General features: G+C 41.7%; 1 protein-coding gene and 1 long non-coding RNA gene across 6 annotated transcripts; one reads left to right on the top strand and one right to left on the bottom strand.

The window, feature by feature from the left end:
- Window positions 1-11,208: 11,208 nt before the first annotated feature.
- Window positions 11,209-64,164, bottom strand: STEAP4 (STEAP4 metalloreductase). Of its 5 annotated transcripts, none has more exons than XM_067562247.1 (5): window positions 64,147-64,164; window positions 19,183-19,640; window positions 16,911-17,438; window positions 16,060-16,224; window positions 11,209-13,952 (listed from the first exon to the last, which is right to left on the bottom strand). In XM_067562247.1, exons 2-5 carry the CDS (start codon window positions 19,636-19,638, stop codon window positions 13,683-13,685), a joined length of 1,419 nt encoding a protein of 472 aa, XP_067418348.1. In that variant the 5' UTR covers window positions 19,639-19,640; window positions 64,147-64,164; the 3' UTR covers window positions 11,209-13,682. The 5 variants fall into 5 exon arrangements, with proteins under 5 accessions (XP_067418348.1, XP_067418346.1, XP_067418344.1 ...); XM_067562245.1 differs by lacking the exon at window positions 64,147-64,164 and adding an exon at window positions 40,462-40,892; XM_067562243.1 differs by lacking the exon at window positions 64,147-64,164 and adding an exon at window positions 30,996-40,142.
- LOC137162432 (uncharacterized) lies at window positions 21,024-22,633 on the top strand. The gene is made up of 3 exons (XR_010922364.1): window positions 21,024-21,124; window positions 22,109-22,182; window positions 22,511-22,633. It is a non-coding gene; the product is annotated as an uncharacterized lncRNA (long non-coding RNA).
- Window positions 64,165-110,468: the final 46,304 nt, after the last annotated feature.

Genomic DNA, 110,468 nt, shown 5'->3' with positions numbered 1-110,468 from the left:
GCGCAATTTCCTTAGGAATAATTTCCTGCATCACATTCGGCCGCGAGCAGGTGAAGGTGCCGCTTCTGGATGCCACAGCTAACCTAACAGAGCTCAAGCTCCATCTACAGCCTTCCTAGCGGAAGTGCCAGGGCAGGGCATCTGCAGAGCAGCTGCCAAGCTGGCGGTGCATACCTTCACGTCCCACCACGCCTCTGTCTAAGGCGCAGGAAGGAGTGGGCTTCAGCGGGGCTGGGCTGCAGGCAGCTCACTGCTAACTCCGGCCCACCTCCAAGATACTGCTTGTTAGTCACCTGTAGTGGAATGGACAAGAGCAATCACTTGAAGAAGAAAACAAGGTTACTTACCAATAACTGATGTTCTTCGAGATGTGTTGCTCATGTCCATTCCACAACCCACCCCCATCCCCACCGCCGGAGTTGGTGGAAAGAAGGGACTGAGGGGGTGTAGGACCAGCAGCGTCTCATATACCGTGGCATGTGCGCGGGGTTCAGGGGGCGCTGGAGCCAGTCCTACGGGATCTGTTAAGGGGAAAAAAGTTCCGGTAGCCGTGCTCGGAGGCGTGCACACACCTATAGTGGAATGGACATGAGCAACGCATCTCGAAGAACATCAGTTACTAGTAAGTAACCTTGTTATTTTCAAACATTTATTCAAACTCTCTTATGCTTTTGGTTAGGTAATGGGAGCAGGATCCTCACCAACTCTGTGCAAAACTAAAGCCAGAGGCAGTTTTATAAAAGAAGGTGAGCTTTGTCTAGTGATTAAAGCATACGAATGGGAGTTAGGAGACGTGGAGTCTGAGACTCTCTTGCCTTGCTCTGTGTGTAGTCATTTACTTCAGTGCAGAGGGAGTGCCATTCAGATTTGGTGGCACTTTGCATTTACTGTAAATGATTATATGAAGTGCAGGACCACAGGAACCTGGGCCCATGATATCTATTCCTGGGTCTGCCACAGATTTATGATCTTGGACAAGTGACTTTGTTGAATACCTGTGGCTCACTTTCCCCATGTCTAACATGGACACAATATTTCTCTGAGTGGGGTGCTGTGAGCGTAATTAATTTTTGATAGACACTTTCAGATCCTTCAATGGAAGGTGCTATATTAGTTGTAATATTAAACCTCAGATCATTCCTGGCTTTGCATATTTCTTTAACTGAAGTATTTTTAAATAAAAAACAACCCCACTATTGAGAGTGGAATAATGAAACTCATTGTGCAATCTCACCATTCACAAGCTTGGTAGCCTTCTTTATAGGTGCTTTGCTCCTTTTCTAACCAACATGAAAATAGCTTGATCCCTATAGGACAGAATTTTCATATGGGCTTACCTCCACCACATACACAGTTGGGGCCAGATTTTCTAAGTGCTCAGCATCTCTCATTGAGAGCAATAGGAGCGCTATGCACTGAGGTCTTTTGAAAATCTGGCCCCATGTTGTTTACACCAGCAGTTCCCAAATTGTGGTCCATATTTCACCAATGGTATGCAGCCCACCTCCCGATGATATGCGTCCACCTACTGCTGGGAGGCTGGCCAGGAGCCGCTCCAGTGCCAGCCCCGCCCCCAAGCACTGCAGCAGCCCGGCTATTCTGCTCCTCTCCCGCTGGACACAAAGTGGCTGGCCAGGAGCTGTTCCAGCCCTGGCCCCACCCCCAAGCAGCGCAGCGGCCGCTCCTCCCTTCTGGCCCTCCCTCTTCCCCCCAACCCTATAGGTGGTGGTACAACAGGTAGTGGGTGTTTTATGTTGGTGGTATGCAAGGTGGTAGAGTTTGGGAACCACTGGTTTACACGCTTCACCTGTGGTAGTTAAGCTAGGAGCCGACCTTTCTGCAAGCCTGGCACAACTGCAAGTCACAATAGTTAACTCTTTATCTGCTGATTTTAAATTTCCCTTGGGAAACAGGCATAGACGAAATTCAGAGTTGTTTCGAGAAATGTCTGGGGGCTCATTTATCCCATTAGTAGCACACGTGTAACTCATTGACTTCAGTGGAAGTAGTGTGCATGCAATTGATGGGATAGTCATGATCTATCTATCTATCTATCTATCTAAATTTTACATGTTTATGAATATTTTTATTACTGAAATTGCTGGACATGCTAACAAAGCCCCCCAAACATGGTAACATTAGATTTGTTTATAACTCCTGCCGTGTAACTTACACTTCAGTACCCTCCTACCACAATTCTAGTGAAAAAAGAATGATCCCTTCTGTCTAAAGCTTTTGTAATAATTCATTTTCTCTCCCACGTATAATTGAAGTTCTCCACCATTTACCAGCCCCCTTCCTTATGTTGATCCTCTTGCTTCCTGTCTTCTACTGTTTGTTGTCTCATATTTCTCATTTTTGTGAACTTCTAAAACCTTACAGAATGTGACTATCATTTTTCAATAAAGCATCCACTAGGTGTCACACTAGTATATTTAATACGGCCACCTTTGGTTATATACTGCTAGATCTTTGATTTTTTTAAAAAAACTATCAGTTCCTAAATTCATACACAAAAATAAATTAAACATTAAAGTTATTAATTGATTAGTCTTCAGATACTGATTCTAGTTAGCCTCTGAAAATGAAATCATCATCTCTGTATGACTATATTCTAAAATGTTCCTCTGGATTTCCTTGTCTGTTAGTTGTGTAAAGTGATTGGCCAAGAAGCTTTTGAATATAGCTTGAACATTTTCAAAGGTTTTGGGACTCTCAGCAAGAGTTAGAAAAGTCTGCTTGACCTTGCTGTAATGTAACTTATTTCAGTGGGCCTTGCTTAGAGCTCAGCATATCTGAAAAATGGCTGTTTAGGTCCTAATCCCTTAAGAGTCTAACTTTAGTCAACCTTGGTCAATGCATTTAGCAAATGCTACTATCTACACACTCAATTTTAAAGATTTTTCAAACGATTATGAGGTGGTTAAGAAATGTAATTTCTGTAAGCAGTTGTAATGCTTGAGATGCATTGTATTTTCCTTAGATCCTTTCTTTGAGTCCAGGAGAGAAGGCAAAAGCTGTCACTTGAAGGATTTTCTTCTGTGTTTACTGGCATGTGGATCACAGGAATCTTTTTTCCACTGGGAGCAGGGGTGTGTGGCAAAGGATAGATAATATGTGTCCAGGGTAGGCAGAGAGGCAGCACTGCTTACAGAGATGAGCAAATTAAAGAGTGTCATTAGCAGACGACATATTTTGACATATTCAGACTGACAAATATAGCTAATATTTGGGGAAATTATTATTTGATTCATCCATTTCTAAAATCTGGTCAAATGAATGCCAGGGGCAGATGAGGTTTATTTAAATGGATTTTTCTTATACAATATTTGTTGATATTCATTTCTTATTCATTTCTTTGTAGCTGAATCCTTTTTATACTTCATTAGTACATATATTATAGTTGATTATTTTCTTTCCTCCTTTTTATCTGATATATGTACAGGGACAAAATGATTAGAATTTTCAGTGAAAATAAAATAAGGCACCTACATCATTTTTTAGTAAAAGAAAACAGATGTTGGTTGAAAATATGCATAGGATGAAACAGAAATCAAAGATAGGATATTATATGGCCTGTCTTTTATCATATGCCTTGTAAAGTTCTTTGGCGTTTTTAAAAGCAGTTAAAGGCCATTACTCTTATAGTAGCTATTCTGCTAATTGTTTGTGTATATTGTCATTAAATGATATACATTTTTATACAATTTACCTGCTCCATGAATCGCTACAGCTAGTGTATAATAACCACATGCTGCTTTGTATTCTGTATTGTATCTGCTCATGTGTAGAAACACTTGAAAATTATATTCGACTGATGATATATAAGTGTTGTGATAACAAACCTAGCTGTCTAGGATTTCCATGATTAAACCAACAACTAAGTTCCTCCTGTGCAGAAGAACTCCACACTGTATTTGTATCTGTTCTATTAAAAGATTTCCCTCATCAAATGTTATGATGACTATCCACCACAAGGTGGTATATTGTCCATCATGTTTACTTCATCTTGCCTGCAGATCTACAAGAATGTTTAAAAATATACATCTGTAGTCCAACTCTGTGTACTCTATTTGCTGCAAGCACCTGAACCATAAACTTCTTTTTACTTGGTTATAGCACATTCTCATCCATCCTTCATCACTGAGATAAAAATATTGATGACTGCCACAAACATATTAGAATAAGTCAATAATTTAAAAGCCACAAAGTATTTTTATAACAAACATAAACATCAGTTACTACTTTTAATTACTGAAATTACTGAAATTATTAATCAAACATTGTTTCTCCTCCTCTCCACTCCCTGCTCCTCTGATCTTCTCTTGCACAAGTTTTGTGTCCTTGTCCTCTTCCTGTATTTTTGTTCCCCTTATTCAGTTACACTGTCCTTCCCCAATAGATAGCATGGATCTTTTGGCATTTAATTCAGGCACTCTAGTCCCAATCCAGCAAAATGTGCTTAATGTTAAGCATGTGCTTAAATACTTGGCTGGATTAGGACTACAGCATTCAGCAGCTGTTGAGCCCTGATAAATAGAGCTGGGTAGATAATCAATTTTTCAGTTCACTGGCAATTCCAATTTAAAAAAAAAAATCGCTTTGAGTTGAACCAAATCCAAATGTTGCAAATAAATAAATAAATAAATAAATAATCTATTTCAAGTAAAATGAAACATGTTTTGTTGGACCCAAAATGGATTTTTTGGGAGGAGGCAGCAGCCTCCTTTATAACCTTTAATCCAGTGGTTAGAGCAGTCACTGGGACATGGGAGACCTGGGTTCAGTTTCCCACTCTGCCAGATGTGGAAGAGGGTTTTGAATAGGGGTGTCCTACCATACAGCAGAGTGCCCAATGACTATGAATATGTGCCACTAAGTGTGTGTGGGTGTGTGTTTTGTTTGCCACTCTTAATTCATAAGATCATGTTTTTAACTGACTGGTTTTTCCACATATCTTATTTCCTCTTACTTCATCCTTCATCCACATATAAGATATTGAATTACTTCCTCTGTTATTTCGAAGTAACTGCTTAGTTTACACTAGCCTGTGTCCTTTCACTTACTGTATTTGCCAAAAAGCTTATTTTTATTAAGTATTAGCATTGGTATAGCTCTAGCCCAGTGGTTCCCAATCTTTTTGGTTTGAGGGCCACAGATATCATTTTTACAATCCTGAAGGGTCACCAGTCTCCGCCAGCAGGCCCCCCCACTGCAGCCAGATGGAAGGAGTTCAGCGAGGAGACTGTCTCCTTGTTGATCTCCCGTCTTCCTGACTGCAGCAGGGAAATTGCATGCATCCTGTAGCCCTGTACGCTCCACCTGGGTCCCTAGGCAGTAGTTCCCTTTTGCAGCCAGGGGGACGGGAGATCAGTACTCCCCTCCCTCTGGCTCCAGCAGGGGCCCCAACACCTAGGGAGCCAGGCAGAGCGCTTTGCTCTCTGCTGGAGGCAGAGATGATGAGCGCTGATCTCCCCTCCCTCTGGGTCCAGCAGGGACCCCATTGCCTATGGACCTAGGTGGAGTGCTTTGCCGTTCTCCCGGCTACAGCCAGGAGGAGGGGAGCGCTGATCTCACATCCCTTTGGCTGCAGCAAGGAGCCTGCACCAGTTTTTTAGCCCTGTGGAAATGTGCTCCCCCAGGTCCTTAGGCAACAGCTCCCTTCTGCAGCCAGCAGGAGGGGAGCTGCGGGCCACTTTGAAAGTCCCCACAGGCCACTTTTGGCCTCCGGTCCACAGGTTGGGAACCGCTGCTCTAGATGCAAGAAGGTGGTTTGGACTGATTGTTGAAACTTTTCCTTCTAAATGGCTCAGAGGAAAATCTGTTTCTCTTTAGTTTACACATACAGTATACATATGACAAAATGACCTATTTTCTCTTCTCCATTTTTTTGTTTTATTTAAGGATCTCTCTGAACATCAGGAGACGAGTGTGTTCATTTGTAGCATACTCAGTATTTATTCAGGGCTTTACATCTTCACAGTTCAGTCATAAATTAATTCGTAGAATTTTAAGGTCAGAAGTGCCCATTAGTTCATCTAATCCAACCTCCTGTATAACACAGGCCATAAAACTTCAACCAATTACCGCTGTATGGCGCTCAATAGCTTGTATTTGACTAAAGCATATCTTCCAGAAAGGCATCCAGTCCAAAACTGACGACTTCAAGAGACGATGAATTCATCACTTTGCTTGATAGTTTGTTCCAATGGCTGATCAATCTCCCTGTTAAAAATCTAGGTCTTATTTCTTATTTGAATGTATTTGACTTTAACTTCCAGCCACTGGTTCTTGTTATGCCTTTCTCTGCTAATGAGCCCTTTAGTACTTGGTATTTTCTCACTGTGAAGGTATTGTTACCCCTTTTGACACCCGAAGTTAGTCAATATTTGGGGTCATGTGAGTTCTTTCCATTAGGAGGAGAATTTGATGGAATCAGGTATTTCTTTGGTGCAATCCTGTTTATTTACAAAGTCCTCTTTCCCTGAATGCAGTGGGAATCATAGAACCATAGAGTTAGAAGGGACTGCAGGGTCATCTAGTCTAACCTCCTGCCAAGATGCAGGATTTGTTGTGTCTAAACCATCCAAGACAGATGGCTATCCAGCCTCCTTTTGAAAACCTCCAGTGAAGAAGTTTTCATGACCTCCTTATGCAGTCTGTTCCATTGTCCTACTGTTCTTTCAGTTAGGCAGGTTTTCCTGAGATTTAATTTAGATGTGCTATGCTGTAGTTTCAACCCATTCCCTCTTTCTTGTCCTGCACTCTGTGGCAAGAGAGAACAACTTTTCTCCATCTTTTTTATGGCAGCCTTTCAAGTATTTGAAGACTGCTACCATGTCCCCTCTTAATCTCCTCTTTTCCAAACTAAACAAACCCAGTTCCTTCAGCTTTTGCTCATATGGCTTACATTCCATCCCTTTGATCATCTTTGTCACTTGCCTCTGGATCCTTTCAAGTTTCTCTACATCTTTTCTATACATTGATAACCAAAACTGGGCACAGTACTCCAGCTGAGGCCTAAGCAGTGCCAAATAGAGCAGTACTATCACCAGCCCTGAGTTGCATGCTATGCCTCTGATGATGTAATTTAAAATTGCATTGGCTAAAGCTGCATTTTTTGCAACAGCATCTCACTGTTGACTCATGCTGAGTTTGTGATCCACCACAACTCAAAGATCCTTCTCAGCAGTGCTGCTGCCAAGCCAGTTTTCCCCATTTTTGCATCTGCTCTGTGTTTTGGATGGCGGTTTGTACTGTTTCAGATCTCTTACAGGGGCAACCTACCTCTGATATTAGAACTGTCCAGGAGAAGGCTGGATAGTGCAGCACACATTTTTTGGGAAATTTTGGGACTGGGAGTGAGTGGGGGTCACCCTGCAGATAGTAACCAAGGCTGCTGGAAGTCAGAGTATGACTGGTGAGTTGCTGACAATCTGCTGGGGTCAGAGCTGCTGGATCAGGGCTGTAGCTATACACAGGCACTCAGGATATGACTTACATGCTGTTTGTGAGAGGCCTGCTTGGGATCTACAACAGCAAAGCATTGTGAGGCACTGTACAGGGTCTATAAGCCCCATTCAGGACCTAGGCAGGAGGAGGAGGGGAGCCTTTCCTATCTGCAAGCAAGCAGACCACGCCTACACACAGCTGCCAGAATTGCCAGTCATGGAAGCAGGCACTCACAGCTGGGCCTCATAGAGGAACCAAAGCCTACTATAAAAGAGGGAGAGCAGCAAAGGGGAGGAGGAAGAAAGGCTTGAGACAGTAGGGTGGCAACAATTCTGCTTCAGGCAGCTTCCCTGAGCAACACTGCAAGGCGGTGATATCCCTGTAGGTTCCAAGAAGCATCTATCTTTAAAAAGGGGAACAAAGAAGATTCACAGAATTATAGTTCAGTCATCTAACTTTGACACAAGAGAGCTACTGAAACAAATGGTTAAACAATCCATTTGTAAACACCAGTGGATAATTGGGTGATAAGTAAAAACTAGAATGGTTTTGCCAAGAACTAATCATGCCAAACTAAACTAATTTCCTTCTTAGATAAGCAAACTAGGGAAATGTGGTCTAGATTAAATTACTATGAGGTGGGTACATACCTAGTTGAAAGACAGTACTCAAAGAGTAGTTATCAATGGTTTGCTGTCAAACTGGTAGGACATATCTATTGGGGTCCTGCAGAGGTCTATCCTGGGTCTAATAATAGTCAATATTTTCCTTCATGACTTGGATAATGGAGTGAAGAGTACACTTATAAAATTTGTGGCTAACACAAAGGTGAAAGGAGTTCCAAGCACTTTGGAGAGGAAGATTAGAATTTAAAAGGACCTTGATAAATTGAAAAACTGGTCTCAGATCAACAAGATTAAATTCAATAAAGACAAGTGCAAAGCACTACACTTAGGAAGGAAAAATCAAATGCACAAATACAAAATGGGGAATAATTTGCTAGGCAGCAGTATTGCAGAAAAGTATCTGGGAATTATACTGGATCACATATTGAATGTGAGCCAACAATGTGATGTAGTTATGAAAAAAGGCTAGTATCATCCTGCGATGTATTAATAGAAGTGTTGTATGTAAGCCAGGATGTAATTGTTCTGCTTTTCTCAGCAGTGGTGAGGCCTCAGCTGAAGTATTGTGTTCAGTTGTGAGCACAACACTTTCAGAAAGATGTGGACAAATTGGAGAAAGTCCAGAGGAGAGTAACAAAAAAGGTAAAATGTTTAGAAAACTTGATGTATGATAAAAGGTTAAAATAACTGGTCATATTTAGTCTTGAGAAAAGAAGACTAAGGGCGGGGCGGAGCTTGATAACAGTCTTTAAATATATGAAGGGGTTTTATGAACTAAACTAATTTCCTTCTTTGACAGGGTCACTGTCCTAGCGGATGGGGTTGTTCTCTATATCCACTAAAAGTGGACAAGAAGTAAGGGGCTTAATCGGCAGCAAAGGAGATTTAGGTTAGATATTAGGAAAAGCTTTCTAACTGTAAAGATAGTTAAATACTGGACTTGGTTACTGAGGGAGATTGTGGAATCCCAGTCTTGGAGATTTAAAAAACAGGTTAGACAAACATCTGTCAGGTTCAGGAATGGTCAAGGTATACTTGGTCCTGTTTCAGTGCAATGGGAAAGACTAGATGATGTTTCAAGGTCCCTTCCAGACCTACTTTTCTATGATTCTCTGATAATGAAATATGAAAATAGGAGACATTTGCTATGTTTCATATTTCATTAGAAACTCTAATATCATCACAGGTTCTCAAATCTGGATCTAGTTTTGGGTATTTTTTATTACAGGTTTGGTCCAGCCCCTCTTATCATGGATCTCTCCTCCAGTCATTCCCCTTTTCTCTTAAAAATTACTCTGACTTTTCTGTATCTTATGTGGGTGATGGCTACCCATTCCTGATGTCTTTGGGAACAGTCATCTAGTCGTTTTCCCATTTGGTTCTTTGGGACCTGGTAAATAGAGCTTCAGCCTTCCCTAAATCCATGGATTTTCTTTGGGATAGTGCGGAGGGCAGAGGATCTACTTGACGAACTCTCTGACAAGCAGGATATAGAGAGACAGCCAGCTGGTCATTCATGAAAACTGTAAGAAAATAAAGGCATTGTAAAATGCTAATGGGCTGTTTGTGCACTTGCACCAGTTTTACATAGATGTGACTTTATTGACTCCAGTGGAATTATTCCTGGTTTAAATCCACATAAGTGTGCAGAGACTTAGATACTAAGTTTCAACAAGGTGTGCTTAGGAGGCTTGTGTCTGAATGAACTCCAAATTAAGCAAACCTGGTAGATATATGAACTAAAAATGCCAGTTTGGGTTTGCGTGCTTCTGACAAGTTGCTAGGTTCACACAACCTTGTGGTCAGCACAAGTGATTAACTGTATTTTTTCAGGACTCTGTAGTGCTCTGTTTTATAGCACTGATATTCTTCCTCAGAAATCAATAGCCCTAGTCTTGTCAAGAGCATTTTTTGTAAAGAAGTCTACATCGTATCTTTAGGACAATTCTGGGTCCCAAAATTGAGAACATCGTTAGACAAGCCATAACTGTGAGATATGTGCTATTTGTCTAACTAATGTGATACCCAAGTGCCTCTTGGGAGTTGTGGATTTCCTTTTAATGAAAAGAACTGCTCAGTTTATCCGACAGAATAAGAAACAAGTGGAGGATCAGGTCAGAAGCAAGTATAATGGAAAAAAAAGTTGAACTAAAGAAAAACTGTAGCAGTGGGTGAAAAAGGAAATGAACAGAGGCTATTGCTGGTGTTTTAGAGACTTAATAACATGCTAATTTTAATACGTAGCAGTAGAGAGGGGTTAAAAATAAGATGTTTGTGATCAGGAACAGAATGTTAAGAAAAATTGTTCCATCTACCTACTTATACCACTCATCACTTCAGTATCTGGGCTGGTGGGTCTGTAAAGGGCACGGTATTTGGGACAAGATACACTTTTCTCATTCATGTCTAATAGATGGTGACAATAATGAGGCCCCAAGAAAACCATGACAAGCTGGGCAAGGGGATTCTTCACAGAAAGACTCCTGAGAAGTCACAATTTGGAGTTAGGATGAAAGACTAAGCATAGAAGCAAGGGCTAGAAAGCCCTGGCCAAGGAATTCAGCTGCTAGGATTTCAGAGTTTCAATTGATAGCCAGCACAAGGATAAAATAGGGTGCAAACTGGGACTGGTGGTTTAATGGTAATGGAACCAAATGGAACTAGTGATTGACCCAGCCAAATTCCCTATAGTCCCAACAGCAGTCTTAATCATGTGGCAGCTGCAGCACAGCAAGCTGGTGCATACCTGACCTCCCAAAATGTCTCAGGGCCTACGTACAGCCGATGCAATTACAATGTTTTCAGGTCTTTGTACTAACAGGTAAAGTATTGTTGTATTGGTTCCAGCAGATATTCCCTAAAGATATTCCTTACATTTACTGGTCAAAAGGCAAAAGCAAACTTAAGCCATGCCTACTCTGCTGTATGTAGATTTATTTTAAGAGCTTCCACTGATCCCTGTTATGATGATCCCCATGCTATGAGGTCCAAACCTGACTGGTGGTGGGTGCTGATCTCCATCTAGTCTATAAATTTCACCAATCTCCAATTCTTATATTTTATTATTTATCTAAAGGGCTGCATTTCACATTTTCTAAATGACCCATTCATTGATTTGGATTTAACAGTGTCATCAGAAAGCTAATGTGGTGTTACATTAGGGAGTCTTAAGATGACATTAGACACTTATGCACACAAAGGCTTTTCTAGGCTTCTGAGAGATGAACAGTACACATACAGTCCAAAATCTATATGCTCTTAATTTAATAACACTTCTAACATACTTGGCATATTTAAAACTCAGTCAGTAATCATGTGTACAATGTACAGATGCTATTTTTACACAGCTGGCAATTATTGTTATAAAGTTGTTATGGAATAGTTCAAATATGTAAAAATTACTATAGAAAAATAAATATACTTAAACATTATGATTTCTGTTAATATGTTCAGATAGTAAATAGTTAAAAGAATTCTGCCCACAGGCAACAGGATATGAAATCATTCCAACTGAAACTGGAAAAATATGTCCCGTTGGAGGGCAGTTCCACCACCCGTGGCCATTGCCAAGACATGAAAACACTTTATAGGACACATCCCTGGACCAATCAGTCAAAGGGCTTTGGATCAAGCCCTTAGTGCTGCCTGTATCCACATTACTTTACATAATTCCCAACACTCAACAAGATGTCATTCTTTCTTGGGTTGAACACATCACATTCTGGGGCTCCACTCCTGTAGTCTTATTCCAGCTGGAGTAATGCAAAATAACTCAGACTAAAGAGAAATTTGCAGACTACAGCTACCAAACATCACAGGACTTCTCTAGATGGGGGAAAAGCCCACAGTAGGTAATGTGCGTGAGATACTCTGCACTAACTCCCCATGTGGACACACTTACTGACCACTGCGAGTGCCTTTGTGTGCAGTAGTTTAGTGCACTTTGGAAGCACATTAAGTTAAACTACTCAAGTGCACTTGTCGTGTGCAGTAAGAACATTCACATGGGGAGTTAGTGCACAGTAAGCTAAGGGTGTGAGTTTAAAGCATACTAGCTACTCTGCACTAACTTGAGATGTCAAGTTTGCACAGTGACTAGTGGCTGTAGTTAGCAGATGGATAACCCTGGTGTTGGATTAGACATAAGGGATCTGCCTGGGCTAGTCACTAATACATTTGGCTCGTTTATCATTCCACAATCAGTCCTACACTTTCTTAGGTCTCAGGTACATGTTAAGTACTTTTTTTCTTTTTGATGAAGGTAGTGGAGTAAAATGGCTCTGGTGTTGAGAAGGTTTTGGAAAGCTTCAGATAATGATTGTTTGTTTATTCTGGTCTGGTTGGTAGTACCCATTTGAAAGTTCAGTTAGTCGTTTCATGATTACAGTTATTCATTTGTATGTGTTTATCTTGACACTGAGATAGAGTGACTGAGACAGAGAAGAGTTGGTGAACAAGTCTGTTCCTGTGAAAACACATTACTCATTCTTTTCTTTCCTCTCCCAGTGCATAGAGGTCTTGTGGTCTTTAGTCACCTCAATTCTAGCATAAAATCACCATTCACCATCTCCTCCCCGTTTATCAGCAGCACGGTCACTCTCAGATGACTTGGTGACTAAGCATAAATCTATAGAGCACTGGCAGCCCTTCTGCATCACAGGACCCCCAAAATGACTCACAGAAATCAATTATTTTAAGAGTTTTCTTCCTTGTCACTAACATATGCACAGTATAAGTGCTGCTGAGCAACAGTTGAACCCAAGGATGTTGGAAAGCAAAAGACCTCGTCTTTATTGAGCATGTAACACAAAATTCCAATAAAACAGCATATTACATCAGTGATTATAACTCATTACAAGCATAGACTAAAACAAATTTGGCCATAAATTCATATTAAGCTAAATGACTGATTTAACTTGAGAACGCAGCATAATCACAACCTCAATCACTGGTCATGCTTCACCTGCACTAGATGGAGACGCACACATTTGTAACCATCATAACCAAAGTCTGCCTTTTCCTGACACCACTTTCCTTGCCAAACAATTTTGGAAAGTCTCTCTCTTCCTGCATCCCCAGCAGCCCCGTGCCTGAGTTTGCAATAGTCCAGTGCAGCAAAGACCACTGGCCCGACCACTTCCAACAATAAAAGGTCTGTCACCCACCAAACAAACCTTGGCTAGCTATCTTTAAGGTACACATGTGGTGTAGCTATAGACCTCTTTTTGAAACAGAGGGGAATGGAGAGCAAGCAAAGCTATCAAAGAGCTGAGCTCCTCTTTGCCCATGCAGGGCCAGGAGGGAAAGCAGGCAAAGTTTCTTCTTCCTGTCTTGGTGCCAGGAGAGTGAGAAGGGGCAGACTATTAATGACTTTATAGAATGAAGGAGGGAGCCAGCTCCTGGATCTCAGAGCATTCCCAGTGGCTTTTGGCTTTGTGTGTGTTTAAGATCAGCCCTGGGTCATTTTTTATATAGATAAATTGCTCAGGGCCGGCAAAGTTTCCTTCTTTTTGCCTTTTCTTGAAGGTAAAAATGGGGAAGGACATTACCTGAATATAAAAGTTTACATTTTTGGGACACTGCAGTGATACCCAGATTGGGTGTTTATACAGCTGACTTGCTATCATTGTAGTGGGATTGTTCTGAATCTTTAGAGTTCCTCTCCCAGCCCTGTCGAATTTGTGTGAGTGGTCTGTCTATACATGGGAATATAAGAACAAATTTAATGGCCAGGACAATGCAAGGAACAATGAGAGAAAGCATGTATGCTGCAGGAAGATACCATCTATACATTGAGGGGTACAGGAACCTCTTCCCACCGTAGACCAGTGTATGTGCAGTGCACAAAACCAGTGTCAGGTATCCCAGTTTGGACTATTGGGAGAGAAAAAAAAGAGCATCAGTTAAGACTGTAAAACAAACTTTATTTACAACCTACATAAGCTATTGGGCTATAACCAAAATTGGCGATAAACTCAGACTGTTAAGGTGAAATTGCTTTGCATTGAAGACTGGGCCAACCAGTGGTGCAGTGCTCTATATGAACCAAGCACTGATAGTAATCAGTGTTGCACTGTAAGCAGGACTACACTATTTATACCAACATGATATCACGTGCCATGAGTTCACCAGGTTTGCTTGCACATGAGCGGGAGCTTAGAACAAGTTACTCACTGTAGAAAAGGTAGGCTCCCCTCTAGGTGTCCAACACTGAGTGGGGAGGCAGGATCTGTAGTATAGGGATGGCGGCTGACACAGCTAAACAGCTTGTGATATGCCCCACTGGCGCTCTGATATCTGGTCAGGTAGGGCCAGCTGCATGGGTGGCCCACATCTTTGAAGGTGAGAGGAACCATATCAGGCCCAGTGAGCAGTAGGGGCAGATGATGTGGTCGAGTGCCAGAGAAGTGCCATTGACAGACTTGTAAGAGACAGAGGGAAGGAAAAGGCCAAAGGTGGGGCAGAGGCACAAAGGAGCCGAATGGGAGGAAGAGGAGGCAGAAAGAACAAGTGTATACGAGCAGAGGCAATTTCACCCCTGCTAACGTTGGTACTTGAGGGCACTATACAAAATGAATGTGGGTACTTTGTGCTCAAAAACGTTCTCCATCCCTGACAACCTCAATGGACTAACCATTCTACAGTTTATGGATTAAAACCGTTTTGTAGCCTTCAATTCTCTTCCATAAACGGAGCATAAACGTCTCCTCTGACTAGGATGCTATAAAGGTGCCGGCAGTCCATGAGCACCCCCTTTGCAGCCCAGCGTGGTGCTGCTGGAGTGTCCCATCTCGATTGCCCCAAGTGGAGTAGCAGTAGATTTCAGTTTAACAGCCCGGGGCAAGAAGAAGGAAACATTTTAAAAACAAAATACCATGTCCCCTTTTAAAAAGGCTTTGGACCAGGAACCGTTACAACAAAAGCTCATCAGGCCCTGGGTCAGGCTTTCCAAACTTAAGGTCCACACCCAAGCCTCTGAATCAGTTCCAAGTCTGTCTCCTTGTGCTGTGAGAACAGCTGCCATTCATTACAGCCTACTTGACACCTACTTCTCCCTGTGCTTCCTGTTCCTGTTTATATAACTCAGCCCTGCCCCAAGGCCTCTTTGATTATCCTCAGGTCTTTAGTCTCTACCTGTCCCACTTAAAGGGACAGTACCCTTTTAATCATACACTCGTCTACTCCTTTATAGATGCACAATAGCATCAGTACTACTACACATATATAACTCCTGATTTTCACACCCTGGTATCCTTACAAGATGTGCAATTGCTGGGTTTAAAAATGAGGTAAATGCAGCTGTGAAACACAAGCAAACCGTCTTACCCTCACTCATATGAATGTATTTTTGGCTAATCCTTCTGATTTTCAGCCACTCTCTTGTTCTGATTGATGGGGCATGTTTTGCCCAATTCCTTTTATGAGATACTTATGATCTCACAAAGATGAGGGAAGGATGGGTTGCTTATGTGGAGATTCTAAAGAAAAGCTACCTCCTGCCAGATGGACTGCATTGTTTTATGACAATCACTTACCGCATTTTTCCAATGTGGAGAGGGGAAAATGGATTGTTAATACCGGCTTTTCATGTATGAAACATCAAAAAGTGATGGTATAGTTGTTTGTATGTTGCCTGAATATTGTTAAATTTCAACCTGGACTAAATACTTTATGAGCCAAAATAATTAGTGAAAGAACTTGGATTTTTAGTCAGTGGCTGAATATTTAAGGGTTTAATCGATGTAACTAATCACTCTGTTTTTACAACCATTTTCTGAAAGCTACACATTTGTCATTGCAACTTCTCATTTGTTGTTTGGAAGTTCGGTTTTCCTAATTTTACTTTATGTAGGTGGTGACTGCAATGCCATCATCATGGGCTACCAGGAAAACATGAAAGTTGACAGGAGAGTGCAGGGAATGCAGCGAAGGAAAAGGACATTAAATTAGTTTTTTAATTGAAAGAAGGTGTATTCCTCACCTGTACAAATCGAAATTCTCTCCAGTTGACGCTGTTGCTGACTGAGGGCAGGGAAGTTATTCCCAGCAAGAGAAACAGAAAAAATCCCAGGATACCTAAAGCCACGTAAGAGTCACTAATCCAGCCATTAGTGTTGTTAAATGGATCTGTTTTGTTGTTGTTTATCTGAAGAAAAAAAAATCACATATACTTTAATATTGCAGTAGCTGCAGCACCAATGTACAGAAAAGTGCCCTTTAACATGAGGTTTCCTTTAAGGTGAACTGGAAAGGTTTTGTAAATACATTAAAGCAATCAGAAGCAGCAGACTAGCTTGTTTCCTGAACAGGGTCAGGTGCTCTGGACTGCCTGTATGCATGGCCTTCCACAGCATGTGCACTCAGAAGGCAGCAGATACATTGTTGCATGCAGCCTTAATGTAGCATTAATATAGCTTTCTAAGGTGCACAGTACATCTCTGTAGACCTACTGATGATTGCGGGAATATGGTTATTTTTAAAAATAATAAGGCATGACTTTCTGTATGTCAGTAAATGCACCCCTCTCAAAGGGATATGCAGAAATATGGAACCATGTTTCTCAACATTATTCATAATTGATATTTATCTGCACATTTTATTAACTGCAAGACTAGCTAGAAAGAAGATTGAGAGCAGAAGTCCCCCATCTAACCACAGCATCAGTGACCTTTGGCAGTCCAGGTGCTTAGAGGAAACGCCAACCATTCAAAGAAATTCAATAGCATAAAAGCAATAACAATATAACTTTCGACATGAAGTTCTGAAACTCAACCTACAGGATAAGTAGCATACATAAGTGAGGTTGGGGAGGAGCAATGAACAGAAACTTACCTGAGATATGACATAAACATTTATTCTCCATCTTACATAATAGCGTATAGGGATAACAAGCGTGTACAAAACATGTAGAAAAGCAAAGGCCAAGGCTACTAATCCAAGCTGTTTCCTACAGAGCATCCATTTGTCCAGCCAGTCTGGGAAACGACTGTATTTTGTACCTCTGTGTAACTGGAGAATTGCAGCAATTATGCCAGGAAGGTAAACTAAAGCAAGAAGGATGAGTGCCAGTATCGGGCAGACCCGATTTGGAATGGAAATTGCAACAAAAAATGACAAGTCTTTGTTTTCATATATGTAGGGGTAAATCACATCACGGATCAAACAGTAGAAGAAAAAAAATGCACTTAGGCCAATAGACAAGTAGATGGGAAACTTCCACATCGGAAAGAGCTGCAGTGGGTAATTTTCTATCTCTTTGGCAGCTAAGAGAGAGCCTTGATCCAATGGTGTAAGACCAAGAGTCCGAACAATATCCATCACCATTTGTTTAGCTTTGTTGTCATCTCCGCAGACAAACACCTGTAACAAAAAGAATGGGATTTATTTTGACCAGTCTTCGGGACAGACTTTACTATTGACCTGTATGGGTATAAAACAAGACCTTTAAGTTGATTGCATTTCCAAACTTTCTGGAAATCATTGGCTTTTCTATAATACATGTAACACTGGTATTTAGCTAGAACACTTGGATTTTAGCACATGCTTTGGAAAACAACTCTATCAAGCAATCTGTAAACACAATAGCACCTGACTAGTAAAGATTTTCGTCGATTTTATTTAAATGGGCACAATCTTCCACTTTTGCCCCACATGTATAAAGCAGTGATTCACAAGCATTCCAGAGCTGTGAGGATACAGGTAATAGGAAAATAGATCACCTGTAATTAAAATAAATATTTCTCTTCAAAGATCCTGAGATGTAGAGGGAGCCTCTCTCATATGGGTATGCAGGGTAACAGAAAAGCATCTTCTCACCAGGCAAGTATCATGAGCACAGGGCAGGGAGAAGGATGTGTGTGTGTAGGTGGGAGGTTGTTTTGGGAAAGACCGGACTTATCTTGGAGTCTGGAGAAAAAAGATAATCTGTGCTTTCATTCAGACCCACAATAATGGGGATTTTTGGAGTTCCTGACCATAATGCAGCTTGAAGGTAGCTACATCTGTGCAGAGATAAGCCTGGACAGGAGTACAATGCACCAGATCCTTTTGCATTGCACTGCAATCAATTTTGCCCTCCTGTGTGTGGCAGCATAAAACAGGTTTAATGATAGCATAAGTGACCAGCTGAGGCAGCGCACAGTGTAAGAGCATTCTGATGGTTCCTGGCTGCCATAGCGGTCCCTTGGGGAGTTGCACAGCTGGAGCAGCTTAAAGTACTCCCTGAAATACTAAATTGCTTCTCAGGTCTAGCCCAGCATGCAGTGGCCCAAGAGTCAGAGCCATGAAGACTGTTAACAAATTCTGTAGTTCCAGCAGCCATCCCAAGCTGCCTAGATATCAGACTCTCCAAGTCCTCATTACCCCCTGACCTCCCCCACCCACGCACTTCTGAACTCTGGGTATGTTCAAACCTGCCTCTGGACTTTGGGAAGCGACATGTCTGCTTTCACACTTATCCATTACCTGAAAGTAGCCAGAATGGAAGCTTGAGTTAGACAACCTGACATCTCTTCTCCACGCTACATTCCTCTCTGTCTCATTTCTCCTCCTGCTCTGTCCAAGTTCCCTCCATCGTCTCATTACACTTCTCTCCTCTCTTCTTTCCCTCTTCTCTTGATTCTTTCTTTGTTTCTTGCTTCTCATTTCCTTTCCTTACTCCATCTTCAGCTCCCTGTCTCCCTCATTCATCCTGATCTTCACTCTCTTTTTAAAGTTCCTCTTTCTTACTTTTGCAACTTGCAACTTTTTTAGAAGATTTTAAAATCCTCCCAACTCTGTAGATACATAATAGCAGTTTCCTTCTCCTTTCTCTGTTAACATGTTCCTGCAGTTTGGGAGGGGGCTTGTGCTTAATGATCAAAAGGCAGGGAAAATCAATGTTTTTTAAAAGTTGAGGATAGAGACTTATTTCTCGGCTAAGATCAAACAATCACATTTGAACATGAAAGGATTTTTTTAGCTTAGTTATTTGACAGGTGATCATAATGAAATTTGCATCTGAATCTTGTTGGATACTTTTCTCTTATTTAAATGTATTTTTCTGTATTGCTTAGAAATTGCCATATGATATAACTTACAAGACACTCCTGCTCCTTCATCTTACCTGTCTGCTTGCATCCAATGTGCCTGACTGCAAGGCCCATGCTGACACGGTGTTAAATGCTTTCACTACCTTAGCTCCTGGCACCAGTTGAGCAAGATATTCTGCGTTGGATTCAGGATATTCGTTTATTTTGAGGTTGTTGCTTACATCCACTAATACTTTTTCATGGAGAGTTTCAGTTAACTCTGTGAGAAAGTTGTAATATTGTCTCTGAATTGCTACAATAACAATGTCAGCCTTCTGCGCTGCCTCTTCATGGCACAGCACTTCTGCACCTTTGGGAATCAGGCTGGAAGTCTTTGCATTTCGGCTTCCGAACACTACTGAGTAGCCACACTGGAGCATTTTATACCCCAGAGATCTTCCAAAATCTCCGGTTCCAAAAATACACACATTCTCTTTTTTATGAGGCGAGTGTTCAGTGAGAGGGATCATGTTGGAAGAGTTTTTCTCCATATCTAAAAAACAGTAATAGGGAAAACCAAAACATGAATACTTTGAAAAAGACAAACTAGCAGAATGTGTTGATTATACCAAAATGTATATTACATTTCTCTTTGTTTCTTGAACCCTGTAGCAGGAAAGTCTATCAATTAACACACATTGTCAGAGGACTTACTGTGCAGTGTTATGAAGGAAAGTTAAGTCAATTTCTCTCCATGGACTCATAGAACCCTACCTTGCCCGCCTCTGATAGATGCAGACCCTAGCTACACAAGAACTGTTGCAGTTCTCTTCTTTCATGAGATGCGGTGGTGGGGGAAGAATGGACAGGATACAGAGAGAAGAAGGAATACCATTTGCCCCATTTTTCTGGGTCATTTCTGCTTACTTAGTTGACAGAAACAAGTTAAAGTTGAATGTACCAATAGAGAACAGGACCTGGAGGCTTTTTGCAGGAAAACTCAAAGAAGAGACATTAGAATAAGAGCAAGCTGGGAGCTCACCTGTCCTACTGAGTGTTTTATTGTTATTGCTCTTCAATACCAATTTGTTTATTAGGAAAGGACCCCAGGGGAAGGGACTACTGAGGTACTGGGCTACAAGAGTGTATTTCCTTTACTTATAATAATTCTGTTATAAGCAATGTATAAATATTGATCTAGCAGGTGCTTATATGACCCACTACATTGTAATATCTGAGTGCCTCGCAATCTTTATTGTCTTTATTTTTTATTTGCATTGTGGTATCACCTAGAAGACACAGGACCAGGACCCCATTGCGTTAAATGTTGTACAAATACAGACAAAAAGTCAGTCCCTGCTCCAAAGAGCTTACAGTCTAAGCGTGTATCTTCTCAACACCCCTGTGAGATAGGGAAGGGCTATTATCCTCATTTTACAGATGGTGAATGAGGCACAGGGAGACTAAGTGAACAGTCCAAGGTCATGCAATATGTCTGTGGCAAAGCAGGTAATTGATGCCAGGTCTCCTGAGTCCCAGATTAGTGTACTAACCACCATCCTTTCTCTGTGTATTTATGTATACATACAAAGGTAATCTACTCAAAGGGACCCATAAGTAGAAAGATTTAAGAAGCTACTATTTGAGTGCTGTGTCATGTGATACTACACACTGCTATCTTTGGACATGTTTAAAAATCACTCTCTGTTGGCTCTGCTGATGTCCTGGGAGACTGTGATGGAGTGTGTTCCCCTACACAAGCCCTGAAAGGGTTAATGTGAGCCTGCAAGGCCAATTCTGGAGGGAGAGCCAGGCTTAACTGATGATGAAGCCCAGCTGGGCAGGAACAGGATGGTTAGTATAAAGCCAGGAAGATGAGCACCGAAGAGGGCTAAAGAGAGGGAGTCTGCAGTCATTCGCTGGGCACAGAGTGGTGGTGAGGAGAACACACAAAGTGGAAAATAAGCCCTGGATCCTAGCCTTAAAAGAAGGGTGAACCCAGAGAAGTTACAAGGAAGAAAGCCTGAGAGAGGCTGGGTAGGCAGAAGCCCAGGGAAACAGCAGCAAGGAGGGGGACTGTGCAGACTGTGGTTGCTGGTTATAGGGTCTTTGACCTGGAACCCCATGTAGAGGGAGGCCTGGGTTCCCAGCCAGCCCCTGGGAAAGTGCACAGGGCCTGACGATGTGGGATGGAAGACTGTCTGAGGTGGCATCTGGAGAGCTTGTCCAATGGGATTATGTTACCCTGGAAGGGAAGGACTATATAGTGACACAGCTGGAGGACCAAGTCACAAAGAGGGAATACCCTGAGTCACAGAGAAAAAGAGGGGCCACAGCATGAGAAACTGATAGAAGGGGGTGCATGACAGGGTGATAGCTAATTCCCAGACACAGCTCCAAGGAGATATAATTATGATGCGTGAATCCTTTTACAGAGTCTCAAATGGGAGTCAGGCTGTAGAATTCCCTCTTGTGGATGTTCTTATATTTCAACGCAGAATAGCAGCATATGGAATACTGATTCATTGCTCTGAGTCACTATATAGTAAAATGCAATATCCCTTTTTTAACATATTCTCTGCAGTAAAATGGAGGATGGACCTTGTTTGAAATATGGTAGTATACAGCTAAAATCTTCCAGTGCCTCCAAGAAATCAGAAAGCTAGCACTGAGTGAACTGTATGGCAGTCATGCCCTCTCCTAACCGAGATCTGAATGGAAATAAATAGCTATTGCTATGTGATGTGCAGAATTATTTATATTATAAACATATTTTATTTAATGAAAGCTACAGCAATAAGAAATACATCTACAAAGTGTCTCCACTGGGTGTTCTTTAAAATAGAATACCAAACATTTAATTCACTGATGATGATATGGGGCTAAGCACTTGCAAGCAAGCAGTGATCTGACCCCTAGAGACCTTAAATATTGTTTTCGGTTTATATGCCTCCAATTACTGGCCAAACACTCACAAAAATAAATGTTCCTCATGTAGGCCTTGCCTTGTCTCTTATGTAGGCCATATGATTCTTGAGAACTGAAAAGGGAGAGATTACATAACTGAGTTCACCCACATCTGAAACAAAGGACAGGTAATTTAATCTTTAATAATTCTTCAGAGTGACAGTAATCACACTGGGGCTCTGGCATAGTACAGTGTTAAACTGTTTTGTAGGAGCCAAGAGTATAAGAGGTATTTGTAGGGTTATAACTATTGAACTGGCTTGTGTCAGAGAGCAATGATGATTAAATGACTGTATTTCAGGGCCCATCCTGCTCCCAATGAAGTCAATAGGAATTCAGTCTTTGACTTCAGTGACAACAGACTCAGGTCCCAAATATGCCATTAAGAAAGGCTGTCTGTGTGTCTTCTCCTCAATAGCTCACTGAATTCTTCTCTCTCTTTCTTCCCCTTTCTAGAACTATCCATTCCTCTTACCTAGAGAGAAGTCTGCAGAAGAAATGTTGTTTCTTGGCTTTACTGTTTAGGGTTTTATTCAACAATGTTCTGATGGCCTTCTCTAAGATTCTAAGCATCTTCAATTCCTGGTTATGCTGAAGTTGAGGGTGCTCAGTACCTTGTAGGATTGGGCCCGTAGTGCTGATAGGCCAAATTCTGCTTGCCTCACTCTCACAACTAGTCTCATTTCATCCAGTGAGACCCCTTGCATGAATAAAGTAAGGAGAATTCAGCTTTGTTTGTTAGGAACTACTGGGTGTCAGACATAATGAAAGATGATGGTGCTTATTATTATCCCTTTGGTGATTTGATGGTACACAAAAAACAGAGATAAATTAGTCAGTCGTTAATGTCTTCATAAATATCATACATTGTAAAATCTTGTTTGATAACTTTGTGTAGCTTAACATTTGTTTCTGCAGCACATACTCCACAAATACAGTACTCTACTAAATAACATGGAAAAAGTTTGCTTTGAAGCTGCAAGACATCTGTAACTTGCCTAGTTAAAAGAATAAATATGGAAATGAAATTAGTTGACTTCCATCTAACCCTTTTTCTGTCCTATTATGCCCCCAAGCTTTTTGGCAAAATTCAGTAAAATTTCTGGCAGTTGCTGAATTGGCCTGATTTTTTCCCCTAGAATGAGGTTTATGATTTGTAATGAATCTTCTGTGATAAATTCACAGAGTAAGTCACCTGGGTCTCTCAAAACCTCACGAACCCACAGGCAATGCTGATTTTGTTCTGAGTTTTGGCTCTGTCATGTGCATTTGGTTCAAAATTAAAACTCAGACTGCAACTCAATGAGTATGAATGTGCGAAAATCAAAACTAACGAGTGTCCGACAGAATCCATGACACTAGTAAGTTTTCCACAGCTCTATCTGTAATTCCCTACTAATATACTTTACTACATCTGTTGATATTCTTTAATACAACATCAATATCAAGGACTCTACATCAAGAAGAACATCTGCGTGGTCTTGTGGCTAAGGGCTCAATCCAGCCAGGTGTTTGAGAACTCTGGTCTGATAAAACATAGCTTTTTGGTGTATGCATTGCTTTAAGCATGACTAAATGGGACAATTCACATGATTAAAGTTGACCACATGCTTAAGTGCCTTGCTGGATCAGGGCCAGAATGCACAGCGCCTTCCAGGACCAAGCCCCAAGACTTTGGATTGGATTCAGTTCTCACCTCTGCCACAGACTTCCTATGTGACCATGGCCAAGTCAAATTAATCTCTCTGTGCCTCAATTCCCAGGCTGTCATATGGGAATAATACTTCCTTTGTCCATCTTGTCTATTTACACTGTAAGTATTTAAAGGTAGGGTCTGTCTCATGGTGCATGTATGCACAGCACCTGGCACATTGGGATCCTGGTCTTTGTTGGAGCCTGTAGATGGTACTGTAATTATCTAAAAAGAACCAAAAACCCAAAAACCTAAGTGCTGATGAACATCAAGTTTTACAGCAGTGTTTACGGGAATATTAATGCTGAGTGTTCTGAAATAGAACAATATGAAATCTTTCAAAATAGCCATAATTAATATCCAGTTAATGACACAGATTTCATACTATCATTTATTCCAAAAAGTGAATACACACTTTAAATTTAGCCTTCTTCTGAACAACTCCGGAGTTCTGTGTGGTTGGGATATATGTGCGTATTATATTACTCATTCAATTAAAATGAGTTGCAGCCTTATGAAATAGCTTCAGCAAAGTGGGAAGCTATGAAAAATATCACATGGAAACAAATTTAATTACTTCCCTCTAAATGTTGTTCACAAAAATATATTATAAATATATATATTATAAATAGAAATGTGCACTAATTACAGATATTTTATCAGAGAGAGCTCTCTTGCACTGTGACCTAATGCTAACTAATTTCTTTGTAGCACGAGCTATCATGCTGTTCTGATTCTACATCAGTGATACTCAGATGAAGAATGTGAATGAATGAATGTGAAGATTTAATTCACTTGCTCTAAACTGTGTTCTTATGTTTACATGGGCTAGTGCTTTTGGGGATCTATGTCATTCTTTTGTTTCCTGGAATCTAGATACATATATATCCCCCTATTCCAATTCAGTAACTTGTCTCCTTGCTCTTCCTCTGAGAAATTTCAGAGGAAAGTAATTTGTAAAACCCCAGAGAAATTAATTTAATGTGAAATATTCCTTGGTGTCTTTCCTTATAAAATGTGTGGGAATGGAGGTTTGGGGGTGGGGGTGGGGGGTGGGGGGGGGGGGAGGAGAGGAAGATAACTTAGTTAAAGTTTTAAGTATAGAAGTGTTAGAAGGAACCAAGTGTTCTAGAAGTCTGTGCCTTGAAGCACTCCAGCCTATGCAAAATGAGTTCAGCTGATTGAAAATTTTGATGAAAATTTCCAGTTTTGAAAAACTAATTTCTGATTTTTATTTGTTCCAAAAGAAATAATTGTTCAGAAAATTTCAATCACTATCTATTCCCAATACACCAAACAAACTAGAAAATGAAAAATGTGTGTGTGGGGAAAAATGTGCTTGTTTTTTCCTTTCCACCCCTTGTCTCTTCCACTTCCCTTTTTTAGTGGCCAAAGGTAATGAAGGGAGAGAAGGGTAAAAAACAAACAAACAAAAAAACCCAAACAAACCCCGGAAGAACCCCAAAAAATTGAAAACAAAATTTTTCCAATCTTTTAAAAAATTATAATAAAATTCTTTCTAAACCTGCAAAATGCAATTTTTTTTGAAGTTTTTCACTAAAAATGATTTTCCATTTTCAACCAGTTCTAAAACTGATTTAAACAATATCAATCAGATTCATGTAAGACACTGATGAACAAAACCTATTATGTTATACAGTCCAATTCTATACCAATATAGGATTGTTTCCACCATTAGAGGTGAATCTTCTATCCCAGTCTGCTTCTGATGCAAAGGGAGTGGAAACCTCCATATCCCTGTGCAGAGAATCAAGGAGCCACACCCAGTTCCTTCACATACACAGCAGAAAATGGAATCTTTATGCACGTCTAATTCTAATTCTCAGTGCTCCAGAGGAAAAAGCTTCCATCACTTTCTTTGGGAGACCAAGAATAGATATTGTGAGAGGAAGGGATTGTAAGCTTTCCTCACTCAGCTATAGCTAAAAGCAAGTGGACGGGAGTCCTGTTACAGGACAGTAAAAAATCCAGCTGATTCCTCTTCAGGTTTTCATGAATCTTGAGCCTTTCTTGGAGAATTTATTTTTTGCAATGAAACCCCAAACCATGGTCACTTTGCATAATTTTTGGATTTGGGTTTGTAAATTTTATTTGGAGAATATATTTCTGTTGAGCCAGTAGCTGGCAGCATAAACTAGCTTTGTTCTGTGATATTAGTCTGGCATTTCATAATGCTTGGGGGAAAAAGTAACATAAGAATTAATTTTAGTTCTCTTATTTAGGAGTTCAGATTCTATAGGGATGAATGAAAAAGAAATGCTTATCAATACATGGAATTTGGCTTTTTCCCCATAAGGTTTTCTTTCTGTTTTTGGCAGAGAATTTTGGAAAAGAATTCTCATATAAGTTCCATGATGATTTGCTTATCTGCTTTTTTCTCTATAGTGTTGTTGTTGGTTGTTTGCTAATATAGAGTCCTATCCAACTCCTAATAAAATTAGTGGGAGTCTTTCTACTGAATTCCATAATGAGCTTGGTCAGTAAAAGCACAGGAAGTTATTATCTTTGACCCAAGGAACTTACGGTATAAATCAGACACAAACCACCTGGTACAGACATATCTGATACACTGGATGAAAGTCTTTGGTTCAGCAATGTTGATCTTAGTTATTTTAGTTGTTTTAATAATTTTATGTTCTTTGGCTGATTCATGTTGAAAGTCTTAATGGGAGAATCATGGAGGGATTTGAACCAAGAGAGATGTTGTTTGGCACGCAAGAAGAGATAAGCAATTCCTAGGAGTAGCACTGGTATGGAAGAAGCTGTGAAGCTAAGAGTGGGAACAACATGAGGGAGAGTAAGAGGAAACGAAGGTTGAAATACAGGCTGAGATGGAGTTGTGCACAGCCTTGGAGGTGAGGATGAGAAAGGTATAACTTGATATGGAGAAGACAGGAAACCAGCGGAGAGATTCTGAGTGGCATGAAAGAGAACATTAATGGTCACATTTACAATAAAATAGAAGGAAAGGAAAGTGTGGGAAGGGCTGAAGAGAAACAAATGACCAAGGTGTGGACAAAGATAGGATCCATAGGAATGTACAAGACAGAATGGATTTTAGCAGAATAAATTACATGGGTGAGAAAAGACAGGTCTGGTGTAACACAGAAGTTGTGAGCCAGGAAGGATGGAGGTTGCCTATGGTACTGGAAAAATTGGGCTTGAGAGAAAAAAAAACAGGATGGGCCATATGAGCCTGAGATTTCATTGGCAGGACTTCCAGAAAGAGATATCAGGAGCAGCTGCAGATCTAAGCCTCATGATGTCGACTGTTTTATTCTTCCCTTAATTTTCTTCAGATATATTATAATTAATTCTGCAAATCTGTCAGTGCAATTTTGAGGATAGTCAAGGGATGGTCAAAGTGTAAAGGGTGAATATCCTGGAAATGTAATTTTAAAAGGTCAAATCTTACAGGCATTTTTTATATCCAGACTAACGATTTATACTTCCATTTTCTTGTAAACAAGAAGAACCGTGAATCTGCTGTACTATGGTAATAGTTATCAGGACTGAGCATAAGAGTTTCCCAACTGGAGCAGACCACTGGTCGTTCTAGTATGATATTTCAGGAGATGGCAAAGACCCTGCAGAATGCACTTGGCCAATTGTATAATGTTCAGGCTCAAGGCCTGGTCTACACTACATGATTAGGTCTACACAAGGCAGCTTATTTCAACCTAGCTGTGAACGTGTTTACACTTAAATTTCGCTCCTGCTGATGTAACTGCCCAGCTACACCAACTTAACACCACTTCTGCACATGACATAGACTCAAGGTTGATGTAGTTAAGCTGACACACTGTCATTGTAGACACTACGTTATTTATGTCGACTGTTACTGGTCTCCAGGAGCCATCCCATAATGCCCCATACTGATCGCTCTGGTAACCATTGTGAACTCTGCTGCCATGGGGTCAGGTGGATAGAAAACTGCCCCTCCCTGTTAAAGCCCCGTGAATTTTTGAAATTCCTTTTCCTGATTGCCTGGCTTGGTGTGCACATCTAGCAGCTCTCCATTGTTGAGGGTAACTGCTCAGCTGACCATGCTGGTTACACACTGCAAATGCACTGCTGCCTGGAGTACACAGGAGGTACTGGATCTCCTGGGCTTATGGGGAGAAGAAGTTGTGCAGGCACAATTTCAATCCAGCCATGAAACGTGGACATTTATGAGCAGGTTGCTTGGGGGATGCAGGAGAAGGGGACTACAACAGAGACCAGCAGCAGTGCCACGTGAAAGTCAAGGAGCTGCGGCAGGCATACTAGAAAGCAAGGGAGGCCCACGAATGATCTGGTGCAGAGTTGCAGACTTGCTGCTTTTACAAAAAGATACGTCCCCTTTCTGTTGATGTACTCTGTGGCAAGGTGGTCTGTTGCTAAAATAGAGATATGCATACCATGTATCACTCCACCACAGTTCAGTGGTGCCCCTTGCATTGACACAAGCACTCCATTGAGGACCTACACCACTGCCACAAGGAGCACAGTGTGCTCACCACACAAGCGATATCATAACTGTGGCGGCTGTATGCTGATGTAACTTAGGTCAACAGAATTTTGTAGTGTAGACATGGCCTGAGGTTTGTCAGGGTAAATTTACAGAAAGTCATAGAGGAGTCATGATAAAAATGCCAATATCAAGCCTGCTTTCTAGATTCACCTTTGTAAACCAAACCTACTCCTTCACATTTAAAAGGGGTTGTTTATAGCTACCTAACAGCATGGAGAGAACCTCAAAACGCCTTGGAACTATGTGCTCTCACTGAAAGTCCAGTAATTTACTCCATTGTGTTGCTCCTATGTTGACCCTCAGCTGCTGATCTCTCTTAGCCTCACAAGGAGTCCAGTGTTTAACTCATGCTTTGAGACAGATTGGTTCATCTGTTACCATTACATTCATTGTCCCCTCGTTTCACATTGACCTACATAAATTTCACCTCCTCTCAAATGAGAGGACTGTGCCCTTCTTTGCAAATCAGCACCTTCACTCTGCCTGCAGCTCCTGAATGGCTCTAATTGTTATTTCATCTAATGTAGCTCTGGAAAAGAACAGTCTGTAGGTCCAGGGAGAGCGGGGACTAGGATTGTGCATGGCTTCTGTGTGGAGGGACTTCTTGCACTCTTCCCTCCACATCCTTGCACATCTGTGTAGCGGCTGGGCACAATCTGGCTCAGTCCTTCCTGAGTAAACAAGTACACATATTTGGTGAGGAATTCACCTGTCTTTGTTGGCAGTCTTTCCCCCTTCCATGCCCTAGGGAGTCAGACAAAATGCCCTTTCCCTAGAAGTAAATCCTGCCTCATCAATTCCTGGACAGATTCCTGCATATACTCACAAACAGAAGTAATAATCTCTGACTGCTCCTTGTAATGAGATGCTTGGTTTGTGGTGGAATGTCTGAGGCATGAATAATTTTATCAAAGGGAAAAAAGATATCCATGGATATGCAAGTTAGACAAACTGTCTGACCAAATGCACTTGAACTAAATTCTATTCTCTACCAGCATCTTGATAATTAATAAGTAATTAAGTAATTTAATTTAATTAAATATGTAATTAATCAGTAATTTTACATGACATCTATGTTGAATGATACTGTCATTTTGAATGTACATTTCCTATAAGATAAACTACATAAACCTTTAAGTATTTTGCCATCTGTGTTTTAATAAACTATCTTCAAGCATTTTGGAGAACAAAGGAATAATGCAGTTTAAAAAGCAACCTAAAATATACATGCAATACCCAAAGGTAGTCTCATTTATGTAAATAAAAAAAACCCAACCCAAATATATCAAATATATATCGCTTTGTCACAAATAAAAATACAATATGCTCAGTTTCTCATTGGTGCACAATTGTAAAAACAATTCCTGCCCTCCTCCATATATACATTATATATCTGTCTTCTACTACACCTACAACTGGGAGATTTATATGTGACTAAACTGGATTATTGTGCTATGAATTACACTGTTTCTACTATGACATTCACCCAGAAGAGAACAAAATAATGTGAGGGATCAAAGGCTTAAAAACATATTGCAACCAATTATTGGCTACTTTACTTTTAAGTAAATGAGGTTCTTTCCTGTGCAGTTACTCTCAGCAAAAGGTCTTGAGCTCTGAGTTTTGATAGAGCTGCTAAAACGAATTGTTGGAGATGATAAATCCTAATACAGAAAACACACAGGTATACCATTGCCCACATCTCTGCTTTTTATCAGGAGAACACTAAAGCTGCCTGGAGGTTCTTCAGATATATGAAGTATAGGCCTTAATAGGTGTGCTTAATGTTGTCTAAATCATAACACAGTACTGAGAAAGCTGCAAATCTCACTGCCTCAGACTGTTCCCATAAATACACAAGACCCAGCTAAAAGTCAAGTAATTTTCTCTGCACTTTCAGAGTTGTCAAACTCTTCAGAGTTTTACAAGTATCAAGCACTAATCCAATCCAGTCAGCTGCACATTGAATAGGAAATGATTCCATAAGATCAAAAGTCTGAGGTCTAGTTAAAACACAGGACTGAGAGGCAGGAGACCTATTACAACTGGGCCAATGACTTGCTTTGTACCTTGGCCAAGTCACCTAAAATCCCCTGTGCACCAGACAACAATTTCTCTGGGGGTTCCTGCTTGGAATGTAAGCAGGCTCCCTCACTGTGGCGCTATGCCAATAGGGCAACCTGTGCTTAGTATTTAGTGATATTATGATGGGCATCCTAAAAGTGCCTGAGATGCACATATAGCTCCATATATGTGTATAATATTCTCTCCTTGTCAAAAGAGCAAGCGAGAGCAAGTGAGCAAACATCTTTGAATTATGAGCCTCTTATATTCTTTTGGTCTCTGTAGAGACTGTTAGAATGATGAGGTGGTAGAATATTTGAAACATCTATCAATAGGATACTGCTAGACATATCCATGAACTAGCTAGCTGTCTATGCTCTTGCATCCAAATAACTACTCATGCAGCTAGTTTAAAACCAGACGTTTTGACCAATACACAGAGTTAAAACAACCTATTCAGCATAAGCTCTGGAAAGGTACAATGGGGCTTGATTCTCTTCTCATCTAGACCAGGGTAACTGTTGACTTCATTGGAGTTACTCCTGCTTTTGTGCTGGTGCAAGTGAGAAGAAAATCAGGCCCATTCCACTTTGTTATCTACCCCTTCACGAATGCAGATGAATATAGACTTAAATCAAACTGCAGGCTACCTACTGTTGTAGAAAGGCTTCAGTGGGGTTTCTTGGCTCTCCATCACAATGTATAAAGTTGCAGAGGGAGGAACAGGGAGAACAAGTTAGAATTATTAAAAGAGAAATAGTTCAAACAAGAGGTTTGCCTGCCAAAACAAACAGAACATGTGATCAGGATCAAAGACCCATTGAATATGGTCCAAAACTGATTTTACATACATTCATTTAATCTGCATTCATGCTTGCACAATGCTCTGTACTGTCATATTTCGATAAAATACTATTTTTAAGAAAGTGTTAATAGCATGCAATTTTATCAGTAACGTAGACCTTCTGAAATAAAATACAATAATCCTTTCTTTTTCTCTTGCTTATTTTGTATGTCCTTGACAGAACCTTGAACAACTCATCCATTTTCTCTCTCATTAGAGCCTGCATCACAGTCACATTACAGCCACAAAACATGTGCTTGGATTCAGGATACTTTGGATGCAAGGTAAATTGAGGAGCAAAGAGCAAGTTTTGCTGTAACTTTTGTAAGAAGTGATCACTACATTGAAATATTAACACGACTGTTCTGAAAAGAACCTGCAAACTGATAATTCCTCTTTCCAGAGTCTTAAGGAAGGACTGGTAGCAGCACTTTTATGTAAACTTGGCTGGATTAATAACAAAGTAAACTTGCAATTTGGTCACCCAATATAAATATTTGAATGGAGGCCTGAGGCATCATAGAAGATTAGGGTTGGATGGGACCTCAGGAGGTCATATAGTCCAACACCCTACTCAAAGCAGGATCAACCCTACCTAAATCATCCCATTGTCAAACCGAGCCTTAAAAACCTGTGAGGTAACTTAGGTAACCCATTCCAGTGCCCCACCACCCTCCTAGTGAAAAAGCTTCTCCTAATATCCAACCTAGACCTCCTGCTCTGCAACTTGAGACCATTGCTCCTTGTTCTGTCATCTACTACCACTGAGAACAGCCTAGCTCCATCCTCCATGGAACCCCACTTCTGATAGTTGAAGGCTGCTATCAAATCCCCCCTCACTCGTCTCTTCTGCAGATTAAACAAGCTTTGTTCCCTCAGCCCCCTAATAATTTTCGTTGCCCTCTGCTGGACTCTCTCCAATTTGTCCACATCCTTTCTGTAGTGGGGGTTCCAAAACTGGACACTACTCCAAATGTGGTCACACCAGTGACAAATAGAGGGGAATAATCACTTCCCTTGATCTGCTGACAAGACTCCTACTAATGCAGCCCAATATGCTATTAGCCTTCTTGGCAACAAGGGCACACTGTTGACTCATATCCAGCTTCTTGTCCACTGTAATCCCCAGGTTCTTTTCTACAGAACTGCTGCTTAGCCAGTCAGTCCCCAGTCTGTAGCTGTGCATGGGATTCTTCCTTTCTAAGTGAAGTACTCTGCACTTGTCCTTGCTGAACCTCATCAGATTTCTTTTGACCCAATCCTCCAATTTATCTAGGTCACTCTGTATCCTATCCCTATCTTCCAGGGTATCTACCACTCCCCCTAGTTTAGTGTCATCTGCCATCTTGCTGAGGGTGTAATCTACCCCATCCTCCAGATCATTAATGAAGATGTTGAACAAAACCGGCCACAGGACCGACCCGTGGGGCACTCCGCTTGATACTGGCTGCCAACTAGAAATTGAGCCTATTGAGCCCAATGATCTAGCCAGCTCTCTATCCACCTTATAGTCCATTCATCCAACCCATACTTCTGTAACTTGCTGGCAAGGATACTGCTGGAGATCATATCAAAAGCTTTGCTAAACTCAAGGTATATCATGTCCACCACTGTCCCCACATCCCCAGAACCTGTCATCTCATCATAGAAGGTAATCAGTTTGGTCAGGCATGACTTGCCTTTGCTGAACCCATGTTGACTGTTCATGATCACCTTCCTCTCTTCAAAGTGCTTCAAAATGGATTCCTTGAGGGCCTGCTCCATGATTTTTCCAGGGACTGAGGTGAGGCTGACTGGTCTGTAGTTACCTGAATTCTCCTTCTTCCCTTTTTTAAGGGTAGGCATTATGTTTGTCTTTTTCCAATCGTCGAGGACCTCCTCCGATCATCTTTTTCCAAAGATAATGGCCAATGGCTCTGCAATCCCATCAGGCAACTCCCTCAGCACCCTCAGATGCATTGCATCTGGCCCCATGGACTTGTGCATGTCCAGCCTTTCTAAATAGTCCTGAACCTGTTCATTCACCACTGAGGGCTGCTCACTCCTTCCCATGCTGTGCTGCCCAGAACAGTAGTCTAGGAGCTGACCTTGTCTGTGAAGACAGAGGCAAAAAAAGTATTGAGTACTTCAGCTTTTTTCCACATCATCTGTCATTAGGTTGCCTCCCCCATTCAATAAGGGGCCCACACTTTCCCTGACCTTCTTCTTGTTGCTAACATACCTGTAGAAATCCTTCTTGTTACCCATCACGTCCCTTGCTAGCTGCAACTCCAATTGTGCTTTGGCCTTCCTGATTTCACTTTTGCATGCTCGAGCAGTATTTTTATAATCCTCCCTGGTCATCTGACCAAGCTTCCACTTCTTGTAAGCCTCCTTTTTGTGTTTAAGATCACTGAAAATGTCTCTGTTAAGCCAGGCTGGTTGCCTGCCATATTTGCTATACTTTCTGCACATTGGGATGGTTTGTTCCTGCACCTTCAATAAGGTTTCTTTAAAATAAAGCTAGCTCTCCTGGACTCCTTTCCTCCTCATATTGGCCTCCCAGGAGATCCTTCCCATCAGTTCCCTGAGGGAGTCAAAGTCTGCTTTTCTGAAGTCCAGGGTCCGTATTCTGCCATTTTCTTTCTTCAAGATCCTGAACTCGACCATCTCATGGTCACTGCTGCCCAGGTTGCCATCCACTTCTACTTCTCCTACCATTTCTTCCTGGTTTGTGAGCAGTATGTCAAGAGGCGCACAGCCCCTAGTTGGTTCCTCTAACACTTGCACCAGGAAGTTGTTCCCAACACTCTCCAAAAACTTCCTGGATTGTCTGTGCTCTGCTGTATTGCTCTCCCAGCAGATGTCAGAGTGATTGAAGTCCCCCATGAGAACCAGGGCCTGTGATCTGGAAACTTCCATTAGTTGTCTGAAGAACTCTACCTCATCTACCTCATCCTCCTGGTCTGGTCTATAGCAGATGCCTACCACGACATCATCCTTGTTGCTCTCGCCTCTAATCTTAACCCAGAGACTCTCAACAGACTTTTCTATAGTTTCATACTGGATCTCTAAGTAATCATACTGGTCTCTTACATATAGCGCAACTCCTCCACCTTTTCTCCCCTGCCTGTCCTTCCTAAATAGTGCTCCAATCATGTCAGTTACCCCACCAAGTCTCTGTTATTCCAATTACATCACAGTTCCTTGTTTGTGCCAGGACTTCCAATTCTTCCTGCTTGTTTCCCATCTAGCCATCTCCTCCTACCCAAGACAACTGAGACCCCCTGGGCTGCCCTTGTTTTCCATCCATCTTAAGGTTCTGTCTTGAATGGACTAAGAGCAGCACCTTCTCAATTCAGCATTCCCTCCTAAGATTCTCCTTCTCTGTCTATGTACCACCAGAGTCCTTCTTTAGTTTTCAAAGCTTGGTATGAAGCCTCCTTATGCAGCTCCGTTCAGTTTTGACTATGTTGGCCTCCCTTTATCACCTCTTCCTTTCTGGATTTGGGTTTTGCTCCATTTCTCCTATTTGCCAGATTCCGTGTATTCCGTGGCCTTGCAGCAATTCGATGTGTCCACACAGTAACATCATTCTTAACAATCCATTTTGGTACTGCACGCACAGCTTACCTGATAACTGTGGCTGTATCAGTGCAGTTTGGGACACCTCCTACACCTGCATTATTGCTGAATGCAGGGACTTTGGAATCATTAGCAAATGTGAGGCACCTCAGAGAGGGACAAAGAGAGGGAGACAGTTTGAACCAGCTGCAATACTTTTAGCTTACTATCAATGCTGGGGAGAGTCATTAGAGAATGCACTGGTCCAACTAACCTGACTAAAGACCTGTCAACAGATGTTGCAATCAGATTACACTAACCCAAGTCATTTCTTGTGAAGTTCCCCAGACAGCCTACACTGCAACTTCTTGGCATTACTTAACGTAATACATATTTGCAACATCATTTATCCTAATGTAGGCAGTGCCCATAAAGGAAACCCTTGATTGTGTAATATGAAAATAAATTTTATGCTAATAGAAAAACCAAGTAAGGGAGCTGGAAGAGGGAGACTATTCCCTTGTGTAACTATTCAATATTTTGTTACCCAAATGAAACGTTTGACAAACTAACCTGTAAAGATTTCTGCTGCCAGTGATAGTATGAGTGAAATCCCTGGCTGCGTCTGAAGAGTGTACAGTATGAGTGCAAAGGTGGCTAGTGTAAGCCATTTTTACCTTCCCTGCGTTCCTTGGTGTCAGGCTGTAGCTAGCCTGCTTACCTGCTAGCTTAACCCGGTGGCAGTTTAACGAGTGCAGTCATCTGATTGGCTAAACAGCACAACTGGCTGAGGGGATCAGCACACCTGTTCTTAAGACCAGCAGCAGGGCACTGGTTGCTCAAAGCATTTGCCCATGGATGTGTTAGTTTCTGCTCCTGTCTTGTCCCAGCCTCGCTCCTGCCTCAGACCCAGCCCTGCTTCTCTCTTCCCTGATTCCAGGTAACCTGCTTCTGACCTTTGCCTCCGATTTCTGTCTCTGACTCTAGCTTGACCATTGGCTTTGGCCTCTAGCCTCTGACTTGCTCTGATCCTCGCTTCTGTTTCCCTGCCCTGGATGCCTGCTCCAACCATAAGGCATGACTCCTGCTTTGACCACAAGGCAAGACTACCCATGTCCAGGCTTCTAACACTGTCATAGTTGTGTACTGGTCTGGTCCCCGAGGGCTGCTCTAAATTATGGCAGTTGTCAATGGCTCTGAGTGGTCAATACTGCAGCTCAGCATCAGTGGGGTGCAGGAAAATCTTGGTCACACCTACTTCCCAACCCTTTATGTTTCTACACTGGCTCAATGCCACTGGGCTGCTCCTTCAGTAACTGACTGTGCTGGTTTTCGGACTACTTTTCACTGGAGGCATGACACAAAGCAGAGTGGATAATCTGGGCCTCTTAATCTGTATGTCTGGAATTGTAGAACTCAGGAATTACTTTGGAATTTAGGAAGTGGCAGAGTTAAATGAATTCTTATTTGAAAGTCTTGACATTTTCCCTGAATATATTTTCTAAAATAGAGCAGCAACACTTGCAAATATTTTGCATGTATAGAAAAGCTATTTAAAGTGCATAATTTCCATAAATAGCGTGATATCTTAAAGAAGAGAAATGAATAATAATAAATCTTTTTGGACCCCTGACAGCCCAAACCATGCCAGAGCTTCACATTAAGGTGACAGTAATTATAATCTACTGGATCAGATGGGATCAGATGCTAAAAACTGCTTGATAAATGGTGTAAACTGTTGGGCCAGATCCTCAAGAGAGGATTGCTTTCAAACCCTGACCACTCAGATATTTGGGGGACAAGTCTCCTAAGATACACACAGCAAGTCTAAATTCTGATATTCACCTTTCCTGTTAATATTAATGGAAGATCTATGCCATCAGGGACAATAGATTATCAATCAATATTTCCACCAGATCTGAAAGGAGAATTTTGCTTTTAAATACCAATGTTATTATATTAGATACTGAAGTCAATTCTCTGACACAACAGTGTAATGCACTACCACGAGTTGTTTTGTTGAGAGAAATCCCCCGGCCAATGGTAATTTTGGTTGATAAAATGCAGATTGAGAAGAGTGTTTAGAAAAAGAATAATCTCTTAAAATATGCCATTGCTCAATTTAAGACAAAAGGATTGATATAAACTGCCAATCCAAATAACAATGAATTACTTCCTTCAGTGTGGCTTGTGGTTTTTTTTCTTCTTAATCTGTTTGTGAAACAGAAGGACAACGGGTTCCAGAAAGTAATCTTTTCATTCTTCTTCCTTTCCTGATCAAAGAAGATCAATCACAAAGGTGTCTAGGCACATAAACCAAGGCTTTTCATTTCAGCCACCCTCTCATTCTCTAATATCATTCATTGTTTCTTCCTTACAACTGTACTCATGGCCCCTAAAACCCTGTGAGTATAGTTTAAACTAACTTTAACCTTCTAAGACCAAAAGCATCACCTCTGCCATGATCTCATATTTCATGTAGAAAGAAATAAGTGGAATTAAACCAGAGATGGGCCTGATTCAGAAACTACGAGTTACTTAAGTTAGATAATAGAAACCAGGGTGGCTTCCCTCTGAAGACAGCTGCTACCCAATAATGGAGCTAACACAGTAGAGATTTATAAAAACACCACATGACGTTTCCTATATCCATGTACTTTAGAACATGATACATGAGATATAATGTTGATTTGGGTTTGTTCTGCTCTTAGCAATTTGGTGGCAGCTCTAAGCTCTGCAGGAGTTCTGGAGGTACAGTACTCTGAAAGTTAGGTCTCCATAGTAACATGAATGATGGATGACTAGCCACCTTAATGGATTGGTATCAGGTGCAATACACTGATTATTCCAATTCACTCTTATTTGCAATGCAAAGTAAGTAACAGTAATGTCCCAGTCCTGTAGTCAGTACATGTGTGAAATTTATGTTGAAGTCAATAGTTTTGTGTGTAAAAAGAAATGAAGGCTCAGACACTTTATTACGGCAGTTGTGGATAAACGACAGTGAGTCTCCCATGTTGGAACTGATCTTAAGCTGTTCCTTACATGCCTTCTATCACAAGGCAGATTTTCAAAACTATCTACCACTAACCCTAAGAGTGTGGGTGTGTGTCTGTGTGTGCGTGCACACCTTGTAAATCCAGTCTGATAGTTAATTTGTAGGTGGATTTGTTGTTTAAAGACCCCTGGCCTCAGTTCCTCAATGAGAGCAAGATTTTCCTGGGTGTTTAATTGATACAGCTTGAAATGTTTTGGCTGAAACTTTTTCTGTTGAAAAATGGGGCTTAACTGAAAACAATGTGTTTCTGTAGGAAAATATCACACGGTGATTTTTTTTCTATTTTTGCTGGGGAAATTTTGAAATGACATTTCAAATTGAAATTTTGTTCCAGTTTTGAGAAACCAAAATAACTTTGAAAGCTTTGCCTTCCCATCTCCCTTTCTCCCCGTTTTTTAGCCACTAAGTACAATAATATGAATAAAGTTCAGAGCTGCCCTCTCCAATTTTTTCATTCCCCTCCCCTTTCCTTTTCCCCCTTCTAACTTTTCAAAGCTTCTCCAACTTGGCAACTTTGGCCAAATTAGAATTTCACTTTTCTGTTTGACACTTAGTAACTCTTCCAAAGTTGGAGAAGTTTTGAAAAGTTAAAGTAAAAAAAGGAAAGGTGGGTGGGAGTAGAGTAGGATGGCTCCTGGACATGTTTTGTTTTATTGTAGTCAGTGACAAACAGTGACAAAGGAAAAAGTGTATGTAAGAAGGGATTGGAAAAAAGTTAGTCTTCAAAATTGATTCAAATCAAAATAACATTAAAAATTTGATTCCAATTGAAATAAAAATCATGTCACCTGGAAAATTTCCTGAAAATCAAATGAAAAATTTCACATGAAATGTTTTGTCTACCATCTCTATTAGGGAGTATGTTTTGAAGGTGCTCTCTCCTTCCATTTTGTCTTAGACAATCTCAGAATTAACTAAGAAAAAAGGTATTTGGATAAAAAAGAGAAGTTGAGAATGAACAGATCTACAATATCATCCTTTAAAGGGTCAGTGCCTGTGCATCACAAAGTGAGCTGCTTCAGCCAACTAAGTGTCTTCTGGGTTCTAAGAAAGGAAGTAACTGGAACACGCTGTCTAGTTCACTGCTATACAAACATGTTAAGTACTTTTCAGCCTGGAAGAAGAAAGTATTGATAAACCTGATTTCACATAGACTATTAGAATATTTTGGTGCAGTAAGAGTAGTTTCTTAGTTATTACAATGTCATGCTATTCTGAATCATTAAGTCAACAAATCTGGGAGCTTGGAAAGGTCGTACTTCAAATAAATAAATAAAAATAAAAATAAATGACAGCCTCTACTGAATGCATCGTTTATAAAAGTACAACAATCTGAAAAAAGATATGTTGTACTTAGAGTGACATTTTATATGATTACAGGTTTACTGGGAATATGAAATGTTCATATATAAATCTTAAGAACAGTTCTTCTGACAGCCTCAAGCAATCTCTGAATTAACAATCTGGTACAAATTAACATTAAGGAAAAATCATTTTTCTTCTGCAACAATGGAGACGCTTATCAACCTATAAAATATGCATTTTAAACATGATTATTATTGGAACACTGATTTCTGACATTAGAAACAGTGAAGTCCATATCTGAATCTGCACAAGGAAAAATAAATCTGTAGTATCTAGCTAGCCTTTCAACAGTTGCTGAGTTATAAATACAGGAAAATCAAACATCATGGGAGTGTCTCTGCTTTGATTGCTAAAATCCAAAACAAAATTTCTGGCACTGTAGTGTCAAAGGAACTCTGCTTTCTAGCCTAATCAGTATTATTTTTTAAACAAAAGCAGTATTTCTGGGTGCTTTACTTACTTCCTTTAACTATAACAAATACCTTTAAAAGACTGAAGAAACTTGGGATTAGATCTTGTGTGTTTTTTAAAAAAAACCTATGAACTCTCACAGACTGATCTGATTTCCTGTCCATCATTAATTTTTAGCTTACAAAGTCACAAAAAAAATCTCTTGTGGTCCCACTTTCCATGACCTCTTGTAACACGCTCTCTGTAGCATCCTGTCCTCAGTACTGGTTGAGTATCTTGATTCACATTAGAGGTACAAGTGAAACTGCGCATTAATTATGTATACTAAATTCTTATGAGGAAGTAGCCCATTTTCTAACGCACTTTCCTCATTGGCAAATCTTGCTCCTAGGGCTAGAATTAAAACAGAAGGGCATTTTCTGAAATGTCATTAACAAAGATGAAAGAGCCAGCCCTCTGTATTTCAGGCAGGGAGGAAAGTCGGGGGAAACTCATATGGGATAAAAGTTCCAGAGTGTAGCCTTGTTAGTCTGTATATACCAAAAACAACAGGAGTCCTGTAGCACTTTAAAAACTAACACATTTCTGCAGGCATAAGCTTTAGTGGGCTGCAACCCACTTCCTCAGATGAATGCAACTGACGAAGTGGGTTGCAGCCCACTAAAGCTTATGCCCATAGAAATTTGTTAGTCTTTAAGGTGCTACAGGACTCTCATTGTTCATACTGGACAGTTTAGAAGTTTGAGTTCATGCCCATCCTCCGAGCAGTAATTGCAGACTTGGCAAAAATATAACTTGCCTGGCTCAATCAGAGAGAAAAGCAGGGAGCAATTTTGCGCTGGAGGTGGGGGGTGGGGGTGGAGGGATACCTGAGAAACTTGCTTTAAAAACTTACCTCCCCCCCAAACTTTCGGCGAGGGATGCCTGCAGACAAATCAGCGTCGCCCTCCCCCCCAGCTGCAGCTGGATCGCGGTGCTGCCGAGGAGCGGAGTGGAAGAGCTCTGGGACGCTCGAGCCTCCCAGGCATTTATGAACCGGCGGGGCGGGGAGAGATGGGGGGGTTTTGCAAGCCTGTACGGTGCAGAGAACGAGAACTTCCCGTCAGAGTCCGGGGGGAAAGCCCGGGCCGGCTTTGCAGGGTGAGGCGGCGCTGAGGTCGCTGGTGTCAGACTGGCAGGACCACAGGCCTGGCTCTCGGCCCGCGCTGAGAGCTGGCTGACCTCCTCCCGCCAGCCGGGGGTGGCTGGGGACGCAGCGCGGCAGGAGCCAGAGCCTCCTTAGCCTTCCAGCCCTCGCGCCGCTCAGCGCGCGCGGCTGGCTCTGTGCCCGGGCCGGGCGGAGCAGCCTGTGTTGCTCTCGCTGAATTCGGCTGCCCGGCAGCGTGCACCGGCTGGGAGCAAGCAGGGTCACGGCTGCTCCCCCGACAGGGAGGCCCAGAGCTCCCGGGGCGGCAGGTAGGCCGCGTGCTCCTCCGGCTCCTGGTGCTTGGGGCGAGCACACCACGCGCCCCGCTAAAAGTGCCGCCACTTACATTTCCGCGCAGCCCCTGAGCCCAGAACAGGGCCAGTGAAGCGGCGGCTTCAAAGGGGCCTGTGTTCCGCCGCCCACACAGCCGCTGAGCCAGGCACAGCCCGGTGGGCACCTGAGCCTCTAAAAGTACGGGGTGGCCAAAGGCGGGGCCCCCCTGACACGGGCCTTGCACCCGCCCCGTGCTCCGGGGAGCTGCTGTCAGGGGCAGGATTGTTAGGAGTCTGTGGCCGGACCTGGCGGGAAGAATGTAACGGTCACGTGACAAGCCCCATGCTCCAAAGCCTCACCTTGGAGCCACGAGGGTGTAGGAAGATTTTGTTGTTTTTTGTGGGACTATGGCCCATAACACACACACCCCCCCCCCAACCCTCCCCGCCGCCCCCATGTAGGGGCAAAGCCTATTTCTTCGCTGTAGTTGCCTCTGTGCCTTTTGGCAAGGCCTTGTATCAGGTAGAGACTTCTGGCTGCTAGCACAGGCCGGTGATTTCGACATCAGTGGAATTTCCCAGTGATTGCTGCATGCAAACTCCAGAAAGTTGGCCAGCTTTAATCTGTTTCTTGCCCAGTGATTTATTTGTAAAACTCCCAGGGGGGAGCAGTTTGGATGTCCTGAAGCAAATGGCCTGAAGCTGCAGACCAAGGGAAACAACATTTTGTAATGTGTATAACAAATGATAACCCAGGCCAAAGAAAAATATACAGAGAGTGGGAAACTATCAAATGTTAAAAGCTAGGGAACAGCTCGTTCTTTTGGAGAGGGGGCGACTTTTCTAGCTACCTCCCCCTAAATAAATCACTGGTCTTGCCTAAGCTGGTCATTGACCCAGAACATATAGGGTGTGTCACCACTGTTCTCTGTTGGAGAAAGTGTTTAAGAAATAATGGAGTGGGGAGGGAAACAATCCTTTTTTTGTCAGAATGAAACTGACGCAGTAAGGGAAAGAACACAGATGATGTTTGAGTACCTTCCTATTTGCTCTGTAAGTACTTTGAAGTAATGTGCTATGCAGAAACTAGCTTCCTTGGCATTCATGCCAATCACAAGACAATGAATTAGAGTGAGGGGTGATGGTGGAGAGGACCAAGCCGCGTTCTAAACATTGCAGGCTGTTGACAAACTAGAGAGACAAGGTGGGTGAGGTAATACTTTTTACTGGACCAACTTTACCAACAGAAGTTGTTCCAGTAAAAGGTATGACCTCACCCATCTTGTCTCTCTCATATCCTGGGACCAACAGGGCTATAACACTGATACAGAAACTGTCCTGGCTGGTGCCTAGATCTTTCAACAGCCATTGATGCTGTTGTCCATTTGAGGCTGCGGTCCCTGGTGGGAATGAATAGGGTTGCTCTTGAATGGCTGTGTTAATTCCTGGAAAGGGGGAGTGTTCATAGGCACTTGTTCATCTGTACCCATAGGGTGCCATAGTATTCCCCTACTCTTAAACATATATAAAGGCTAGTGAGGGAGATCATATGGAACTATGAGCTGAGATAACATTGGTATGTAGATGGCAAAATGTAGCATTATATGCCTTTCAGTTCTTTCTATCATTATTGCCTGTTTGGTGGTTATCAGGCTGCTCCTTTGCCAGCCAATTTATTTTCATTGGGATTAAAGACAATTGGTTAAAACTCAATGGAGCAAAGAATATATAACATCTATTGATAGGGAGAGGGATCATTGTGAGATGCTGATCAGTGGAGGTTGCCCCTTATTCACAAAGTCAGGCTCCCAGTGGTGAAATGGCTGTGGAATTTGGTATCACCCTTGATTGCTCTTTCAGCATATATGACTATGTTGTGCCCATAGGCAGTAGTCATGCTTGACAAGTCTGCCTTATCTGGAAAATCCAATAGTTTTTCTTGGATGTAGATCTCACTATAATCATACATATCTTTGTCACATCCAGACCGAATTGCTGTGCTCCTGATTAGTCTTTCCTTGAAGTTTTTTCCAAGGCTACAACAATGGAGAACACAACAATGGAGAACAATGATGGAAAACAATGGAGAACACAGATGTTCATTTGCTTCTTGGAACATGCTCTGTGCAGAGTACATTGGTTGCCCATATGCTAAAGCATCCTCATGAAAATAACTGACACCCTAGACAAATGTGATATCTAGGTTTTACACAAACCCCTGAATTTACAATTCATGATAGTTATGTATCTTGTTTGATGGGTAGTTTTAAAGCTTTATGTGTGCTTTTTTTTATCTCAGGTGGCAATCAAAATTCTATAACTGAAATTTCACTAGGGTCAAATGAAAGAAAGTATTTGACATAAAATATTGATAAAAATTCTTAAAATTATTGACAGGACAGGACTAGGCTGTGAAGGTCTTGCTGGTGCAGAAAGGTACATTTTGTAGTGGGATGTGAGCTATTGTATAGTTGTGATGGTGTCTGATACTGTGAGTGCTTTGTTCTGGAAGTTGCTGAGCATCCTCAACAACCAATGACAGCAATGGATGCAGAGCACCACACAGGAATGGACAAATTATTTTTGTTTTATGTCTTCATGTCCAATAGAATGGAGAGACTGAAATGAAAATGACTGACTTATTTCATAAAGACTTCTGAACCAATGGTAAAGTGTGTCAGCTACTATTAGCTTAGGCCAGACTTGAATAGAAGCCTAAAGCTGTCCTATAAACTATCCTAACACATCTATCAGTTTTGGCTTGTCCTAAAGTTTATTCAGAGAGGTCCGTGAGCCTGGACTGATGTTTTCTCCTTCTCTTTATACTTTTATTTGGATTTGTGTGAGTTCCACAAAGCAATACTGTTGTGTTTGGATGCGGTTACCGTGAGATGTCTTGTGGAAAGCCAGCTTTCTCACGCTGGATTTGATGCCTGCCCATTAGTTTGCTTAATAATAATTTTCTGAAATGGACTCACTTGGCAGGACTCAGATATTGGAGAGACATTTTAAATATGTTATAAGTTAATTATATTTGAGCAGAAGGTCACTTGGCAGTTTCCCCCCCTCAAAATCTGTGCTTTGTAAGTTCTCACAAATGTGTATTTCTGCTGCTATAACCACAGTTGATATTTTATACTGTGTATTTAGCAGCTTTGCAGTTAAAATGTAATTAATTAACTTAAGCTGTAATAAAAATATTAATTAGAATTATAGGATCATAGGATTGGAAGGGACCTCAAGAGGTCATTTAGTTCAGGCCCCTGCACTTATGGCAGGACCAAGCATTATCTATACCATCCCTGACAGGGGTTTGTCTAACTTGCTCTTAAAGATCTCCAATGTGGAGATCCCACAACCTTCCTAGGCAATTTATTCCAGTGTTTAACTATACTGACAGTTAGGAAGTTTTTCCTAATGTTCAACCTAAACTGCCCTTGCTACAATTTAAGCCCATTGCTTCTTGTCCTATCCTCAATGGTTAAGGAGAACAATTTTTCTCCCTCCTCCTTGTAACAACCTTTTATGTACTTGAAAACTGTTATGTTCATCTTCAGACTAAACAAACCCAATTTTTTCATCTTCCCTCATAGGTCAGGTTTTCTAGACCTTTAATCATTTTTGTTGCTCTTCTCTGAACTTTCTCCAATTTGTCCACATCTGTCCTGAAATGTGGCACCCAGAACTGGACACAATACTCCAGTTGAGGCCTGATCAGCACAGAGTAGAGCGCATGAATTACTTCTCGTCTTGTTTATAACATTAATACTAACTAATATAACTGCTAATACATGCCAGAGTATTTGCTTTTATTGCAATAGTGTTACACTGTTGACTCACATTTAGCTTGTGATCCTCTATGACTCACAGATCACTTGCTGCAGTACACTTTCCCAAGCAGGTATTTCCTATTTTGTATGTGTGCAACTGATAGTTTCTTCCTAAGTGGAATACTTTGCATTTGTCCTTATTGAATTTCATCCCATTTACTTCAGACTGTTTCTCCAGTTTGTCCAGATCACTTTGAATTTTAATCCTATCCTCCATGCACTTGCAACCCCTCCCAGCTTACAAACTTTATAAGTGTACTCTTTATGTTATTATCTAAATCACGATGAAGATATTGAACAGAACACCAGTACTGATCCCTGTAGACCCCACTTGATATGCCCTTCCAACTTGACTGTGAACCACTGATAACTACTCTCTGGGAATGGTTTTCCAACCAGTTATGCGCCCATCTTATAGTTGCTCCATCTAGGTTGTAATTACACTGTGAACAAGGTATATAATGAAAAACAGACCTGGCAATCAAAATAGAGATCTACTGATTATGTTTTTAATCCATCCTGCTGTCAACTCTTGGAAAATTCATTTCCAGTACTAACCTTGTTGCTGGGAAGTTCTGATACTAAGGAGTTAAAGGCTGAAATTTCATAGAGTAGTTTGAAAAACATCCTATTCAGATGCCAGTTCTTCAGGACCACATATGTTTTACATTTCCCTTTCTTTTGTTTACTGTTCAAAACAGTATCATAATTTTCAACTAAGGAATAAGCAGGAAAAGATTAAGATGTAAGTCCAAATTCAATGCTAGTGTAATTTCTTTGATGTCATTAGAGTTGTGCCAGTTTCAGTGAGGGTGAAGGTGGTATATGATTTTATGTTTGTGATACCACAATTAATTGCAGAGACAGATTGTTATGCATCGGTAACTGACCTATGTTAACACCATGCCTAGATGAACTGTACTGAGATGGGTAAATAACTTCTGAGGACAGCATGATAACCACAAGGGTAGAGCTTGAGTGGTTTCTAATGTCATCAGACCTCTGAGATGTGTCAAGCCTTTTTCAGGGTCTTTATGTGTTTAGTGTGTGGTGTAATTGAATGATGTCATGGATACATGTTTATTAAAATGGTTATGCAAAACTGTCCTTTGTCTTGCTGCATGTTTGGCTTTTTGAAATTACATTCAGGATATTAGAGGAATGCATCCTATTCTCTTTTAAGTTTATTGTTCAATTTCAGGACTGATACTTACTGTCATGTCTGCGCCATTGGAGATGATTCAGCTAATTATCATACAAATGACAAGCTCATTTGAATACAGCAACCCTATTGTTAAATACTCTAAAAGTTATTCTGGGTTTTCTCTTAACAATAATGTTTATGACCTTTCATACATGAAATATAGTTATCACATTGTACCAGAGCAATGAAATAAATAATAATATCTAGCTCAGCGGTTCCCAACCTTCTCAAGTGTGCGGACCCCTTTTCAACCTCCAAACATTTCACAGATCACCACATGCTACTAGTTTTATTTGAAATTGTACATTTCCTTGGTGAGGATATTGTTTTTCTTTTCCGTGGACTCCCTGTAGTAGTCTCGCAGATGACCAGGAGTCCACGGACCACAGGTTGGGAACCGCTGATCTAGCTCTTATTTAGTGTTTTTCATCAATAGATCTTTATGGATTTTATGTTTATGGATTTTATCTGCTAGTTGGTTTAAGGATTACAAATTTCTCTTGCAAAATATATACAGTGGAACCCTCCTTTAGTGATATGGTTGCTTGCTATAAGCTGTTTCTCTATAATAGAAAAGGACCTGTCTGATAAAAGATCCCCTTCTCTACACCCCACATGTGGTGTCAAGGCCTCTCTCCAGCCCCTGCAGTTTCAGAGGACATTTTCAAGCAAGGGTATGAACACATTCTTTGGAAGGGCACATCTTTTCTTACAGCACAGGAGTAGCTGTAGCAAGGTGGGAACTAGAGATTCCTCCTTGCCCCCTCCTCAAATGCGGGGAGAAGATGAATAGAGGTGAGCTAACTGCCTTCCCCTACTGGGGAAACTGAGTCACAGTTCACTGTCACTGTGGCTAAGGTCTCTGCAAAAAGGGGGAAACTGAGGCACAATTCAGTTATTGTGGCTCAGACCTCAGCCAAAAGCTGGGAAACTAATGCAGTTAAGGAATACTGCAAAATACGTGATTCCTATTGGGTGGTGCTCTTGGCTGCTTCTTCAGCCGTGTCCAGACCCAATTTATTATTACGTAAGTGCAAATTAAGAGATGGAGGTTTCATTGAGTGTTGGACAATCCCTTAATCAATTCAATAGGACTTCCTTGAAGGGAATTTTGGATGCCAGAATCAGACCTGAAAGTTGATTTGAATGCTTTGCAGGGAGGGGGATGTGTCTGGTCTGGCCCGGCCCATAAAATGAAACTTTCCCTCTGTTAAAAGCAGCATCTGTCAGCCCTAGATATCAGGGAGAGCAGGATCCATACCATCAGCCTGTAACAGTACACCAGCACAACTTGGGTCTGCCAGGAAATGAACAGCACTGTCCTAAACCAATTTATTCCAGAGAGGGCAAACAAGCTGTTCCACAATACTCTGCAAATGCAAACATAGAGTGGTTACAGTGAGTGTAGAGCTATGAACCTTGCAACATGTGCCCGGATAATTATATTGTTTGTCACGGCCAGATACAGCACCAGTATGGACATGGAGCATGACAATATGGTAATGTGGCCATGCTATCACAGGTTAGGCGACCACAGGTTAACTGTACCCCATGATTGCTTACCTGTGCTTAGCATGCAGTAAAGACACAGCAAAAGCACCTGAGTTAACTCTGTAGTGAAGACATACCCTCAGTGAACTAAATTAATCCATGATGTAATTCCAGTGCTATCAGTCGAGTTACACCACTCATGAATTAGAATTGTACCAGCATTGTTAGAATACTCTTCTCTGGAAAGCACTTCATAAATAATTACAAAAAACAAATCCTGGAAAAATTCACATTATCCTGATACACTGTTTTCTTCTTAGGTGGATATTTGGTGAGAACTTTAGGATACTTTTTACACAGAGTACTAACGTGTATATATTTTACATGTTTTAGTTGCGATAAACAATCCAGTTGATTAACAGGTTGTGTGAATTAAATAATTTAGGTTTGTTATCCTCTTGTGTAGTCAATTTGTTACATGACTGACCAGTTGGCAATTGTTTGAGATAGTCACTGTTATTTATTCAGAGAAACCTCAGCAAAAGGCAAGACATACTATACCACTTTTTAGGGTTAAAAATAACTACAAGCAAAGATCATGGGCCTAGTTTTCAAACATATGTTAACTGGGAAATCCAAATATTGCAGTTATGTGCTCAAAGCAGCATATAGGTGTATCAATTTAAATTTAGATATATGTGTCTAAATTTTGATTTGAACATCTCAATATAGGAAATGGAGTTTTAAGACTTCCACACTTGAAAACTGGGCTCCATTATTTGAGATACTTGCACTTATTCTATTCCTAGTGCAACAATTTGAGCATAAGTTTTTGCTCTTGAATTGTTTTCTAAATGTCATAATCCTTTGCATTTATTTAGTACTTTTAATTTTCAGATTGCATCATATATATTAAATAATTAATGCTTGCAACACCCCTGTGAGGTGGGTAATACTACCTTCATTTTGTAGATGGAAGAACTAAGATCAGAGGGCTTTATTTTCAGCAGGCAGCCTTGGTTCCTGCATGTGCAATTTTGTGCAAGAATACACCCATGTGTGCAGTAGCACATGGTAGAATTTCCATGCACAGAACCCATTTCTCCAAATAGAATTTGCATGTGCATCCTGCCCTCCTATAAGAAATTATTAATGCTCTCCACTTCACACTTAATTTTAGCCATGTGGCCATGGATCCATGTTGCAGGTAGCTGCCTGAAACTTCCCCAGAACATCAGTGTTCAGTGAGTGAACCTGGATGCATCTCAACCACAGATAATGTGATGTTTGTCTCTGTAACAGGGCACTGGACTTTGAGGTGAATGCATGTCTCAAAGTATACCTAATACCTCTCTTCGGCCTTTTAAAATGGGAATATAGTTGTAGGGCATGTCTGCTCCTAATCATGTTCCCTATGGGAAATCATATATAGGGCTTCCTCCCCTTAGGAAGAGGAGCTGACAGGAGAGGCCCAGCATGAAGGAAGGACCTGGAAAGGGCACTCTGCATCTGTCAGGCAGAAGTCTTGAGAAAGGGACACCTGCATGGAGCAGGAGCCAGCTATGGGGAAGCCTGAACTCAGGAGTGCTGTGGAACCCTGGAGACAAGGGCTAAGACAAGCCCCTTAAGGGCAGTGAGAAACATTTGGGTTTCTTTAAATCTTTGTTTCTACGTAAATAATGAAAGGAACTGGAATGAAGTAGTTATTTGGAGCATGATTTCATCTTCCCCAGCTAATGGAATAACTCATCAGCTTACAGTCACCTACAGACACAGACCTGACACCACACGTACCTTCAGGCTAGTCTGAATCTAGTGATCTTATCCATGAGAAAATTAGAAATCACATCTCACCACCTTTGTGTTAGTTCCCTCAAACAGAAGGAGGGACACCACACAGAAAGAAACAGGGCACATTTGATGGCATCATCATTGACATCCAAAATACACAACTCAGTACAAATCCACCAACATAGGCTGTGTCTACACTGCAGCTGGGAGTGGGCTTCCCAGCCAGGATAGACAGACTTGCCCCAGAGGGGCCTGAGCTAGCATGCTAAAAATAACAGTGTGGACATTGTGGCTGTAGCAGCAGCAGCAGCAGCAGCTTGGTCTCTCACCTCACCAGATACCCTGGGTCTGAGTGTCGGTGGCTAGCTAGTGTCTCTGCTACTGCCACAACATCCACCACTGCTATTTTTAGCATGCTAGCACAAGGCTGGCTAGTGCAAATCTGTTTACTCAGAAGACTCAGCCCCAGCTGCAGTGTAGACATGCACATAGTGATCAGCTAAGCAAAATCACTGGCATCAACCGAGGAACGAGAGAGCTGGCATCTGCATATCAAAACAGCCAGCACTGGCATCAGGGTACCTGGGGGAAAAAAGAGGGTAGTGAGGGAGATGGATGAGCTTAACAGAGAGCTAGATGTTTGGAGAATCTGCTAAACATCTTGTATGTCTATACACAAATAAAAGGAGTATTGGGCATAAACAGGAAGAACTGAAAGTATTAGAACCGAAGTACATAAATTAAATTGTGACTTAATTGGCATCACAGAGACTTGGTGGGCTAAATCTCATGACTGGAATATTGGTACAGAGGGGGATAGCTTGTTCAAGAAAGACAGGCAGGGAAAAAAAGAGAGGAGGTTTTGCATTGTACATCAAGAATATATACACATGTTCTTAGATCCAGAAGGAGGTGAGTGACAGACTCGCTGAAAGTGTCTGGGTGAAAATAAAAGGAGAAAATAAAACAAGGGGTGACATCATGATAAAATCTATTACGCACTACCAAATCAAGGACAGGAGGCCAATAAGGCATTTTTAGAATAAATGACAGAAATATTCAAAACACCAGACATGGTAGTAATGGGGAATTTTAACTACCCAGATATTTTTTGAAAAAGTAATACAGCAAAACACTAAATGTCCATCCCAAGAACTCATTGTACTGGGGAAAGTTTCTTGTTTCAGAAGGTGGAGGAAGTAACCAGGAAAGCAGCCAATTTAACTTTATTCTGCCTAACAGGGAGGAATTGGTTATGAATCTGCAGGTGGAAGGCAACTTGGGTGAAAGTGATCATGAACTGATAGCCTTCATAATTCTAAGGAAAGAGAGGAGTGGGAACAGCAAAATAAGGACAACAGACTTCAAAAAAGCAGACTTTAACAAACTCAGAACTGGTAATTAGGGTCTCGTGGAAAGAAAATCTAAGGGAAAACAGAGTTCAAGAGAGCTGGCACTTTCTCAAAGACACAATATTAAAGGCACAACAGCAACCTAGCCCAATGCAAAGGAAAGATAGGAAGAGTAGTAAAAGGCTAATATAGCTGCATCAGGAGTTCTTTCATGACCCAAAATCAAAAAGGAATCCTTCAAAAAGTGGAAACATGGACAAATTGCTAAAGATGAGTACAAAAAATAGTATAAGCATGTAAGGGTAAAATCAGAAAGGATAAGGTTACACTTAGGAAGGGACAGAGAAGGCAATAAGAAAAGGTTCTTTAAATGCATTAAAGGCAAGAGAAAGCCAAAAGAAAATGGGGGGAAATAATTAGTGGGGAAGGAGAGCTCGCAACAGATTATGAAGACTGAGGTGTTTAATGCCTATTCTGTTACAGTCTTCACTAAAAAGGTTAATTGTGAACATACTTAACATAATTAATATTAACATTAAGGGGGGAGGAACACAAGTCAGAATAGGGAACGAACACGTTAAAGAATAATTAAATTGGCTGTATTCAAGCAGTCAGGGCCTGATGAAATTCCTCCTAGGATACTTAAGGAACTAGCTGAACCATTGTGATGATTTTTGGGAACTCATGGATGTCAGGTGAGGTCAGATGTCAGTGCTGGAGAAGGGCAAACATAGTACCTGTTTTTAAGAAGTGGAAGAAAGAAGACCTGGGTAATTATAGACCAGTCAGTCCAACTTTGATACCTGGAAACATACTGGAACAAATTTGTAAAAAATCAGTTTGTAAGCACCCATAGGATAGTAGGGTTTTAAGGAATAGCCATTGTGGATTTTTCAAGAACAAATTATGCCAAATCAACTTAATTTCCTTCTTTGATGGGGTTACTGGTTTAGTGGATGGGGGGAAGCTGTAGATGTGATATATCTTGATTTTAGTAAGGTGATTGACACAGTCCCACCAGCAAACTAGGAAAATGTTGTCTACATGAAATTATTATAAGGTGGCTACACAACGGGTTAATAGGCCGTACTCAGAATGTTATTATCGATGGTTCGCTGTCAAACTGGGAGGACATATCTGATGGGGTCCCACAGGAGTCAGTATTTGGTCTGGTGCTATTCAATATTTTCCTTAATGACTTGGCATTATGAGTGCTCCATTAGCCTGCAGATAACACCAAACTGGGAGAGGTCACAAGCACTTTGGGGGATAGGAATAGAATTAAAAATGACCCTGACAAAATTTAGAACTGGTCTGAAATCAATAAGATTAAATTCAATAAAAGAAGTGCAAAGTACTACATTTAGTAATGAAAAATCAAATGCACAACTATAAAATGGGGAATAACTGGCTAGGTGGTAGTGGTGCTAAAAAGGATTTGGGGTTATAGTGGATCACAAATAGAATATGAGTCAAGAGTGTGACACAATAGCAAGAAATAATTGCCTTAATCTTCAGCAAGGGAGATTTAGGTTAGATATTAGGAAAAATTTTCTAATTGTAAGGATAGTTTAGCACTGGACTAGGCTTTCAAGGAAGGTTATGGAATCCTGATCATTGGAGGATTTTAAGAACGGGTTAGACAAACACCTGTCAGGGATGTTCTAGGTCTAGGTGTACTTGGTTTTGCCTCAGTGCAGCGGGCTGGACTAGATGACCTCTCAAGATTCCCTTCCAGCCCTACATTTCTATGATTCTGTAGTACCAGCAAGGGCCATCACTAGAACATCCTCCCCACAACATTGCTCCTGCTGAGACCTGTACCCTTCCCTGAAGAGCACTCAAGGTTTCTATGTGAAATTAACAGAAAGATTTAGTCAAATGGTGGTATCTTATATGCCAAATGAATTATATATCTAATATATTAAATGTATATAACACATATATATGACAGACTCAAAGATGAATAACAGCAAAATGTACTGCCTTTTGGAGGAAGATCTTGTGAGTGTGCCTACAAACAAAACATCACATTTTGTTTCCCATTAGACAATATATTACTGTTCCTGTCTTTCTAAGGAGCCAGTATTTGAATTGCTCACCCACAAGCATGTGTTCATTCACATCCTCATGTACACTATAGAACAGTGAAACTTCTTTTTTACCACGGTAGCACTGATGTTCTGAGTTGTCAGTTGACTCTTATTCGCTCAAGGAAAATCTTCAGACTGATTATAGTGAAGTTTCACACCACTCTGAAGGTACATCTTCACTGTAAAACTAGCTAGGGCTCTTACACGAGTGTCACCCCTAATGCCCTTCCAATCCACACACAAAACCATCTTGTGACAGACGTGATGAACACAGGCCTATCTTGAGTCTACTGTATTTGACATTATGAATGGTATCTGTATGTGTGAGCCAGACCCTGAAAGCACAAGCATGTCAAACGGTTACATTGAGACGAGCCAGATAATATGGACCCATAGAATATTCAGAGACCTTTGTAGCAATAAGCATTATATGTGTTTGTATATTCCTTCCTTGCTGTGGGATTTTCTTGTGAAATCGAGGCTCACAAGGGAGTGATTAATGCAAAATCCCAAAGCTGATGCAGATACTCAGCCTTTGAGGCTTGACCTCCTGGGGAAAGGGGCAGCAAATAGCTTCACCTGTTTTCAGGAGGCTGGGACACACAGCAAGAGTTTGGGGTATAAAGAGCCAGCTTGAACTGTCAGAGGGCCTTCATTTTGATTCAACAAATAGACATTGTTCAATCCAGGCTAGTAGGCATGGCTAGGGTATAGGCTATAGTCCGGGTTCTGCTTTCACCTTAAGATGGTGACCCACCCATTTTGCAGGGAGGACCCAGGCTTAATCACCCAAATGCAGATTGTCCTCCAGTGCTTTTCCACAACTTCCTCCCTGTGTCCAAAAGGATGTACATGTTCGCCCACAATTCACTGGGAAAGAATCATGGCATTTCTCTCCAGAGGTCTTAGCAATACACTGGGTGAGTACAGAACCAGTGAGGAGGCAGAAACTTGAATCTGGCTCTGCAATGTGGTTGCTTCCCTGGACTAAGCTAATTCAGGTACTCAGACCGAGGTGCCTATTGCCTGTGCTAACTCCACAGTGAATACATAGCCCGAGTGTTCCAAGGCTTATCTTCCTGAAGCTAGTATTTTGAAGTAAATTTTCTTGCAACTGCTGCTCTGCAGTAGCTACAAAGGCCCATACTTGCTAAATTATTTGCTGAGCTTTCCAAGTTCGTCAGCTGACATACACATTCAATGTGGATTGAAGGGTTAAAAATTTGTACTAAGGTTCTGCAGCTCTATACTCCTAGGAGACGGGGGTATCACTCTATACTTTTCTCAGAAGCTCCTGTGTCTGATCTTGCCATTGTAATGAGCATTCGCCCTGGACAACTCTTCTCCCCACCCCCTCCTCTTTCCTTCGTCCTCCTGTCCTCACAGTATCCACCACCTTCTGCTCTGCTCTTCTTTTCTCTTCCCTCTTTCTCTTCTCAGTTGTTTTGTTTGATTCATTTCATTCTTTCAAAGTTCTCTGCCTGGCCCCATTACCTGAGGTGCAGCCTTTCCTGCATCTCTCTTGGAGCTGACATTTCACTCACATTAAATACATTTTTATGGAGGCAGGGTTTACAACTAGTGCAATATGAAGGGAATTAGAGGCCCCCTAAGAAAAGCCACGGATGCAAAATTTAAGATAGCAAAATCAATATTTGACTGGTGACCATATTCTGGGAATGTACTGAAAGCAGTCTAGATATATCAATATTGTTATGAGAAGAGGAATTAGCTTGTGCCCAGTTCTGTTAGGAGATTTATGTACTCTACCCCCTGCCCAGTGAAATCAATGTCTATTATGTTTGGACTTGTTAAATGGCAAACAATTCAGAAATTTCAAACAGAGGATCCTGTGTGTGTGTGGGTGGTGATGGTATCAGAAGTACAAACATTAAGACACATTACAGTAAAGTCTCAGCAATCCTGTTTACTGACTGCTATCTCTATTACAACCAGGAATTTAATTTCATAATCATGTCCCAAAACACTTCCTATTAGTGCTTAAGGTTAAACTCTGAGTGGTAGATATTCTTAAATGTGTGCATCTCTCTAATACGTATCTCCTTTATTACATCAATTTGACCCACTTCCCTTTTTTAGCATGGCAGGAAGTCACAAAATCTCTAAAAGAAATTGATTTCATAAGGATTTGTGAGGCATCTGCACCAGAATGACTAGATCCAGGAAAGAGAAGTCACCCAATGGACTAATTTTAGTAATGGGAGAATTTTTTTTTGGTGACCAAAATTATGGACTAGGGGACAGAACCATCCCCTGTGGAAATGAATGCCTACAAAGCCACACTTATGTCAACAATCTGCTGCTAACAGCATAGGAAGTTACTTGGGGAAAAACATCTGTCTGAAGTAATGGTCCTTGACTGGTTTCTTTAGGTGCAACGGCATACATATAAATAACGATAAATAGCATGAATACAGGGAGAACCAAACAGTCTTCAGCGAGGGCCAGATCATCCATGCCCATTGTGAAACACAAAGGGGAGGCTTCTGGGAAGGACATTTCTACAATAATACCCTCATGGAGATTGCCCACCCATCATCTTGCTTCCCTGCCTTGCAGAAAAAGCTGCAGGGCCCTCCCGATCCCCATGGGGAACCCTGGGGAGTTCCAGAGATTTCTGTGTTATCTGCACAAGGATAGAGCTATCCACACAGTAATCCTGGACCTCTGCACCAGCAGTAGCGTTCTGTGTCCTTGCCTGCTCCTGCACAATGGGACTCCATTGAAGCTATTCAACCAGGGACTTTTCCTGCCTGCAGCTGTCCTTATGGAACCACAGGGACTGGCTTATCTTTTCTGATTAAAGCTACAAGAGATAAGACCATGTGCATCCCTCCACTCCTCCCCACGCCTCCTCCTGGCTCAACTTAATTTTCTCCTCCAGTGTTAATCCAGAGTCTGGAAGTGGAGGGAAAGGGGAGTCTTGCTGCTAAAGTGCCTGAGCCAGCCCTTATGTGCAGAAGTGTGGAGGTCCATACCCAAGGCCCTTCTGTGCTGCTCACCTTCCAAAAGCAAACCATAGACAAGACAGGGAAAGAGCAAGCAAATAATTCAGTTCTCTGCAACAAGGAGCATTGCAAGCCTCCTTGTAACACTGTCTAATAATCCATCAATTATTTTCTGCCAGCAATTCTACTGCCGAATGATGGAGAGTATTGAAACTAACTATATCCCCATCAGTTATCATAAAGATTAGGTTCAAAACCACAAAAAGAAAAAACAAATTTAGAACAACAGGAAGCTATGTACAATTTTATTCTCAGATTCTATTCTGTTGTATTCTATATAGGCTTTTGTACTACCCTCATCACTATTGTATCTGAGCATTAAGCAATGTGACTAACATCTGTTAAGCATGCTTTGTTTCTCTCTCATCCTTTCTCCCGGGGGAAAATTCTGTGTACAGTGTAACATTTAGATAGGATTAAAAAAAAACATACACACTGCTATATGTCTATATTGTAGAAGGAAGGGTCAAAGAAGTGTGTCTTGCGCTTGGAGCAGAAGATGGGGAGTTTTGTGATCATCTTAGTTTCTATGGGAGTGTGTTCCACTGTCTAGGAGTAGCCCCCGAGAAAGCTGTGTCCTGCACAGACAAGCTTTATTCTTGTAGTGGAAAGTTCCATTGTGCCTGAGAAGCAGAGTTGCTGACCGTAGACTTCATCCTGGAGCTGTTTGATATGCTGGGCCCAGGCCATTGAGTTAAGGGCTGAGACTGAACTTGACTCAATAATATTCTATGGGAAGCCTGTGCAGATAATGGAGGACAGGTCTGATGTGCTCGCAATAGCCCATGTTGCTGGGGAGATGCACTGTTGTCTGAATTAGCTGGAGTTTCCTAAGGGCAGTTGGCTTCATGCTGCGTTACAGTTGTCCAGGCCATAACCTGCCAGGATGGTGGGCATAGGGTATAGGGCATAGGCAGGTATAATAGGCTGGAGAAGGCTAAGTCTTCCCAAGCAGAACCTCCCGCTCCACCCCTCGCCCTGCCCATGCTCCACCCCCAATATACCCCAGGCTTCAGCTGGCCCCCCCGTCCACAGTGCCAATCCTCCCAGCAGCACCGGGGCTCGCCTGGGCTTAGTCCCCAGGTGGTTGGTGGGGGAGGGTCCCAGGGAACTTCCCTCTCTCACCTGGAAGGAAAGCTGGGGTAGGGGTGGCCCCTTTGCATGAGGGGGGACGGAGCTGTGGGTGAGGGAGACTCTCAACATGGGCAGCGCAGCCAACCCTGCTGGGGAGATGAGAAGGAGCTGCCCCCCCCTGCTATCCACACTCCTGGGCCCCTGTAAGGCAGTGAGTCACCAGCAGGTCAGGACCGAGTGGGGCGGGGGAACCAAGGCCACCAGCTGGGAGCGGCAGCCACAGGAGCGGGAGAGGTGCCGAGGGAAGCACTCAGTCCCAGCGACACCTCTGCAACCTGCCTCCAGGTGACTTGGGGTAGCAGGGCTATGGATACCACCCCCTGACAGTGGCACTGTCTCCAGGTGGTGTTGCCCGCTACCCTTCCCCCCACCCGTGCCTCTTCACACAGGAGTCACCAGCCGTCCATGATGGTGGGTGTCATTAATTTGTTGTACATGGTGGGTTGCAGGGCTGCTACTAGCAGGTCAGGCTTCTCTACTGGATATGGACTGGCCACAGAGCTTCCTTCTCAGAGATGTGTTCTGTAAACATCCTTTAATGTTCTGCCAGGCATGTCTGAGGTTAGCTTAAATAATGTATGTTGCCCAGAGCCACCACCCAGTGGCTGAACTATTGCAAATAGTTTATCAGTCCATTACATTTCCTCCTTTAAGTTCATGTTCCTACCATATACAACATTTACAAAATTTGAAATTCATGTACGTAACAGTCTGTTAAGCCTCTCTGAATTGTACTTTTTTTCTAATTACATGACCTGAATGCGTAATAACTTGGTGATTTGGCTGTCCTTTAGTGGCAACGACTGACTGTGGTCAGTTTGGAGTCCCTTGAATCTTCTTCTTGTTCTGCATCTGCCTCCTGTGGAGTTTGCTCTGTCTATTGTTCTTTCTGAGGAAAAAACTGTAGCTGTTGAGCACTCTACTGTCAGTCTTGGTTACATATGATCCGGGTGATTAATTCTTTTTTCTTTACAACAGCTGGAGTGCTTCATCCTTTTTCTCCATCCAGTTTGACACGAACATAGTCACTAGATTCTAGACCTGGCAGGTGTCTGAGTGACTTACGTTGTAAAAGTGTTTATAAGCTTTTTTTTTTTTGCCTTTTTACACAGTTTGGCCATTCTCTTCATGTATGACCACTTTGGAGATAGAACTACGGTTCTAACTTTGGAAAAGAACCTGAGTTGTCTTTCCATCAGGAGTTGTGCTAGACTATATCCAGTAGCTGCTGGTGGTGTTGATCTATAGCTCAGAAGAGCAAGGAATGAATCTTCTTGCTGTAGGATTTTCTTGGCTCTTTATACAACTCTGAGCCTCTGTATTGGCTTGTGCATAGTGTGGGCTGCTAGTAATATGATCAAAATCATATTTCACTGGAATGACTTAAATTCTGCTGCAGTAAATTGTGGTCTGTTGTCCATCACTAGTTGTTCTGGAATACCAAAGTGAACGAAAATGCACTTCTATTTCTCGATAACACTGCCACATATTATGTCTTTTAAATACATTAGTTCTAAGTAATTGCAAAAAATAGTCCATTACAATCAGATAATGATGTCTCTGAATTCACATAAAGCTAATCTCATCCAAGTTCTGTGTGGAAGAGATGTTGTTGTTAAAAGTTCTTTGTGTTGTGTTAGTCTGTTAGTTCTGCAATGTTCAGATGCAGATACTTTATTCTTTATATCTTTGCTGATGCTCAGCCAGCATCAGGGGTAATACTGGGGGTAGGGGTCTGTAGCCACCCCAAAATTAGCCTTAGCTGCCCCGTAGCCATCCCATAGCAGCTGCCACTCTCCAGCCACCCAGCTCAGAAGGCAGAGTGGAGAGAGTAACAGTTGCGGGCCAGGCATCCAGCTCCTGCAGCAACCGAGAAGTAAGCGTGGATGGGGAGGGAGTCCGAAAGCAGACCCTGGCCTGTGTCCCCCCATACTGGGGCAAGCCATCCAGGGCAGGTGGAGGGTCCGGATCTCCCCACAGCAGCCCAGACTTATCTTCTCTGGCCCAGGTTCCCTGCACTCACAGTCACGGCTCCTTGAGGGCTCTGCCAGCCTTGGAGCTGGGTCCCCCCACCAGGGCAGCTCTTACCGGCTGCAAGCAGCCAGCACCCTGCACTGCCTGGCTCCAGCTTTCAGTCTTCGATTTGGCCATGGGGCGGGGCCACAGAGGGGGTGGGGCCTTGAGGCAAGCGGGAGTACAGACCCCTTCATTTTCTGTCTGGCCCACCTCAGCTCTGAACAGAGAAGAGGCTGGCACTGCCCCTGGCCACCACACTGATTGGTTGTCCCAGTCACAGCATTTAGTTAATCTGTGGTGTCCTTCATGGATGAGGTTTAGTATTTCTCCTGTTATTTCATTTGGAATTACAATGCAGTCACCTTTAATCATGAGTCCATTTGACTTGCTTAATTGTCCATGTACCACAAAGTAGTCTCTTGTCACTTGCTTAGTGTCCTTTAGATACTTGGGCCAGCTGGCCCTAATGTAACTTAGAACTTCTTGAAGTGGTGTGTCTGTTGAGGTTGTATTTTGTTGCTGGCATAGTCTCTTTTCCGACGCTGATTTGCATGCATCCACAGCATCCGCGTATGCCTTTACGTCACCTTCGAGTTCAGAGGGCGTTGAGTGCGATGCAGGGCTCCATGACAGAGTATCTGCTACTAATGGATTTTTCCTTGGAACATATTTAGCAATGGGGTTAAATTGCATTAACCTTTTCCAATAGATGTTGGCCCCTCAGCAATGGACTAACTGGAGCAATGTATGTGGATACCTTCAACCGAAACAGATGTGACTGCTTGGCTACGTCTAGACTGGAGCTGGGAGTGTGAGTCCCAGCTCACGTAGATACACCTGAACTCACTTTGCTTAAGTCAGTGCACTAAAAGTAGCATGTAGCCAAGGTAGCCTGGGTGGTGGCTCAGACTAGTCACTCAATGCAAGTACCTGGATATGTACCTGGATAAGACCTCTGGATATGTACTTGGGCAGCTAGCCCAAGCTGCTGCCCATGCTACATGGCTATTTTTAGCATGCTACTTTGAGCAGAGCTAGCATGGGTACATCTATGCAAGCTGGGAATCACACCCCAGCTCCAAGTGTAGACATAACCTATGCATGCCTGATAAAACTGAGTATCTTTTTGTGGATTTGAACTTCTAAATCTCTCTCCCCTTTGGTTCTTCTGTATCATTCAGAGTAAGTTTCTGTTGGAATTTCCTAACAGACATCAACTAGGAATCAAAATGCAGCTTATTTATTGCTGTAATTCCTGCTTTTGGTCTGTTACACCCCATTCCTCATAAGCCATTTCACCATCTAGTGTGATTTTAAAGTGTAGGTATGCAAAACTAGTGAAACATTTTCATTAAAATTAGAGCGCATTTTTCAGCTGTTTGTTTTGCATGAGCATGCACCTCTGAAATTTCAGTTTTGTATGCGAATTTAGCCTCTGCATGGACTGGGGTCTGCACTGTGGGAAGAAGGGGGTGGAGAGTGGTCTGACCACAGGGAGGTGTCAGTAGCTACATGACTAGTGGGATGCAAAACATCTCCTCTTTTGGCAGTATCCAATTTTATCTGGCTACTTTCTGGGTCTGTTATTTAAACAAACAAATAAAGGATAAATAAAGGCTGGATCTGTATCATTTTTCCAGTAATTGCTCCTCTCTCCTTCCAGGACTTGTGGACAAGCTTGCCCAGGAGGTAGTCCTGGGTAGTATGGCTTAAATGCAGATGCACTGCTATAAGGGTGTGTGTACGTGTGTGTGGAAGAGGATGGCAAGGGGCCAGAAGTATTGCAGAGGCACAGTGCTTGTGTGTTCTGTCTCCTGGCTCCTGTGGTTATTTGAGCAACAGCCAGGTTTGGGGGCGAAGCTTTATTTCATGTTAGCACAAACTCTGCTCCCTGATGTGATCATGTAGGTGGTATCCTCATGTAGATTTCCTCCTTTTCTGATGCATCCCGTAAGATTTTCTGCAGAAGAGGATGGTCTGAACCAGTAACAGTTGCACGGTGCAATAAAGTTCTGGCACAGTAAATGACATGAACCATAAAACATGTGCCAATAAGGGAAGCAACTGTCATGGGGAAGTATCTTGATAAATACTGCAAACATAGTGGAAACCCATGCTGGTTTATAATAGCCAGTTTATTGCTGTGCTCTCTGACACCAGAAAGAATGAAAGTCTTAAAAATTATCTCTAAATCTACAGAAAACCATTTAGTGTTACATTGTTTCCTCACTGACAGTTAACACAAGCTTCTTTCATCCAGTACACTTTATAATAGCTGTGTCTAATCAGTGCTCTTAATTTCATCTCAAATGGTGTGTTTGTGTGTGTGTATATATGAGAATGTAGTTAGTGTTCAAGAAACATGGTTAAAACTAAGCTTAGATTATAAAATTCCAGGCTAGGGGAAAATAGAATTATTTGATTAAGACGACATGCATGCTTCATTATAAGAGATAGAGGGCCTGATTCTCCATTACACTGCATCTTGTGCAGTCTGGGATACCAATATAAAGTGTATACAAAATGCTACCCTTCTACTCTGGTAGGATTTTACATCTACTTGGCACTGGTGCAATTGACTGCATAAGGTGCAGGGCCATAGTCAATCAGGTCAAAATGTGTTTTAAGGAGCTCCAACCTGGAAGTGAATACAGCCTGGTGTAACTGATTTTGAAATTCAACTTGAACTGGTAAGCCTGAATGCAGCGCAGTATCATCGCTGTCTGCTTAAACTCAGAAAAATTGTGGCAAGTCATAAATGATTTCATAGGCATTTTGTCATATGTGCAGAGTTGAATGGTTATCATCCAATCTGTGATAGCTGAAAATTAGACCATAATGGTAAATGTTTGGAGGATCGGATTAATTACTTCAATGTAGTGATATGCTCAGCTCAGGTAACAGGAATGAATTTAATTAATGTCCATTTATATCATATTGATGTAGAATTGTATTAATCAGACCTCACAAGAGTCTTCTCAAAAGATCCAAAAGCAATTGAGCATTTACCTAAAGGATTTTTTCTTCAGATGTTAGTAGTAATTGATAAAAAGTAAAGGTGAAATTTTAAGTACCTGATGTGGAAGTTATTCAAATATGACTGTAAAAGTTCCATCAGCATTGAGCTAATTGTTGATCCTATAGAAGTCTTCACTAAAAATATTACAGTGTCTAGAGCCCATTCTCAAAGTGTACTCAGAAATGAGACACCGATAAGATACCCATCTTCTTAGCATCACTTTCTTCAAAGTAATCAAAAGTTACCCAATAACTGGATATAAATAAGTATGATTTTATTGTATTGCTATTGAGTAGCAAATGTAGCAATGACCAGTGAGAACAAACTCCAAAAAACATGTGATGAATTTAATTTCTTACCTGAAAGGAGGAAAAACAGTAGAGTCTTTTAGAATTTTGTTTATTGTTGGTGTGACAGGGTGTACCTGGCTCTTCGAGGCTCCCTGCTGGAGGACCTGCAACCCTACTAACCCCGCTCCAGGAGAACAGCAGCAAAAGTGGGTCCTCCAGGCCTTCCTAGAGAGGCCTCATAAGAAGCAGCCAATAAGAGCCCAGTAGGCTCAGTTAAAAGGAGCTGCATGGGGTTAGCAGCAGGGTAGTTACTAATCCTGGCTGGCCTGCATGGCAGGAAGTGCAAGAGAGAACCAGAAGCTGAATTCTGGCTGCATTTTGTTTTCTACAATGAGAGAGCAGACCTGAAAATGGTAACCCTAAGGGACTGGGTGAAAGGGAAGAAACCCAGGGAGAACAGTAACAGCTAATTAAAGGGATTAAAGAAAGCAGAATGTGGCTGCTATTTGTAGGGTCCCTGGGTTGGGACCTGAAGTAGTAGGCAAGCCTGGGTCCTGCCACTGGGGAAGAGGCCTAAGCCCTGAGAAGGGGAGAAGACTCTTTGTTAAAAGCCCAAGAAAGGGGTTGGAGTTTAAAAAAAGCCAAGTGATGGGGCTGAAGACCCTGGAGAGGGCCAACTATTTGTTGAACTTTGCTACCCTGGAAGGGGACTGAACTTAAGGGGTAATGTGGATGGAGAGCTGGGGCAGCAAGACCAGGTGAAGGCAAAGAGTCTTAAGTGAAAAAAACCCTGGGGCAGTGCTCTGTAACAGGACAGGGATGGACTTAGTTCTCAGTCCCTTCTGGGTGAACTGTGAGCCCAGAGACAGGGCTAAAGACACTAACTAGGGCACAGTGATAGGCCCAGTTGGACCATTGTTACCCTGGAAGGGGTTCATTCATCCATTGTTGACTTAGCTGGAGGGCAGAGCTACTGAAGACCTGCCTAAGGAGGTCAACAACATAACAGGGTTCCCAGGAGAAAAAGAAAATTGTAGTACCACACCTACCCAACAGGAGGCACTCAGGAGAGGTGAGTACACCATGTCACACTTGTAATGATAGTGTATTTTAGTGTGTATGTGTTTTAGATGATTATAGCTGTTGTGTATGTGATATATATGCATAGAATTAATATATGTAACCTTAAACCATGAAAAAAGTAACAAAATAATAGTTGTTTAATATTAATGGGGTGAAGCATTTGGAAATGTGGCTGTTACTATTATCAATATATACATTTAATATTGTCAAAGAATGCACGTGAAATAGGGGACCATTTATGTTACCACAAAGTCAGTGGCAAAACTCCCATTGAGTTGAATTGTGCAGATTCAGAAAGGCCAAATTGTACATCCTCTGCTCACGCTTGTGAGCACTTGCTCTTGCAAGTAGTCCCACTGAAGTCAATGGAATTACTTAAGTAAGTGTTCACCAGTGTTCACACATACTTATGTGTATAGCTGAACTGTTTGCCTTTATCCTAGCCTTAAACTGGCTAGTTAATATTTACCCATGAGGCAGTTACACATAAGCAGATAAAATCCTATAGAATGTTCTCAAGTCTCTGCTAATGATTCAAATAAGGGGACAAGAGACATGCCCTTAAATCATACATTACAGTGAATATTTGAAATGGACTTTAGCTGTTGTTGAACTTGGGTGGGTCACACAAATATATTTGAAAATGTGCCCACATAATAGCAACAAAAACATTAGAAAGGATTATACTGATATTCCAATTCCATGATCTAGGGATGAAACTACATTTCTCATCTAGTGTATAGTAACACAAACAGCTCTTGCAAAATTAATAATAAAGGAAAGAACTTACCATACAATGTCTCCAGATGTAAATCAGGGATTTGGCATTAACAAATTCAGTAGGAAGCATCATACCAAATGTAAGACCCTGCAGGTCTAGAATCTAGACCTGAAGAGCCACCAGGCATCTCTAGGCTGCCACCGAGTGTCAGTTGTAGCAGCTTGTGCTCTACTTCCCATAACCTGCTGTGGACACAGACCATGGGGAAGTTCTGTGTCAGGGTTTGACAGACAGCAGCTTAATGGCTCCTGATTGGCTCCCTGCCATATGTAAACCCAAGGGGCATTCCAGAAAGTGTCCGGGCAAGTGTGGATTTCCTGTAGCCGCCATGACCATACCTAGTTCTTGCTCCTGGGTTTGATATTGACTTGATTTGGACTCTGCCTTCTGACATGGACCCTGAAACCTGACTTGGACTCTTACCCTTGGTATTTACCGTGGCTGGGACCTGACTATGAATTCCTCTGCTACTGCCAGCCTCAGGTTTGCCCCTGCTCTGACCCTTGGCCCTGACTGCCTTGGTTGGGATTCTGACACTGAATTAGTTAAAAAATAATACACAAAATTGTTTTTGGGGGAATAGCAATTCAAATTAAATTCAGTTTAAAAATACAGATCACTCTGTATTTGTTCACGTTGTTTCATTATACTCTCTGAAATTTTGTTTCTGATGACTAGTCTTCATTGTAGTATGTCATATTCAACAATCTTTTGTCTTTCAGATAGCTACCAAGCATACTGTTTACTACTGATTTCAGTGGGCCTAGTTGTAGAAGTCATTAGATTCAGTTGCGTTTGTCCAGGATTGAACTTAAAATTTGTTAAAGCATGCCAGGAGAAACAACTCAGAGGATACTTGGCTAAGAATAAACAAAGTTTAAACCTTTGGTTTCAAATAATCTATTAAAATGTCACCTTCAGGGTTAGGAGACTTTTATTACCTAAAAATTCTGCTGAGTATCCTTCCTCCTAGTATAAGGGTTTTTGTTGGTTGGTGTTTGTTAGTGGTTTATTTTTTCCAAGGTTCATTTATGGCATTGATTGTACCTGGGTATTTTGATTTTTTTTTTTTTTTTTTTTAAAGTGACATTATGGATAATGAGATTCCATTGAAGAGCTAGCAACAGTATGAGTAGATGACATTCCTTAAAATATGATCTAGTTGAGATGTATCTACAGTGTATAACCAAAACACTTTACAAAGGTAGGACACAGCACTTCTATAAGAAGTGATCTCTAGCAAACCAGCATGCCAAGCAAGGAACAAGTAGTAATATAGCTCTCAGCCTTTCTACAAGATGTGATAATATCTTACAAGAGAATGCTCAGAGAATAAACAAAGGGGACATTATACAATTAAAATACTAGTATGATCGACACCTTAGGAATGTCTTATAATAATACTTGAGACTAACAGCTGTTCAATAGAAGTAATTTGACAGGGACTGTCAAAGGAATATACATGTATGATATGTGTAAACAAATGCTTTTGTAGGATGGAGAAGGAAAATTGTATTAGCTGGGATGTGATTAATAGCACTATGTACTATGCTAAAAGGAGAATACAATAAATGTATATACTTCTAAAGCTATTTTTGGCCATGGGATAGCCTTGGGATGAAGATCTAACTTTCTCTGTAGATTCTGCAGTTAGAATGCTAGGAACATTCTTTAAAATAACAGTGGGAATCAGTACCTCTGCTTGAATGATACTAAAAATGACTTATACTGCCAATGCTACCTGCACTAGATATAAATAATCACAGGGAGGACTGGTTGACAACAAACTTACTCTAATTCATATTGGACAAAACTGTTTTAAAAAAAAATCTGATATTAGTCATTACATTTACATGATGTCAAAGAAAAATATAACTAGCTCACATAATCTTAGGATATTTACATTCAGATCTCTAGCCCTCAAAACAGATAGGAATTTTGCCCCTTTCGCTGATGAACAATCTTTTCTGACTGCTTCATCATCACTGAGCTCCTTGCTATGTGTACACTAGTTGCTGGCCCTTTAAATCTGAGGCAACTCCTTGCAGCATTAGGGTAGTAATATTTGCCTTCTGATTACTACAGGGTTGCAATTTATTCACTTCTCTAGCTAGTAATATCTAGCTCCTTTCTGCTTATCATAGCTGAGGTGTACATTCCCACTGGTGTCAAAAGATACCAAGTGATAAAGACTTACTGTTATCTTAGAATTTTACCTTATTGGAATGAGAACAGAAGGGACTATCATAGAATGCTGTTGGAACAGGAGATAATTAATATAAGGCTCCTCCCTTTGCTTAAGTCCATGGATATTCACAGACAATAGCTGAATTGCTCAGAGTATGCAAATATGAAATAAGGTTAGGAAAAAGACTGGAAATAATTAGTCCTCTCACTGTAGATGAACCATTAGACTACCTGTCCAAAAAGCTATGGAATCGGGGAGTACAGATTAGCTAACACTAGTACTTTCAAGGAAGTGTTTGTCCCATCAGATTTCATTAAGTCTAAGCCTGAAAAATCTGCAGGCCTATCTTATTTATATTTTCTGCAGTTTTGTCAAGAAAATAAATTAAATGGCCTCAGTCCACAAAAGGATTTAGGCATTGTGACACTCAGTATTCCAACACCTAACTTTTAGGCATCTAGAACATCACAGGAACAACAATGCTATCCACAAAGCTTGAGTTAGGTGCCTAGGTTCTTATATAACGAATGGGGAGAGATAGGCACCTTAGAATGCAGTGCAAAAAAGTCAGCATGCTAGGTAGGGAGCCACCTAAGCTACCCAGTGGGAGATGCTGATGAAAGAGGTGTGTCCTAAGCCCCGCTCTTCTCATGGAGGTAGGTGCCTCCTTGCAGCCTGGAATTTGGTGCCAGTCTCTGTTTGCGATCCACAACCAGGAACCCTCTCTTGGAGTCAGACGGCTTACACACCTAAGTCGTTGTTGGCTGTTTTTTTTTTTTGAGAATCAGCACCTACCTTGCTCCACATACAATGACTAGAAGAGAAGATGCCCACTTTATAACTTTTAGTCCCGCGGATCAGGAGTTGCAGATGAGATGAGCACTCTTCTATCTTCTCCAGGTTTGTGGGTTGCCCTGGGGCTTAGGCAGAAGATAGATGTCCAGATGCCTGGAGTGATGCAACACTGTGCATGACCAGAAGCAGAAATGTAGGCACCCAGGGGAATGTTTACCCTGAAAATTTACTCACTAAGTGAGTTTAGGCGCTTATAGTATGAGGTGTCAGATGAGCTGGGGTTTTGTGGATTGCAATGGAGCCTAAAACTGGGATTTAGGCACTTAAATCTGGGGTTTTGGTGCCTAAATACTTTTGTGGATCTTGGCCTAAATTCACTTTACATCTACACAGTAGGGAGATATTGCAGGTATTTACATAAATATATTTATGTAATCTTAAAAAATACATGCGGTTTAATTAGAACATTGGATAATTATTTTACTGTTAAATAGAGCTGGATGACTTGCCTGATATATTTCATAATACCAAAAGAAATGCAGTGGCTGGTAGCATCATAAATTCAACACAAAATAATACAGGAGCTAAATCTGCCAGATTATGGTCACTCAATGAATTCTCACTAGACAAACATTCTTGGGGACATGTAACCTGAAACCTACAAGCTGTTATGGTATATTGCTAAGTGCAAGATGCACCAGGCAAAGATTTGAGTCCACTGTTGATGAAACTTGTTAATGTTTCCCAAAGCAAATTGGGGTGTCCCATGGTTAAGAGATCAAAATAGGAGGGGAAGTTCAAAGCTTGTCTCTTTCTCATCAGCAGAAGTTGGTCCAATACAAAATATTACCTCACCCACCTTGTCTCTCTAATATCCTGGGACTGACACAGCTTCAACAACACTGCTTTCTGCTAAAGACAGTTAAGCACTGTGGCATAGAGAAAAGCAAGAACAAGGGGAAGAAAATACACAAATTTTGCCTGATGACATTTTGACAAATACATAGCACTCAGTTCACTCCTGTCAACGGAGGTCAGTATAGCGCCAAAGGGGGTGGCGGGCTTTATGCCATCATTACGCTGCCTCATCTTAGGGCCACTTTAAAACCCTGGGGCAGATTAGTGCAACTCTGGTGTTGCTCTAAAACATGTGCCAAATTGCCTGTTGTCCCATGGGATTGTTGCAGCACCTGGGAATAGTGGCACTCCAGCCATGCCTCCATTCCCCAAGATTTCCCCTGTTATATTCCCTCTGGTGGGAAGTGCTACCTGTGGTGTGATTTTAGAGCCATTATGGCAGCTCGTCCCTTTAGCTCAGTGGAGCCAGTCTAAAGGAGTTTGATCTCGGATCTTCAAAATCTTATCAAAACACTCTTCAGCAAGAATATTGAATAATACTGAAGTCCAATGAGTCTTGTTGTTCTTATTTTCTGGTATGCTAAAAAACAGGAATTGCTATGCATTTAATCAGCATTGTGCAACAGTGCCCTCCTGTGCTAGAATGAAGGTGCCTTCATCTGTCACAGATCAGCATTTATTCCCAATAAAGCTTAGAGCCAAAGAAGCAAAACTTTCTGTAGAACCTTTTTAATTGGGTCCCAGTGCTTGCGTCTCTTGGAATGACATGTTGTCTGAATGAGATGAGAAGACAGATGAATTAGAAAGAATAAGTGATGAGCACATTAGCTGGAAAAACAGTTTGGGACTGTCAATGGAAAACTGTCATTCATCTCTCACTCTCCTTGTCTGGCAACTCCACCTTACCTTCTATCTCAACAACTCCCTTGTTGAGGCATTTTAAAGGGTAATGTCATTGTGATTTTTTTCAGTTGATTGCTCTTCATTTTTGTCATGCAGAGGGTTCACTTATGAAGAAGTCCAATCCTATTCATTGTCAAGTGATTCCACTGGTATCTTCCTCATTTGGGGTTTTGCTGGAAATATTTCACTGCTATTCATGTTACTACATCCTCTCATTGCTCATGTTTTATTCTGTGTTAGGACACTCTCTTTATTTAGGGGGTGGTTATCATTCTTTTCCAATTCAATATTGCATGATAGAATTTGGTCCTCAAGGGATATAGTGCACAAGTTGTTCTCTCTCATTGCAGTGGACAGCTGCTTTTCTCTTGTATTTTCTGCCCTGTTGTGTTGCCATTTCTATCAGTCAGAGATATTTTTGTCGCTCTGATAATCTGTTTATAAGATCAGCACATGGTGCAGACTCATGTTGGGAAACTTAGCTAAGTGACATAATGCTAAATTACAAAATCTGAACACTGCAGCCTGCTAACCCAAAAAACCCTAAAATTAAATAAAGTTTAGTTCTTCTGAACTATAAGACCAGATTTGTGAATTGAGACACCATCTGCTTGTAAAACTAACGGATCTATTTATCAGAACACTAATACATCTTCAGTGTATGAACTGAGATGAGATCTCATAGAGATTCCCACCCTCCTCCCCTCAAAAAATGTTCTATTGGAGTTTTTATTTACAGAATTTAAGGGGCACTCAACTACAAATGAGGCCATATTTTTGAGGGAGCTGAGGGCACCAACAGAAGTGACTGGATTTTTGGTAAACCCCATCACACTGGCTGCTAAGGGTTTTTGAAAACCTTATCCCAGTTGTGAATGCTGAGCACTCAAAAATCTGGCCTGGAGTGTGAGCAAATTAAATGCACAAAACTATTCTGAAAAAATATTAGGGAGGAAATGCTCCCTGGCAGAATTAAGAAAAAACCAGTCCGTCTCCATCTATAGTATCTGTAAAGCTGATTTCAAAGGAAAGTAGGAATATATTATAAATAAGAATAGCACCTGCAGTTACACTAGCACAAATAAAAAATTATTAGGGCTATCACTTCTGAAGCCTCTGGTATTTGTGGATCTCAGAGACAGGATGTAAGGGTAAAGGGATCATTATTTGTCCTGGCTTGAATATTATTATCATTCCTGTCTTTAAAAAAAGTCATGAAAGAATTTATAACTTATCCAAGCTACCTGAAAGAACAGATCATTTCCCTGCTAAGCACAGAGTACCTGGAGATTTCCTAACTCATATCAAAATGAAGAGAAATAGCATGTTAGAGCTCTGCAAAATATTCATGACAAAATTAGCCTTTTTGGAAACTAGTGTTTCATGCAAAATTGGTCACATAGCAGATTGTTAACTTTTGTTTCCTGCCCAGTGGCTGTTAATGATAATTTCAGTGCTTTCTTGGTATATTTTCAAATTTCCTACTGGATGGAGTGAGGTTTCTAACATCAGCTGGATCACTGATTGGCTGAGCCTACCCCCATGCGCTTAATGGTGTGAGCTGGAACCAGCATGACCTGGGTTTTTAGGCCTTTGAGGAAAGGAGAGGAAACACCTCCAGAAACACATAATGGAAGGAGCAGATCTGTTGTCCATGAAAGAAACTAAATGAATTTAGCAGAATGCAGATCCTTCTGCCGAGAGCAGAAAGCAGGTGGGAGAATGGGAGCTTTCAGGGGAATGGTCTACCACAATGCTTGGAAAATGATTGTGGGGATGGAGAGTGCTGGGACCTGCTTGGGGGTGGGGGTGGGGGGTTAGGTGCAAATAAGGATCCCAACTTTTAGATTCTTATACAGACCAGATAACAGACCTCTAGCGGTAATCACATTAGCAGTTATTTTTTTCTGATACACAGTAAACCAGCCTCAGTGCCTTTTCATGTGGTTTTGCCGCAGTGGTGTGTGGAGGCTGATTTATCACTTGCTTTTATATGTCATTTTGTGCAGAGGCTAGCTTGCTGTAGGCTTTCATATGCAGAGCTGTAAAACTGCCTGCTTTCAAACTTTAACTCAGGGAAGGATGGTGTCTCTTCTGATATGCAGCTTTTTGCAATGGGAATACACGTGTTTAACCGACAACTCTTGTAGTCCTATAAGCAGGACAAGAAGCATTTGACAGCAAAAAGGAGATGGTTAGATCGAGAATCACAACTGAGCACCTCTGCTGCCAGTCTCCACCAGTAGCTACATCCACAGCATCCTCATTCCTACTCACCTTCTCTCCCCAGCCTCCTCCCTGCTCCTTACTTCTGTCCTCCTGCACAAAAGGAATGCGAAGAGGGGCTCGCATACACAAGAATATTGGGAAGAGATTTCCTATATTGATTTCCAATGGCTGTGCTTTAATTAAGCTTTTGTCAGCCATGTTTGTTTCCCTGTGCGTGAAAAAGATACAGTTCCATAAAACATTGCATTGAGGTTGTGGGGTGACCAGTGGGAGGCCTGAGAAGGAAGAGAGATTATGATCCTATGGGGAGTGCTGTGTTCTCTTTGACTGTTTTCTGTTTGAAATTCAGCTAGTGCAAGGGAGTAACCTACTAAAATCTCCTTACATGAGTGGAGGTAACTATGGTCACAGGAAGTGCATGTGCTGCCTCCTTGACATCTTTTGAGTCCCTAAGACCCCTAGAAACCTCTCTGAGTGTTCTGAGGAGACCTTCTTCTGAAAGATTTTTCTGGCTCAGGCTTAGGAGGGGATGCTCTGTAATATTGTTCCCTGCTCAGCATGCAGCTTTCCATGTGCAGCTCCAACTGGGAGTTGATCCAACTTCAAGCAGGATTGACGCCTCAGGAGCCCACTCAGCTGCATGGAGACTGCTGATCGCAGCACAGTTTCTGGTGGAGCTGCACTCCCAGGCCAGCCAGCAAGTCACAGAGGGGCAGCTGTTCAAGCAGGATAAATCCTGCCTCTGGATTTGGGGGTGCCCTTCCCTGCAGATTCTTAGGCTGTGGCAAGTTGGTCCACTTCATGCTTTTCACTAGAAGGACAGTTCTTGAAAATGGCATATGTTCTGTTTTGCTGTTTGTCATTCCCACTAGCCCCCTGGCATAGGTTTCTAAATTGGAGGGGGGAATGATCTAGCTCTTTTATTAGCCATAGTTTTTCCAGTATCCACAGCATACAGGTCATTAGACCTCCATCAGTGTAATCTTCCTTGGCTGGTGACCATATAAATTGGGTGCTTCTTTGATATACCACCTCTAGGTGGCATTATGATTCTAGAAAGAATTCAAGAAATATTATGTATTTAGTCAAGTATTAAATTTTTGTCATGGGTATAATGTACTCAACAGACTAACATCTAGGCCCTTGATAGCCTTTCAGATGTTGTCAATTCCTAGCGTACATCGAGCGGTCACTATGTTAATACTGGTGTACGCATTTAAGAAGGTCTGAAAAAATTACTGGGCATGCCCAATAGCAACATTTTCAATATTCATAATGCCTTAATTCATTTTTAAATATCAAAACAGCATATTCCATCCTGTACAAAGATGTCAGTCCCTAATTTAATTTTTGTAAGTCATGTTTGAGTTACTGGAATGCAAACTGAGGCTGTCATAGCTAAACTTTAACCTCTCTTAGCATCTTCATTGTTCTAAACTACAGATGTGTTTGAAGGAAGACAAAATGTGAAAATATCACACATGCCCAACTGGTCTAAAAGATTTGTAAATGACACTTTAAAAGGCTCAGAGCCGATGTTTAACCTCCAGTCGGCACATGAAATTCTTATCAAGTTCAATGGGAGCTTGTAGATACCTATTTGTCTGTATTCCTAAATTTGCCTCACAAGCATGGAAAAAAGTCCACATCATAATCTTCAGAGGAAAACAAGGATACGTGAGAAATCCTTAGCACTTTATATCAAATTATTATTTAGTCAGTGCCATCTATAGGCTCTGCACTGCATACAAGGAGAAGCACATACAGGGTCAGATCCTCAGCTGATATTGATTGTCACAGCTCCATTAAAGTCAAAGGAGCTGTGACATTGACACTAGCTGAGGATTTGCCACCTGGTCCCTCCCTCAAGAGCCTGCAGCTGCAATCAGACAAAGGTACAAGTCAAAGAAAGACAAAGCAACTGACAATTCAAACTCCAAGTGGAGCTAATACATGGGTGAAAACATTGATGGAAAGGACTGGTGGAAGAGAGAGATTTGGAGGAAGAGAGGAAGGTTACGTGCCACACAAAAGGTAGGCATTTCCAAAAATAAAGGACCAAAAGGGAGAAACCTATAACCTTTGTCATTTCCCTTTTGGCCATAATTGCCCAATGCAGAATACTCGACAGATCCGCTTTGCAGCAGTTACTGTATGTCTGGCTTCAGCACTCAGAGGGTATGTCTACATTGTAATGTGAGCCTGGGCTCAGATTCTAGCTCCATCCTAACCCCTCTCCCCCTTGAACCACAGCTTCAGGGTCTGAGTCCGCTCAAGCCTTAGCCCAGGGTTTGAGCCCTATTGCTTTGCAGTGTAGATGCAGCTCCACTTGACTCAGGTCCTGGAATTCCTCAAAAATCCCACAATCCCATGGGTCAACTTCCTTTGTCCTTTCGAACCCAAGAATCTTGAATCTACTCTCATGAAAACAGAAGCAACCACCCTTGATGTACTGCAGCAGCTCAGTGAGTCTGTGTTAACCCTTCCATTGTCTTCTGACCACAGAGCTGCAAACACACCATCAGAGCCTTCTGTGTTTGCAGTGGAGACTGAACAGACCAGGGCTTTTGCAAAGCGTGCCCTTCATGGTCACAGGAGCACAGCCTAATTTTGGTGAATCTATGGTTCAAGGACAACAAAACTGTGGACTTTAATAAAAGTCCCAGGAATGACCACGTATACCAGCAGATAGTGAAGAAGCTGGTGGCTTTGCAGATGTACCTGGTCAGTGACTAGTACGAGAGCAAAGTGAGTGTGAATACCAGAGTGTGTATATTTGAGAGTGAATACCAGAAAACCAAGGACCAGAACTGCACCTTGGGCAACTTCCCAAAATCTTGCCCATTTTCTGAGGAGGTTGACTACGTGCTGGGCACTGCACCCAGCGTAGAGCCAACCATGGTGCGTGATGAGCTGGTCAGCTGGAATGCTGCCCAGCTGGCCCCAGAATCCAGAAGGGGGACTGGTGGGAGCTAGTGGCAGGCACTGTGTGGGGACAGTGAAATTAATCTGTTGCTGAAACCAATTCCAGAGCAGGCTTTGGAGCAGAAGCAGCAGAACATTCTGGATCTATATTTGGAGCTGAGGCACCCCTTGAGGAACAGACCACTGTGAAGCCTGCAGCAGAGCCAGATGGGAAGGGGAAAGAAGAACAGATGGCCAGGGGACATGCCATGGTTGGGTGTTTCCGGCTTGTACATGGTTTCACAGTTTGCACTTGTTCATGCACTTTGGTTTTATTTTTTCTTCTGTAAGGATCTGTTACTAATATTTCTTGGTGTGGTAATGGCAGTTGGCCTGCCTGGGAATGGATGAATGTTGTACTTTTCTAATACATGTTTATAAATAAAGGTGTTTATTTCATCGAAGAAGCTTATTTCTATCATTGCTTCACACCATATGATAATAAAGGTAAATGATCAGGGACAACTAGTATGCGATTACCATGCAAAAACTTTCCTGCATATAGTTATCTATAGCAATTCATACTTCAATCACTTCCTTACATCAATCCATACAGTGAGTAACCCCCTCCTCCATTTCATAAGTGGTCATGTCATTCATAAATACATTGCATGGCACTATAATTCCACACCCCTCCACAAGCACTGACACTCCCTACAATCAATGAGCCCCCATACCACCTACACTCACAAGCCATTCATAAAAGTACTATTTCCCCCTGTTCCATTGGGCCATGCAAGTCCATAATGTGTGAGCGCAAAGCATCCATGACTTCTGTTGCCTGGATGCATGCCGCTCCTGCTGTGGTAGATGCACTTTCTGACTGAGGGTACCGATTCAGCAGTCCCTCGCTGTCCAAGGCCCATTCAGGGGGAAATGGCTCACCTCGGGCTTCATAAAGATTGTGAAGAGCACAGCAAGCCACAGTAATGCAGACAACACTGATGACACCAGCATCCAAACAGGTCTGTAAAAATCTTGAATGGGATTTCAATCTGCCAAAAGCATGTTGAACAATCCTTCTACACCTGCTGAGTGTGTAATTAAACCATCTTTTGCCAGGCCTCTGAAATCAGGTTGTGGTTTCATAAGCCAAGTGGAAAGGAGTTGGGCAGAGTCCCCCAGAATAACGGTGGGGACAGTAACTGTCATAAATGGAATGTCATTTGATGGGAATAGTGTCTCAGCCTGTCCAGCAATTGTAGACTCCTGATGCGTGGAAAACACTAGCATCATGAACAATTCCACCCTGACAGTCCTAAATCACCCTTTGTGGTCCACGAGGGCCTGTATAACAGTGGAGTAGTACTCTTTGTGCTCCTTGAGGAGGGCAAATTAAGGGCACATTAGTTTAATCAATGGCCCCTGTCACTTTGGGGTAAACCACACACCTGATTGCCTCAAACCTCCACAACCACTTTACCCGCAGTTGACTCTCCAACACCAAACTGGTTTACAATGGACCTATAGAAGTCTGGGATAGCCAGTTTCCAGTTTAGCAACTCACTTCTGGACTAGCAGGGGTGGCCTCATGCATGTGTTATGCTGGAGGGCCAGGTCAAGCTGTTCACAAAGCTCTAGAAATGTAGCTTTTTTCATGCAAAAGTTCTGGACACTCTGCTGGTCATCCCAGGTCTGCATGACAATGTGATCCTACTAGTCTGCATGTGGCCTTGCTCCAGAAGCACCAGTGTATCTAGGGCGCATCAGAGGCTGTACCGAACGTATTGAGAAGCATGAGCCAGTTCATCTGCTATGCCTAGGTACACCTCCTCATGCTCCATCATAAGCTGTCAGGTGCCTTTGGTGGGTCAGAAAATGTCCATCAGCATTTCATGGAAGCTCTACCCATTTCCTGACACAGGAGTGAAAGTGCAAGCAAGAGAAGTTCTTCAAAAAATGCTCCCTTTATGTTGCTGGCTCCAGGAGCTGGGAGCACACAGACCAAAATGACAGCTCAGCAGGAAAGGTTGGCAGGCTGTTCAAACTTCCTGTAATGTGCAGGGTGGACAGTCAAGTTCTCCCACAGTGCACCATGTTCAAAAGGCTAGAGTGGCCACATTTTGGGCAGGCTCTAGGGAGTCTGGGATATAGTTGGTTTGATTCAGGTCTGTGTGCTGCGGTGTGGCTGCAAGAGCCTCAGGTTGGAAAATTCTTAACCTATGGCTAACAATCAGTGCAGACACTCAATCCTTGGATTCTCTAACCCAAAGTCAGCTGACTTAAGTCGCACTAGCCCCCACTGCATATCATCCCCGGATGCTGTATTACTGTGCTTTTTGAACCTTGACTATTGCTTTATTGTTTTTTGCCTAAACATTTCCTCTAATAAAACGTTTTATTCCCAGAGTTGCAGCTGCTGACTGAGATCCACTAGGTTGGACAAAGTCAGATGAAGTGCCTGGTGTGGCAGCCCACTTGGCCCTTACATCTCAGCAACTGCAATCATCTCCCAGGGGGATGTTGTGAGTCTCACCTTGTGGTGCCTTTATTGAACCCTGAGCCCAGATCTGTAGATCAATGTCCCTTAAAGCACCCCTGCCTGACTGCTCAGGGTAATTAAAAATCACAGAATAATTTTGTGAGGAAAAGTAATGATAATCGAGTGTGTTGGATAAATTGCAGTGTAAGTAATTATAATTACATTAAAATAATTGTCAAGACAATATTAAGGCCACAAAATGAAGCACACAAAAGTTGGAAAATGACAAAATTAAGACTGCCTCTAGAAGCTCCCTTAATTCAGCTCCTTTGTATGTATGCTTTATGAAACAGTTTTAGGTGCTACTGGCTCCTAGTAGTCAGGAGTAGCTATTGCAACAGAAGTCCTTCTCAACACCTGCAGCTGTGGGATAGAATCTGGTCAGCGTATACAGAATCTTTGGAGAATTTACCAAATTCTAACAAGTTTCTGGTGAGCATTTGCAATCGGAGATTTTTTTGCAGGCTTATAACTTGGTCAAATTTGGGAGAATTCTCATAGGAACAATAAAAGGCACACCCCTGTTACTAGTGTGACCTTCCATCCAAATTTCAAGCCCTTGTTCCATAGCATGGAGGTGCTGGAGCTTCTCACCAAAATGGTTAAGAATTTTTTTAATGTGGGTAAAACTTTTTTTCCTAATCTCATTCTTGGAAATGATTAAACTGTTTAGTTGAAACTTTCCAAATAAATTCAGCCTGAGGCAGACACCCGGCATGGGAAAACGTCAATCCAAACAGTTAAAGTTTGGCAAAGCTTTAAGCAACTGAAAAGAGGGTTTGACAAAGGGAAGTATCAGGCAACCTTTAATTGGTGGCATTACCAGCTCCATCTACAATATTGCAATGGTCAGGAACTCAGCTGGCTCTGGGTGCAGTTGCCTAGCAACCCAATGAGCTTGGCTGGGCACAATAAACCCTGAATAGTGACTGTGCTCTCTGGTTTGACAGAAGAGCCAACAGGTCACCATTTAAGCCTTGTAGCAACAGCAGTACAGTGGATGCTTAATGTATTCTATATCTGCAGCTGCAGCAGACCTGCTTCTTATACTGGCCCTTGCTCCAACCTGTGCCTACTCCAGCCCTAGTTTTTACCATCCTCAAAACTCCTGGCTCTAACCACTGGCTTGTCTCTTGACCGTGACTTCAGCTCTGCCCTTTGGTTCCGCTCCGGCTCCTGGCTCCTATCATTGGCTTGTCCCTTAACCACATCTCTGGTTCTGCCCTCTGAATCTGCTCTGGCCACCTGGCCATACTGCTGTTCCAGCTACTAGAACTGCACCACCTACATCCCAGTGTGTGACACATTTTATATTTTGCTTACCCTATATCCCCTGTGGTATGTTGGATATATTCTTCTGCAGTCCATGCTCAGAACTTCTATACAGAGCTGCTATGAGCTGTTGAATAGCTGTGCTGTTCCACCCCAGTGCCTGGTAAAGTTTATATAATCCTGTATATATAACAGTTAAAATTTTAAAGCACTTTGGGAGCCATGAGCATGGAAGACACTACGTAAATGTAAGATATTACTGTAAGACATTATTTAAGACATCAGAGGCCTACTACATGCCTTTGTTTTATTATTAAAAGTCATTTGAAATAATTTGCACCTATGGTATTCAGGTGCAATATTTGCAAAAATCCCATAGTAGTGTTCTCTTTTTACTTTAGTATAAAACATCATCCAAAGTGCTAAAACGGTGGGGAGAAAAGTACTATATGAATAAGAACTAAGCCCTCCAGTAAAGAATTTCATAATTCAGTCTTCATAATAACACCTATAAACTGTTGAATCATTCATAGCGTATAATTAATATATCCTGTTTTCTGCTTCTTCCCAGAATGTAAGAATTGCCAAAATCATTCAAAATAATTACAATATATGCAGTGCTGTTAATCGTGAATAGCACCTAGTTTGAAATAATGTATTTCTTCCTTCAAAAGGGCAGATCTTATTGTGTTGTAAATCCTGTAAAATTCTGTGCAGCACCTCCCAGTATTCATGTTTTGCAAAGATTAATCATGCTCATGGGATTGAAAGTCCATCATAGATGTAAGCAGGGTCTGAATGAGCTCTTCCTGACATCTAGTGATGAACTGGGGGGAAAGACTTCAGGAGCAAAGGGTATTCGCACAGACACACCAACTCTGCCTAGGTGCTGCTTTGCCAGAGTGATGAATTTTGGCTGGCTTTGGGTTACAATTCACTTTAATGTTGAATGCAGGGTAATGAAATGTTATCCTATTTGTATGAGTAAAAGGCAGCAGAACTGTGCTTAGCATGCCCTGATTGAGGGTGTCACCCTGAACTGAACCTCACTTGCTAAGCAGAGGGTAGAGATGCCAAATCCCAGTGAAGATGAGAAGATGGGTGGATGTTTGTTTGTTCCTACCTGAATGTGTGGACTCCTCCTAAAGAATCCTGGACACTGTTTGATCCTCCCCTCTCGAGTGCTTAAAGTCAGAGCTGATTGGACTCAATAGAGAGTCCTTGTTTCTGTTCAGTGATTAGTAGAGCTAAAATAGCTGATGAGCAGGGTTGGGGGTAAGCCTTAGACCTGGTGGGGAACAGTGTTGCATGGAAAGAAAATACAGAGACTGGACTAGCAGTGAGGTTCCCCCTCCACTACCCAGTGGGATCTCCAAAAGCTGAAATGATGGAGAAGAACTGGCAGAACTTCAGAATGCAGCATTGAAGAAGTGGCAGTGAGCAGCAATAACAGCAGCAGATTCAGGACTGTTGGGTTGTACTGTAGGTTCTAAAAGGCCACGTGCTCCAGTGGTAATAGGCCCTTCTGTCCTCAGCCCATTTCTCTTCCCATCTGCTCCTTCCTGCCCCACCACAGCGCTTGTTCCAGTCTCCCTCTCCTCTCTATTTCTGATTCCTTTTCTTCCTCCCCCTCTGTTCCTATCCACCTCCCATGTCCCAGCTTCTGTCCTGTCCCCTCAGACAGAGGTAGCAGTGAGCAGCAGGCAGTGGCAGAGATGGCAGCAGCAGCAGTAAGCTGGTTGCAGAGGTGGCGGTGGCAGCAGAGGCCCTGTTCCGAACACTCCCCCTCCTCCTTTTCAGGGGTGTGAGGTGAATCTACATGAACACACCTCTGAATTCTGGTTTTTGCTGACCAAGGGCAACTGTCTGTGAGGGGTATAGCGGAGGGAAAGGGGAGTGGCGTGTTGAAGGGGCATCCGTTTGTCAGGCTTTCACACTTCAAGGTGGGAAACTGAGGCAAAGGGCACTGCCCAGGGTGGGATTTGACTTCTGGTTATATACTAATGAATCGTGGTTGTGATGTTTTCCCAAATTAATGCTGGGTTCCCTTTTCCTTTTAATAAAAGTTTTCTTCCGTGATGCACAGACTCAATACTTGTGAGTGGGGAAGTATTGCCCCTAAGAGGTACCCAGAGGTGGTGTTTAATTTTCCCAGATTACTGGGTAGGGGCTGAAGCCAATTCTGTTTTGTATTGTTAAGAGGAACCCCTAGGTATTGAACCCAGCCCTTTCTTCCATGTAGTGTCAGCAGCAACAAGGGCTGGGTTCAATACTAAAAGTTGAAATTCTTTACTGGAGGGTTTAGTTCTTATTCATACAGTACTTTTCTCCCCATGGTTTTAGAGCTTTGGATGATGTTTTAATAAAAATAAGAGAACACCACTATGGGATTTTTGCAATTGTTGCACCTGAATACCATAGATGCATATTATTTCAAATGACTTTATATTTATATATATATATAAAATAAAGCTTTTTATCCAGAAATAATATTTCAGAAATTGAACATACATATATTTCTTTAAAATAGTTGCAAAACCAGTCACTGTACATTGCCTTATTTCTTTATATATTAAAATGTATGTATTAAAATATTTTCAACATATTTTTAAGAAGCCTAAGAAGTCTTGATGAGGTACAGGAAATGTGAATCTATTAGAGAGAGGGAAACTATTGATTTTCTGATGTCCACCAGTTAGTCAGAGTCCGGACTAGAAGTCAGAAAACTCCAGGCTTCCAGTCCTGTCCTTAGACCATCCATCTAGTTATATATCACCTGCATCCAGTTGAATCTAAGTGTCTGAGGCTATGTGTTTCTTTCATGACAGAGGAGAAAATGTAGATCATTGAGCAGATTTTAATCTCGGTCACAGAATAACTGATAGAACCAGAATAATCCATTGACTTCAGTAAAATTACTCCAGATTTAGACCAGTATAAATAAAATCAGATTCTGGCCCTATTTTGTTTATTTGTAGGCAGATGGAAACTGAGAGGAAATGAATTCAATCTGCATTAGTCTTCTTGCAAACTCTAGTTCTGGGGAATGGTGGGGGGAAAGCAGATGATGATGTCATATGTGATGGTGACGAAACACTTTCCAATACTAATTGAGGAGGATGTTAAACAGCAGCTACTAAAGTTAGACATTTAGCAGATCTGGATAATTTGCTTCTAAGAGTTTTAAAACAGCTGGCTGACGAGCTTGCTGAACTATTAATGTTGATTTTCAATAACCCTTGGAACACTGGTGAAGCTCCAGAAAACTGGAATAAAAGGTAAATGGGATTTGGGTTAAAAGAATGGAATGCCTGATATGGGACTCGATTAATAAAGAATTAAGAGAGAAATATAGTGAATCATAGAAATGTAGGGCTGGAAGGGACCCTGAGCAGTCATCTGATCTATCCCTTGCGCTGAGGCAGGACCATGTATACCTAGACCAACCCTGACTAGTGTTTTTTTTTTTTTTTTTTTTAGAACAGATTAGACGAACACCTATGATGGGGATTCTACAACCTCCTTGGTAACCTATTCTAGTACTTGAGTATCCTGATAGTTTGGAAGTTTTTCTATTATCTAACCTAAATTGCCCTTGTTTCAGATTAAACCAATTATTTCCTGTCCTCCCTTCCCTGGTCCAGGTACTGTCCTCTTTATAATACCCTTTTAACATATTTGAAAACTTATCAGGTCCCTTCTCAGTCTCCTTTTGTTAAGACTAAACATACTCAGTTTCTTAACCTTTCCACATGCATCAGGTTTTCTAAACCTTTTATCAGTTTTGTTGCTCTTCACTCTCTCCAATTTATCCCAGTATGATGCCCAGAACTGGACACAACACTCCAGCTGAGGCCTCACCAGTGTTGAATAGACCAGGACAATTATCTCCTGTGACTTAACACCAAACATTTCTGTTAATACTCCCCAGAATGATATTTGCATTTTTCACAACTGTATCACATTGTTGACTCATATTCAATTTGTGATCCACTATAAACCCCAGATCCTTTTTTGCAGTACTACTTCCTAGTCAGTCATTCTCCATTGTACATTTTATTTTTTCCTTCCTAAGTATTGTACTTTGCACTTATCCGTATTGAATTTCATCTTGTTGATTTCAGATCAAATCTCCAATTTATCAATAATTTTGAATTCTAATCCTGTCCTCCAAAGATCTTGCAACCCCTTCCAGATTTGTGTCCTTCCCAAATATTATAAGCATACTCTACACTCCATTATCCAAGTCATTAATGAAAATATTGAATAGTACTGGCCCCAAGACAGATACCTGAGGGACCCTATTAAATATGTCCTCCCAGTTTGACAGCAAACCATTGATAACTTCTTTGAGTGTGTGTTTTCAACCAATGGTGTACTCACCTTATAGTAATATCTAGAATATGTTTCCCTAGTGAGAATGTCATGTGGATCTATGCCAAAAACTTTACTAAAAATCAAGCATGTCTACTGCTTCCCCCTTATTCGCTAAGCCAGTAGTCTGTCAAAGTAAATGCCAATCAATATGGGTTTTATGGAAGATAGATCTTGTCAAACTTGATTGTTTTTTTGAATGACAAGGGAATAGTGTTGAAGTAATATACTTAGAATTCTGTGAGGCATTTGACTTGGTAGGTACCACATGACATTTCGATTAAAAACTAGAAAAATACAAAAGTAATATATGTAGTGGTGATGTAGTTGTGTTGGTCCCAGGATAAGGTAAGTGAGGTAATATTTTTTATTGGTGGAAGGAACAAGGTGTTGAGTTTTACAGAGCTCTTCCTCAGGTTTGGAGAAAGTAAGCTAAATACAAAATGGGACAGATTAAGCATAAAGGGTTCCCACATGCTTTAGGAGACCACTTAAAAATGATGTGGGCAATTAAGGGTTAGCAGGCAGTAGGAGTGTTACAAATTGTTGCAATGAACCATAAAACCAGTGTCTCTATTCAGTCCATGATTTTTAGTATCCAGCAGAGTTATGAATATAAGTTCCCAGGATTGTCTTTTGAAGCTCTTGTGCAGCTTTCCTTTGAGGACGAGGACTCAGATCAGATATGGAATGATCACTTTGTGAAATGATATGGTGATATGGTTTTTCTGTCTTCTATCATTTTTTGTGGGAGATCATTCAAGACCCTAGTGGTTGTCTGGTTTCACCCACATAATTGTTGTTGGGGCATTTGATGCACCAGATGAGGTACAGAAGTGTCACACTGTCTAGAATGACTCACCACCATGAGTGCCCACCTGGGGGCAGACTGTCAAAAGCAGGGCAGATGGCCCAAACTGCTGATATGTTCTATAATTAGATTTCACCAAGCCAGTAACAAATGTGAACTCCTGGGTCACTATAACAGTCTTACCACGTAGTCATAGACAGGACCGTTGGGTTCTCCAGTCTATCTTGCCACCCTAGCAAGTTGGGCTTAGTGATAAATGGTCACTTACATCAAAAATCACAAGATATTCATATTGCTCCTGGTCCCAAGAGACCAGTCACTTATCCCAGATCAATTTGTACCTTAGATCTTACACCAGAGACAATATCTGTAGCCAGTCGTGTAACAAACTAACTAAAGGTTATTAACTAAGAAAAAGAAATGAGTTATTTACAGGTTAAAGCAGGCAAGCATATATACACAAATGAGTTCGTCTGTGATTCAAAAGGTGATAGAGATGTAGAAATCTATCAGCATTGAATGTCTTTCGGGGCTTAACCCAGGTCAACGCTGGGGATCTCTGCTTTTTAGTTTTTTAGGTCTAGCCCTCGTAAGAGTCCATACAAGAAAGACATGAAAAATCTTCACATTAGTCATTTTTATTTCCCTCCTTCAGCATTCAAACCGATGGGAAAAGGCCTTCTGCATGTACTCTCCCATGGATGGATGGGGCAATTTACAAAGCTTTTGTCTTCTAATGGCCCACTTAATTTTGATAGCCTTCCTGGATGGCAGGGGGAGCCAGTCTTCCCATCTGAGTTCACAAGTTTAAAGCAGACATTTTTGCAATTACAAAACAAACTTATATTTTACTGTGTAGCATGGAATACAGACATTACAAGTGAGATTAATGCATGCAGCAATTTACAGGCATTCTATAGGGACTAAACACATCCTTACAAGTCTAATACCTCTTTCGAACAATCATAACAACAACAAAGCTGTGTTGGTGAGGTATAATATGTTGGTGAAGGGTAATATTTGCATCTGTTCTGGCAGGATCTGGTGCTGCTTTGAGTTGCTGTGTCCTGGTATGTGGGGAGTTTGTGTCTGATGAACTTGGTGAGGTTGTGGCATTGTTTGAAGGCCAGAACAGGGGGTTCAGATATGATTTTTTCAGAGATGATCCCCATCAGGTATGGGTTGTAATTGTTACCTTGTAGGGGTTCTAATGTGGGATGGTGGGTGATAACTAGGGTGTGTGTGTGTGGTCAGTGGGTTTTTTTTTCTGTATTGAAGCAGGTTCTTCCAGTGTATTTGGGTGGCCTATTCCATGATATAATCTAATTCTCTGATGGAGTTCCCTTGTTTAGTGAGGGCGATTTTAAGTGTGTGTGTGTGTGTGTGTGTGTGTGTGTATCCTGGACTTTCTCTTTGGAGCAAATTCTGTGGTATCAGAGAGCGTGGCTGTAGATAATGGATTTCTTGGTGTGTCAGATCTGTGGAGGTAAATGTCATGATACATATATTTTTGTATGTAGTAATTTGTAGGATTCCATTGTTGAAGCTGATACTTCTAAAGAATCTAATGAATGGGTGGTGGTTTGAAGTTGTGGTGGAAATCTGAGGGAGTTTAGTTCATCTGTCCAGAGGACTCAAAATGTAATTATAAATGGGGAGTCATCATAGAGTGGGTATGTTTCTAATGTGCTCCTTCAGGGATTGGTTCTTGGCCCTTTTCTATTTAACATTTTTCTCAGTGACCTGGAAGAAAACATAAAATCATCACTGATAAAGTTTGCAGATGACAAAGAGATTGATGGAGTGGGGGAGAGGTCACTGACACAGGAATGATCTTTATCTCTTCATAAGCTGGTCGCAAGGAAACTAATATATATATAAATATTAATACACCCAAATGTAAAGTTATATATCTGAAAATAAAAAATATAGCTCATACTTTCAGGATGGGGGACTCTATCCTGGGAAGCAGTGACTTTAAAAAAAGACTTGGAGGTCAGGGGGCTAATTAGCTGACATGAGCTCCCAGTGTAATGCTGTGGCCAAAAGGGCCAGTGTGATCCTTGGATGTATAAACAGGGGAATATCAAGTAGGAGTAAGGAGTAGTGCTGGTGAATAATTTATTTTTTGCTTCGGCAGCAAACTGAAAAATCGGGAAATATTTGGTTTGGTTCCGAAATGGTTCAGAATTTGTCAGCAAATGGGAAAAGTCTCTTTTGGGAGTGGGGGCTGGGGTAAGGGAAGGAGACAGAGAGAGGACACTTACCTGTAAGACCTTTAGCCTGGGTATGTGCCTTTATAACCTTTAGTTCAGTGGATAGGGCACTTGCCTCCGATGTGGGTGACCCAGCTTTGACTCCCTAGTATAGAGCAGGGACTTGAATTTGTGAAAATAATATGCTTTTTCCTTCCCTCCTTCTCTGTGACCCTCCATGCCCAAATGTGTCATGTATGATTGTCATCCCTGTTTTTCTCACCAGGCCTGTGACACCATTTTTCTCTCCCACCTTGTCAGCAAAATCTAATCCCAACTCCTCAAACTACATTCTCTTCTCCAGAGCAATACTTTCTTTACTGCTTCTTCCTCCCCTTACCTTTAAAAGGGGCAGATTAGGGGCTGCCTTGTTTGGGTCTGGTGTTTCTGTCCCTTTTATCTCGCTTTCATGCCATGGGATGACACAATGAACATTTAGAAACGGTGTTTCATAGTATGTAGAGTAAGTTTCCAGCGGTCCGTGGGATTCTTTATTTCTATTTGCATTCCAGTTGCACAGAAATCTTTCTCCCTCAGATTCATATCTTGTGAAATCATTCCTGTCTTAGCAAATACTTTGGTAATATATCCATGCTGGCTTTTAGTCCATGTGTGGTTTTAAGCAAATTATCTAATATCTCTATGCCTTGGTTTCTCCATATGTAAAATGGCATAATTTTTACCTACTCTACGTCAGTGGCAGAACTTGAAGTTAATCACTTCTATAATTATCAATCATGAACATCTAAAGCTCATTTTAAGTCATCATCTTAAATATAATTTGAGAACTCTGTGTTGATAATGAATCATATAGGCAAAAAGCAGCAAAACCAGAAAAATTAAAAGAAGTTAAATATTTAGTTTTGAATCCAGCTTCTGATTTTTAGCATGGTAATAAAATTGCACTAGTTTTACCCTGCAGTTTTGATTGTTTCCTGGCTCTTCACATTTCTGACATTAGGAAAAGACAGGAGGCAACACAGTTGTATATTTATGAAAAATATTAAAAGAAAGGATCCAACTGCAAGTATATATCCCACTGAGCCAAAATGTGCTGTGTTCCTCCTTTCTTTCAAATTGGTCTTTTTGTAACATCAATAGTGGAAAAGGAAATTAAAGTAGTTATACTTAATGTACTCTTTGAAATCCCAAGTACAAAAACTGCTGTTATTTAAATTAACACAGGACAGTTCAATATTGCCACCAAAAAACTAACACAAAATTGTTTGCAATGTAGCTATTATGTAACATCTTTGTCAGAATAATTAGTTATACATAAGGCTGAATCTTTGCTTCAGCTGTCACAAGACTCACGGATCTTATGTTTTTCATATTTTTTAAAACGTATACTTGTCTGTTAACATTTCTATGTACAAATGAGTGGCCGGATAGAAGTGAGGGTAAATGATTGAAAACATTTGACTGAAGCCTTGAGAGCTGCAACATTTAAAACATTAGTTGCATGGGAAACTAGTAAAAAGCAAAAACAACGAGTTCTGTAGCACTTTAAAGACTAACAAATTTAATTTCTGCAGGCAAAAGCTTTCGTGGGCTGTAACCCACTTCGTCAGATGTAAGGAATAGAAATCACATAGGAGACATATATATACATATCCAAGGGAAGTAACAACAATGGGGAAGTTAGACTAACTTAATGGACTTTGCTTTCATCCACCTTCCCCATTGTTGTTACTTCCCTTGGATATGTATATATATGTCTCCTATGTGATTTCTATTCCTTACATCTGACGAAGTGGGTTACAGCCCACGAAAGCTTTTGCCTGCAGAAATTAAATTTGTTAGTCTTTAAAGTGCTACAGAACTCTCGTTGTTTTTGCTGTATACAGACCAACACGGCTACCCCTCTGGAATTAGTAAAAAGCAGATGTTTAGTGGCAAAACTGGATGGACTTAGACCATGGTCTCACAGGGAAAGGGCTCTGCAAAATATCTGGACTGAAAGTCAAACCTAAAGTTTCATGAATTTTGGGCTAGTGGAAAAGAGGCAGGTCAGAGAGGACAGATTTTTCCATTTCATTATAGATCCTAGAAAGTTTTGCAGGATCTGCTTGGAGTCTTGGATGTTAGGAAAACCAATCTTCCATCAAATCTCACAAAGTGAGAACTCATGTACTATGAAACCAGTCATTTTGGGCTTGCTAGAAAAAGGAGTAAATCAGAATTGGCATATTTCTCCAGTGAGATTTCTAACTGCTGAAGGCGCCATGACACTCTCTCTCCCTGGGGTAAAGAAAATCTGAGACTTGGGTTTACAAAGGATGGCTCCAGATTGGTAAACTGTTCTAAACATTGTTCTTGTTGCTTGGATCATAAAAACAAATATAGAAATTATTTGGGAATCATTGCTTGAGACAAGTTTGCAGATAACACTAAGCTGGGGGCAGAGTGACTTAGACAAATAGGAGGACTGGGTCAAAAGAAATCCGATGAGGTTCAACAAGGACAAGTGCAGAGTCCTGCACTTAGGATGGAAGAATCCCATGTACTGCTACAGACTGGGGATTGACTGGCTAGGCAGCAGTTCTGTTACAGTGGACAGGAAGCTGGATATGACTCAACAGTATGCCCTTGTTGCCAAGAAGGATAATGGCATATTGGGCTGCACCAGTAGGAGTATTGCCAGCAGATCAAGAGAAGTGATTATTGCCCTCTATTTGGCACTGGGTGAGGCCACATCTGGAGTATTGTGTCCAGTTTTGGGGCCCCCCACTACAGAAAGGATGTGGACAAATTGGAGAGAGTCAAGCGGAGGGTAGCAAATATGATTAGGGGGCTGGGGCACATGACTTATGAGGAGGGGCTGAGGAAACTGGGCTTATTTAGTCTGCAGAAGAGAAGACTGTAGGGGAATTTGATAGCGGCCTTCAACTACCTGAAGGGGGGTTCCAAAGAGAATGGAGCTAGGCTGTTCTCAGTGGTGGCAGATGACAGAACTAGGAGCAATGGTCTCAAGTTGCAGTGGGGGAGGTCTACGTTGGATATTAGGAAAAACCTTTTCACTAGGAGGGTGGTGAAGCACTGGAATGGATTACCTAGGGAAGTGGTGGAATCTCCATCCTTAGAGCTTTTTAAGGCCCAGCTTGACAAAGCCCTGGCTTGAATGATTTAATTGGGGTTGGTCTTGCTTTGAGCAGGGGGTTGGACTAGATGGCCTTCTGTGGTTTCTTCCAACACTAATCTTCTACGATTCTATGAGACTTTTTTCTTTCTTACTATATTTTATGATTTCTGCTGCCTTCCCTGCTTTCACCATGAACCTAGAAGTTTCCTTGTGACTCCTCCTAAAAATTTGTCATGGGCTAGGAAGGAAGATAAGACTCAGGGTGGGTGGCTGGGTGAGAGGGAGAAGGCGGCAATCTGAGTAAGAGAAAGGGAGGAGAGAATAGCAATAGAAACAGACTCAACTGAAGGAGTGAATTTTCCGTGGCTGCTTAGAATAAGACAATTTAACTAAACTACCCTTCAGTCCAATGTACCGCTCATTCTTAATCGGCCAGTAAATAAGTAACCACACATTTAAGCAATCTGGCAATTACATATAGTTTTACAATCTTAAAAACAATTAGATCATACCAAAACAATTACAGTAAAAAGTTACTGCAGCATAAAAAGAGTTTGTCAGCCAGTGGATACAATGCAAGCAATTTACTTAGCAATTATCTTAACAAATATAGTGATTTTCCCAGTCTTTTACTATATGCATCAAAGTGAAAGCTTGCCTTTATCTACTGCACTGGGAGTAGCAAAAGAGGCTAATGCACTAGTTTTAAACTTCAAGAAACCTAGTTTCAAATCTTGTTTAACATATTGACATGTGGTAATTGCCCAGTGATTGCAAAAGATTTACTGCTTAGTCTTGTAATGCCTTATGTAACATCCTTTAGTTGATCTTAAAAATAGAATCACAAGCCTGTGATAAATCATAACCTTGTGATAAATCTTGAAATAACTAATCACTGTGTCATTTCATCACTGTAGATTGCAAAAAGCAAAATGGGCTTGGTAATAGCTAAGGATAAGATTATGTCATGATGGTCATGGAAGTCATGGATTCTGTGACTTTCAGAGACCTCTGTGACATTTTCCTCTTCAGCCCTCAGGTGGCGGCAGGGCCAGAGATGTCAGCCAGTGGGACTCCCCGCAGCTCTGAGCCTCCAGGGCGGTGGTGGTGGGGGGCCCTGCAGCTCTGAGCCCTGGGGCTCGGGTTCTTATCCCCCCAACTCAGGCTTCAATCATCCCCTGTAAGGCCCTTCCCCTGCATTATTTTTAGTAAAAGTCAGATCATGGGTTTCCATGAATTTTTGTTTATTATCCATGCCCTATCCCTGACTTTTACTAAAAATAACAGTGACAAAATCTTAACCCTAGTAATAACATTCAGCAGTCATCTTTGCTTTTTAGGCTTGTAGCAGATGTTTAGGAGGTAGAGCTGGTCAAATCATTCATTGTAGATTTAGCTCTTTTATCTGTTCATGAGTCCTTCTCAAACCAATCTTGATTTCTGTATTTGTTATTTTTAGCTACTTACCATTCTGGCAAACAATTTTCAGAAGGTGAACTGTTTGTGAAGTGTTTATTTTGGCTGTTTTCTCTTTGTTGTTCATGAGTTATACTTGGTCACTGGTAATCTAAGTCACATGCTAACTCAAATGCTATTGTTTCTGCTCTGATTTGATGACTTTTTTGGGGGGTTGGGGGTGGGGGTGGGGGAAGAGAATGCCAAATGATAAACGTGTACTTCAAATATACTAAAATTCATGAAACTTCTGTGATTCATTAACATTTTCACAAATACTAGGTGGACAGTCGAACATTTGCAAAAAAATGAATGACCGCCTAAAAATTAGCAGTGAAGATGGCCCATTTATTTATTAATCTGCTCTGTTTCTCAAATACTAACTTAACTGTTTGTTCCTCAGTCCAATGCTAGCTCTTTGTTTTGAAATAGTTGCAATGGGAGTTTTCCACTTACCAAGCTCTGATAGCCTATGGCGGTCTCAGTACAAAAAGTTCCCCCTTCCACTCTGACTTTGCTTACTCAGTCTCTTTCTTTGTGCTTAGTGCAGGAGACTTCATGGCTACATAAAACACTTTCTTAAATCATTCAGTCACACTTCCATCATCACTTTCCGTCTCTCTCTGTAGCTGTGTGCTTTCCTCCTTTCACTCTGCTCTGGTTGACTTTAATGCATTCCTTTTCCTCACTCTAAGGACATTATCCAGAGCGCTTCCTGTCCAGAGCCGTAGAGTTAACCAAGTTACATTTCCATCAATTAAACATGTTTAATCCTATTAATGTCACTCCAGGGTATTATGTTTATCACCCCTCTATGTTCAAGTTGTCATGAGGGGAGAGCGGGAGTTGTAACTGCACCTGATTTATGGTGGTTTTATATTGCTCCCCTCTGCCCCAGCCTGGTAGCTCCATACAAGCCTGCCCAAGGAGAAGCAAGCTGCATTATTCCCATCCACCTACGCAGCAGGAAAGTTGGGAGCACTGAATGAAAGGGACTAAAGCAGACCTGAGAGATGAATTGGAAAGTACTAGGGGCGCCTGATTACTGTTGTGAGGTATTGTAGCAAAGCAGACTCCTGTGTGTAAACCCAGTGATTGCTTTGTAAATAACGTCTCCAAACCCTCATCCATATATGTTTCTCTGGACAATAACTGCATCTGCACGTGGGTCAGTGGAGCAGTAACATAAAGGAGAGGAGAATGCTGAATTGTCTCCTCCAATGTCTCTCTCTCTCTCTCTCTCTCTCTCTCTCTCTCCTGGAAACATCTTCTCACATGGAGGATGGGAGCATTTTAAATCACTGCCAGATATGGGCAGGGCTTGGTCTGAATCTGCTGGGGATCAAAAACAGGAGAGAGAACAAAAGCGGCTGCTGAAAGAAGTGATAATTGTGTGAAGGAGAGGGAGACTGCTAAGCGGGAGACAAAGGACAGCAGGCTTGTGAGCAGTGGGCCAAGGTGATAGGGCACCTGATTGGCCTGTAGCACTGATGATTGAGAGAGGAAGCAAGAAGTCAACAGTCAGGTCTGTGTAGATGGGACTTGGCTGAATAACTTGCACATAGGAGGACTTATGGCCATTTTTGCTATAGATTTTCCATGAGAAGAGTGCTGCACAGTGGGTGGGGTGCCCTTTAGCAGTTTCTCCTTTAGCAGTTTCTCAGTGTCTCCCATGCAGTCAGCCATCCAGAATTGGACTGGAGAGACATGCACAGGGCTGAGGAGGAGAAGGAGGATACCAACAGCACAGGTGTATTGTTCCCACCACAGATTTTATACTGTGTACATGCTTCTAAAGAGCCGAGAGTGCAAGCAGCATGGGCTTTACTATACAATATATTCGGATCACTAAACTACCATATAGTTTGGCACAACTGGCAGTCTCTGGCCAGGAGAGGCCCAGGGCGGTGAAGTTACAAAATTAAGACAGAGGGCGTTATCGGAACCATGGGGAAGATTACACAGTCCCTGCTCTTGAAATGCCAGGTTTAAGCAAATACAGTTTGTCCATTGATTTCATAAGCACTAGATACACATTTCTTCCTACAACAAAACTCCCAGCGAGGTAGAAAAAGGAAGAACAAGAAAATCAGTATTATAGTGCTAAGTGTCATATGATACACACTCATAATATTTACATGAATGGATGAGTAAGTCTTTGTGCATCATGATGGGAATAGCCTTATAGTCTGGAAATAGTATCACTATAAATTGCATAGCTGTGCAGCGCAGCTAATATATGGATTAGGATTTTTAGTCTAAACTCCATCTCTGGATAAATATAAATGAGGAAATATGTACCTGCAACCCTCTCCACAACCAAAAGAATTAAGCAAGGCCAGATCCTAGTCCAAGCATGTAATAATTCTAATAGTCCTTCAAGGCTTGTTGTGAGGCTCCTTTGTTTTTTTAAATGTAGGGGGAGGGTTGAGAGGTGACTGGGTTTCTGGGAGGAGTGGGGAATTTTTCTTTCTGGTTCACTGATTTTTATTTATGTATTTTGACTTGTACATCCAACTATCTAGTGCTTTTGAGAAATGTCCAAAATACAGTCCATGAATATCAGCAGATCCAATAGTCTCCTTACCCACATAGCTAAAATTAATCATCCAGAGGATGAAAATAAAATTCACCCACCTTCTTGCAATATTATCTTTCACCCTCATCATACTGCATCCTCCACAATCCCCCTCGAAAAAATGCCTGTAGAAATAGCTGGATTTTACAGCATGCCCTAAAGTTTGACAGATTTGAGCTATTTTAGATCAGGGGAAAGTGAGGAGCCATCATGGACAACTCCTCTTTTAAACAAAGGGCTCCAACTCAAGGACCTTTGCTAATAAGAACTGTGGCAGTATGACATGCATATGATTTACGATTTATATGCACCTAGGCACAGCATCTTCAGCACCCCTGCACCTTCAGCTGACCTTCGTGTTTTCTGTGCAGGGGTGGGGAGGAGAGGGGATGAGGTGACCAGCTGGGCCAGCTCTGGGCAGGGGGAATATGCTCATCTCTGGGCTCCAGCTTCCGGCCTGGCCAGGAGGCAGGGCCTCTGGGGGAAGAGGAGGAGAAAGGCGGTGGGGCCCCAGGAGAGAGGAGGAGGAGCAGGGGTCAGGGGCCAGAGTTCCAGCGCTCGTTTGGGGCCCACAAATTGGCCAGGGCCCCTAGACGTGGACTCCGTTGGCTCGTGTGGTAATCTGCCACTGGTTAGGAGCTCCTAGCACACCGGCGCCCCTAGGCACGTGTCTGCTGTGCCTAATTGGAAATCCGGCCCTGATGACATGGGAAGGGAGGATCTCTCTCAAAAAAACACAGGGACAAAGGTGTGAATGACGGTAGTGAGGCCCACATCTGAAAGACGTGCCCCAATATATATTGGAAGGGGGTTATCCTACAACAGCTGGAGTAGGGTATGTCTACACTGTAATCAAAGACCTGCAGCATGGCTGCAGCTGGCCCAGGTCAGCTGATTCAGGCTCATGGGGCTAGAAATTGCTCAGGCTGGAGCCTGGGCTCTCAGACACTGTGAGGGTGGAGTGTCTCAGAGCCCGGCTCCTGCAGGAGTGCAAACATCTACACTGCAGTTTTTAGCCCCATAGTCCAAGCCCTGTGAGCCTGAGTCTATTGACCTGGGTTGTGAGACTCAGTGCCATGGTTTTTTTTATGGCAGAGCCAGCATACTCTTTGACTGTGAACTCCACTGCTAGGTGGGGCACAGGCCCTTTTTACTATTAAAGTGGAAGATAAACTTTTTGCCATTCCTTCCATGTATTCCATCATACCAGCATTGTTCCATATTAGTCAGGTCGACTTTCTGCCAGCTAGGCCTCCCTCATCTATACCCCAGTATAACTCAGGCTTTATTCACAAAGTACCATGACATTTCCCCTCAAGGGGGAGAATTTAAATGGGTAGGGATGGCTTAGTCTTCCTGGTTTTGGATGCACTGGTTTTAAATAGGTATTCTTTCTATACAAATCTAAATTCAATCCTCAAATGAAAAAATTAACATTCTTCTGTATGGAGAGACCTTGCCAATCCTTTGGGTCTGAAGCATTTAGAGTTCCCTCACCTGAACCTTCAACACCCTTGTGTCCCTCACAAAAATGGTTATAATGTTACAAACTTAGTCCCTGAATCTGTACAGAGAACCACACAGGTGCACCCCTGTGTCCGTGCAGAAGCAGAAGTCAGTGGGGATCTGTGAAGGCATGGGTTCATCCATGCAGTTCTGGATGCAAAATGAAACCCATAAAGACCCAATCCAGGAAACTCTTACCATAGGGTTGCCAATTTTGGTTGGATGTATTCCTGGAGGTTTCACCACATGACATAATCTTTAATTAAAGATTAATCTTTAATTCCTGGAGACTCAAGGACAATCCTGGAAGTTTGGCAACCCTACCTTACTCACATGAATTAATATTGCTATTGGCTTCAATGGGACTAGTTTTGTAAGAGAGGAATACTTTTCCCATACAATGTATGATTAGCCTGTGGAACTCATTGCCGCACGTTTGCCACACATGGGAAAAGAGAGGAATAAGAGTGAGCCCGTGGTTGAGAGTTTGTCTGTCTTCTCTCAGTGCTGGTATGCTTCACCCCTTCCTGGCTTCCTGCACAACTGGTCTGATCCCTGTTCAGAGTGGACTACAATATCTAGGGATTCACTGGAACAAGGTTAAGCGACAGCTAATTTTATTTAAATAAGGGCTTTCATGGAAGGTATTTATATACATTTGGGGGGTGGAGTAAGGTGTCCAGAAGCTTTGTGAGACCTCCCTAGGCCATCAGGAAACTCTGCAACTTTGGAATCTCCAACTCAGGTCTTGTGAATCAGACTGAATATTTATTTGGTAGAAATCCTTGAAAAGGAAATATCTGAATGCACATTCTAAAGTATTAGTGTTAAAATAGCTTTTGCTAATATCTGTGACTTCAGTCTCTCCATAAATAAAGTCAATATCATTCTTCTACTACATACACTTGACCACAATGAAAGTCCTGTTCATGCAAAGAAAAAGGAATGTCAGTGCTCAGGACTTTAGAAGTTGTGGAGAGTTAATCTCTGGGGCTTTTCGTAGGGACAATGTAGAATTTGGGCACTTTTTATAATGAATCAGGATGGCATTGATCCATATATTGTGTGACACTTCAATGGCTGAAGGACTATGATGTCTTCTATAATTTTTTTTTTAATGATCTCTTGACAACACAGCTGTTGAGTCTGAAACTTAGGACAAATGCCAAATGAAAGTACAGTACTGCTGTTACTCCCCCCCACACCCTCTGCACCCCTCTCTCCCTGACTGGTCCTCTAATGATGTTAAATCCTTAAAGGCCTGCTCTGTTGCAGAAGGAAAGAAACTTTCCTGACTGCCAGTCTTCTGAAGAAACAGGTATGTTGTCAATGAGAAGTGTTTTGAGTTCATGTGAGTATAAACAGTGAGGAGATAAGGTGAGAGCAGGGTAGAAATGACAGTCATTAACTCTTGGCCCCAACTTCATTTTTGATGTCTTCTTGTTAGTAGTAAGCAAAATAATGAAAAAAAATTGCATTCTTCCCTGTGGATGGTAAGAGAGGGAATGAACAATTTTCAGTAAAAATACAATAAATCTTCCTTTGCCTTAGGTAAAACTGCAGGATTGTTCAAACAAATGATTTTTATGCGGTTAATATAGAAATATTAAATAATAGAAAAATCAAGATCTTGCTACCAGAAGGCCTTTAAGACATTTCTTAAAACCTTGTTCTTCATTATGCAGCCCAAAAGCACAGAAATTGTCACACCAGACCATATTTATGGTTCATCTAGTGCAGCATCCTCTCTCCAACTGAACCAACACGGTTACAGCACATAAGAACGGCCATACTGGGTCAGATTAATGGTCCATCTAGCTCAGTATCCTGTCTTCCGACACTGGCCAATGCCAAGTGCTTCAGAGAGAATGAACAGAACAGGTAATCATCAAGGGATCCATCTGCAAATGCCCATACTGCATACCAGATGTCAGAGGAAGATGGAAGAAGCCCTCCAGCAGGCAATTATGGAATACATTGGACATGGGGAAAATTTCTTTCTAACCCCCATGAGTTAGAGGCTGGCTTTTGTCTTGAAGAATGAGTGTTCATATCCATTCCAAAGCTCTAAAAGTTTTTTGATGTTCGTTAGTATTTACTCCTTGTTCCTATTAATATCCAATCTATTTTTGAATCCTGATAAGCATTTGGCATTTTATGAAAACGTGTGGCAATGAGTTCCACAGGTTAATCATGCATTGTATGGGGAAAGTATTTTCTTTTATTATCTTTACGGTTGCTGCCTTTCAAATTAATTGAATACCCTTTTGCTCTTATAATGTGAGCGATGGTGAACAGAAGGGCAAAGACTCATTTTATATTTTGAGTAGCAGGGTAACCAATAAAAGTATATCAAATTGGTTACTAGTCAGCAGCAATGCACTGTCACTAAAAACAGCATGATCAATGCAGTGCTCATTAATCTTTTGATCATGCACTATGAGACCCAGATGAAAAAAGCAACCCATCCTTGGAAGTGTGGTTGGGAGAGAGACAGGGCCAAGCTTATCAGTGGTAGCAGCATGGGAGCTGTTGTGGCCAAAGTTTTGTAGACAGGGCCCTCTATCCATCCGACATTTTAACCTCCTCCTAGTTTTCTTTTGCATAAATACTGACTTTTATGGAATAATAGTGAAAAAGGGAGACAGAAAACATACAATATGCAGCAATATGTCTTGATTCAAATCCTGAAGAAATACAATAAATCAGAAGGGCTTTTAGGGCTGTGCTAATGCTTCTTGCTTGGATCCCAATACCAGTTGGCCTGAATTCATTTCACTCTGCCTGCTCTGTCCTAATCACAACCGTCATTTAAAAAAAAACAAAAGCCCTTTAAGAAATGACAATTGGGAATTATTCATATTCAGATCTGAATTAAATCCAAATACTAGCTGGGTGGATTTTTTTTTTCATTTGGCAAATAGATATGCTTCCGAGACAGAAAACTATTCCAGGCCAGGATCTGATGGTTCTTGTAAGCTCTCTAGGCCCAGGTCATAATCATTACTTAATATAATACAGAGTGAGTCACCAAGATTTATGTTCAGAGACTGATCTTTGTTTTCTGACCCCAGTCATATGACCGGGTTTATGGATTTTACTGTTGTTATATGGTGAGAGTCAGCTCATGCCTTTGGCTTTAGCAACACTTCAGACTCCTGAATCTTCCCTCATAACAGTTTTGTATGCGTTATAGAATCAGTTAACCAAATGTTAGGGTCCAAAAGGCTCATCCTTAGATTATACCAAGAGTTATGAGAGAAGGATATGGAAAACGTGGTACATGAAAAGTTGGCAAAGATCATTCCCTTCAAAAGCAGTGGTCTTCAATATGGCAAAGGACAGCATTGCCTGCAATTGTAACATAATTGCTTCAGAATTCTATTTAGAAAATGAGTATGAACTACTCAGATGTGTGCCAGACGCCTGGTGGAGCTTTGAGGTAGTCTTGGACTTTTTCAATAAAGAGCAGGTGCACTCTGAAAAGTCATCAAGTTAATCTCAGAGTTAATGGTTGCTGCAGGTTGCTCATTAGCTGAACATTGGGGAAAAAAGAGGCCTTGGATGCAACTGTTTAATTCCAAACTCATGTTGGATACTTTTAATTGCAGATGTATTAAGTGGGGATAAAAAGAAAAAGAAATTTCTGGCTCCTGCTGTTGGAAAAAAGAACAAAAATGGTACCACAAATGCAAATAGCAGATAAAAATAAACATTTTTTTTATATTGTATAATGGTTGTGTTCTGAAATTGCTAATATCTGCCTCCTCCTGCTCTTGACATGCAGCTAGCCTGGTTGTATGGATAAGCTAGTCACTGAGCCCTTTGCTTATCTGTATTTGCATCATATGCATGTCTGACATGTTTTCTTAGTGGGAAATTCTCAAAGGCAAAAAGGAATTAGGCACCTAATTTCCACTGAAGTGTCTTTCAGTGGGAGTTAGGTGTTTAACTTGTCTGAGTGTCTTTGAAAGCTCTTCCCTTTGCTTTGCATTCTGGGGGGAAAACCAGTTGAAACTGTGTGGGAGGTGAGTAAGGAGGGTCAAGGATTCCTTTTCCGCAGTGGCTACTTTGCTGTATTCACAATGGTAGCATCTCTTCCAGTTGCTGGCTGCCTGGGAAGGTAGATGAGACAGTTTAATAAAGAGACTATTGTTGAAGCTTTAGTGGTAATTCTGGAATGTGTATGAATTTTACTTAACTGCCTCTTCAACCACAAAGAAGCAGATGGGATGCTGTCTAGAACAAGCATTATTGTGTGTGTGTGTGTGTGTGTGTGTGTGTGTGTGTATAGAAGACTAAATCGTATAGAAGATTAAAACAGTGGGGATAGTGCAAGATACTAGCAAAGATTTTTATTTTAAATTCTTGTTTAGGAGAAGTACTAAAACTAGTGTTTGTGCAGCTTTTTAGCTGTGCATTTGGAGCGGGGGAGGAGTAATTTGTTTTATTCACATGAGAATTTTGGATAGAAAATATATTAGCCTATCTACACAGTCCAACAGTTTTAAATATAAAGAAACCAAGTTAATGGAGGAAAAGAAGACTAAATATGAGTTTTGTGTTAAGGTTCATTAAATTACAAATCAGTGAATGACTTAAGATAAGATTAAACTATGAATTTTCTAGTCTATTTTAAGCTGTCCTACTATTGTGATTTTTATTATACAAAGTTTAGCCAGTCATTTATAAAATCATCTAAATGCACCTTTTTCACCTTCTGTTCTGAGATTTGGCAGTGAAAAATTGTTCTGATTGCAGTTTCTTGAAGTGTAATTACTTTGTCAAAGGAAAATATAATTAGAACTGATATTTAAAATGCACTATAATTGTATTTAAGCCAGTTGATAATTTGGTCACGTACTGGATGTTTTGTTAATTTAGCAACAGCTAACAATACTGAAGTTAGGAAATGGCCTGACAAGTTTTCTCTTTCCTGTTTTGAAGAAAATATCATTTGTTCTAGCCTTTTGTCTAGTCACCGGCAGAGGCTGTGGGTAGCCACCCTTCTACGCAAGCAGTGCCATTAACCTCAAAAGGAATAAGCATATGAATGTGATTTGCAGGATCAGTTCCTTTGTGAGCTATGAACTGAACTAAATATTTGACTGTTTTAAGACTTTACATCAAGTTAATTCATCAGAAAAGTGTGGTCTGAGCAATGGGTTTGGAAACCAGGAACAGTCTTTTAATCCTAGTGTTGACACTTCCTCTGGGCAAATTGCTGCCTCAGTTTTCCCTGTTTGTGAAAGGGGGATGGTAAGGTAACATCAGCCTCAACAGCATATGATGAAAATTATCATCTGATGTTTGCTCTGGAGACATAAATGGCTATTTCAGTGCTAGGTAGTATCTGTATTAGCAATAGACAATCTGATAGTGGAACATGAATTGCCTCTAAAATATCAAAATATTCTGAGCAACAGTCCCATCCTTTCGCTGACGGTTAGCAGTGTTCAGCAGAGGTACATGCAACTCTGGTAATTCTCACTGGGTAGGCCAGTGGCTGTTGTTCACAAATGTTTATCCCAGACCTGAGGCACCCAGTGCATTTTGGGACAGTTTTAATCTCCGGAAGCCAGAGAAGGCATGATGAGATCCAGAGGTTAGTGTGAGTAAGAGCAACAAGCTTTGAGAAGCTCCCATTTCTCAGTTGGGTGAAAGTGAGTTTGGATTATGGGAGATCACATCTGTTTTTATCCTTCAGTGTAAAAGGGACTATTTTGTTAGAGAGGAGAGCAGGATATATTCAGGCTGTGTGTAATATAGCACAGAGGGGTAGCATGCCTGGGTAGAAAAGTTGTATTTCCAGGAAGATCATCGCAGGTGTCCCACATGAGGGAACACATATGGCGAGGGTAAATATTTTGGGGGAGCAGGTGTCTTATGGGGAGGGTGAGTAGAAGTCTGATGTGGGAGGAGCAGTGAAGCACAAAAGTTAGGGGTGTCTAATTGAGAGACCTGCCTCAATTAGCATCTTCACTCCAGTGTGGCTGTTGTGGGAGGTGGTGAAACCAGTCAGCATGGCCTCTCCTGAAACTTATCTTGGGGCATAATTTTGTGGCACAAGCCATCTGATGTGAATCTCATTACACATGAACATACCATATTTTCCATGAGCCTTCCATTCAGCTTGCAAACGGGAACACCCAACGTCTCTCACTTAGCAGCACTGGTGCTTATGTAATCTTAACTAACTGTCTCCCAGATGCTCTTTCAGCAACTGATAAGGGAAAAATGATGTGAGGACTGTGTGATGAACATACATTTGTTCAGTTTCTTTAGCTGAAAATTCAGCTGATCTTCTGCAGTCAAAGACTGTGAAAAAGAAAAATCAGTAACTACATCAAGAATTGTTTGTTTAGTATTAGACAGTATTTTGCTCTTGACATTTTTTTTTCCAAAAGACTTTCATGGTCTCCATTAAATCAGCCTTTGATTTGTGTGAGTCTCAGGGTATTTCAACCTGTCCAGTTATCGCTCAGTCCAGGTTTCATTTCAGGCAGCCCAGCAAAGCTTAGTCACACTGAAAATGTATTTACTTTACACTTAAGTCTCTGGGCCTAGAACGATATTAAATGTCAATACTGATAGACCCTTATCAATTTCTCAACTTACCCTAAGCCCATAAAACAGCCCCCTTGAGCAAGAAACTAGGAGAAGAAATGAGTCTTGCACACTGTGCAATGAAGTCCAGCAGACTCAGGGCACTGGTAGCCTGCACTGATGGCCATTCACTCACAGCACCCTGAGGTTTGGGACTGATAGCTCAAGCAACTGGTTGATTTCTCAGGGAGAGAGGAAGGCTCTTAGGCAGCCAGCAATCAAACCACGTAAGACAGTGTTTCCAAACTTATTTGGGCTGCAGCCCAAGATGTTTAGGATGGATTCTTGCATCTATCCCTAGTGTAATTGCTGCATCTCTTCTAGTTTTTATCCCTTTTCATCTTCTATTAATCCCTTCTTGTTTTCTTTCTGTAGTGATTTTTTCCATTTAATTCTCCCTGTTTTCTCTGACATTGTCCCCTTTTCCCTGTGTGACAATGCAGTTCTCAGCCTCCCTCTCAAAGTTCTGTCCCTCTTGCCTCTCTCCCACATTTTCTTTCTGTATCAGTTTCTCCACCTTCTCTCTGTCCCTTCTCCGAGTTCAAACCCCTGATTTTCTTCCCCTTCTCTTCCTTTGATGTATAAAGAAGAAAATTACTAGGAATAAATCTCTTAATAAGGAATCTTGGAGCCCTGGGGCCTCTTGCTGATTGCACAGTCTTAAGTGCATTCTGGTCATTTTTGTCATTTTCTTCTAAGTGCGTGACAGAAAAAAAGCAGAGAAAAGTCACCCAGACTCACGGGAAGGTGTCCAAAGCCTTCCAACACTCCCTACCATTGCCTGATTTGAAAAATCATGCCTTAAACATAATATTGCATCCTTTTTACCCTCATAGTTCCCCATTTTCCACTCTGACCCTTGTGGCTTTTCCTTAATTGACGTTGGGGGTGCCCAGCAGCAGAGGTTAGGTGGGAAGCGGTTTTCTTGTCCCCTGAAAATATTTGAGATTTAAAAATATTTCCTGTTCTGCATTGAGACAAGACTGAGACCTTCTGAAATATTTCAAGAGAAAGCACCCCACCTCTGAATGCCCACTGGTAGGTAGGGCACACACCTGGTATGTGGGAGATGCAGGGACTTGAATGTGGGTCTCCCAGAAAAATGCCCTAATGACTGGGCTATAGGGTCGGTCTTCCTTTGGCCCACTGAATATTTATATGAAGTGGAACAGCTCCCACAGGAGAGACTGGGAGAGAGTCACCCCAGAGTATCCAATAGTCTGGAGGCTGGGTGCTCACCAGGGTGTGAGAGACCTAGGTTCAAACCCTGGTCCAGAGCAGGGAGTTGAACCAGAGCACTCTTCTGGGGTGTGGAAGATTCAGGTTCCAATCCCTGATTTGGAGCAGGAACTTGAACCCAGGTCTCCCCCATCCCAGGTGAGTGCCCCACCCCTCTGACTATTCTGGGGTGGGTCTATGTCTGCTTTTGACTAGAAAGTCCATCCTGGCCCTGAGAGATCTTTGACTAAGTTTTTGTTGAAACTGACCCTTTCCTGCAAAAATTCTGTTTGGACAAATCAGCCTTTTCCAATTAAAACCCATTTTGTCAAAAATGTTCCAACCAGCTCTGCTCAGCAGTCTTGAAATCATGTCTAAGTATGATTAACTTGGCATGGGGAAACCCGGCAGTCCATGGTGTATTGCTGTATATGGTACTCCTCATGGTTTGCATGATATTGTATTACTAAAACGAAATAGCATGGTATTTAAAAATTGTTTTGTAGCTCCCAGAACAGTGATAGGCATGTCACAGAAAAGGCACATAATTCAGATACCTTCCCCTTCTTTCTAGATGAAGGATTAGACAGTCAGGTGAAGATATATAATACACCAGGAAGGGAATGGAGCTGAAGGGACAAAGGATAGGAATATACAATTATGTAGGTACTTGGTTGGAGAATGCTGTTGATTCAATTTTTTTGTGTGCAGTGTAAACACTCAGATGATGCAGAAATGGGTGTAGGAGAGATTCTGAAGTATCTGAATACTTAATTGTTCTAATTTACTACCTATCATAGGACCAAAAGATTGTCATATACACACATCAGGCAGCAGCTATCACCAAGCTAGCCTCATTTCCCCCCCCCCCCCCCCCCCCCCCCCCCGGTGCCGTGCCATCAATATTGATAGGTGTTACATGCATTTAGAGAAAGGAATGATTTCCTAAATAACAACTCTTATTGTATCACAACATTTCACACTTGGAAAAGTTCTTCTGGGATCTACAAGGTGTTGCAGTACAGAATACTGAATACAAATCTGACATGTTTACAGAAAGTGTGGAATAGTTATTTGTCAGGTTCAAATAATTTTTTTCATAGTTCTATCAGATTCAGGACTGTAACTCTCTGAAAAGGGATCATATAATCTCTCTGTAAAGTGGCTAATGTAATTGGTGCTGAGTCAATAATAATAATAATGAATAATAATTGTACCATGACCAGAGTTGCGAAAGCACTGGTTATAGAAGCAATTTTTTACTATAATATCTGAAAATTCTAGAGTTTTTATATCCCAATGCGAGTTAAAAATGTTGAAATCTGTATAAAAATCTGCCCTATTTTACTGCATTGTATGAATGGAAGTACATTAACAGCCATGTTTACATCTGAAATTTCACGACGTTGTAACCGTGGGGGTCCCGACCCAAAAGGAGTTGGTGGGGGTGGGGTTATTGCACACCTGTTGTAGGGGGTGGGGGGATTGCAGGATTGCCAACCTCACTTCTGTGCTGCCTTCAGAGCTGGCCTTTGAAGGCAGCAGCCGTGGAGTTTCCTGCAGCCAGAGGTGGCTTCTGGAGATGGAGGTGAGTCTGATCTCCCCAGGCTGCTGGCAGCGCCTCAGTCAGGGGCTCCTAGCTGCTAGTCCCGGTCAGCTGGGGAGGGACAGGACTTGCTCTTCCCCTGCACAGCCCCTCTTGGGGGGAGATCAGACCCACCTCCAGGTACCTCCCCCTGCTGCAAGAAGCTCCGCTGCTGGGCAGTAGCTCCAGAGCTTCTTGCAGCTGGAGGAGGTTCCTAGAGGTGGAGGTGAGTCCAATCTCCCCCGTGCTCCTGGGAGCGATTAACGCATGGGCCCACAGGAGCTGAAGGGGCCTGAAGGGGCCTGGGCACCCGAGCTGTGGCAGAAGCTGTGGAGGGCGGGTGCCCTGAGCCCCGTGGAGCTGCCAGCAGCAGGGGGAGGTCCCCGGAGGTAGGTATGCTCTACCCCCAACAGTGGCTGTGAAGGGAAAGAACAAATTCTGTCCCTCCCCAGCCTGCCTGGGACTACCAGCTAAGAGCCCACAGCTGAAATGATCCCAGCAGCATGGAGGAGATTGAATTTCATAGGGAAGGGCTTATTTCACAGCTCGTGACCATGAAATTGGTAGGGTCCTACACATCTCAAAGGTTTGTGGTTCCTGCTATTAAGGGAGGACTTGAGCTCAGAAAGTAATTCTGAGTGAAGACTGGAGGTTGTTGTTTCCATTCTCTGCGTAGGAGAGAGTAAATGAGTCCAAAGCAGTGCAGCATGGGGGTAATTTTTCTGTGTGTCTTCTCGAACAGGAAAGGCTGTAGATCTTTCTTAATGAACTTTCTTATGTTGTCTCGGTATTGTGCTCAATTGCATTAGCCCCCTTGTAACCAGAATCTGACTAGTGCAACATTCTCTCCCCGCCACAAATAGTCTTTCTGGGTAGGCCTCCAAAACTTGTATGATTAAGAGGATGGCAATGGCACTGAACTGTGGCTTGAAATCTTGCCAGTTCACCTAAAGATTAAGACACTGAGCAGCCTGGCAGAAGAATTCTATCTTGCATTTAGGCATTAGGAGGTGATATTTAGTTAAAAAACCAAAAACTTGAGGGGCAGTGAGATAGAAACAGACCTCAAACACTACAAATAATTAATCAGTTTTCCACTCAGGTTTTCCAAGGGCTCAACTATGCATCTTCCATCAACACTTCAGATTCAATAAATCAAATATTCTGCAGCAATTTGACAAGATAACTTGTAAATGACACGTTTTCAGGCAAGATTCTGAGCCAGGGCAGCTATTCAAGTGTCAGAAGGTATTGAGATGTACTGAAGAGGACAGAGCTGGGCAGGGTGCCTCTGAAAGAGTGGCACTCACAGAAGAGTTAACTATTACACCCATTAAAAGGGCAAGGGCATCTTCTAGGGCTGGTGTTCAGAGGTAGCTAGTGCTGTGGTTATGCTCCTATCCTCCATAGCCACACTGAGGGAAGAAGGGTGATTTGGTTAAGTCCCTGGACTGGGACTCAGGCGTGGTCTGCACTACAGATGTATGTTGGTATAACCACAATTATACCTACCAAACTCCTGGTGTAGGCAGTGCTATGTCAATGGGAGGGCTTCTCCTGTCGCCATAGCTCCTGCCTCTCGGGGAGGTGGCGTGCCTACGCCGAGAGGAGAAGCTCTCTCATCAGCATAGGTAGCATCTTCACTAAGCGCTACACTGGTGCAACTGCAACAGTGCAACTATGTCACTGCAGCGTTGTATGTGTTGCCAAGATCTCAGGAGAACTGGGTTCAAAATCCTGGCTCTGCCACAGACTACATGTCTGACCCTGGCTGCCACTTCACTCTCTGTGAGTTAGTTCCCTATCTTTAAAATAGGACTAGTAACTTTCTCTACCTTAAAGTGTGTGGTGCTCAGATACCCATAGTCTTCATCAATATTGTATGTCTACATGTGGAGCTGAGGGTGTGCTTTCCAGCTAAAAATAGAACTTAGCCACTGCCCTGTGAGTGGCTATATGTCCAAGCATGTGCCTGTCAGAGACACTAGGTACCTACTCAAGACAGCTAGCCACTTATGCTGCAGTGGTGAAGTTCTATTTTTATCACACTGATGAAAGCCAGCTTGAGTATGTCTCCTTGAGCTGGGAATCACATCCTCAGCTGGACGTATAGACATACCATAAATGTACAACTCTGTCTTGCATCCTTGACAAAACAGAGCTCAAATCTTGCACACAATAACAAGCACAATAAGTTATGAAGACAGGAAATGTTGTATTTTCTCACAGTTTATATTTATAAAGTCACAAGTGGGAAAGGTGAAATGGGATTTATCTTCAACAGAGAAAAATATAAGGAAATTACAGATACTCAGACCTCTGTTAAAAATAAATAATATATTGTACACACATTTTTCTAGAGATTTACTAGAGATTTGTTGGGCAATATTGACAATGTGATGTTAAATTGGGAGAAGGAAATGAACCAGAAAATCTCTGGATTGGAAAGATATCATACTAGTTACTAGGAGGAGATAGAAAATTGATTATCTATTTTCCTAGATCTGTCTTGCAAAACAAAATAGACCAAAGATTCACATCAGAGTGGTACAGGATATTCCAATCTTCTGGGATTTTCCCAATTTCAGAAGCTTATAGTCTGATGTTAGAAAATGACTGCAAGAGTTATTTCAGGGAAATATTCCCCAAAATTTCTATTACTACACTGTTAGAAAAATGTCTTGGTTTGCTGGAATTAAACAATGGTGGATTCTTGTGTAGAATTTTTGCAACTGCTACCAATAATGTGCTTTATCACTATGGTTGCACAAACAGATCCCACTATAGAAAGGTGATTGACAAGAATTAAAAAATGGAAATGATTCACTGCTTGTGTTAGGATAACAGCTGAATTATTTAAGGAATGGGATTAACCAATGAAAAACAAATAATTGATATCATAACATCATGTATACTTACTGTAACTCAAACTATACTGCTATAACTGTGCTGTATTGTTATTTTTCTATATTTGTAACCCTCCTATTTAATAATTTTATATGAAAATATCTTTCACTGTCAACATTTTTGATTTTTTAATAAAATGCTAGCAACTACATTAAACTGAATACAGCAGGGCTTAGTAGCAGTCCATAATTTGAAAGAATCCCTTTAACTTAAGTCGAGTTTTCCTCGACTTCAAAGTAATCAGTGAGAATAATACTAGTTTTTAGATCCCCAACTCAAAATATCATCTACATCTTTTAAAATATCGAGGCTTCTCTAGGCAAAGGGTCCAAGAAATAAACAACACAGTCTTAATTTTCTGATCTGCAGTCATCTTAATTGAAATGGATCATGCTGACTTCAAAAGGAACCATACATTTTGAGGCCCTGTAGGGGAAGTTATAATTTTTCTGTTCTTATGCCACGTGTTCACCTTTTTTTTGCAATGTGGGCTTCTGCCGTTTTGTTTGAGCCATGTGACTATTTGGCTCTCTTAGAAAATTCCCAACAGCCTGTGTTTACTTTCTAGACAGAGCATAATATAAGGCAGTGACCAGATGAGCTGTTTGAACTTTTACCCTTTTGTTTTTCAAAACTCTGAGTATGAAGTTTGATTGCAGTGCAGTTGCCTGAGCCATGCTGTGTACCAAAGGCACATGACTCTTCATGTGAGTTTAGGGATTATTTATCTGAGGTGTAAACATAAGTCTATGTAAACTTCAACACAGCTGTAAAAAAGTATGACCCTGAAGTAATTCATTAGTTAGGAATATTTTGGCAGATTTAAAGGATTCCATTTTGTATTTTCTGTCCCTCTTACTCCGTGTAATGACTACTGAAAGTGAAAAAGACACAATAATGCCCTGTTAATACAACGAAGGGCTGATCCTATCTCTTCCTGTGGTTCGCATGTACTACATATGGGAGCTGCTAGTGGCTGGGGGTGAATTCCTCAGTGCAAGCACAGTTTAGGACTGCCATAGGGGCAGCAGTCTGGACTGCACCACAGCTTGTAGGCAGTCTAGGACAGGCTGCCATAATTTAGTGCAGCCAGGGGCTCCTCGAACACAAATTCAATAGCTTCCTATTTAAATAAAAATCTGCTGACGCTGTTTGGGGGATAGCATGTTCTTGGTTTTCTTACCATGCCTTGTCAGTCTTGAAAATGTTTAAATTGGGCAAAACTCATCTAACATTACTGAGCTGTGGAAAGTCATCAGCGTAGCATGGGCAGTAGGCGCCTTGTCAAACATGTCCAAATGGGCTCTCGTGGATATATAGCTTGCCACACTTTCTTAGTTTCTGCTCTTTCAATTAAAAAAGAAAAAAAGATCTGGTACTCATTGTGTTCATCCTAATGTAGCTTGGTGCTCCTGAGTGCTCTACAGCACAGCAGTGTAGTCTGTTACCCACCAGCTATAAGGGATGCCTGCAAATTAGAATCACTGCACTATCTCCAGGGAAGAACAAAATTGTCAGCATACTGTCAGCTAAATGCAAATAATCAAATGTAACTAACAGCAAAATAGTGTCATAAGTAGAATCATTCTACTTATATTTTGAATCACAACTGAAGGTCCAAACATCTTGAAATTAAAATAAAATAGGTCAAGTTATTTCTTGGACAAGTCCTTCCTACAGAATGTGTCCTTCCTACAGAATGTATCATTTGACCAGTGCAGCATAGAAATTTCCATCTAGACTCAAGTTTTTAGTGTCCCGCAAACTTAGGAATTGACATTCCCAGGACATCTTTTGAAGGACTTGAGTAGGTTTCCTTTGAGGACAAAGACTGAGAGGTCAGATATGGAATGATCACTTTTGAGTTTTTGTCTCCTATCCTTTTTCTGTTCAAGTTCATTTGAAAGCATAGTGATTGTCTGGTTTCACCCACACAACTGATGTTGGGGCATTTGATGCACTGGATGAGGTACACCGTGTGTCGTGATAGGCATGGGTAGGAGCCATGGATATTGAAAAGTGTGTTGTAGTGGGTGCTGCTCATCGTAACAGTGGAGATATGTCTGCAGATTTCGCCTCTGTTGTTCTGGTGGGGTCTAGATGCTGCTTTGCATTGGTTTCCACAGACCAGAACATACCATGTCAGTGCTCAAGATGACAAGTGCCAGAATGCATTACCACTCACATTGGCTGCATTTAGCAGATAACTAAGCACATTCATTAGTGAAAAGTAATATAGTGACAAGCTGTCGCACAAATTATTGCATTGTTTTGAGACTTAGATGTGATTTTTTAAAAGAAACCATCTAGCCACTTAAATGTGTGGTTGAGGAATGGATTGTTCAAGAGGGGGGAAAAGCTAGATATTCCTTTCTGGTCTGTAAAGATGGGTTGGCTGCAGCTACTCAGAGACCCATTCCCACATGGGTAAGATCATTTAAGAAGAATTTATAATTTTTTCTCTTACTAAAGGTTTTGAGCCTGTTCCTTAGTTCCTTCACTGGGGCTGTGCTGATTTACAACACTCTTTTTAGAACTCAGTCAGCCATTTAGGACCTGATTCTGTCACCCTTATTCACATTGAGTGCCCTCTGACTCCAAAAGTAGCCCTATTAAATGGAATGGAATTCAGTGTAACCACTCATGGAGTAAGGCACTGCTTACCTAAGGTTGCCAGAATCAGACCCTTAATATCCATGTAGACTTGTAAATCACAGTATTTAAGGATTTGCTATGACATTTCAGACCTTCATGCTAAGTTTTAGTAGAGGTGTGTTTATACCCCCTCCATTTTAACATATACTCACACCAGATAGGTAATCTAGTCTGTCTGTAAAAGCCTCAGAAATGCCACCCCCCTGCCTAAATGAGTGGGGAACTTGAAGGTAGCTTCTCCTTCCCAGGAGTCTCTGGTACCTATTGGCCAGCTGGGCGGGTGGGTGGGATGCTGATTGCCCAGCATTCCCCAGTTCACAGGATTTAAGCTGGAGCAGATGCCATGTGGACCCTCATTCAGCTCCATTGCAGCAGTTATCCTCCCCCCCCCTTACACTCACCCTGAACTAGGAATGGGAACTTGGCCTGACAGATGCTGTGCGGGGAGGAGGGGGTTCTAGCTGATTGCCCATGTGAGGGTCAGGAAGGAATTTTCTCTCTCATGGGCCAATTGGCAGAGAATCAGGAAGCTTTCTGTCTTCCTCTGAGCACCCTAAAGCCACAGTGGGTTCAGTAGGAATGTGTTTAATACCCAGCTGAGGTACTTGGGGTGAGTTGTTAATTGGTCGCAATTTATGACCAGTTTCCAATGCAGTGAAGGAGGATAAAATGAAGAGTTCTCAGAGGTAAAAAACCTGGTATTGGTGATGAGTCTTGGCCTCATACAATAGGTTGAGACCTTGTGGCCTTCATAGGCTGAGATCCCCACCCTTCTTCACCCTCTTCCCCTTCCCTGCAGGGAGGATGCTGGGACTCCAAAGGAGCTGAGTCCTGATGGGGGGAGGAGGCTGAGTAGAGCTTACCCCAAGTTATGGGTTATATGGTACCCACCCTGTAACCACTGCACGAGAATCAATTAGATGCATGGTATAGGAATGTATGAGTGATGGACGGGTATCACCCCCTCCCCTGTGCTATTGTTTAGTAAAAGTTGTGGCCTGCCACTTAATTCCATGTGTCTGTCCTCATTTCACAGCTATGTCCACATCAATAGATTTAGCTCAGGTTCAGTATCACTTCTGAGCAAGGTTCTGATTTTATCTGAACCACTTCAGAGAGGTTCTGATTTGATCTGAACTTGCTGGCTCATTTTTTTATATTTAGATGCTAGAGCCAAATGATACTGAAGTCAATGGCAACTCCTCCATTTTGTGATGTGGAGAAAGCAGCCCCTTCATGCTACTGCTAAATAGTCTGCAAGCTGAGGAGAGTGACCTCTCCATGGTTAGAACCCCAGTGTCTCTGGTGATATGTTGGCTCCATGGCCTTCTGTGGCTCTTCCACAGGCCTCCAGATTTGGCCCACACAGAATATTTAAGTATATTTTTAGAATAGGTCCGTCAATAGCCATTAGCCAAGATGGTCAGGGATGCAACCTCATGCTTTGGGTGTCCCCAGATCTCTGACTGCCAGATGCTGGGACTGGATGACAGATAGTGGATCACTCAATAATTGCCCTCAATCCCTCCTCCCTCTGGCATTGGCCACTGTTGGAAGACAGGATACTAAGCTAGGTGGACTATTGTTCTGACCCAGTATTGCTATTCC

The sequence above is a fragment of the Emydura macquarii genome, unplaced genomic scaffold (genome assembly GCF_026122565.2).
Source record: "Emydura macquarii macquarii isolate MOO-44397 ecotype Brisbane River unplaced genomic scaffold, CSIRO-AGI_Emac_v2 contig_2422, whole genome shotgun sequence".
In the NCBI taxonomy this organism is placed as follows: Eukaryota; Metazoa; Chordata; order Testudines; family Chelidae; genus Emydura; species Emydura macquarii.
This window is presented reverse-complemented; position numbering and strand designations above follow the sequence as displayed.

What these genes read in the sequence shown, in the direction of transcription:
- STEAP4 (XM_067562242.1), bottom strand. Translation starts at nt 31,039, where the DNA reads ATGGAGAGCCAAGAAACCCCACTGAAGCCTTTCTACAACA. An exon ending in CATTGGATGCAAGCAGACAG is followed by an intron (nt 17,439 to 19,182) that starts GTAAGATGAAGG and finishes TTTTTGTTACAG; the next exon opens with GTGTTTGTCTGCGGAGATGA. An exon ending in ATGTTTATGTCATATCTCAG is followed by an intron (nt 16,225 to 16,910) that starts GTAAGTTTCTGT and finishes TTTTTTCTTCAG; the next exon opens with ATAAACAACAACAAAACAGA.